At 46.3% G+C, this 118806-nt stretch overlaps 16 protein-coding genes, 2 long non-coding RNA genes and 1 other non-coding gene across 31 annotated transcripts; 8 read left to right on the forward strand and 11 right to left on the reverse strand.

Moving 5' to 3' along the window:
* Positions 1-5697: 5697 nt before the first annotated feature.
* TRNAN-GUU lies at positions 5698-5771 on the forward strand. Its single transcript has one exon. It is a non-coding gene; the product is annotated as a tRNA-Asn (tRNA).
* A 987-nt stretch (positions 5772-6758) lies between these two features.
* LOC120647611 lies at positions 6759-8197 on the forward strand. Of its 3 annotated transcripts, none has more exons than XM_039924467.1 (4): positions 6759-6918; positions 7293-7463; positions 7535-7608; positions 7786-8197. In XM_039924467.1, exons 1-4 carry the CDS (start codon positions 6886-6888, stop codon positions 7916-7918), a joined length of 411 nt encoding a protein of 136 aa, XP_039780401.1. In that variant the 5' UTR covers positions 6759-6885; the 3' UTR covers positions 7919-8197. The 3 variants fall into 3 exon arrangements, with proteins under 3 accessions (XP_039780401.1, XP_039780399.1, XP_039780400.1); XM_039924466.1 differs by having other exon boundaries at positions 6848-6918; positions 7215-7463; positions 7786-8169; XM_039924465.1 differs by having other exon boundaries at positions 7293-7608; positions 7786-8161.
* LOC120647609 (DEAD-box ATP-dependent RNA helicase 50-like) lies at positions 8147-11495 on the reverse strand. The gene is made up of 8 exons (XM_039924463.1): positions 11115-11495; positions 10313-10839; positions 9980-10174; positions 9706-9893; positions 9373-9586; positions 8977-9108; positions 8718-8890; positions 8147-8627 (listed from the first exon to the last, which is right to left on the reverse strand). The coding sequence occupies exons 1-8, from the start codon at positions 11398-11400 to the stop codon at positions 8405-8407; spliced, it is 1938 nt and encodes a 645-aa protein (XP_039780397.1). The 5' UTR covers positions 11401-11495; the 3' UTR covers positions 8147-8404.
* A 74-nt stretch (positions 11496-11569) lies between these two features.
* Positions 11570-26093, reverse strand: LOC120647610 (transcriptional corepressor LEUNIG-like). Its single transcript, XM_039924464.1, has 14 exons — positions 26063-26093; positions 25708-25725; positions 24941-25001; positions 24067-24173; positions 14503-14594; positions 14111-14346; positions 13960-14002; positions 13651-13714; positions 13412-13521; positions 12803-12952; positions 12548-12712; positions 12347-12460; positions 12072-12269; positions 11570-11940 (listed from the first exon to the last, which is right to left on the reverse strand). The coding sequence occupies exons 3-14, from the start codon at positions 24982-24984 to the stop codon at positions 11794-11796; spliced, it is 1470 nt and encodes a 489-aa protein (XP_039780398.1). The 5' UTR covers positions 24985-25001; positions 25708-25725; positions 26063-26093; the 3' UTR covers positions 11570-11793.
* A 3662-nt stretch (positions 26094-29755) lies between these two features.
* LOC120647612 (very-long-chain aldehyde decarbonylase GL1-10-like) lies at positions 29756-32941 on the forward strand. 5 transcript variants are annotated; one of them, XR_005664840.1, is made up of 4 exons: positions 29756-30787; positions 30947-30988; positions 31520-31672; positions 32667-32941. XR_005664840.1 is itself a non-coding variant. In XM_039924468.1 (3 exons), the coding sequence occupies exons 1-3, from the start codon at positions 29984-29986 to the stop codon at positions 31592-31594; spliced, it is 921 nt and encodes a 306-aa protein (XP_039780402.1). In that variant the 5' UTR covers positions 29756-29983; the 3' UTR covers positions 31595-32879. The 5 variants fall into 5 exon arrangements, 1 of the variants encoding a protein (XP_039780402.1); XR_005664841.1 differs by having other exon boundaries at positions 32029-32914; XR_005664843.1 differs by having other exon boundaries at positions 31520-31668; positions 32029-32914.
* A 2058-nt stretch (positions 32942-34999) lies between these two features.
* On the reverse strand, positions 35000-36780 carry LOC120647614 (E3 ubiquitin-protein ligase RFWD3-like). Its single transcript, XM_039924470.1, has 3 exons — positions 36559-36780; positions 36298-36479; positions 35000-36186 (listed from the first exon to the last, which is right to left on the reverse strand). The coding sequence occupies exons 1-3, from the start codon at positions 36640-36642 to the stop codon at positions 35694-35696; spliced, it is 759 nt and encodes a 252-aa protein (XP_039780404.1). The 5' UTR covers positions 36643-36780; the 3' UTR covers positions 35000-35693.
* A 648-nt stretch (positions 36781-37428) lies between these two features.
* On the reverse strand, positions 37429-39542 carry LOC120647615 (E3 ubiquitin-protein ligase RFWD3-like). Its single transcript, XM_039924471.1, has 4 exons — positions 39196-39542; positions 38372-38450; positions 38159-38248; positions 37429-38018 (listed from the first exon to the last, which is right to left on the reverse strand). Exons 1-4 carry the CDS (start codon positions 39387-39389, stop codon positions 37647-37649), a joined length of 735 nt encoding a protein of 244 aa, XP_039780405.1. The 5' UTR covers positions 39390-39542; the 3' UTR covers positions 37429-37646.
* A 444-nt stretch (positions 39543-39986) lies between these two features.
* On the forward strand, positions 39987-41285 carry LOC120647616 (arsenate reductase 2.2-like). The gene is made up of 2 exons (XM_039924472.1): positions 39987-40335; positions 40840-41285. The coding sequence occupies exons 1-2, from the start codon at positions 40111-40113 to the stop codon at positions 41008-41010; spliced, it is 396 nt and encodes a 131-aa protein (XP_039780406.1). The 5' UTR covers positions 39987-40110; the 3' UTR covers positions 41011-41285.
* Positions 41286-42253: 968 nt separating this feature from the next.
* Positions 42254-45085, reverse strand: LOC120647613 (probable glucuronosyltransferase Os03g0107900). The gene is made up of 3 exons (XM_039924469.1): positions 44420-45085; positions 43567-43811; positions 42254-43359 (listed from the first exon to the last, which is right to left on the reverse strand). The coding sequence occupies exons 1-3, from the start codon at positions 44996-44998 to the stop codon at positions 42894-42896; spliced, it is 1290 nt and encodes a 429-aa protein (XP_039780403.1). The 5' UTR covers positions 44999-45085; the 3' UTR covers positions 42254-42893.
* Positions 45086-46241: 1156 nt separating this feature from the next.
* On the forward strand, positions 46242-51322 carry LOC120647617 (phosphoglucan phosphatase DSP4, amyloplastic-like). Of its 3 annotated transcripts, XM_039924474.1 has the most exons (15): positions 46242-46459; positions 46554-46608; positions 46685-46729; positions 46864-46972; positions 47314-47390; positions 47469-47545; positions 48151-48231; positions 48513-48645; positions 49128-49187; positions 49460-49516; positions 49632-49724; positions 50364-50423; positions 50658-50765; positions 50840-50977; positions 51069-51322. In XM_039924474.1, the coding sequence occupies exons 1-14, from the start codon at positions 46434-46436 to the stop codon at positions 50972-50974; spliced, it is 1116 nt and encodes a 371-aa protein (XP_039780408.1). In that variant the 5' UTR covers positions 46242-46433; the 3' UTR covers positions 50975-50977; positions 51069-51322. The 3 variants fall into 3 exon arrangements, 2 of the variants coding, with proteins under 2 accessions (XP_039780408.1, XP_039780407.1); XR_005664844.1 differs by having other exon boundaries at positions 50662-50765; positions 50840-51322; XM_039924473.1 differs by having other exon boundaries at positions 46251-46459; positions 50840-51322.
* A 422-nt stretch (positions 51323-51744) lies between these two features.
* On the reverse strand, positions 51745-52692 carry LOC120647618 (cyclin-dependent protein kinase inhibitor EL2-like). Its single transcript, XM_039924475.1, has one exon. The coding sequence runs from the start codon at positions 52292-52294 to the stop codon at positions 51920-51922; it is 375 nt and encodes a 124-aa protein (XP_039780409.1). The 5' UTR covers positions 52295-52692; the 3' UTR covers positions 51745-51919.
* A 1524-nt stretch (positions 52693-54216) lies between these two features.
* On the reverse strand, positions 54217-57539 carry LOC120647619 (E3 ubiquitin-protein ligase LRSAM1-like). Of its 2 annotated transcripts, none has more exons than XM_039924477.1 (7): positions 56797-57539; positions 56379-56497; positions 55542-56108; positions 55126-55417; positions 54864-55035; positions 54665-54776; positions 54217-54580 (listed from the first exon to the last, which is right to left on the reverse strand). In XM_039924477.1, the coding sequence occupies exons 1-7, from the start codon at positions 57358-57360 to the stop codon at positions 54475-54477; spliced, it is 1932 nt and encodes a 643-aa protein (XP_039780411.1). In that variant the 5' UTR covers positions 57361-57539; the 3' UTR covers positions 54217-54474. The 2 variants fall into 2 exon arrangements, with proteins under 2 accessions (XP_039780411.1, XP_039780410.1); XM_039924476.1 differs by having other exon boundaries at positions 54217-54560; positions 56797-57537.
* A 3056-nt stretch (positions 57540-60595) lies between these two features.
* On the reverse strand, positions 60596-70346 carry LOC120647620 (paramyosin-like). Of its 2 annotated transcripts, XM_039924479.1 has the most exons (9): positions 69922-70326; positions 69051-69248; positions 68795-68917; positions 68551-68588; positions 68275-68449; positions 62466-65657; positions 62283-62392; positions 61376-61619; positions 60596-61184 (listed from the first exon to the last, which is right to left on the reverse strand). In XM_039924479.1, exons 1-8 carry the CDS (start codon positions 70003-70005, stop codon positions 61424-61426), a joined length of 4116 nt encoding a protein of 1371 aa, XP_039780413.1. In that variant the 5' UTR covers positions 70006-70326; the 3' UTR covers positions 60596-61184; positions 61376-61423. The 2 variants fall into 2 exon arrangements, with proteins under 2 accessions (XP_039780413.1, XP_039780412.1); XM_039924478.1 differs by having other exon boundaries at positions 60596-61619; positions 69922-70346.
* Positions 70347-80007: 9661 nt separating this feature from the next.
* On the reverse strand, positions 80008-84462 carry LOC120647623. The gene is made up of 2 exons (XR_005664847.1): positions 84326-84462; positions 80008-80378 (listed from the first exon to the last, which is right to left on the reverse strand). It is a non-coding gene; the product is annotated as an uncharacterized LOC120647623 (long non-coding RNA).
* On the forward strand, positions 82534-84972 carry LOC120647621 (silicon efflux transporter LSI2). The gene is made up of 2 exons (XM_039924480.1): positions 82534-83917; positions 84358-84972. The coding sequence occupies exons 1-2, from the start codon at positions 82738-82740 to the stop codon at positions 84630-84632; spliced, it is 1455 nt and encodes a 484-aa protein (XP_039780414.1). The 5' UTR covers positions 82534-82737; the 3' UTR covers positions 84633-84972.
* Positions 84580-89040, reverse strand: LOC120647622. 2 transcript variants are annotated; one of them, XR_005664846.1, is made up of 5 exons: positions 88781-89035; positions 87978-88165; positions 87208-87477; positions 86270-86405; positions 84580-84714 (listed from the first exon to the last, which is right to left on the reverse strand). It is a non-coding gene; the product is annotated as an uncharacterized LOC120647622 (long non-coding RNA). The 2 variants fall into 2 exon arrangements; XR_005664845.1 differs by having other exon boundaries at positions 86270-87477; positions 88781-89040.
* A 121-nt stretch (positions 89041-89161) lies between these two features.
* LOC120647625 (SKP1-like protein 21) lies at positions 89162-93447 on the forward strand. Of its 2 annotated transcripts, XR_005664848.1 has the most exons (11): positions 89183-89447; positions 89876-90048; positions 90153-90377; positions 90472-90663; positions 90740-90850; positions 90951-91026; positions 91312-91412; positions 91495-91652; positions 91848-91900; positions 91998-92116; positions 92851-93447. XR_005664848.1 is itself a non-coding variant. In XM_039924481.1 (10 exons), exons 2-10 carry the CDS (start codon positions 90013-90015, stop codon positions 92865-92867), a joined length of 1035 nt encoding a protein of 344 aa, XP_039780415.1. In that variant the 5' UTR covers positions 89162-89447; positions 89876-90012; the 3' UTR covers positions 92868-93447. The 2 variants fall into 2 exon arrangements, 1 of the variants encoding a protein (XP_039780415.1); XM_039924481.1 differs by lacking the exon at positions 91848-91900 and having other exon boundaries at positions 89162-89447.
* A 2006-nt stretch (positions 93448-95453) lies between these two features.
* Positions 95454-96507, forward strand: LOC120647626 (expansin-B11-like). The gene has a single exon (XM_039924482.1). The coding sequence runs from the start codon at positions 95529-95531 to the stop codon at positions 96330-96332; it is 804 nt and encodes a 267-aa protein (XP_039780416.1). The 5' UTR covers positions 95454-95528; the 3' UTR covers positions 96333-96507.
* Positions 96508-104434: 7927 nt separating this feature from the next.
* On the reverse strand, positions 104435-105617 carry LOC120648920 (expansin-B11-like). The gene has a single exon (XM_039925547.1). It carries the CDS (start codon positions 105539-105541, stop codon positions 104738-104740), a length of 804 nt encoding a protein of 267 aa, XP_039781481.1. The 5' UTR covers positions 105542-105617; the 3' UTR covers positions 104435-104737.
* Between the last annotated feature and the right edge of the window lie 13189 nt (positions 105618-118806).

The following is a 118806-nucleotide window of genomic DNA, read 5'->3' on the forward strand; positions in this document are numbered from 1 at the left end:
GGAAAGGGATAGGGATGGACTGAACGGAAGCTTCCAGGCCAGTGCTAGGTGAAGAGCGGCGTCGGGGCGCGATTGCCGACGCGTGGCGTCGCTCGCCGGCGACCAGACGCCGGTATGGCGTCGGGGCGGCACAGTGCCGAGCACAGGAGATGCACTGTTTCTTCGTTAAATGATTTTTGCTCGAGTTCGACTAGTTGAAACTCCAAATTTCATATGGGAACATGAAATTTGGCCAAAATAAAAGTTGTAGAGAAAAAGAAGATCTACAACTTTCATTTCGGGCGAAAGTTGATTTGAGGCTCGGATCAAGGACAAAAACGAGATCGAAAACAGCTAAGTAGATGTTTACTGCGCGAACGCGATTAGCGTTAACGACGAATTTGAGTCCACGATTAGCGAGTTAACTCATGATTAGCGAGACGATTAACACAGGGGTGTTACACTTGTTCGGCTGGGAGATTCAGCCAGCCACAATAGTATTTTCCTCTCACGCCAAATCAGCCAGCCAGCCAACCAGCCAGGCAACCAGCAGTATTTTCCTCTCACGCCAAATCAGCCAGCCATGCAGGCAGCCAGGCAGCCGAACTAGCCGAACGGTCGGATAGGGGGATCAAATGGTCAACCAGAACGGGCAGCCTCGCGAGCCTTGGGCAATTCGGCTAGCCATGCCGTCCCACCGCCTCGCGAGTCTTGGGCCTGTTCGGCTGCACTGAAACGGCAGGACTGGAGTTAATGTAGCTACAGTAATCACTTATTATGCCGTCCTATTTGTTTCAAGCACGCGCAGTAACAAGACGCTATAGTAACTAGCTGATGCAGTAATCAGCCGCTGCAGTACTCATTCTCTCACAAATTCAGCTGCTACAGTGATCAGCCTAGCCCATCCGGTGCACCCGAACAGGCTGCTTGACGCTCGCATCTGCGCTCGCCGGCGACTGCTCACGGTCTCTCTGCAATTTCCCCTCCCGCTCCTGCACAAAAAAAAACTCCAACGAGAACCACCAAAATAACAACCCCACATCACCCCCTCTATCTCATGCCCTCAGATTTGGAAACGTCGGTCGGGACATCCGTTCCAGCGGAGCTCGGCGAGCTCCAGCCGCTGCTCCCCTCCAGTAATTCCAAGCGGGCCTAAACTAAAAGGCCGCAGCCCAGCTCACTTAAGTCCGTCACGTGCCAATTTAAGCCTGTTCCTGCTGGTTACATATACATATAAACGAATGAATGCAGTTGTGCAGCCTGGAGGCTGCAGTTGTGAAGCCTATATAAATGATTAAGGCTGTGTTTAGATCCGTAAAATGGTGGAAAAAGAGTCATATCGGACACTGTAGCATTTTTTGTTTGTTTGTGGTAATTGTTGTTCTACCATGACCTAACTAGGCTCAAAAGATTCGTCTCATCGTGTATATCAAAACTATGTAATTAGTTTTTTTATTTACTTATATTTAATATTTCATGCATGAGGCAAAAAATTTGATGTGATTGGTGAATAATGAAGTTTGAGAGAGAAATTTTGGAACTAAATACAGCCTAATGAACCAAACAGGGCCATAGTAGCATAGCTGGTCAACGGAGCAACGGATGGGAGGCGTCATCGTACTAGACCAGGACAGGAGGCAGCAGACCAGCAGTCAGGACAGGAATGCAGGCGGGGCTGAGATTCCTATGGGGGTGATTCCGTGATTGGTTGGGTGGCCAGACCCTTGGACAGGGCTTCCACAATGCAGCCCAGTTGTGTTTGGTTTTCTGCGTAAGGCCCTAAGTCAGGTTTGGGTAGCGCAAAACGTAGAAATTGGGCGTTTCCAACTTATGCAGCCTGGCTTGCACTGGGCTGGGAATCTCGGCGGATCCGAGTCGGACCGCAGGTGCTCCACGAGTGCAGGGAACAAAACCCCTCTCCACTGCTAGGGTTACCACTCGCAACCCCCCACTTGCGCCGCCACCAAGGCCGCTCGTCGCTCGCCCTCTCCCTCGCTGTTGTCTCCCGACTGCGGTGCTCGGTCTCCCCCCCCCGGTCGTAGCATGTGTCAATCCCTTCCCAGCCCAAATCCATGGGCTGCCGCATCTCTTCCTAATCTTCCTCCTCTCTTCGTTTCCGATTCTTGCATTTCGATTCTTGCTACCTCGTTTGTTTCTTCAATTTATTGCATGCTCGTTCATTATCACCTTGCACTATTGGTAACGCACTTATTTTACCATGCCTATGGTTGGTACATGCTTGATTTTCTTGTACATCTCAAGGTTTCAGTAGTTTTTTTTATGCCTGAGCTTGTGCAAATGGTCAATTATGTGATGCTTAAGCTTATCATTGGGCGGCGCTCGTGTCGCAGCCATGGTATTTTGATTGAATCTTTGATGTTTGCTGCACAATGTCATCACTGCAAGATCTATTTTTTGCAAATTTTTACTGTTAGCCATGGAAGATGGTCTTGGTGCTAGGCGTCGTCAGCTCATTGTTAGGGGTGCAACACTTGTCAGTGTTATCTGTGCATAGATGATTGTTAGGTTTAGCCGTCGTGCAAATTCTAGGGTTGGCATAACCTATGGACCTTCGAGCGCTAGGGATGAGCAGCGTCAGAACAACATGAGGATCATCTACCACTCAGATGATACCCACTGTGTCAACCTGCTCAGGATGCGGAGGGCACCTTTCTTCCAGTTGTGTGACCTTTTCCGCTACAGGGGTCTCCTTAGGGATAGCATTCACTATAACATTGAGGAGCAGATTGCAATGTCCCTGTATGTTGTTGGTCACAATCAAAGGTTCAGGTGCATCGAGTTTCCTTTTCGTAGGTCTATTGAAACTATCAGTAGGTACTTCCAAGAGTTTGTTGTTGGTGAGCTGAGAGCTGAAATGATTGAAAGGACCTTAATCGCGTGATGTCGCCTAGAGGGGGGGTGAATAGAAGTTTAAAGTTAATCCTGCAGATTAAAGCACTTAACACAATTGTCAGCAACCAACCGGTCAGACCGGTATGGCAGACCGGTCAAACCGGTACAATTGTCAGCAACCAACCGGTCAGACCGGTATGGCAGACCGGTCAAACCGGTACTAGGCTTAGAAACATGATTCAAACACTCGGACTGGTCAGACCGGTTGAGCAGACCGGTCAGACCGGTACTACGCAGAACCTGCACAAAAATGTTAATCCTCCCCTTTTACGAGCTCTAGCACAAATGCAACTTGGTGTGGTGCTTCTTTAGGTGCTTACAAATGTATTTCTTAACCCTGCACTTACAGAAACAACAAAACCAAGTAGATCGAAGCGGAAGCACAAATAAAGCTAGTGTACAAAGTGTGAGGCAAACTAAATAAAGATAATGCAAGGAGACACAGAGATTTGTTTCACCGAAGTTCGGATTCACCACGTTCACCACGTGTGAATCCTAGTCTCCGTTGAGGAAGCTTATCGCGACCACAAGGTCAAGCTATCTCCTCCTTTTCACTATTTGACCATGTGCCCTTGTGGCACACCTTTGCTGCTGCAACAAACTTGCCGCTACTCACCACAAGCTTGGGAGCTAGCCGGTGATGCCTAGCCGTCTAGGAGGCTTCTCCTCCAAGAATAACAAATGCTTCAATCAAGTTGGCGACGCAACCACAAGTGCTCAAGCTAGGGCTTATGCTCTCACTGCTCAAATGCTCTCTTAGCAAAAGTTTCACTCAACCCAACTCAAAGGATTCAACTCTAATCACTCAAATCTCACAAAGAGAGGTTGGGGAGGACTTCTCAAGTGCTCTCACGGCTCAGAGATGGCTCTGGAATGTAATGGCATCAGCACCCACGAATGGGTGAAGTCAAGTGGTATAAATACCCCTTCTCACAAAACTAGCCGTTGCCCTATCAGTGTTAGACCGGTCCCCCAGACCGGTCAGACCGGTCGATTTGAAATCTAGCCGTTGGAGGCTCACCCTGCTCAGACCGGTCCCTTGGACCGGTCAGACCGGTCCTTCACTGTTTTCTGCAGTTAGATCTCACTCCTTAGGCTAAACTCTTTAGGGACTGGTTTGAGCACTTTTGGTATTGTCTAACCTACTGATGTTGCATCCCTCTTAATAGTACGACATACCTATACTCAATTACATAAAAGAAATATACAATTTCCACAATTACTTGAGCTTCTTCATAATATAATCATGCCGACTTTTCTTTGATCAAGACCGGCATCAACATCTCCAAGTTCAGTGAGCATGCCTGCTTGAGTTAGTGACTTTGAATCATCCTTCTTATAAGAATGAAATCCATCTTTGATTCACAAGTCACATCCATTTACCAAATAATGACACTCTTCAACATAGAGCTCTCCATGACTCTAGGATCTCCGGTATTTTTGACCCGTATCGGTTTCCTTGCTCCCCCCAAGCCAACGCTTGCGTAGCCTCTTGAAACACGCCTTTCAGTCCTCTCTACCTTCATCCTAGCCGTTTATATTGAACTTCATATTGATTTGTGTCATGCATGAAATCTTCTTTACCAAAATAAATTCACCATTTAACTTTCATATGCAAGCTTTCCAATTTGAGACAACATATGCACATTAACTCATGTCTCATTCACTTTTCTCTTGCTTGCTTCCCTTGACAATAATTATTCATCTCATATGACAAGTCTTTCTAATTTGAGACTATGCAACAACATATTATGTCTCATTCTCATAACCTTTACTTGTCATATGAATTCCATCAAAAATCGAACAAGCCTTTAATTGATATTGGAGCCTTCATGTCAATCATGAGTACCTTGCTCTCAATTTTCTTTTACAACTTTGCTTGCCACTTTGAGTCCCATATTAACTAACAAAACTTCAACAATATATTAGAGCCGTTCATATCAAACATGAATACCTTGCTCTTCCATTTTTCTTTCTCATTCTAGCTTGTCACATATAATGATTGCCAATGGGACATATACATTTTCTTGCAATACATGAGCTATATCATTCCACAAATGAAATACCTGCTCACAATCTCATGCCAACAAGTTAGTTTTTTAATCGTGTTGTCAATCAATATACCAAAACCCACTAGGGGCCTAGATGCTCTTTCAATCTCCCCCTTTCTGGTTACACATATTAGCTACTGTTCTAATGTGGTAGCCATTGTTGTAGGATTGCGTGGGTGCAATTGATGGCACTCATGTGCTGGCTAGAGTGCCTACCAAATCAAGAGCTGCTTTTCTAGGAAGGAAACACACCACCACCCAGAATGTAATGGCCGCTGTGGATTTTGATCTTAGGTTCACCTATGTCCTAGCCGGGCCAAATGTTCTAATGCACCCAACCAAACGCAGGGACAAATGCTTGCAATAGTCTGGTTTGGGGTGGCCATGCTTACAACTAGGCCAGGTTTGGGCTAGTCCAATCAACCAATCACCCCCTATATATCTTCTAAAAAGATGGTTAAGCAACTTATATGTAAAATTCATCAAAACTCAGCTGATGGTCCATTCAATATTTCAGCATTTCAAAAATGATGGCACAGAGCAGCAGATAGCAAATTTAATTTGTTTCTCCTATAAAGATCATCACTACGAGTTGTAAACCTGACGGTGATAGCCAACAGCGCTAGCTGATGTCCCTTATGAAGCGGTGGTGATACAGCAATACCAAGTAGTCATATCATGCATGGAGTGGGTGGTCGCCACAGCAACCAGAAAATCCTCTATGGATTTAATAAAATATGTACTAGCGCAACAAGCTGGAATAGCTCAGTTGGCCAGAGCGTGTGGCTGTTAACCACAAGGTCGGAGGTTCAAGCCCTCCTTCTAGCGTTATTATTTAAGTTTTTTTTGATTCGTAACGCGCGCAAGACGAGCTAACCTGAAATAAATAAAGTAACTTATTCAATTTATTTTATGCAAGACGAAATATAATTAGATTAGTAATTGGCTACTGTTTTGTTTTGTTTTTTTAGCAAGGGCATGCGCACGCATCAGGCGGTGGTCCTCTTAGGCTATCTCGAACAGAGCACTCAAACGGCGACCCAAACCCAAAAAAGATCGCGCACAGTGTTTTGGGTGAAAAAAAACACCAACAGAGCACCCAAACACACTACTCATTTTGCGTCGTAGGTGAGAGGACAGGCAAATATGCGTCTCCCTCTCTCCTCGACCCAAATGTGCGCCTCGACTATGCCGCCCCACCTCCCGCGGCCCTGCGTCGCCAGCCGCCTCGGCTCGTCCTCCTGCGGTGCCCCGCACCCAAACGGCTGAGAGGCGGTCGAGCTCCTCCATGACTGGGTCGGAGCCGAGCTCCTCCATGGCCGGCGCTGCCAGACGGGCCCGCGGACGACGACGGCGAGGCGCTCCCGCGGGCGGGGAGCAGCCGGCGCGGCAAAGACCGGCCGCGGCGAGGTGCAGCCGCGACGGCGGGGCACAGCCAGGCGGGACCGCGGCGGGGCACGGCCGGCGCTGCCAGGCCGCCCGTGGACGACGACGGCGAGGCGCTCCCGCGGGCGAGCCCGCGGTGCAGTGAAGACCAGCCGCGGCGAGGTGCAGCCGCTGCGGCGGGGCGCGGCCGGCGCTGCTCGGACGACGACGGCAAGGTGGACCCGCGGACCATGACGATGGCGGTGGCGAGACATCTGCTCGGCGGGGATCTGGGCTCTCCTTTTGGGTCCGCTGTTGGAAACGGAAGGTTTGGGTGGTGACTCTTTTTTCCTGCGTGTGACTCAAACGAACGAATGCATCTCGCATTTGGGTATCCGCTGTTGGAGATAGTCTTATGGGTCAATAATGCGTCTGGATGTGGCCGCATTTTACAGAAACGGCCCATCGGAAGGCCGCCCACAGCCCATTTCGCACGCTATAAGGCCTCTGCTCCGCTGCTGCTGCGGCTTCCTTCCCCACCCGTCTCCCCCCGAGAGAAGAGAGCGAGGTGGTGCGGATGGAGAGCGCCAAGCGCATGCGCGCCGCCATGGTACCACTTCTCGAATTCCCCTTCCATTTATTTCTCCGTGTTTGTTGTTTGATCTCGTCGCCATCTGCTCGCGGGTTGATGCAGTTGGCGGTTTAATTTCCTGATTAATTATAGTACGCTGAGATTGATTTGGAGTTTGAGTCGGTCTGGTTCCGAAGCATTTTGGAGTCGCGGATCGAGAGTAGCGCCGTGTTTTGCTTGCGATTGATTACTACTCCAGTAGCGCGCGGGGTCGCGATTTGCTTTGGAGTTCATCAATTCCTTAGTTGCTCGGTCACTTGTGCTTGGTCCGGTAGGGTTTTGGAGGATTGATTCGAAATCCGCGGATGCGTGATCGCTCGCTTCGCAATTGGTGCGCTTGGTGTGCGTTGCAGAGCAACGACGAGGACACGACGAGCCATGGGAGCGCGGGAGTCGGCGTGGCCGCGACGGAGGGGGACGACATGACCGTGGTTGCGGCGGACGAGCAGGAGCAGATGGGGTCGGCGGAGACGGAGGACCACATCCAGCGCATCCTTGCCGCCATCGACAACTACACTCGCCAGGTGAGTGGCCATCTCATTCTCATCTCATGCATTATTGCAGGTGCTCATGCCATGCGTGCTTGTGTCTGCAGGTGTCGGAGATGCTGGATGCCGGGCGCGCGCTGTTCAAGGACCTCGCCGCCGACTTCGAGGAGCGCCTCTGCTCGTCAGGATCTCTCTCTCTCTCTCTCTCTCTCTCTCTCTCTCTCTCTCTCTCACACACACACACACACACACACACACACACACACAGGCCGCGCTGCCGATTCTCTTGCAAATCGTAACGGCAAGCAAGATCGCTTAATAATTATTCGCTTAATAATTAGTAATAATTATTGTGCAGGATCCACAGGGAGAGGGTTGAGCGGTGGGAGGAGGAGATCCGGGAGCTGCGCGCCCGCGACGCCGCCAACGAGCAGGCCCGCGCCCTCCTCCACAATGCCCAGCTGCACCTCCTCCACACCGTCCGCGACTAAGCCACCTCTTCTGTCACTGTTACGTTTCTATTTCCTACTACTACTAGGCGAGTTTTAGTTCATGTCACTCAAATAGCAAGCGCTAAGCCTCAACTCTCAACTGCAGCAGCAACAGCAGAGTGCCTTTGCTTTACCACCTTATTACCCTATCTGTCTACTCTGGTATTGTTTAAGATAGATAGATGTAAATTCATGTATGGATCAGGCACATCTGAATGCTATTCGATCTCGTTTAACCTGCAATTGCATCCATCAAAGAAACTTGTTCTACAGATACCAGATACCTGTTGCTGTAATGGCTGTAGTCATTCACATATGGATGATCAAGGCCGAATGATCTTAAATAACAGATACCAGATACCTGTTCATGTGCTGAGATATGTTACATCGCAAACGACTGTGATTTCTAGGGGCAAAACGTGCAACTTGTTCAGGCAGGCGTAAGGATAGATTCAGGCTGTTGAGAGACACGCGTGGATCGCTATACTATACGCAGGGCACGTCGTGCAGCGGGTGCCCCTTCATGTTCCTCTCCATCACCCTCCTGGCCAGGGACACCTGCTTGCCGACCGCGAACACGAATGCCTTGCCATTGCCCGACGCGCCGCGGGCCGTCCTCCCAACACGGCGCACGTACTCGCTCGGGTCGCGGGGGTAGTCGAAGAGCACCACATGGTTCACGTTGGCAAAGTCGATGCCTCGCGACGCCCTGCCAAGTGCCAACCATCGAATGCTACTTCAGCACTGAAACCATGCATGGCTGCAAACAAGAAACTAAAGCAGAAAATGCAGTTTAGACCTATCTGTGCACACAAGGAACATGGAGTCCGCCGTTTGTTTTTTCAGGAACTCTTTGATGTTTGCGATGCGCTGGGCCTGATCCAACGCAGCATGGAATGGAAGAACCTTGATTTGCAAAGCTTTCCTATCAAGCCTCCTCAACACATTCTCAACCTTTCTGCATGTATCAATCTGGCAATAGAAAAACACAATAATGATGTGGTTGTCAACCACACCATGATTGATCCATCCATAAACATATTAGGGACAGGGGCTACCTTGTTGCAGAAAATAATTGTTTTACGAACAGGAGATTCCTCGACTATCTTTACGAGTGCCGATTTCTTGTTCAAAAAGGCTGTTTCTGGATTCTTTTCTTCATTGTCATCTCCACTGCAGTCCACAAGAATCTGCAGTACAATACAGATGTAATCACTCTTAAGAAAACAATGATGCATTGTACCAAGTGCCATGGCCCTCGCTATGAGCTCAAATGCACCATGCAATGCTATACCTATGTCACTCATAACCAAACAATCTCCCAAAATGTTTATGAATGACCAACAACTAATCTGACATCCAAGATGCATTTCCTAGAGGCCGGAGGCTCTTCACAAAGCATATGTAACAGAACGAAAGGTAAGAAAGGATGAAGAAAGTGAGAAAAGACCCACCTCTTCAAGGCGAGAGCTTGTTCGGTGCACACCAGGTCCCATGATAACCTCACAGTCAGGAAATGTTTCAACAACCTTGTTATAGATATCGAGAGGAAGAGTGGCAGTCACAAAAAGATATTGTGTTGTCACTGGTGCAATGGTAATCAATTGATGAAGCACTTGCTCAAAACCTTCTTCACCAAATAAAATGTCCACTTCATCCAACACAACACTGCAAACAGGGACAACTTCAATTTTATGCTGACAAGTTAATCCATTCTTTTGCTTTATTTTATCCTTCTGTGATGCAAAGTTCAAATAACTGAGAGAGATATAAAAAAAGGTCTATACCATCTGAGGTTAGCTAGTTGCACAAAGCCTTCCTGCATCAGATACAAGAATCGTCCGGGTGTTGCTATAAGTACATCAAGCTCTTGCTCAAGGCTTTCTAGCTGTGTCTTCTGTCGAAATCCTCCAGTTGCTACCATAGACCTAAATGGAACCCCAGATTTTGATATCAAGCGGCAATTGTTAAGGACCTGAGATTAGAACAGGAGGCTCAATGGGCAATTCCAAATCTTTAAGTATCAGAAAAAAAATGGAAAGTGTTAAACAATAAACATACCTGAGAAGCAAGTTCAGCAGTAGGGGTCAATATTATCACCCTGGGGTTCCGAGGAGATGATTTATGGAGCCCCTCAACTTCTTCCTTCCTTAAATTTTGTACTATAGGGCAAAGATATGCCAGTGTCTTGCCAGACCCACTTTGATCAGCAATGACACAAGTCCTCCCCTCCAAGATAGGACCATACGCCAGAGCCTAAAATAGTTTATCAGGCTGTTAATGAAAGCACGTGTAGGCATGCGTTCATGGATGCAAAGTGCTAAAGCAATTCAGGATGTTTTTCCTCACAACAAACGAGACAAAGCGGATCATGTACTTTTGACAAGTATTTACCTGAATATGCGAAGGACGAGGGAAATCAAAATTTCTCAATGCACCTAAAATTTCATCGCTGCAGCCAATCTCCTTAAAGGATCTGCGACTGAAAAATCCACTGTCCAAAGGCCCTTTTCTTTGAGGGAAATCTAAAGGCTCCCTTTGCTTTCGATTCTGTCGTCCATAAGTAACGTCGGCAATGTTACCCCATCCTTTGGAACCAGAAGTAGCCTCTGAACCTGGGGAGTCCGAATCATCACCTCTGTATTGGCTTAAAACAGAATTCAGAGAATGTGCACCTCGAGTCCTTTCATTTCTGGAGTTACTGATCTGCTTTGCACGGCGTTCTGAGTCCGAGATAGGCTTTCTTCTTTCAAAATAGCTTTCCTCTTGATCGGAATCATTGAAAGAGGGTTCATCAAATCGGTTAGTGCTGGTGCGACTAGAACCGTCTCTCTTGAGGTGAGCTGATCTCGCAACCAAGGATTTTATTTTCTGTGCCTTCAACCTGCCAAAATTCCCTATACCTGTACCTCCCCCACTACCTGTAGTATGAAACATAGCAGCTTAGGTTTAGCTGAAGTGAAATTCGGCCGATACCACACCAGAAGGCAAAAGAAGGCAAGACAGGTGACATGCAGCAAGGTTTATGATTTTACCCAAGGCTGTCATTTTAAGTTATTAACTAGGACTGAGGTGAAACGATGGCACAATGGCATGAAGCAGCTGGAAATTCAGTGCAATATCGGCAGTCTGAATGAAGAAACAGGGTGTTCAATTCCAGGTGTTGAATTCAAAGGGTGTGTTGTGATTGTGTGACCTCTGCTGTGACGGTCGGCGGTCTCTATCCTGGAGAGCACCGCTGGGGACGGCATGACGGCCTCGTCGCCGTCGTCGGTGCCGCCCCACACGATGACGCTGCGCCCGGTGGCCCGGTCCACCAGGCGGTACGCTCCAGGGGTGTCCAATGGCACCTTGTCGTAGCCCTCCGCCGTGGCCGCCGCCGCCCAGCTCCGGCGGACGGAGACGGAGACGGAGGTCCGCAGGGAGGAGGGGTGGCGGAGCAGGAGGGGAACCGCGCCGGCCTGAGCCCCGGCCACCTCCATCCTCCTGCTCGCTCGCTCGGCTCACACTGCCGCCGCCTCCGACGACGACTCCTAGAGTCCTATCCCATTCCCATCCGGTACAGATATTCATTTCACTATTGGGCTACGCTACGCAGTTTGCCTTATGGGCCTTTGCTGGGCTACTTTTACTGCAAATTGCGAATGGAAATGATGGTGCCACGTGCTACTTCTCTGTTTGTATGGAAAACAGTTTAGTTTACACACAACAGAGCTACTCTACCTTCTTAACAGACCAAAACCTAAGTGTTCCTGCACAGCAGTAATGATCTTGATAGTTGATACTGCAACTGCCATCTATCTACCTATCTATCTAATCTAGATTTGATTAGAGCTTCCCATCGATCTGCGAGGCAGCACCAGGCTAGATCTTGATCACCTCCAGACCTTGACGCATCCATCATGCGATGCGGATGCAAGCAAGCCTGTGGCAAGACATCCATCCAAATCTGAAACATGGCAACCGTGAGCCTGCACAGACTCTACCACCTTGTTCTCAGCAAAGTTCCACAGTATGATGCTCTGCACATTTTCCACACCAGCCAGCGAGACAAATGAAAATGTCACCACAATACCCAATAAATGAACACAAAAATCCTTCTGTGAGAATAACATGGTCGGAACGATAAAAAGTAAATGGCAAAGATTGATACCTCGTATCCCCCAATGACCAGCGTGTTTGGATGCCTCGGGTGGAAGCTGCACGAGCGGAAATAGTCGTTCCGGTTTAGCTCACGGACAGGTTGCCAGTCTGTAGACCAGACCTTCGCACAATTGTCACTAACACAAGCCAAGCAATTGACACGTTCATTCCAGCATATGGAGTTCAAAGGTTTGTTATCCCTGTTACCCTGCAAATTTTGGGCACTTTTATGCTGAACCCAACCACGAAACGCATGTGATTTTAATACTGCACACCCATACTCACCTGTAAACACTTGCACCTTTCATCCGTCTCAACATCGGTAATGTTCACAGTGTGTCTAATAGCTGAAGCAAGAGTTTTGCCAAGAGGGTGGAACCTTACTTTTGCTTTACCTGTCTGCACGACCAGATAAAAACACCCACGTCAGAGGACAATGCACAATTATTACATTGCAGATTGAAGCTGGGAAAACATTGGACCTACGGCTTTAGAGATGCGTCTTGGGTTAGCTTGGCCTATTGCCCAGTAAAGAACCTTGCCACCATCATCACACGAGCAGAGGAGTGAAGTGTTCTTCGGATTAAATTCTACCGATGTGACCTGAGTGCTATGCCCCATGAAGCACTGGGCCTGGACATAACTATCACCCTGTGACAATAAAATGGTAGTCATTTCTAAGCATCCGAATAATCATCTCCATGACTAGCATATGCTGGACATATCAGAGTAGTTTGTTACCTGAGATGCATCCCACAATCGCACAGTTCTATCAGATGAAACTGTGGCAAGCATGGATTCATTCGGACGGAAGCTGATATCTGTGATGAAGCTAGAGTGTGCATCCCAACTGTGCTGCTCTAAATTGTTTCTGAGATTCCAAATGAAAACCTAGCAAGTTTCATGACAGAAGCATTTAAGAAGGGAAGAAGTCGCTGTGTAATGAAACAGTGAATGCTAAATGCACCATCAGGTGATAACATGACAAATTCCCATAGAATACATAATCAGTACTCATTAATAACTGTGCTATACCAGATATCCTGGGCATATTTCGCAAGCTCAAAATTTTTGAAGCATTTTATAAACAATGAATTTCTCTTCATTTTCATTAATTCATAATCTCCCTTCCAGTAAGCTGCAACCAATATTGGATTATTGAATGTGTCAAGACATCAAAATCCATCTAATATCTCAGACAGGATTCGCAAGCTTAGTACTAAATAATCATGGGCATATTTACCATTAAACAAATATTCTGGGATTCGTAAAGAAACATGACCTACCAACCATGAAGTATTCGCTATTCTAAAGTTTTGCAATTTACAATGAATGAAATTACACGGTTACCTTGTTTTCTTCTCCAGCACTAGCCAGCAATGCACCATCTGAGGAAAAATCACAGCAAAAAATCTTTTTGCTACTGGCTTTCAGACTTAAAACTTCCTCGATGATGATTCCTGGATGTGTACTTAGCACGTCACATCATTATATTTATCGGAGATACAGCGGCAAATGTAGTGTTCTACAATGATTTCTTTTTAAAAAAATACTAATCTTTCAATCATTCTTTAAATGTGGGAAAATACCTAGTGTTTTCTTCATAGCAACATCTCCTGATAAATCAAGCATGTCATCCGCATTGTTTCCATCCTAGCAAAAGTTTTAGGATCAGAACACTATGTACAGAATAAAGCGCTTGGTTGACAAATATGAATGTTTACTGGAGCAATGTTTGATGGACAAAAACTTAGACATGACAGAAATTGTGTCCAGTGTCTGCGTAGTGTAAGTTTTACTTCATAAAAATATACTAACAATAACTTCATGAAATGCATACGAAAGAAGAAGCTAAAGAAAACAGTGTAATATAAAAGGCAATGTTCATAGGCACTTACAGGTGTCTGTTGATACGGTTGTTGCATATGCCTGGGGGCAGTCCTGTCAAATGGACTGGTGTAAGAAATAACTGCTGTAACTCTGATTGGAAAATAGATCGAAATGTAGATGCATTTGATTAAGGAAATTTAGTAGAACTAAAGGTGTTACCTCTTATAGACAGGTGAGTTTGGTAGGTCCATCCTGTCAAAACCAGGGAGTTGGTGGGACTGTTGAGAATGCGTCTGAGCTGAATCAGCAAAACGATCATGGCGCATTGTATGGTTGAATGCGGCATCATTTAACCTATCTGAATTGGCAAAAGTAGCAGCTCTTTGCTGCATATGCTCCTCTTCTAAACTGAAGTGGTTACCCACCTCCAATGGTTTTTGCTCTGGTGCATGCCCCTGGCTCAACTTAGTTAAACTTTAGTAGAATACGGCAACAAATTTTTAAAGAACACAATTCTAAACCCTTTCAGAAGGGCCCTATATTGTCACAGTGAATACATCCTATTTGATACTCTCTCACGAATTAGACGAAGGAGGGTGCTAATTGATTACTTCTGGGCATGCCAGATCACCTGGACTTGAAATGAAGCTTGGCCAAAATATAGACCACCAATCAGAGAGGAGTCCTCCAGGAACACTAATTTCTGACATAAGTCAACAAAATATAATCCCAATGTGAGATACCTCATTACCCAACTTGAGGATAAATAATGGACAAATTCATTTCAGTTAAAAAAAGTGAGCAAGTAATCTGGTTGTATGCAAGATATTTGGGTATGTAGGACCGGAAAATGCGACCAGAGGGGGGGTGAATGGGAGCAACTCAAAATAATTTCGCACGGAAGCAAACAGATCAAACTCCCAAATTTCAAGAACTTTAGCAAATTAGATCCAAACGCGAGGAAACTCGAAACATAGGTTCACAAGATCACTAGAAATCTATTCTCAAAATATTATGCAAGGAAATTAAGTATAAAATGCGGATCAAGAAAACTTAGATTGAAACCGACGATAAACCTGACGAAGAACAAATAAGCACGATGCAATGAAACGAAGAACAATACTTAATGATAAAGTATTAAACCAAGTACTTGTTCTTACAAAATTGCATCTAGCCTCCGCCCGATCGTCCTCCCTCTCTTGATTAGAGAGATCAACAAAAATCCCTCACTAGGAATTAAACCCTAGGCTAAACTGGAGAGAGGAGTGCACGCAAGAAGAGTTTCAGGGAGGCGGCTACTGTTCACGGCGGCTACTGTTCACGGCGGCTACTGTTCACGGCGGCTACTGTTCACGGCGGCTACTGTAGCAGCGCCCCCCAAAACCCTAAAAACGCATACCCCTCAATCCTAGGTGCCGCATATTTATAACCCATAGGGTGGCACTACCTAAATTACAAATTTGCCATTACGTAAATCAAATTAACGTAATCGGCGCGTATCACGCAATATCATCCTCCACGGCAAACAATCTCGATGTCCGCGATCCTTCCATCTAGCACCATGGCGTCCCGTGATCTCGCCGCACGATGATCCGGAATCTTCTCGCGATCGACAATTGTCCCCATCTTCGGCCACGTCCGCCGCAACGAACGTCCGGGATCTTGGTTTTGTGGCTTAACCAAGAAACCGTCCACCAACGTTCTCTCGCTGTGTCGTCAGGTACAGTAGACATACACCGCACGATCTCAAATCCCTCGAACGCAAGTCTTGATCCACCCTTCACCGCTCTCAGTCCATCGGCGTGGCATCATATCTTCATTCTTCACACGTCGCCGCATGTTCAGTCTCCACCTATCACCTGCAACGACACCAACCAAGAGAAATGTCACACGCACACTGTGTTGTTCAATCACTCATCACAAGGTCCTAGCCCCACGGGCATCTCAATCTCCCCCTTGATGAGTGCATTGACAACACCACACCACACAAATTTATTCAAACAAAAATAGAGTAAAAGAAGAAAGAAAAGAAAACAATCTAACAAACTTGATCCCCAAAGACATGGGCTAGCAACAAAAGCTAGGCTCGACACAATCAAGACAAATACAAGAGTAACAAAAGCTCCAAAGCTGACAAACTCCCCCTGTCAAAATGCTCAAACTCAACCTCCCCCTGAGACTCAGCAATGAATTTGTGTCACTCATTCTCCCCCTTGTTGACAAAGCACTCCATCAAGTAAAAGATACATGAGGGGACGGCACAGATAGAAGCTTCAGAGACATATATCAAATACTTATACCAGCGAACCAGCAAAACCAGCTGTTCAGAAAAGCAGCAACACAATGCAATGACCATAGAAATTTAAATTAGAACCTTTTGAAAACCACTTAGTCAGACCATGCAAACAAATTCAAAGCCAGTCTCAAGCTGAAGACAAGACATATAGCAAGCTCACACGACGGGTAACAAAGCTTCCAATCAAAGTTCACTGCAAATGCTTGAATCAGGTCTATGCCATGAAAGACAAACCCGTGGCACACACAACACCTGCGACTGGGGCAAGCTGTGAGTAACCAACTTAGGCTGCCATGCCTAAAGCACAAGTCTATATATACAAACCCAAATCTCAGCATCATATATATTGTTCCCAATGTTATATGCTGAATACTGAACCCATTTTTCTTTTGTTGTCCCTGCTGATCTGGGATCTTTTGACAGCCCCTGGACTATAGAGTGCCCGGTTCATGTGTGTCTTTGCGACACAAAGAACATTTGTTCTTTCATAGGCCCAAAAGAAGCTACATTCACAGTGACGAACCGGTCTTTGACCCATTGAAAGGAGCCAAAACCGAACCGTGAGCAAGATATATGTCGAGTATTCAACCAGATACTAGAACAAGAACATGTAAACAAGCCTGATAAAATCATGAAGTATCTGTGTGCTGTTTTCAAAACAAAATATGGTCACCCAAAGCATCACAACCTCTCCAAAGGCATTTATCACAAATTCGCTGAAACAAGTATAAGGCATATGTAACCGAAGCGACAAAAACATTGATACTAGAAAGGATAACACACACCAAACTCACCACGCAAACGTGCAAACGTGGCTTGATCGAGTGGTTTAGTTAAAATATCAGCCAACTGCTGACTAGTATCAACATGCTTAAGCTCAATATCACCCTTTTCAACATGATCTCTTAGAAAATGATAACGAACATCAATATGTTTCGTTTTAGAATGCAGCACAGGATTCTTAGCAACACTGATGGCACTGGTGCTATCACACAAGAGAGGAACATGAGAAAACGACAAACCAAAATCGCGAAGGGTTGCTATCATCCATAAAAGCTGAGAACAACAACTAGCAGCAGCAACATACTCGGCCTCTGTAGTAGATTGAGCAACATTGGATTGTTTTCTAGAGGACCAAGAAACAAGAGAAGAACCCAAAAACTGGCAAGTACCTGATGTAGATTTTCTATCCAAACGACACCCAGCAAAATCAGCATCCGAATAACCACACAAACTGAGCGTCGAAGAAGCAGAGTACCAAAGGCCAAATTCAGGAGTGAAACGAAGGTACCTCATTATGCGCTTCACCGCCTGACGGTGAGAGGTCCTGGGAGATGCCTGAAAACGAGCGCACAGACACACAGCAAAGTGTATATCCGGTCTCGTCGCAGTCAAGTACAAAAGTGACCCAATCATGCTTCTATATTCCTTCTGATCCACGGATTCTCCATCTTCATCAGCATCCAAAGCTGCGCTAGTCGGAATGGGCGTTGAAATTGGCTTAGCATCAGCCATGTCGAACTTCTTCAGGACATCCATTGTATATTTTCCCTGATGCACAAATGTCCCTTCCTGTGTTTGTTTAATTTGCAATCCTAGGAAAAAGGTCAACTCACCCATCATAGACATCTCAAACTCCTTACTCATCGATTCTGCAAACTTTGCAACAAGAAAATGAGACGAACCACCAAAAATGATATCATCCACGTATATCTGAACTATTAGAGAATCATTGCCTTGTCTGAGGAGAAATAAAGTTTTATCAACAGAACCCATTTTGAACCCATTTTCAAGTAGAAAAGTTTTCAGTCTAGCATACCAAGCACGAGGTGCTTGCTTCAACCCATATAAAGCCTTTTGTAACTTGAAAACATGATTAGGAAATTTAGGATGTTCAAAACCAGGGGGTTGTTTAACATAAACTTCCTCTTCTATATACCCATTCAAAAAGGCACTCTTCACGTCCATTTGATAAAGCTTAAAACCACGTGAGGCAGCAAAAGCAAGCAAAATGCGAATAGCTTCTAAACGAGCAACAGGAGCAAAAGTTTCACCATAATCAATACCCTCCTTTTGACAGAAACCCTGAGCCACCAATCTGGCTTTGTTTCTGACAACAAGACCATCTTCCCCTTGTTTGTTCTTAAAAACCCATTTAGTACCAATTGGTTTGCAAGAAAAAGGTGGATCAACCAAAACCCAAACCTGATTTCGTTCAAAATTTTCTAACTCCTCATGCATGGCATTGACCCAATTAGAATCAGACAGCGCATGTCCAACATCACGGGGTTCAAAAGAGGCAACAAATGCAGAATGCGCAAGGACACATTGATTTCTAGATTTATACCTTGTCGTGCGCTCATTCAAGTTACCTATCATTTGTTGAGGTGGATGGCGACGCTGAATATGTCGAGGTGCTGTTCTAACAGAAGTTGCCTCCCCCTCAATTGTAGCTGGTTCATGATCAACAATAGGTATAGCTGCAGGATCTGCTGTGGATGTGAAAAGCTCTGAAGGCCCATCGTCTATCGTGCTGCTAGGCGTCTGAATGGGAGTTGCCTCGAGCACAGCTGGATCCTCTGTTGCATCATCATCATCGTCAAGTCCATCAACCTCATCTTCAAAAATGTTTTGTCCAATCTCATCATCACCTGCACACTCAAAAGCAGAAGAGAAACAAGGCATCGTCTCGTCGAAGGTGACCTCACATGTCTCCTCGATGCGATTAGTATCAAGATTAAGAACCCGGTAAGCTCGCCCTTGCAAAGCATACCCCAAGAACAACCCATCAGAAGAACGTGATTCAAATTTGTCCAAATTTCCTTTTTTCAGAATAAAGCATTTACAACCAAATACGCGAAAATGAGAAACTTTTGGACAACGACCATATCTCAACTCATAAGATGTTTTCCCCAGAAAAGCTCTCAGAAAAATACGATTAGCAACATAGCAAGCGGTATTGATCGCCTCAGCCCAAAAACGTCTAGGGGTTTTATGTTCATCAAGCATTGTCCTAGCCATCTCAACAAGCGTTCGATTTTTCCTTTCAACAACACCATTCTGAGGGGGGACATACGGTGAGGAAAACTGATGATCAAGACCCTGTTCTGAACAAAAAGATTTCATTCGAGCATTCTTGAATTCTGTGCCATTATCACTGCGAATTGCTCTAACGACATTATTGGATAACTCATTTTTCAGCTTTAGAACAAGATCATGAATAAATTGAAAAGCCTCATCCTTGGATTCCAAAAAGAACACCCATGAATAACGAGAAAAATCATCCACAATGACGAGCACATACCACTTCCCACCAGCAGAACGAACACGGGCTGGACCTACAGTGTCCATATGTAACAACTCACCCGGTCGTTCTGTCATCACCTGAGTCACAGGTGCATGAGAAGCCGCAATCATTTTGCCATGTTTGCAAGGAGCACAAACCAAATCTTTCTCAAACTTGAGTTTCGGTAAACCATCTATCAAACCCATCGAACTCAAACGGCATAGTAAATCAAAGCTCAAGTGACCCAAACGACGATGCCACTTCCAAATGGGGAGAGAACCATGAGCAACCAAACAACGAGCTTGTCCAAAAGATTTAGAGAAATCAACCATGAAAATTCGTCCAAAGGGGGAGATTTGACAAACAAGGTTACCGATAGAATCTAGAACTCGCGAATTGCCTTTCTTAAAACGCACTTCAAAACCATCATCAAGAAGTTGTGAGACAGAAAGCAAGTTATAATGTAAGTTCCGTACCTTCGCGACGTCCTTTAGCATGAATTTATTGGTTACCTTGATACAGCCATGTGCCATCACTTTTCCTTTACTATTGTCCCCGAATGTAATGTATTCTTTACCGCTCGCGGGGGTGAGGCTGGAGAACCATCTATCATCTCCGGTCATGTGACGCGAACAACCAGAGTCCATTATCCATATGTTCTCCTCGCCTCCATCCTGCAATCAATAGCGAACACGAGAGTGAGCTAATGACTCAACACTGGGGTTAGGATAATGCAATGAAAACCAGTGCTGGGCCATTTGCTCAAAAGAAGCATTAGCAAAATCAAATCTCTCGAAAGAACGACGATGCCCACGAGGGGGAAAACGTGGCATGTCATTCCTATATGACGCAGGGGCACTATTACGTGAGCGAAAACCAGAAAAGCGAACAACTGGCGCTCGTCTAGAGTCACTACGATCATAGGCACCATGTGCAGGGTACCGATCACGTCGTTCAGCACGCTTCCTACGGAAGCAAAACTCCGCCAAATGACCATCACGATCACAAAAATCGCAATGGTAAATATTTTGAGTAGGAGCAACGACAACCTTAGCCTTAGAAGTGGAACCAGAAAAATCAGGCTTAAGGTTATCCAAATGTTCACAAGTTGGTGGCCATGTGTTATTCAGGCTTTTAAAGTGTTTGGGTTTAACCCTCCAAACCTGCTTTTTAGGAACAGACTTGGGAGGTTCTACCACAAAACCTTCAGGTGAGACCGGTGGACTCTTCTCACTGGGAGTAGGCCCATTGTTCTCACCATCTGCATTCTTTTTACCAAAAGTACGCTTCAAATCATAACCAACACCAAAATGTTCACCCCTTTTAATTTGTGCAATAGTCATACCAATCTGGGGCTCACGCACAGAACACCAACCAAGGATTGTTCTCAAATGAGTGTTTTCTTCTTCTAAAGCAGCATTGTCCTTCTTTAAGATGGAAATTTCAGCAACAAAAGTAGGACAAGTCAAACACTCAGGTAAAACAGGACAAGTGTGTTTCTCCAACTGAACAATATGGCATTTAGCAACATTCAACTCAGTTTGCAAAATTGGACAAGTAGCACAAGCACCAAGTAAAACAGAACGAGAGCGAAGTTCTTCCAATTCAATCTTAGCACAATCAAATTTATCAACTAAAACAGCATGCTTAGATTGCAATTCAGAAATAGAAACCATATGAATAGAACATTCCTCACATTCTACAGCAGCAGGTGTAGCATCTTTTAGTGTTTTTAATTCAGCAAATATTCTATCATGATCAGCCTTAAGTCTTGCTAGAATTTTATTTTGTTTATCAACAAGTTTAGTCAACTCTTCAATTTCTTCTTCAGCAGAATTTTGTACCTCATTATCAGAAGAGTTGTTGCTGCAGTCATATGCATCACCCTCATTTAAAGCCATAGTGCACATGCCTCCCTTGATGTCAGCAAGAAAACAGAGTCCTCCATCATTGGTCTTTTTGGGCTTCTCATCTTCGGACTCTGAATCACTAGAGTTGTAGGAGGCATCTGAATCAAAGCTACCCAGCGAAGAGAAGAGAACATGTGCAGCCTTCTTGATTTGCTTGTCAGTAAACTTCTGTTGTCCCTTCTTTCTCCCACGCCTATCACTCTTGTTCTTCCTATCCCTTGATTGTTCCTGGCGCCTGTAGCTGTTGCCATGCTCCGGTGCCTTCACCTTGCTTGGACAATCAGCAATGAAGTGTCCACGCTCACCACAGTTGAAGCATCCTTCTGAACGCCTTCTATTTCGCCTGTTTTCATATACCCGCTTGAACTTGTTGGTGAGCAAAACAAGCTGATCATCATCAAATACCTCCAACTCATCATCTGCAATATGACACAAGGAGGACAAAGCAAAACTAGGAGTAGATGAAAGATTAGCATTAGTGTTAGTACTCCCAGAAACCAAAGCCATTGGAATATTTGAAGAAGAACCAGCTGTGGGATTGTTAAGCTTTTTTCGAAATTGGATGTCGATCTCTTTGGATTTAAGCTTACTGAAAAGCTCATCAGTTGTAAGAGTCTCATAATTAGTAGACTCAACAATCGCTTCCACTTTTGTACCCCAAACATCCAAGTCGAGTGCATGCAACAATTTGAGAGCCCTTGCATGATCATCATACGGCATAACCGTTATGTTGGCTTTCATTTTGTTGACAAGACTCAAAAATCGAGCGAAAAGATTTTCGATAGACTCACCAGGCGATTGCATAAAATTATCATATTCGCGCCTGTAAGTTTCAAATAACCGGATCTTCACTGCGTTGGTGCCCTCATGAAAATTTTGTAGAGTAGACCAAATCTCATGAGCAACTTGTTTGTCAGAAACACGATCAAATTCAGATTTGCTCAAAGCAGCAAAGAGAAAATCTACAGCTTTGTTATTGTTTTCATATTTTGTAGCGTGAGCTGCATTTGAGGGATCAGCTGGAATCACATAAGTCGTATCAATTGTAATATTCCAAATCGCAATCCCTTTCCCCTTGAGAAAGGCACTCATGCGAGCCTTCCAGTACGGGTAATCGGTTCCATCAAAAGCAGGTGGATGTGAAGACGAAGTCATGATCGCCACAAGTGGATTTCACAACAGATTAGGTATGAGAAAACCTTAACCGGCTCTGATACCAATTGTAGGACCGGAAAATGCGACCAGAGGGGGGGTGAATGGGAGCAACTCAAAATAATTTCGCACGGAAGCAAACAGATCAAACTCCCAAATTTCAAGAACTTTAGCAAATTAGATCCAAACGCGAGGAAACTCGAAACATAGGTTCACAAGATCACTAGAAATCTATTCTCAAAATATTATGCAAGGAAATTAAGTATAAAATGCGGATCAAGAAAACTTAGATTGAAACCGACGATAAACCTGACGAAGAACAAATAAGCACGATGCAATGAAACGAAGAACAATACTTAATGATAAAGTATTAAACCAAGTACTTGTTCTTACAAAATTGCATCTAGCCTCCGCCCGATCGTCCTCCCTCTCTTGATTAGAGAGATCAACAAAAATCCCTCACTAGGAATTAAACCCTAGGCTAAACTGGAGAGAGGAGTGCACGCAAGAAGAGTTTCAGGGAGGCGGCTACTGTTCACGGCGGCTACTGTTCACGGCGGCTACTGTTCACGGCGGCTACTGTAGCAGCGCCCCCCAAAACCCTAAAAACGCATACCCCTCAATCCTAGGTGCCGCATATTTATAACCCATAGGGTGGCACTACCTAAATTACAAATTTGCCATTACGTAAATCAAATTAACGTAATCGGCGCGTATCACGCAATATCATCCTCCACGGCAAACAATCTCGATGTCCGCGATCCTTCCATCTAGCACCATGGCGTCCCGTGATCTCGCCGCACGATGATCCGGAATCTTCTCGCGATCGACAATTGTCCCCATCTTCGGCCACGTCCGCCGCAACGAACGTCCGGGATCTTGGTTTTGTGGCTTAACCAAGAAACCGTCCACCAACGTTCTCTCGCTGTGTCGTCAGGTACAGTAGACATACACCGCACGATCTCAAATCCCTCGAACGCAAGTCTTGATCCACCCTTCACCGCTCTCAGTCCATCGGCGTGGCATCATATCTTCATTCTTCACACGTCGCCGCATGTTCAGTCTCCACCTATCACCTGCAACGACACCAACCAAGAGAAATGTCACACGCACACTGTGTTGTTCAATCACTCATCACAAGGTCCTAGCCCCACGGGCATCTCAGGGTAGCTCGAAATAAGCACATACACACCAGATGAAATTTTTTTGACTCATTTCTAAAAGATAGGTTACAAATGATAACCAATAATCAAAATTTCAGATGTAAAAATGGGAAGGTATCTGTTTGTTAGGTTGAGATTGTATTATATAAAAGAAGCGACTATGCTTGCACTTTTGCAAAGCCACCTTTTTCTGCAATGATCAAGAAATGAATCAAAGTAATAAAACTATTGTAAAAAAGAATATGATCTATTTAAGGGAAGAAAATGCCAGTATTTCTTACATCCAGGAAATTAACGAGTTGGGATGAAGGCACAACAATTACTTTGAGGGCATAACATTTTGAGTCGAGGGTCATGAAAGCAATTACTTTGAAGATCAGTAAGAAATGACTTTGCTTCAGTCTCTTTCACAAAGGCTTCAGCAGTCGTGATTAGCTTGCGTTTGATCAGGTAGTCATAAATGTACACATCCAGCCTAGCAAGAAAAGAACAAGTAAAATTTAAAGTAAACACTATGGATCTGCGATGAAGAAAACAAAGAATAATCATGAATTTGTATGCATTGAAACCCACAAAATTATGAACAAAGCAAACGAAGAATAACCGTGATTTTGTATGCACGCAAATCCACAAAATTAAAGAACAAGTTGTCAGCATCAGCATGGTGGTCTGAACAGACAGGATGATTGCACAGAAATCACAGGCGGACACTAAAAAAACAGATGTAAACTACCACATCTGTTTTACAGTATTTGTTTGGCAAACATATAGAGGAAGGAGAAAAGCTAAGTAAAAGATTTTACAGAATTGGATCATATGTAATGATTGATCCATCCAATGACTAGAGATTTGATATGATTCCGCCAAATATTACTCAAATAATATGCCAACTAGGTATGCCGACTGGATACACAATATGAAACGAAGGGACTAATAGAACTAAAGTTGCATGACTAGTTTAATAAGAGCGCGCAAAAGATGGTCAACATCATCAACACCGAGACCATCTTGGTAAGTTGGTATATTAATAGCTAATTAAGTAATGCTCAAAATGCAATGTAAACTTGGACAGCCCTCCTGCCATTTTCATAAGAAATGCGCAAAATGCATGGTCATGACATACTCAAAAAACTCTATTTAGGAAAACTGGATGCGACGTTTATGATGAGTGCAAACAATGATAGTTGGACATGACACAAGAATAAAGAACAGTAGCTAACAGGTCCCCCATTCCGAACTCACTCTGTAGTGTAAGGTGGAGGAGGTGGAGATACATCCCTCTCCATGCCTAGAGTTGAGCGACCTGCAAATGCAAATAAAGCTAGTAATATATATGAAACTAACTAAGCTGGCGATGGAAATGTTGAAGCATGATCAATGCACTAGGAAAATTCAGAAAACTGCTAGGTTGACAACATGTAGGTTTGACGAAAGTAGCCTTGTTAATTAGGCACCAAATAAATTAAAGACTTGACAACCCCAAACAACATCCAGACATGAAGCGAACTCGTGGCACCAGCTAGCCAGGAGTGTTGACCCGAAACCTAGGAATAAGCGCAGCGCAGTCAATTATAACCAACCAGACAAGAAGAGCAACAACATAGTAGTACATGAGATAGATTAACCCGCGATGGAACTGGTGAGGCAGCAATTAAGTAGCTAGCGCGAGCACAATGTGAGAGAAGACGACGGCGAAATCGAAATCATGAGTGGAGAGGCGTAGGATCGGAAAACCCCACCGCCTAGAGGGAGAGGACAGGCAAAATCGATCAATCTGATCCAACCCGATCGAGCGATCCCCATCCCACTGTATGCACCACCAAAGCCGATCGAGGTCTCCAGCAGATGGCGCGAGGCGAGGAATTGAATGCAGTTGCGCGCGGGCACGTAACAAGGACAATAGAATCCCCAACCAACCAAGCAATGCAATGCAATATACAAAATTAAATCCGCCGGAAATTAAACTAAACCCCGTCGGAAACCTGGCGGGAGAAGGCGAGGCGGCTGACCTGGTCTTGCTGACTGAGGCCCGGTTTAGTTGCGCGATGTAAAAATTTTAAAAAGACATCTTTCTACATTTGAAGTACTAAATATAGACTAATTATAAAAATAATTACAGAATTCGTCTATAAATCGCGAGACGAATCTAATAAGCCTAATTAGTCCGTCATTAGAGGTTATTTACTGTAGCATTACTGTAGCAATTTAGCATCTAATTACAGCCTAATTAGGTTCATTAGATTCGTCTCGCGATTTACAGACAGCAGTCGCAATGCGTTTTTTATTTCGTCTAGATTTAAGTCTCCATGCAGGTGCCGGAATTTTTTTTGGAATTTTGGTTTTTGCATCTAAACACGGGCTGAGAAGCAATCGCCGGCCGTCGAGATCGAGAGAGAGAGCGCCGGAGGAGATGTGGCCTCTCGAGAAAGGAAAGCCGTCGTCGAGACGTCGCGTGCTGCCGTTGGGCTTGGGCTTGGCCTTGGTCTTTGGCTGGGCCACGAGCTTCCTTTGGGCCTTTCTTCCTTGCTTCCTTCACTCTTGGGCCAGCGGCGGACCTTTCGTCCTTCCTTCACTCATATGATTTTGCAGGGCCATCTGCGCCCGTCTACTGTCCCGTTGGCCTGAAAAAAAAAATGTAGGCACTCGTTTGTGATCCATGGGCCGTTTTGGGCTGGTTGGATGTATAAACCGGGCTGCTACTAGATTAAAGATAGGGGGGTTGCAGCTCACAAACAGAGGATCCTTAGGCGACTTTGAGGCGATTCTCGCTCCCACCGCCGGATTCGCCGGCTCTCCTCACCGTCGCCGGCCTTTGTTGCACCGTTCGACTTGGACAGTTGCGGATCCGGTGGGCGATGTGTGTGTATATATATACACCTCTTCTATTATAATATTTCTAGATAGGTTAGGGTCAATGTCTTCCTTTGCTCCGGTCGGCGGCAGCGGCGCTGTCATCGTCCTCGTCGCCGTCGTCTTCGCGCATGCTTGATGCCAGCGACTTGGGAGCTAAGGTGAGTCGAAATAATCTAATACCCCTGCTTGCTATCGTCTCGGGTCACCATCGGTCCGGTTGTGGGCATCTGTGTATATGCCTGCTGCGCCGTGGTCGTGCCTGCTCCCTGTGTGTATCCTTTAGTGCCTAGCAGGGGTTCTTTTGTCCCTCCTCTATCTTCGCCGGCAAAGCTCGTCTTCTCAGCATCGATCTTGTGAGGTTTGTGTACCAACATGAGGTGATATCGGGTTGGTTATCAGCGCCCGCCTGTTTGGGTGGTTCAAGTCCCCTTCGGGTTTCATCGTCGTCCGGTGAGATGGAGCCTCTGGCAGTCCTTGAGACGTTGAAGTTCTGTTACCTGGCGATGCGATGGTCAACTGCCATCTTAAAGCTGGGTCGTTCAGTGTCAACAAAGCATGTCAGTTTTGATATGTTTCTCAAGACGTCGTAAAAAAACTACGTTTCTTCGTCAGAGAGGAAGTCAGCTTCAAGTTTCGGACCCCGGCTGCCGGCGGCGAGGACAACCGGGAGGTACTTACAAGGACTAGATGTTATTTCCATTTTCCTTTCGGGGAAGTTTTTGTAAGTTTTGGGCTGTAACCATCAAAATATTATTAAAATATAAACCTGGTATTTTTTAAGAAAAAACTAGATTAAAGATAGGGTCATTTCTCGTTTGTCCCCTAGGCACCCAAAAAGAGTGGTTTGATTTCCAGGACAGCACACCCTGGATACTTGGATTTGTCCATACGCCACACCATTGCAAACAAAATAATAATTTTCATCTGGGATGAGAGGTAAAAAGACCACTTTACCCTCTCCTCCCAGCACCAGCTTTGTGAATCTTTGTTGATTCTCTTTCACCGGCTGCGCATGGCCATGCCTCTTGAGCGGCGACATGATCACGAGCGTCGCATGGAGGAGGAGGGGCGCGGGGCGAGGGAGGGCGAAGGCGAGGAGAGGCCACTGCGTCTTGCTGGGCGCGCGGATGCAAGTTGGAGCCCAGGCCTGCTTGAGGGGGCAGGCACGTCGACGAGGTTAGCCATTCAAACAAGAAAGAGAGGGCTCCAGTGGAGGAAATAGGCTTGCAGAGGACCAACGGAGGAGATCAGGTGACGAGCACGTGTATTCTCAATAGGCGTGTGTATGGGTTGTAGTTTCTGGTTAGTTAGGGAGTGCGTGGGTGTTTAGGTAGGGAGTGAATACAGATGCTACAGCTACAGCTTGTACCTAGTTTGAGGCACTCAAAAAAACCGAGGAGATCAGCGTTTTCTCAATATCCTACGGAGAAAAAACCCTTCAAGATGTATAGCTTAACTACCTCTGGCAAAGGCGCAAAGCTAGAGTAAATTGGAGAAGATGCATTTGTCTTGTGGTGCATAAAGTTAAATCATAAGACACAAATATGATAAAAATTTAAATATAATCGCTCGAAACAAACAGGGTCTTCGAAACTACTCAGTAACTACCAGCTAGCAACATGGGCAGATCTTGTTTGGTTCAATGAGCTTTTTTTTAGTCCTTGTCACATAAAAAAATCTTACTATTTTGAAGTATCAAATAAAATCTGTTTATAAGTTTTTTTGACAACTAAGTGCTAATTCGCGAGACAAATCTAATGAGTCTAATTAATCCATAATTTGCTACAGCAATGCTTCAGTAACCATTCGGTAATTATGGATTAATATATCTCGTTAGATTGGTCTCGCAGTTTACTCCTAGAATTATGTAGTTAGTTTTATAATTCATCTTTATTTAATACTTCTAAATATTAAGATTTTTTTATGTGACATAGACTAAAATTTAACCACTGAAACCAAGCAATCTAAAAGTACCAGCAGCATCGCACAGCAGCAGCAACAGTGAGTGACAGTGACCGTGACAGTGATAGTGACAGTGACACACAGAGCACGCAAGGCCAACCAGTCAGGCGCACGCCAAACACGAGTCTGCCCACATAATTGAACGCTGCAAATCTATGATTGATGAATGGTCCAATAAAAATTGAATCTCAGTTGTGGGAACTACTTCTAGCCAGCTAGCTAGCTACTACCTCTATATTTTTAATTTAGTTAAAGTCAGATTTATTCAACTTTGACTATTAATATTTTTATAAATAAATTACTTTAAATATAAATATTTATATATTAAAATTTAGTATTATTATTTATAAATTTTTATAAACTATTTATTATTTATAGTTAAACTTGAATAAATTTAATTTTAATTAAATCTACAAATGCTTATATTTTGGAATGGAGAAAGTAGCTTATTGTAGTATTATTAGGAGCAACTAATAAGCAATCACTGAATTTGTCAACATTATATTATATTAATTATTATCAACAACCACGGTTGTCCAGTCTAGCTAGTGGAGTAGTAATTCCAGATACAAACAAGAACCAACTACTTGGTCTATAGAATCTGTGGGTACTCCAGCAATTATATACTGCGCACGCCAACCACGAGTCTGCACATAATTAAACACTGTCCACGCTTATTGAAGACAAGTCAGAGATCACATCTGTCGTTATCGTCTACGTTTTCCGTCTCATAATAATAGTTGTTTTAGAAAATTTCAAATAATTATCATTCTAAGAAATGATTTTGTTACTCCTAATTATTTCTAGCAACTGCGATTGGAAACTGTATTATTTATTTAATTTTTTTGTATAATTGCATATGCATTTGAAACAAGGTTTTAAATAGCCGGCTATAGCTTCCGCTATAGACGGCTATAGCTTCTAGGAAGGCCAAACGCTATGGCATTTAGCCCGCTAAAGCCGGCTATAGCCCGCTAAATGCCGTAGCGGCAGCTCTGCCGCTAAACATCTTAGCCGACGATTTAAAACCTTGATTTGAAATTGCACATTTTGTATGATAAAATTTGAATGTTAAAACTATATTTATTTTAGAATGGAGAGAGTACGGGCACGGGAGTGTGCGTCTGGGAGTGTGCGTCTGTATATAAATGTCTGCGTCTGTTTTGCAAAAATCTTATGGGGGCCGGGGCCACAAGTCAGAGAGCAAGTGGTCTGCTATAAAGAAGAGTGGAGCATGCAACGAGCAGCTAGGAGCGAGGCTAGCTATCCGGCGGCCGGAGCTGCTGCCTGATGAGCTAGCTGTGACTGTGAGCTACCACCACACACTGGCGCACTGCACCGACAGACCACACACAGCTAGCTTAGCTCCTGGACAATAATTGATTAATTAATTAGCAGTTCGCCGGCGGCCGGATCGGAATCGGATTCGTCGGACGGAGATACTAGCAGCTAGCTGCTAGCTGCTCCGATATGATCCCGTACGCGACGGCGGCGGAGGCGGAGGCAGCGCTGGGGCGCGCCATGACGTGGGCGGAGGCGGCGTGGTTCCGGTACTCGGCGGCGACACCGGACTACTGCCTCTACTGCCACAACGTGGTGATCCTGCTGGTGGTGTACACGCTGGCGCCGCTGCCCCTGGCGCTGCTGGAGCTCCGGGCGCCGGCGAAGCTGACCTCGCCGTACAAGGTGCAGCCCCGGGTGCGGCTGACGGCGGCCGAGTTCCTCCGCTGCTATAAGGCCACGGCGCGCTTGCTGCTCCTCACCGTCGGCGCGCTGCAGCTCGTCTCCTACCCGGCCGTCAGGATGGTCGGGATCCGGACGGGCCTCCCGCTGCCGTCGGCGGGGGAGGCGGCGGCGCAGCTGGTGGTCTACTTCCTGGTGGAGGACTACCTGGGGTACTGGCTGCACCGGCTGCTGCACACGGCGTGGGGCTACGACCGCATCCACCGCGTCCACCACGAGTACGCCGCGCCCATCGGCTACGCCGCGCCGTACGCGCACTGGGCGGAGGTGCTCATCCTCGGCGTGCCGGCCTTTGCAGGCCCGGCCATGGTGCCCTGCCACATGACCACCTTCTGGCTCTGGTTCGTCCTCCGCCACGTCGAGGCCGTCGACACGCACAGCGGCTTCACCTTCCCCTTGAGCCCCACCAAGTTCATCCCCTTCTACGGCGGCGCCGAGTACCACGACTACCACCACTACGTGGGGAGGCAGAGCCAGAGCAACTTCGCCTCCGTTTTCACATTCTGCGACTACATCTACGGCACGGATAAAGTACACACCATACTTCCTTTCTTTGTTATTTAATTTAATTTAATTTCCTTCTACTACCTATTATATATATATATATATATATATATATATATATATATATATATATATATATATTCATCAACAAATCAATTATTCATCTGCAATAATTTTTCATTTCAGGGTTACAGATACCATAAGCAGGCGGCAGAGAGCTTAGCCAAGGTACGTGTGTAGTAATTTCATTTCATTTCCCCATCATCAGCAAAGCCGCAGTATCATCAGTAGTAATTGATGACAAGCCAAACGGCCTGGTTTAGATGCAAAATTCCAAAACTATCATATCGAATGTGTGCGGCACATGCGTGCGTGGAGTACTAAATCTAAATGAAATAAAAAAATACTAATTGCATAGTTTTCTTGTCAATTACGGGACGAATCTAATGAGCCTAACTAGATCATGATTAGACACTAATTTGCTACAATAAATATTACAGTAAACATGTGCTAATAACCGACTAATTAGTCTTAATAAATTCATCTCGTAATTTACAGATGAGTTTTGTAATTATATTTAATACTTCAAATATGAAAAAAAATTCCTTTCAAAAAATTGCATTGTGTAGTACTAGTATATATATCATCATTAGTTGACCTAGCTAGCTAGCACGCACATGGACTGTAGATGACCGTGCCACTTAATTATTAAGTTATACTATATATATTTTATCTCTATTAACTATATTTTCCCAGCAGGTGAAGGACATGGCGATGCACAATGATGAGAAAGCAGGAGGCCTTGCTGCATTCAACGGCTGGAAGCAAGATTAACTCACTGCCATGCTAGCACTGCAGAGGCAGCAGCGCGCTATTAGCCAGTGCCCCTCATCATGCATGTGGACGTCGTATGTATGTCCAGATCCGATCCATAAATCTTCAGATGTACTATAATAACTTAATGTCCCATGCATGCATAAATCATCTTCTGATCGATGGAGAAGTAATACGTAATACATATAGCGGCTCTACTGAAAAAACAATCTCAGTAATTCTGCTCATTTTAGCTATTGGAGTACACATACATATATAGTACATGCACGCATCCAATCAAGTAAACTCAAGTGGTAGCAACAATACATGAAACTGCACAACAAGTCAAGAAACTGAAGATGTTTAGAGCTCATAGGACACCGTCAATTATTCTATATATTAATTTGGAGGAGTCTAGAGAGGATCGATGATGTGGTCTTTATTTCATCTGATAGGGAAATGCCTGTCATGGCATGCATGTATCATCGATCGTGAGGACCGTATCCTACTGATGGCACCGCCCAAGCTACCTCCATCTATCCCATTCGCATACTACGACATTCCGTCGACAGCAGGGGACGGCTCAGCTAGCAGCTGCTAGCTAGGAGGACAATTGATTATATATTATTATATTCTTGCTAGATCTTGGACCACCACCCTACCGTATTTTAAGTTGCTGAGCTACCTCTCCCGCACCAGCAATAGAAAAGCCGATGAGTAGTCGCAGAGAACTTTCGCGTACACTGATAGAATGCCGTCAGCAGATCTATCTATACTGTGCCTCGTTTGATTTTTTTTTTATTTTAAGTCATAAGTTCCGTCACATTGCATTGCATGTTTATACACCAATTTAGAAATACTAAACACAGATTTATTACAAAATTAATTTCATAAATTGTGACTTAATCACGAGATAAATTTATTAAATCTAATTAGTTCATAATTTGATCACTAATTGATACAGTAACCATCCGCACGCTAATCATGTATTAATTATACTTAATAGATTTTTTTGACTCTTAATTGCATTTTATACAACTAGTTTTATATTAAATTAATATTTAAATATTTATCTTAATATTCGCTATGACAGCAACTTAAGAAACCGACATTGGTCCATGACGAAGATGATGATGGGCGGCGTGGCGTGGTGGTACATGGTGCAGTGCAGTGCAGATGATGGGTAAACCCGGCCGCTCCTCTATTGTTTGGAGCGAGATAGCATCGTTTTCCCCGCTGCGGTATCCGATGTCCATTTGCAAAATGCAAGCACCAAATAAATAACCGATATTATTTCTCGCGTGAATGAAGCTGTGGCTCAAGAGTTGGTTGTGCCTGCTAGTTATTTATTTATTTATTTATTTATTTCAACACTCGCCCCACTTGGCCCTTATTTCGGCATCGACGTCCGCACGCTGTGGCGTAAAATAAAATATATTGTTAGCGCCGTTAGTTGGTGAAATCACGTACCAAGTCTCGACTACCCTTAATTACCCTGCGGACAAGTTTTTGGGCCTCGATTTTGCCATCGCACGCAGCTGTTGATGCTGGGTTAGGAATCGCCGGCATCGATGAAAGTGGAAACTAAAATATTATTCTGGAGCAGCAGGATATATAGTCATATATAGGTACCTGTGCCGCAGATCTCAAAATTAAATATAATGTTATCTCTCTATCTTATTATTATTACTTTGCCCACATCACAGCGAGTCTCTTTGCAGCTCATTTCTCAGCCCACTTGTACAGTAGTTTAACTCTACACCATTAATACATGGTCCATTTGTCTATCTCACAAATTTTTTAATTCTTGTGTCAAAACTGATTGTAAGCTTACAATCCACTTCCTCTCTCTTTCATCTTCTTTCTCCTCCACCTCATTATTCAGCCTGCTTATAGTCTATCATAATACTTGCTCTAAGTTTTGGCAACAAATAAAACAAGAGTTGCTTGTGAGTACGTGGCAGTGAGATGAATTTTTAAACCTTGATTACACCGCGGTTAAGCTGCAAACTCCAAACCAAGTTTGCCTGATGCTTCAATCAATGTTGGCACTATATATAATGAACCCAATATAGCTTATAGAGGTGCCGTAACAATATTGCAAATATAAATTACCGCTAACTCCACTATGAAATAACACCGTCTATAGCTTATAGAGATGCTTCATATTTGGTTGTATATTACTAACGTTTGAGTCTAAATTTTTTGCATACAGTTAAAGGGCATATATAGCTTCGATCAATCAAAAGGATCGATGTTGAGATGTTATATATATGCATACACACGAGTACATGAGGCTCAACAAAACAACACAAGAGCAATAAAAACGAGGCCTTAAGATATCACTTCCCTTCGGGGGACAGTGTAAGGATTCTTGCCGCTTATCTTTCAGCCCCCATCCGAGTCGATCAGTTTAATTTCGTGCAGTTTGGTAAAAAAGCTGAGATTTTTCGTGAGTCCCTTTCATCTGACAGCGACGAAAAGGAATGGATGCAATTTATGAGCATGCTGTCTCGCTCCTTCTCTATCAATATATTGATGACCAGCACTTAATAACCTACTAGCTTCTGTTAAAAAAATAAAAGTCTTAGTGGGTAAGTGTCACGGCTTATAGTTAACAAAACTGGAAACTTGATAATTGTGACACTCCTCTCTCTCTTAGAGCAAGTTATTATAGTAGACTGTAAGCAAACTAAATGTGAGGTGGAGGAGAGAGAAAAGAAGTGAGCTGCAAGCTTGCAGCTAGTTTCGACACGAGAATCAAAAAAAATTGTAAGAGACGTTAGCCTCACATTAATAATGATGGACTAACTACTATACAAGTGGGCTAAAAGGTAGACTACGACAATCTTTGCAGTCAGCCACTGGCTATATTATTAATCTTGCTCTCATCCTATAGAACTCTCCATCATCTCTCTTCATAAATGACTGTGCCATTTCAGCAAATTTGCTGATGTGGCATAATATTTATGCTAATGACCCTCTATTTATGTTATGATCTTATACCAATTTCAATGAGAGTGTCATAGACATTAATGTTGTTGACATGGCAGCCTCATTATGAAGAGAGAGACATGAGAGGGAGTGTCATAGAGAAATATCATCACCATGACACTCCTCCTGCTCGATTTATCTAGTTTACTGTTTTGATAACTGTATCGATGACACTCTCATTGACACTGGTCTTATAAAATATAAATTAACAGAGCACGTGGCGCAAGGACCATCAAGACGTCCATCAGCTGAGCTAGCCATCACCTCAGGCAGGACCATTCAGAGAATCACGAGCAAGGAGCCGAGCATTTCTTGACAGATCCATTAGCACTTGTGCCGGATGTGCAAGGCATGCATGCAGTGTGGCCGCGGCCATGGGATCGGACAAGCAGGAGGGGCCAGCACCATGCATGTGACTCAAGGCAAGCAGTATTAATGAGATGGTCCTTACAAGTACGTAATTGTTCGAGTAGTCCACACATATACACCGATGTACAGTACAGCATTAAATCAAGTAGGCAACGTACATCTGCTTCATCTTTTGGTTACAACGACAGACCTATGCTAGTATGTATCAGTGAACTTATATTAACACCACGAGTAATAATCGTCAGTAGCTGCTAGTAATTAATCACGACAGGCCTCGGCTTGCTGACTCGCTCTGGCTCTTGGTTCGTGTCGGACTTGCTCCATGCAAACCAGAAAACTGAAAATTGCTGACGCATCAATTCCTTTGTGATTGTTGCCATTGGACACTTTGCAAATTACCTCAACGAAGCAGAATCCAAATTCAACATGCCCAGCCCTGTAGTGGCGCCAGGACACAAAAGGCCTATCGCACCAGGAAATCTGAATGTTCCATTTCCTCAACCAAGGAAATTCGGGGATCACAACTGAACACCGTTAAGCATCAGCTATGGACTGACCAACCCAAGAAGAAATAAACTGCCGCTGCTGCAACGATAGATATACAAGCGTAATAAAACAACACATTTAAGCTGCACAACTAACCATTCATCCTTTCAGTGCCACCACTGTACACAGCAAAAAGTCCTATGTTAGCCGAGCTACCAAAAGCTAATAAGGCTAGTCAAGGGCTATATATATACATATGCCCCCCGGCATGCTAACTAATTCTGAAGACCAGCAACTTCTCCTCGCTTAAGCACCCAAGGTACCTCCCTCCACCTGGACTTTCTGCATACCTTAAATCAAGGATCGGCTGCCGGTGGGAGCAAACATCAGCATGAATAGCAAACGAAGGCAGTTGCCACGTCCGGACCCCGCGCAGCGACTCGTCCCCATAGGCGAAGAGATGTTGATTGTCTCCATAAGGTATGATTGCTGATTTTGACATGCGTACCTCGCTTACGTTGCCGAAGCATGTTGTGCCTTCAGAGAAGGATCCGTTACTTCTCCTGATAAAGGAGTGGTGGCCTAATTTGCCTGAACCAACAGGGCATGATGGTGTCTGCGATAGGTAGACTTGAGATGTGTTGGCATCATCTGATACGCCAACTTTGGGCCGGAAGGAAGCCACCAAAAGATCGGTTGATGGAGGGGCACATGCAAGGGAAATGCATACACGCTGATTGTCCACCCCAGTTAGCAAATGCGGCCTGAAAGATAAACCCACAGAAAAATGAGAACCACAATTCATGGACCCGAAAAACATCAGTAAAACCGAACTGCATGATACTATGTTGCCGAACTATCACTGCTTCATATACCTGCTTTGATTGCCATCAGTATCCCACATGCAGGGACCTACAGCAGAAGCTGAAAGAATCTTCCCGCACCCATTATTATCAATTACAGAGTGGAGTGTATGAATCGGTTGTGCAGATAGCCCCATCATGGAATACAAGGGTCTCTCAGTTCGACGGATATCAAAAACCAAAACCATGCCATTCTGAAGTATGTAAACAAATCAATTCATGTAAAACATTACAAGGCACGAGAAGCTTAAGATGAGATGATGAAAGATTTACCAGCAAGCCAGCATAAATATGTCGTGAACTCGATACATCTGCTGAACACGACCAACCAGGGACCTGCTCAGTATTGTGATACATATAGTATAATTAGATAGAAGGAAAAAAAATCTAAATTACTCCCCTAAACTATGGCCAAAGTTTGGATAACTCCCTAAACTATTGTTTGGTTCATTTTATTACCCTCCAAACTACGCACTTTGGTTCAAATTACCCCCCCAATACAATTTGTCAGTTTAGGTCTACCTCTACCCCTCTTTACATTATCGACCCGCTCAAGAACCCCATTACGCACCGGCGCCTCAGGGGGCCTTCGTTGGACATGTCCAAACCATCTCAGCCGATGCTGGGTAAGTTTCTCCTCAATTGGTGCCACCACGACCCTATCCCGAATAACTTCGTTCCGGACTCTATCCCTCCTTGTGTGCCCGCAAAACCACCGCAACATCCGCATCTCTGCTACACTCAGGCGACACGAAAAAGAAGCAGCAGCTCCGAAAACGGAAACTGAAAGAAAGGAGAGCCACGGGCCCCCATTGTCTTACTTGGGGCTTTTGGGCCCAACTTGGCTAGTTCCTTTTCTTCTCCTTTTACTTTTTGTATTTTCTTCTCCTCTTACTTTGTATGTACTGCGAAAGGGTTTTCGCGCATGTAACCTAGTGGTTATAAGAACCTCGGTAGCATCTAAGATTCTGAGTTCGATTCTCAATGGGAGCAAATATTCTGAGATTTAACGGCGTTGAGCAAATATTCTGAGATTTAACGGCGTTGTGCATTAAGTGCTAGGCTTGCATTCAGTGCAGTGGTAGGCGAGGTATGTCTCAAAAAAAATGTAAATCTCACGTCTCGAGGAGTATGGCAACTGCAAAATTAAAAGGCACAATCACCACTCATCATTTCCAATAAAATGAAGTTACACACTTGTAGACACATATATCCCGAAGTCTCAGCAGCGCTGGTCACATATATACACACACATCAGAATCAGATGCTATGCAAGTACGACAAAAAAGGCACCTGATCAGTATGGCAACTGCAAAATTAAAAGGCACGATCACCACCACTCATCATTTCCAATAATGGAGTTACAGCAGTCCATCGAAGCTCTGAACAATGAACTCGATTAGGTCCTCATAGTGTCTACGCGCCATCTCCACCTGCCCCTTCACTGATGAGTAGCTAGTCATAACCGTCGCCAATACATCCTGAACCAACTTCTTATCCACGGCCTGGTCCTCGGCACCGACAGACGGAGCTAGCACTTCTAGCTTGTCAGCAACTTCAGATACAAATTGCGCTTCTGACTTGGCACCGACAGACTGAGCTAGCACTTCTAGCTTGTCAGCAACTTCAGACACAAATTGCGCTTCTGACTTGGCTTCAGACGCATGCCGTCTTGCTAAAGGCGCAAGCTCTGCTAAATACTTGGCAACCCTAGAATAATGTGCTTCTACTTCCTGGTTGATTGAGCATAAGAATAACTCATGAGATGCACCCAACAATCAACATAAAAAAAAAATCCAGTCCTAAAATATAACCACAATACTAGGATGATCTAAGACTTTGATATGAGTATAAATGTAGGAAACAAAGGAACCTGTATGCGGCAGCAACCATCCCAGAGATTCCCTGGTATGTAGAGGTTGATAATATGCTTGCGTTCAAATGCTTTACCACACTGAGGGCACTGGAAAGAAAGAACAATTGGCATGCACAGATAAGTCGCCAGGCATGTATATAGGGATAGGATCTGAAACAATCTGATATATTTATGAAACTGTGTTTGCCCATTTAAAAGCATGTCTGGCACCTTTGCGCTTGTGTTGCCGCAAGCAATCAGCCAATTCTCCAGGCACGATCTGCCATACACATGTCCACAGGGAATGCAACTGCATGTAACAGGTAGGTGATGATTTTATATAAAATATGTATGCATATAACATGGAAAGTAAAAGCTAGTGCATTTCAAAAGAAAGAACGGATGGGAGAAAACATCTCGTTATCAGACCTTTTTTTTGTCCTAAGCAAATCCAGGGGATACCCCGCCTTATTTCCATTCGGAAAGGCGTCTAGGACACGATGAAAACTGTGGTGGAAGCATGGTAGAGCTGTACATCTCGGCGCATGATGGAGGCAGGCAGCATGGGTTCAGGGGAAAACCACATCATCACCTCCCCCGCTCCATGAGGATTGCAGAAGCATGATTGTGTATAATATAATAATATGTAGTACGTGTACTTGTTTGGATTCCAACTAGGTGATGGTTGAGGAGATTAGTAAGCAAGCTCTAGCAACCAAATTAATGCTCGATATGAAAACCAGTGTGCTTCAAGTTAAACAGGGGGAAGAAATCAGCAGTGTGGTGCAGATCCCTAATCAAGTTATTACGGCCAGTGGTATTTTTAATGCTGTAACCATATTCCTAAAATTGGAGGCCAAGCATGAATCCTTATTTTTGTATCCCCAACGTGGATCTCCATCCCTAGTTTCTAGGGTAAATCGAGCAGAGTCGTATGCCTATGCCATGGCAGCAGCTGATTGGGGAAACTAGGTCCATGATTAACAACACAAGACTAATAGAGGCGATGCGACTATGCTAGTGCAGAAATTTAGTAGCAGGTTTGGTTTTCGCACCAGAGACGATGCGCGCCGCTGCAGGTGGATGGCTCCATACACACGCAGCAGGTGGTCCTCGTCTCCCCGCTGTGATCTTCATCCGCCGCCGCCGAAACCCTAGCTCCGGGGAGAGCCTCGTCGCCCCATTCTTCCTCCTCGGTCTGCACGTCTGTGGCCTCCTCCTCGTCGTCGTCCGCAGGCGGCGACGACATGGGGTTGGGGGGACGCAGGATGTAGGGCGAGCTCAGGGACGGCAGCCACAGGCAGGCCTCCTCCTCCTCCTCGGCTCCGCCTCCGCCTCCGCCTCCTCCTCCTGCGGGAAGAGAGAGAAGAAGAGAAGAAGGTTCTCGCCTGACAGGCAGGCCTGGGCCACCAAACAAGTTCCGCCGGCCCAATGAAAGCGAGCCCACCAAACTAGTCAGTCAAATCCCCTAGCTGAAATGAAAGGGAGATCAGAGCTCCGAGCTCTCGCGTTAAACATCACATCACAATTTCACTAAAAGACGAATGACCGTATGCAGTACTAAATAAAGTCTATTTATAAAATTTTTTTATGAATGAGTGTAAATTTTTTAGACGAATCCAATGAGACAAGTTTCATCATGATTAGCTACAGTAATGCTACAGTAACCGCACCCAATCATCTTCTAATTGTGCGGTCAAAGGTCTCATTAGCTAAAATAACTGCTACAGTACCATAGTTGTGGAGGTAATTTTATAATTAGACTTTATTTAATACCACTAATTAGTGGTCAAAGCATCGTTTTCCTCTCGTCAAAACGTTTTCACGCCACAACCAAACACGGCCCTCCTTCCAAAAATAAATAAATAAACAAATAAAATCTCTCCTCCCTTCCCTAGCTGCTAGTTCCCTTCCCCTCTCTCTCCGGCCGGGCTGGGCCGGGCGCTCCAGCTCCTTCCGGCGGCCGGACTATGGCTCGGAGGGGCGTCTCCTACGTGTCGGCAGCGCAGCTGGTGTCCATGTCCCGCGACCCCCGCGTCGCCATCGTCGACGTCAGGGATGAGGAGAGGAGCTACGACGGACACATCGCTGGGTCCCACCACTACGCCAGCGACAGCTTCGCCGACCGGATGCCTGAGCTCGCCCAGGCAACCGGGGCCAAGGAAACCCTCGTCTTCCACTGCGCGCTCAGCAAGGTGAAGGGGACCTGGGTGGATCTCAAAATGTTTCGTGCCATGTCATCGCTCGCTGCCTCCCTCCCTCCCTCCCTCAGTTTACCTACCATCTCTAGACATTGGCGTGCGTAATTCAAGACCTTAACGCTGCATTCCCCCAAACTAGATAACGTTTGGGGGGAACTTCATGGAAGAAAGTTAAAAAAAAAATTGCAGAGTTAGCTTTATTTTCCCCTTGGTTACTGCTGTCAGGGGCAGAACAAGAAAAATTGCATAAGGGGGCAGATGGATCAGGAGGGGACTAAATTTAAATTTTTCAGTGATTTACATGGTAAAAATTGCTCGGTGGTAACTAACTTGTGGCGATCCACCAACAACAATGGGAAATCAAGACATATGTTCGTTCCTCCTAAATTGTACATGTTATATATATACATATCACCTGTGTTCTTCAGTCACAAAATCACCTCTCTATTTGAGTAACTGCTGCTGGTTTCTCTTGTAACATGTTCCCTCAAACTGCAGGTGCGAGGCCCATCTTGTGCACAGATGTTCCATGACTATCTATCAGAGGCCAAGGAAGATTCAGGGGTAAAGAACATCATGGTCCTAGAACGTGGATTTAATGGATGGGAAATTTCAGGGAGGCCTGTTTGCCGCTGCAAGGACACCCCATGCAAGGGTGTATGCTCTTAAGTATTTTACTCATGGCAGATAGTATTGCTCTGTATGTTCCAAGAAATTGAACGCCACCACAAGCTATAGATTGATAAAATAGCAGCATGTCTCCATTGGGTGGATCAACAATGGCTTGTTTCAATGAATAACAGTTATTGTCGTCTTATGGCATGTACCGCATGCTTGGAAATGTTTTGCTTCCATCAAACTATGGGCATTCACATCCTGTCTATTGGCCCTACTTTTGTTTGACCTATGTTCTCCACAACATGCATCATGCATGCATATTTTTACCCTTTGTCACAAATGTTTCTCCAACTACTCTTTGTGGACAAAGAAATTCATATCCTTTTTTATTGTTCATTCTGTTTGCCAAAGTAATGTCGGAAAAAAAAATGTTTCCCAAAATGATCCATTTTGCCTGGTAAATGTGCACATGTGCACTAGTACAGCTTGCTGCTACACTATTTTAGCCACATATTTTCTTTGGTTCTACAGGTGGTGTTGGACTTGCTCAAATTTGGATCTGCTTATATAAATAAACAACAATATGTATCTTACCTATGACTCAGTTCTCTAGCTCCAAAATACTGCTGCAGTAGTATTTTCTTATGTCTAGTATAGGCTGCTGATGAATGAAGTGATTCTTTATTTACTGCCTTGTGCTGTGGAGTCGGACTTAATTCTAGAAGGGAAGCTCCAAATACAACCCAAGAAAAAAACACACTAGTTATTGCCTTTATTCGAACTTCAGTTGTAGTTTTATCTGCTGTGCTTATTACCGGAGGTGTGTTAGTAATATGAACTGTCGAAAATTGCACCGTTGAGAAGTACGATGGTTGAGAGAGCGGTCATTAAAAGCCTAAGGATAGAAGAGCAGTCATTGAGTTGCATGCACTGACCAGTTCAACCCAAAAGCTTAAGCTGATGGGGAGATGTTGGCAATTCACCTATATTCCAACACTCCCCCTCACGTGGAGGCTCCCTCATGCCTCAGACGTGGAATAGGAGCGAGCAACAATTATTTTATTTAATTGCGCTAACCAGGATTCGAACTCGAGACCTCTGGCTTTGATACCATATTGAGTTGCATGCACCGACCAGTTCAACCCAAAAGCTTAAGCTGATGGGGAGAGGTGGGCAATTCACCTATATTCCAACAGCAACAAATCAAATATTTTCTTTCATCATACTGATACTTATTTGTGCTCCTCAGGAGGTTAAAATGATCATAACATGATTTTTCCCTCTGAACAAGACATTTGCTGCTGAAAATTTCAATGAATAGATCTTGATCATGTTTCACTGTGCTTTCAATAGTAGAGTGCTACTGGTTATCATCCAATCACCAATACATTTTTTTGGCACCCTTCGATCTACTGGATACTAATTGGAAAAGCCTACCAACTCTACAAGTGTACAGGTACAACCAGAAAATACATACATAGATATGCACATCATGTAATACAATAAGATCTAATGTTCTTCCTATGGCAAGAAAAAGCAGGCTCTTCCCACTTCTCCAAAGAATAAATAAATGAGTAAAAAATTCCCTATACACACGGAGTCGGGGTCAACTTGCCACGCTGGAATTGAGAGCTCCAGTTAGGCACCAACCCTGGTTGAGCTAGCATCCCATTGACTGATGAAGGTTGGGATCTCTGGTATGAGGTTTATATTCTAAGATTCTGGCAAGAAAAATATATCACAAATAGAGCTCTGGTTTGAGATTCTCTGGTTTGAGATTCATATTCTGAATTTCTGGCCAGAAAAAAAAATCCATGTCAGAAGTAGATCTCAGGCTCAGCGTGGACTGACCGTCGATGCTGTGAGTTAGGCATGTGCAGCAGGCAATAGTTGCACAGCTGCAGCAGATTGGATGAACGAATCCTCTATGGTCTTCACCTCCAGGAGCCAACATACCTTCTCTGAGACTGGTCTAGCAAAATCTCAAGTTCCCTCAACACTTGCCATGTAGCATCTCCCACTTCCATTGGGCGGTTGAAAACCAGTGCCTTCCGCTTCATTGGATCCCACAAGTTCTTCTGTATTCTGGTCAAATTGGTCGCCACAACATGATCGAGCACCGTCTCAAGACTGGCTATGTCCTTCTCAGCTACCTGCAATGAGATTTCTGGCCACCGAAGGACAGAAGGGAACGGCAGACGTATGTTATCAGCAATTATGACGGGAATGCAGCCGAGGAGGACTGATTCCACAAGCCGAGGACTCCATGGAGCCCATCCCAGCGGACAGAGACAGAACAGAGAACGAGCCATTTCTGATTGGTAGTTGTCGAATCGCTTTCTCTTAAGATAAAACTTGCGATTGCGACCATAATGCTGTAGTAGCTCAGTCCTCACCTTCCTGTTATAAGGAGAAGGCATTAAAGTCACAATTTAGCTTATGTTTCAAGACCTTGCCATTCATATGTGGAAGTATTGATGAAAACAGAACTATTGTGGATGAGGCAGGAACTAGGAATATCCCCTAAATCAGATCCCTTTACAAGTCATCATGGGATAATTGCTATATGAAGCGACTAAACTTAACGAGAAGCAAGGGTTTGCTTACTTGCTGTAGAAGCGGCCACTAATGTTCTTGGGGTGCACCTCCATTTTGCCCCGGAAGAAGGCAAAAATGTCCCTCCGCACCTTTTCTGGCTCCGGTAGCTCATGAGACACCTCTGGTGGCACATGAGGTGGGATCACCACATGCTCCACCTCCTGACATACGTGATGGCCCTGCACACCAAATGTCTGCAGCAGGATGGATCTCTTCAGGAACTCTGGTATGCCGTCGGCGATGGCCACATCCTCCTAATGAAAAAGAAGGAACATTGATTTTAGTGAAGAGGAAGTTCCCTTAAATAAGCAGGACTGGCAAACTGAGTGGAATGAATTGTAAATTTTGAGTTCCATCAAGGCACCGCAAGATGAATTCCTAAAATCTGGGGTGAGAAATTAGATGGCCTACGGTCAGTTTGGCAATAATTAAATGAGCTCAGTGAGTATCATCAGTTTTGGATTTTAGAAGCAGCTTCATTAAGATAAGATGCATTCCATAATCCAGAGGGATGAATGAATCCCAGTAACGAATAGCAGTTGCCGCTGCTCTATGCCATTTCCAAGTCCTAATGAAAAAGAAGGAACGTTTTAGTGAAGTAGAAGTTCCCTTAAAATAAGCAGGACTGGCAAACTGAATTGTAAATTTTGATTTCCATCATGGCACGGCAAGATGAATTCCTAAAATCTGGGGTGAGAAATTAGATGGTCAGTTTGGCAATAATTAAATGAACTCAGTGAGTATCATCAGTTTTGGATTTTAGAAGCAGCTTCGTCAAGATAAGGGGATTGCATTCCATAATAATCCAAGGCAGAGAGTATTTGTATTTGCGAGCACAGCACGCAACAAACAAGTGACTGACCATGGGATGGAAGCAGGCGCCGAAGTCGTGCGAGGCGACGAAGACGTGGTCGGCCCCGGCGGAGCGATTCCAGTAGGGCATCTGGGTCCGGAGGAGGTGGACGGCGTCGGCGAGCAGGCCCCGCGCGTGCGAGAGCGAGGGGAAGCCGTTGGGCGTGGAGAAGTTGCAGGAGACGTAGACGGGGACGAAGAAGAGGTCGGCATCGTCGGGGCGCGCGGCGCGGCCGGCGTAGGCCAGCAGCGCCTCGTGCACGGCCACCTCGGCCGCGAAGAGGTGGCGGGCGCAGCGCGCGTCGGCGGCCACCCAGTCGCGGTTGAAGCGGGCGGGGAGGTCGTAGACGTAGATCCGAACGGGGGGTGCGCCTGCGGTGGTGGCTGAGAGGGCGCGGGCCTTGGAGCGGAGGAAGGCGGAGCGCCGGAGCGGCGCGGCGGCGGGCGGCGTGGGGGAGATGAAGAGGTAGAGGGAGAGGGCGAACCAGAGGAGGAGGAGGAGAAGGGACGTGGAGTGCTTCCGCAGCCTGCCGGCGAGGGTGGGAGCTGCTGGGCTTTTCCTCGGCGGCGGCTTGGGATCTCCTCTCATGGCGCTCCAGGCGAGGGTCCTCGGAGCTGACAGCTGAGCGGAGGAAGGCTTTGCCTTTGCTTAATTGCTTTGCTTTGCTTAAAATTGCTTTGGGGCGTCATGATTTGGGTTGGGTGGTTGCCTTAATTGGCTGGTTGCTGCTGCCCCAGCAAAGCAAAGCAAAGCAAAACAGAGCTTTTCCCCTTCCTCGCTCCAGTCCAGTCACTGATGATTGATTCTACGAGGAGCCCGATGTAACACTGGATGCGTGCTCAGATGTGAGATAAAAGTAATACTTATTGGCTGGTGGCTGGAGCTGATTTGGCGTGAGAGATGTTGCTAATTGTTAACAGAACAAATTTAGAGTTTTTTTTTGTTAAAATTCATACTCGTGCATTTCTCCACGTACACATGGACAAACAATATCCCAAAACGTTATATAATATATATAAAAAAGAATGACTAAAATCTCTTATCAATTCACTTAGACTATTAGCCGCTGCACTTAATTAGAAGATGGATAGTATCTTTAAGATGAAGATATGAAAACCGTTAGCCAGAAAAAAAGACGTTTTTATATTTTTGTTGGTTGATTGTTTTCTGAAATTAATATACATGCTACTATAAATTTGCAGCCAAGCAGAAATGTTGTGCTTTCTTTTGCAATACACGGTACAGAAATATTTTCAAGGTTTTATAGGCATCGTGTAGTTGATAGAGCATGTCATTTATTACTAAAATGCATTTGCGCACAAACCAACCAACCATAAGTTAAGGTGATCTGTTAATGTTGTAATGGGATCTCTTCCAAAGTCAGCCCAACCAAACAAATGCATCTGCGCATGAACCAACCAAAATATGATTACTTTGTTGCAAAGGTATAAATCTTTCTTTTTTTTGAACGGCCAAAGGTATAAATCTTGATGCAAAGTAAAAAAAAATACCATTTTGAGGGAGGAGCCGAGACAGAGAGGGAACGTGATCCAGTCTTCTGGAGAACAAAGGAACGTTCGATCTGCTGACACGTGTTGAGCTGTGGTCCGTCCGATGCTTCGCAAGTCCGAGCGTGGTTGAGCCGTCGCCGTCCGATCGCTCCCCACTACTCCGGGAGGAGTTGGGAGAAGAGGTCAAAAAGGCCAAACCTGGGCCCACTCGATTTAGGCAAAGGCAAACCACCACGTCATGAGCCGCGTGGACGCAGTGTATAGACCGCACAAGGCGTGCTTAATAATATACTAGTAATAATAATAATAGACCGGGTGCACGTCCACGCGGGATGCCCCTCTCCTTCCCTTCTCTCCCTCCCTCCCTCCCCTGAAGGGAATTCCCCTCCTCCGTCTCCCGTCTCCGTCCCCCGCCGCGAGTGCGAGTGCGAGAGCTCGCCAGATATTTTTTGCCCGCGTCGCCTCCGCCTCCCTCCTCTCCGTTCCGCGCTCACGAGCCCCGGGGGGAAGCCATGAACTGCCTCCACAACCTGCTCAAGTAAGCCGCCCCCTCCTCGATCCGCTTCGATTTCTCCTCGGCAATGCCTCGCCTGCTCGCTCCGCTCATGGATTTCCTTGTCGAATTCTCTCAGGGAGCCTCCAATCGTGGGATCCAGGTCCATGAGGCGGCCCTCTCCGCTCAATCTGGTGAGCCCCGGATCCATTCCACGCCGTGGATTTTCCCTCTTTTTTTTCCTGATTTGTTTTGTTTTTGGGTGTTCAGGCGATGGTTCGTGGCGGGAGTCGCCGATCAAATACCGTCAAAACTGTAAGCATTAGCACCGCCCTGTCATTTCTGATTTCATTTCTCCACGGAATGGTTATCCATCCTCATAAGATTAGGTGCCTGCATTGACACTGCGCGGGGATGACGCTCAACTGTACAATGTTGTCTCTTGGCAGGTACAGCCACCTGGGGCGACCACTTCTGGTGCAGAGAACAGCGCCCTCGAGGTCGGCACTGAGAAGTCCGAGGTGTACAGCACTAACATGACACAGGCCATGGGAGCAGGTAACATCCATGTCTGCTTCTGAATTCATAGCCACAACATAGTCATATAGGTTAGGTGTCGCAATCAAAGTCTTGAGCAGACCATTCCAAACAAACACGCATTGACATTTTCCTTTAGTCCGCTTCACCGACTTGTACTGATTATGAATACTTGCTGCACCTAAAAATTTTGCTCTTGCAACTCTCCTTTCGCTCTTTCACGTGATCTAGTGTTATTCCTCCAATAAAAATTATTCCCCATTGATGCTTTAACACTGTGCTTGCCATCAAATTTTCCGATAACATTGCGCTTTTAGTAAGTTCAGTCTATTAACATTTCTGAAATGTTTTCCCCTCTATAGTGTTGACATATAGACATGAGCTCGGAATGAACTACAATTTCATACGCCCAGACTTGATTGTGGGCTCCTGCTTACAGGTTCTCATCGCAGACTCTTTTTTTTTTGGACAAAAAACTGCTTCTAATCTCTGTTTAATTATCTGCATTTGTGTGCAGAGTCCGCTTGATGTCGATAAGCTTCGAAAGATTGGTGTGAAAACTATATTCTGCTTGCAGCAGGATTCGGACCTTGAGTATCCCTATCAATATTTTGTAGCGCATAATCTGCTTACCTATACAATTCTTTTGATCTGCAACAATCAATATGATACGGCTTCAAGGGCTCAAATTTACTAAAATCCAGACAACTTATTTACTAGATTTACCTTATGATTGGTATGAGTGGCACGTGATTTGCCATCCTGACCCACTTTAAATGACTCAGATGGTCCCGCATATCAATGACCACAGATGGTCCCAGCTACCAATGACATTCCCCATAATAGTGGTAAAAAAAGTCAAATGATCTAATTTAGTGGCTGTAAAGTTAATCCCTTCATTTTAGCAAGAAAGACAAGAAAACAGTCTTGGTCTTTGCGATTTGTTATGAATTATTGGATGCTACCTCTGATTAGAATTGAGAAACTACTTGGGCTACTCCCTTTCTATGTCAATCTCTACGAGAATGAACTTCTGCCCCAGTATTCTAATTTCGTATGTAGCTATGCTGGCCTATGCAGCATGCGACATCTTCTAAAAGTCCATTTAGTATTTTACTGAAATAATTTCTGTTGCTTCCAGTGCCATATAATGCTTCTGTTCCGGGAATATATCTTCCTTGACCAACTAACTTGTTCAGATACTTTGGAGTTGACATCCGTGCCATTCAAGATTATTCTCTAAAATTCAAAGATATTGAGCACTGCCGTGCTGAAATTAGGTATCCAAACAGTCACAATACCGTTATTTCATATTGGAAGTTTGGGCCTAAGAACTTTGGTTAGACATTGTTAGGATGTTGGTGTTGTTTAATTCAGTTCGGAAAATCTTTTTCATCATGATTACTGGTGTAGTGACACATCAGTAAAGTCTGAAAGATGTATAGTTTCATGAGGGAAATAGAGAACCTGTATTTCCATCGAACGGCACAGCCAATTTCTATGTCCTTTCTGTTGTCTTTAGTGTGCATATTTGAACTGGTCTAATGTTTCATTACACCAGGGATTTTGATGCTTTTGATTTGCGGTTGAGGCTTCCTGCTGTGGTTAGCAAACTGCACAAGCTTGTCAACCGTAATGGTGGTGTAACATATATTCATTGCACTGCTGGACTTGGAAGAGCTCCTGCTGTGGCAGTAGGTTCACATAGCCTTGTTTTGTTCTGTTTCCCAATACATCCTACTGTATTTTACAGTCCTTTTGTTTCTGTAGAATTGTGCTCCACTAGATTTACATTATTTTTATATGTTGCAGTTATTCATATTGAATGAAATAAAACCCTTTTTTTATAAGAAAGCCATGCCTATATGAATAGGACATAGTACTAAATACCTACCCACCCGAATTGTAAAATTATGCCAGGAGAAAAACAGAAAATCATCCCGTTGTGCACTGAATATGTGCTGCAATTTGTGGCTTTGTAGCGCTTCAATAACCTCAAGATGTCTACACTGATTTAAGATTCTAGTTTCTCATTACAAGTTATGCAGCTGAATTAGGAAATGGTACTTGAGGGGATACATTATTGGCTACAGTTTGATGTTTTGAACAGCATTGGGTGCCGGTGTTTGATATTCTTTTCGTTTTCTAACTCCGAGCACTTCTTGTAAAATTTCAGCTTGCTTATATGTTCTGGATTCTTGGGTACAGTCTTAATGAAGGACATCAGCTACTTCAGGTAATTCATATGCTGTTGATACAATGCTTAACTACTTACTTCTGTGAAACATTCAACAGTTTTGGTGGGGACAAAGGAGACAAATAAGCCTATTATATGTGCACTCGAAAACCAACGACTAATCAACGGTTGTTTGTGTGAATGTTGCGGGTTCTGCTCCTCTGTTCTCTACAGTAAATTTATGTTTGTAGGCCCGGTTCTGTTACCACATGGCTAGTTGGCATGTTCTGTTAATTTATCTGCCTTTTAAATTTATTTTTTAAATTTTGTAGAGTAAAAGGGCTTGCTTTCCAAAGTTGGAAGCCATTAAGTTGGCAACTGCTGACATTGTAAGTGAATGGCAATACTGTTTTCTGAGTGGTTGTTATGATGGAGAGATGAATAGTGCCTACATATGGTGAGTCATAGATATTTCTGCTAAGTGGTAACTGTCTTGTTATTTAGCTGACGGGATTATCCAAAAATACAATCACTTTGAAGTGGGAAGATGATAGTTCTTCTGTTGAAATTTCTGGGCTCGACATTGGCTGGGGTCAGGTACATTTTTCCTTCACCTGTGTGTTACATATTTGGGTATTTAAAGAACTTCCAAATTACAGCTGAATAGGAGCAAGACATTTATTCAAGCAGCAATAAATTAGGGGCAGATATATGTTATAACATTGTTATCACTTTTATTCTGTATATGTCTTATCAGTGGCGTTAAACTAGTAATATGCCCATCTTCAGTTGCTTAGTGGATTAAACTAGGTCAGCCATATAAATTTCATCATTCAAGCTCAGAAACAATATGTAAAACAAGAAGACCCTTGTCCTGGCTAATGCTTAAGATTGATGGTGATTTCAAGTAGCATAATTATGAGAAGCAAACTACTGACAACAAAGCTATTTTTATGTGGGGTGTCAAGTTGTGAACATCACAACCATCCAAGACAAATAATTTTGGTTTCAGATAATTCTTCCTTTTGCCATATGCACTCAATTGTTACATTTTTGTAGCATCAGGGTACTATCTGCTACAGCTTGCACAACTTATGTTGTACAGTCTAGTTTGTATAGAAGTTCCTCACAAATATGATTGCTCCTCACATTCTCTAGGGGCTATGATGGTTGGTCAGGACCATGTACATCTTAATTACTTACATGTGCAATTGATTTTTCCCTTCATCCTTTCAGAGGATCCCTTTGACATATGATAAGGAGAAAGGAGCTTGGTTTCTGGAGAAAGAGCTGCCTGTGAGTATACTCAATTTTTGTCAATAACGTTATATTGAAATACAACTGTGGCCATCCCGTCATTCCATGTCCTAGTGATACTGGACCTTTTGGAGGCATAGAGGATGGCTACGATTTTTTTTCCCAATAAAATAGTGGTTGCCATACCTTGTAAACAAAATGTACTATTGAAGTATACACTTCCCATATGGCTGTACTGTATCTTACACCTTTTTGGGTGTCTGTTTCCTGAAGGAAGGGCGGTATGAATACAAATACATAGTGGATGGCAAGTGGGTGTGCAATGAGCATGAGAATATAACCAAACCGAATGCTGACGGCCATGTGAACAACTATGTCCAGGTGGAATTCTTTCCAGAATCTGCGGATGATGTGTTGAATCAGAGACCATAGCTGAGCTTGTGCCTTGGTTGCAGGTCTCGAGAGATGGCACGAGTGATGAAGAGAAGGAACTGAGGGAGCGTTTGACTGGTCCGGACCCCGATCTTACGGATGAGGAAAGGCTGATGGTCAGGGAGTACTTGGAACAATACGTGGATGCTGAGCATTAGGAGGTTCCGGTTCCCGTTCCCGTTCCCATGTGCTAGTGCATAAACAAGTTGATTGGAATTAGGTATATCTCCTAAGTAATGACATAAACTGCAGAAGCTAGTGACCTTGTCAGCCTTGGCGAGAGGAAACAACAACACACGGAGATGAAGATGGTTGTTGTTGGCTCCCCCATGTCAATAGTAGCTTAACCGAGGAAATGGGCACACTGTGCATAGAAGGAGCAATTTGTGTTGTTGACACCATCGTGGCTGCATAGAAATAATAAGTATTGTAAAAGTTCACTATCATAAAATAAAATAACTAGTGTATGGTCCTGAATAAATCCAAGGTAGCCCCTTGTGCTTTAATTTCCTCTTGTCATCCTTAGAATCTGTGATGGTTGGGGATCCTATCGTATTCGTATCCGTTGGTGGCCACGACATGCCTTGAAAGTGACGGAGCGCTGACCGAAGAAGACGACCTTTGTTGTTGTAGGCTTTGTGATGTGGTGGTCCTCGTGCATGCGTAGGCACACCGAAAGAGAGGAGAAGACGCGTGATGGATGGTTGCAGAGTCAAGTGTCAATGTCGCCCTTCTCTTCCAGTTGCCGTGGCAGTCAAAGTCGGCGGGCAGGGGCAGGGCTGTTCATTCAGGTACTCTAGCTAGGAACCAGAGCCATTGGTGGAGTGGTGGTGGGCGCTGACCGACCCAGGCCAACCTTGCTTTCCGCAATCTGCAATCGATCTGGTCTGAATGAAAGCGGCAAAGTTGGAAAAGAAACGAAAAAAAATAGATAAACATACTAATTTGAGATTTCAGAGAGTGTATGTATTTGGCAGGGCAACTTTGATTTACTACATTACAGCAGTGAAGGAACGGTACATTATTGATTTGAAGCATATTAAGTACATTTTGTGGGTTGGCTAAGCTTGATTAAGCATGCAGCGGCTACTAGTAATAACAAGTTAAGAAGTGGTTGCATCCAAGAAGCAGGTGGAGGCGGTGCGTCGCCGCTTGTCGGCGGCGTTTGGGTGGGGGCGGAAGATGCGCTCCAGGTCGTCGAGGCGCAGGCTGATGAGGGTGGCGGTGGCCGGGGGCCGGACCTCCGCCTCCGCCTCCGTGTCGCGGTCGCCTTGTTTGAAGAGGAAGAGGCGCTTCTTGCACAAGGGCTTCCTGGGCGCCGGCGGGCAGGTGGTGGGCTCCTTGAGGTAGCTGATTCCGCTCCCCGTCGGCGTCCGGCAGCTGCTGGTGTCATCGTAGCGGTGGTAGTGGTCCTCGGCGCAGGGGGACGACAAGGCGGCGGCGGCGGCGGGCTTGTAGAACTCGGGAGACGCCGCCATGCTCAGCTGCTTGAGCTTGACTTGCGCTTGAGCAAGCAATTTTCTTCTTTTTAATAAATTGAGCAAGCAATTAAGAGAATGAGGAAGTGGTTGGTGCGGGTGATCGATCGAGGTGGAGACGTGCGTGTGTGCTAGGTAGCTACTCCTTCCGATCCTAGCTATATAAGGAGGAGGAGGAGGAGGAGGAGGAGGAGGAGGAGGAGGTATCCGTCAAGTGAATGGAGAAGACGCGTGCTGTGGTGTGCAGTGGAAGGAAGGAACCTAAGCAAGCAAGGAGGAAGGAGACGGGAAGCCTGCTTTGCTTTGCTTTGAATTCAAAGCTTGCTTTCCTCGTTTGGTTTGGTTTTGGGTGGCTGCAGATGGGAGCCGCAGCTCGAGATAAGCTTAAGCCACTGCCCACTGCCAAGCCAATCATGCTTGCCCTGCCCTTCCGTCGCACTCTCTACTCTACTAGGAGTACTACTACTTCTTCTTCTTTTGAAAAACAAAAAGAAAAAAAAAGAAACATGTGCTCCCACTCATTGGTTGCGCATGTTTTGTATATTGTTTTTCATCAAAACATAACATTGGGTGCCTAGTCGCAGTACTAGTTCCACCACGTTTAAAATAAAGGATATACAGTACTCTAGTGTCAGAACCATTATCCTTTCATCTTTGGATTTTCTTCTTCAAAAAAAAATAACAATAACAATAATCCATCCATCGAAAGAGCACCGCGATCCATCACCCATGTGCTCGTCATAAGCAGCAAGCAAAGCTCCACTCAAGTTTGTCCTAAACTGACATAATATTTTTATAACATTAATAATAAAAATCCCCTGAGCCTGAGCATCCATCATCCATGGGATTCGGATACAGCCGCAGCAGCAGCGTGATCCTTCATCTGTACCACGTCTCGTCAATCCGCCATGGGCAGCTCAGCTTATCTTAGCTTATCTTTGCTTAGCAGGCAGGATCATATTATTGTCGCTGCCTTTTCTTTTTCTTTTCTTTCTACGCATATAAAAGAAGAAGAAGAAGAAGAAAGAGGAGGATATATAGAGAGGCGATCCTGCGCACGACGTGCCAACCTCCTCGTCCACCAGAATATATATATATATATATCGTTGCCGGGTTGGGTGGAGAGAGGCAGAGGCAGAGGGCGATAGCGATCCCATCCATCACCATCACCATCACCTTTGTTAGTCATCATAAACAAAACAAAACAAACAAGTCTGAACCCACCAAATTAAAATAAAACTAGCCTGCTTGCTTGCTTGGAGCAACTCCAACCTCATGTTCATCCGAGCGCGGATTTGGGCCGTGTTTGGTTTCCAAAACCAAAATTCCAAAAAAAAATTCCGGCACCTGCATGGAGACTTAAATTTAGACGAAATAAAAAACGCATTGCGACTGCTGTCTGTAAATGGCGAGACGAATCTAATGAACCTAATTAGGCTGTAATCAGACGCTAAATTACTACATTAATGCTACAGTAAATAACATCTAATGACGGATTAGTTAGGCTCATTAGATTCGTCTCGCGATTTACAGACGAATTCTGTAATTATTTTTGTGATTAGTCTATGTTTAGTACTTCAAATATAAAAAGATGTCTTTTCAAAAATTTTACAGACTGCAACCAAACACGGCCTTGGCCTGGAAGAATGAAGAAGCTGTCGGCACCTGATCTGACCCGATCAGAACTCGCGATCGATCGGCACCTTCTTGTCACTTGTTTCAGCAGCAGATTCAGAGGTCGAGGCCGATGCTGAATGTTAGGTGAGGTGATGTGCCTCGAATCGGCTTTCTTTGCGTCAGTTACTCCAGAGGCGGATCCTGATTGCTGTCATGTGTGATGTCCTTGTGTCCCCATGCATGAGCATGACATTTCTGGATGGATTCTTCCTTCTTCAAAGATGCAGACTACTGCCAGCCAAGACTACTGGTGCTAGCATGGATCACTTTATTCCATTACACGGCTACTGGATTACATACAAGCCTCCACATTACATTAGCAAGCTACAAGTTTCAGATCTAGCCCACCATCCCTAATCTGCTGATACAGCTGTTGCCTTGCCTGCTGCAGTAATAATAAAACTCAAGTGAAAGCCTCCAGAGAGAGATTAGTGTCAAAAATGAACCTCCTCTACTATAGGCCGGCTCGGATCACATGATGCAGTAGGCTCGGATGACCTCAACTATAGGCGCTCGGCACAGCGGGCATTTGCCGACCCCGTGGAGCAACTCGCCTGCGCACTTTGAGCAGGTGCACATATGCCCACATCTGCAGCATGCATGTGTTGCCTTGCATTTTATTTGTGATGGATCGAATGAAAACAAGTAGCTAGTGGGTGTCGTGTAGAGTACAGTACAGATAAGCTGACTGACCTGTACAGAAGCGAGTCAATCTGGTTATCACAGCAGATGCAGCATGTCCCTTTCCTTGCGAGCTTCCACTGTGTCGTCTGTGACGACCCATCCTCTAACGCCTCATCATCATCTGTGCGTATTGCAGCATATATAACATGCATGCATGAGACCTACCAGATCCAATGGAATAATAAGAGAGAGCAATAAGCAGCAGCACCTCGCATGGGCATGGTTAACGATCGGTTCAGAGCAGCAGAAACTTCCTGTTTGATGGACCGCTGCAACTCGACCTGCATCTCCATGCACGCTTCCAGCATCTGCTGCATGCTGCTCATTCCTCTCTGCACTCCACTCAGCTCATCTCGCAGAACATTGATGGCGTCCCAGTCCTGCATGCATGCCAAACAGATTATTTTCAAGCATGCATGGTATTTACTCTATTTATTATTGGTATTCAGGAATTCAGAGCGATGACTCACGAATTCAGAGCGATGCATGGTCTGTTGGCTCCAGTTATGATGGGCCAATCCAATCTGCCATTCATCACGTTGCTCATCAGATAGCGCAATCGTCGAAGGCTGGGGTCTCTCATCCCGAGTTGGTTCGTCCATCCTGATGATCTCAATAGGACCATCTTCGTTGAGTACACCACTGCTTGCTGCTCTCTGCCCTTCGAAATCCCAATCATGCTCTTGCCTCTCAACATAGGACTGAATGAGCTGGTCCAGACTTTCACGGAAGCCGCTGCTAAGAAGATTTGACACACTTCGCCTATACAAACAAAAGGATCGGCCGAGGTATATTAATTACTAGTATGCAATGCATGAGTTTCCATCAGGACCAAATTAAACTTATTAGATTGCGTGAATTGTGCAACAACTATATACAGTACTACCTGCTTAAGAGTTCTCTTAGCTCAACTCCATAAACATCATCTTCCGGTGGACTAAACCTATTCCTGGTGGTAGAATCCAAACTTGGACTTAATTGCCACTGTGGTTCCTCTTCATGAGATTCAATGGCATGCCATTCCATTTCCTCCTCTCTATGTAGGAGTAGGAAGGTGCTGTCTTGTCCATCCTCAGTCCCAGAAATATCCCTTGACCATGGCAAATCCGTTTCAGCTTCGTGTTGCATGCTGTTGCCAGATTCAGTAGAAGAGGTAGAAGACACAGATTGCTCACTGTCCTGCTCTGAGGACCGTGAATCTGAATACTCTTCATATTGCTGTATTTGTTCTTGGTGAAAATCATTCTGCAGAACATCATTATTACCGTCAGGTACAGTAATTTCGACATGCGCAACTTCATCTTCCATCGATCGATTTGTCCTGATTTCATACTCGCGAGTTGCATTGTGCACATGATGGTTGTCATTACTGACAGGATTGTTTTCAGTAGACAATTCTCCTGAACTTGATTGATAGCTGGCGATACTTTCTGTCTGAAAGTGAACCTCTTCCCTAGTCAAGAACAGCAAATTGTCAGTAATCAAAATGTCAATAACATCTGATGCATCTCAACTATACTACTGGAAATGGAAAACAGTATACTAAATGAAGTAAAATTGCCATGTGACAACAAAAATTGTGTTCCTTCCGCTACTTATTGACCCAAGATTTTTTTCCTTTGTAATTTTCTATTGGATGATGCAAAACCCATCCTGGGAAAGCTAAGGTCAGCAACAGGAAGACCAACAATGAGGATATCATGCCAGGCAAAGGAAGCCATACCTCAATCTAGAGACTGGATGACACTGTCTAAGCTGTCCTAGTTCTCTGGCTGCCATAGAGTTTGGTCTCTCATCATTCATAGGCCTCCCGCTACGAAAGAATCTACCTCGGAGGAAAGACTGAAAAATAATAACTATCAATTCAATGAAATTAAACACTCTTAGAGGACAATTCAAGACAAGACTAAGATTATTCAGTGAAACAAGCAAGATGTCAATCAGTAGCACGTTTTAATTTCTAGCAGGAGTCGCTTCTGAATCCACAGATATATAAGAGATGGCAAATCAAGCTTGAACCTTATAAAGTTGATAATGTCTCATAAGAAACGAAATGCCTTTTCTACTTTAGCTACAAACTTAATTAGCTCGTCTTACTACAACAATGCTATGCATGCAAATGATGCAACACAACATTTGACCTGAATGCGACCGCGGTGAGCGAAGGCGGAGACGGCGCGGTGCTCCGAGAGGCCCTGCAGCTCTCGCTGGCGCTCCCTGGCCATGCGCGTGACGACGTGATCGGCGTGCCGGCCGCGGAGCCTGCAGGTCAGCTCGCCCTGCTGGTGGTCGGTGGCCGCCATGATGCGGACGCGCTCTCGGACGGAGCGCACCCGCTCGCGCTCGGTCTCGCCCAGCCATTCCTCCTCGGCTCGCCCCCGCCCCCGTGCGGCGCCGCCCTGGCCTGCACCGCCGGCGGCCGCCCACTCCCTGGCAATGCGCCTAACCAGAGCGCGCTCCGGCGACCGCGCGCGCCGTCCTCCGCCACCTCGCCCTTCTCCGCAGTGAAGAAAGGAGGCGTCGAGCATGGAGACCGCGTGGAGGCGCGCGAGCGCCATGAGCTCGGACTCGCGGTCGGGGCGGTCGAGCGTGGTGAGAAGGCACGCCTGGCGGCGGCGCGCGGCCCACTGGGCGATGATCCGGGACGCCGAGGTCTCGCCGGCGGCGGCGCAGGACCTGGTCTTGGCGCGGACGTCGTCGTCCATGTCCACTGCCAGTGCGGGCGTGGCGTCGCTGTCAGCTGGCCAGGAGGGGAAGTATGCCCGCAGGGGTATAAGTAGCTAGCTAGAGGCAGAGAAGTATGCATGTAGTAGTGAGGCAGAGAAGGAAGGAAATGAAGGAGGTTGCGTTGCATTGCATTGCATTGCATTGCTTTGGTTTTCTTTGCTTCATTGCTTGGGAGCGAGAAGAGAAGAGGGCAGATCCCGAGGCGAACCAATGCAAGAGTTTGCAATGCAAGGACCGGATAATGATGCATGGGTGGTTATCAAAACTCCTGATACTGTAGTCCTCTTTCTTGGTTCGTCCGTTGCCACTGGAGGCCATATCTCTATTATTGCTAATTAGCACAGTGCTCGTGCGTTGCTACGGGTAATATAATAGACATATACAGTACGATCAACTTTATATTCGTTCACTTCATGTACAAATTGTGCTGCAATTGTGTGAAACATTGATTGTCTGTATTATGATTAATTTATCCGTGTTCCAATTAGAAATCTAATTGATTTGTCCGGACGCTCGGATAACAAATTAGAATTTGATTTATCCGTATTATGATTGATTTATCCGTGTTCCAATTAGAATTTGATTCCAACTACGTGTGGATAACAAAGCGTACGCTCGGACTTTGTGTGACGGACGGACGGACGAACGAACAACGAACGAAGGAAACTTGAAGGTAGGCAGAACACATGAAGGATTGCTTACTTGCTTTAGAAATAGGTATAGACTAGGCAACATTGCCCGTGCGTTGCCTCTCAATCCAGCGGCGAACGGGGTTGCATTTCATAAGTAGCAAAATCAGTAGCATCCCTACGTTGATGTCAAGTCGGCCATGGCAAATGGGCAGCACGTCCGCAACTGCAGGCGACGGAGCATGAGCTTATGGACAAGCCGGATCCTCATCGAAAACCAGCAAGATCCTCATCATGCTACTCCTCCCCCGTCACTTGCCGTCATCAGGGGAGTCTTGTATCATCGTCCGTTTGGTCCCAGCAGGAGAAGCAGGGTCGTCGTCCTCGCCTCCGGCCAATTCCTTCTACGGCGGGATCCTCATGCGTGCTGGTCCTCCCTGACAGGCGATGGCTGTGTCATCTGCGAGCGCCGTGGGCACAGGGCGCGACGGAGTTAAGGAGGAACGGATTGGTAAGGGAAGCGCACGGTGTTGAGAACCACCACGGACGGGGAGGAGCGGCACGGCAGACAGCTATTGTAGATCGCGTCGATCGGACTGGGTTGGTGCCGCGAGAGCAGATAGAAGGTGTTTTTTTTCCCCACTTGTCAATGATTAATGACGGACCAAAAGTCAAAATACTGCAGAAATAGTCAGCTCTTTATAGGTAGGTAAAGATAAAGCAAGTCATGATGATTCCTTATATTTAGCTATGTATACAGTATGCATGGGCACGTCGACGATCCGGAGGCGCGGCGGCAAAACGATAAATCGGAGGATCTATCTATATATAATAATCGAGTGCACGTACGCATGTCGATCATCCGCCGATCGCGCGCTACCTTCCGTGCCGTAGCCGCCAAATCCTCGACTATAGTCTCCACAGCGCCACACCCAGCCTGTTGCGACTCAGACCAATCCAATTGCAATTGGACGCGAACCGGTTGCAAGTCAATAGTATTTTTATCTCACACCACTCCAGCACCGGCCACCAGCTCCAGCCCAGCGAACATGCATAGTCATCCATGCATCTCGCCAGGAAACAAACTAGCGTATCCATCCTTCAACTTCCTTGGCAGTTTCTCCAGCTAGTATATATATCTTCGATGGATCTGTCATTTGTGATTTGTTTCTTTCTCCTTGTACCCATCTATCAGTTTCATATGCATGCTACACCTTTATTTGCTAATTATTAATTGGTATCCAATGCGATGCTAGCTACTAGCTGCTGCTTGCATTATATATATATATATATATATATATATATATATATATATATTCTATGATCGATCATTGCATTGCGGCGAAGAAATCACTGCAGAGCAAGCAGTGTTAGATTAATTAACTTTCTGTTTATGTTTGTTGTCTCCATAGCAAGCAGCACAATGCTTCTGTTTCTGTTATCAACATTTTTATCTCATATTTTGGATTAAAATGAACCGTAATTTGCCTCTAATTCCAACAGGCAGGAGGAAACAGCGGCAGCGTTGTCTGTGGGTGCTTTTTTTTCTGCTGTCCCCTGCTTGTTGGCCACCGTACATGGCCTAAGATCGAGGACAAGTTACGAGGAGATGCATGTGGCCTACAATCGAGCTAGGACGACATGGAGATGATCGATCCGCTGCACTGCATGATGCCTCCTCGATCTCAAGCCTCTGTTTCAGTGACGCTCGAGGCCAAGCCAACCCATTTGCTTGGCCACTGTCACTCTCCAGACTACAGCACACATGCATGGACAATGCACGGTTTGCTTGCATTGGCAGAGTATAAAGTGAATGAAGCGAGTGATCCAAGAGATCGGACGGGCCCGGACCGGGATGCAAGATTGCAGACCTCTATATATCTCATCTTCTGGACCACTGACTAGCTACATATATATAGTTCACTGCTACTTCACCTGCTTATTATTACAAGCTCCGATCTTATAAATTAGCTTAGCTCCATATATCTAAATTAGTATATCATTAATTATTACTGCGTGCTACTCCTACCAATCTACTCCCTCCGTCCTGAAATGTAAGGTATTTTGAGTTTTTTCTAAATCAAACAATTTTAAGTTTGACCAAGTTTATAGAAAAAAAGTAATAATATTAATGTCAAATGAGAATATTTAGATTCATTATGAAATATATTTTCATAATTTAGTTATGTGATGTGTTAGATGCTAATATTCTTCTCTAAAATTTGATCAAACTTAGACTACTTTGACTTGAGACACATTTCAGGACATGATCTTATCTTCGAGATGATGATGGTGTAATCATGTGTGGTGAATAAGTCGGCTAGTACGTGTTACTAACAAACACCACGATCGATTGCCCCATGTACCATCTGTCCTGGGGAATAAAATAAATAAAACAAATCCCCAGCCATTCCCAAGGCATCTTTTGCAGGGCATTGCTACATGAAGATGGGCGTCAGCGTAATCATGCAGCTGCAGCAGCCTTGGACATGTCAACACATGCCTCGCTTCCATCACAATCACCAACTGAGATTACCTCACCCTGGGAGGGATATATAAACATATAAAGTACAAAAGGTCGCACTTAACGGCCAACTTAAACATTATCCATTTTCATTCGCTGTAAAAACTTTTTACAGCTGCCTTGCAGGAGCAATATTGTTGTACACTCAAACTAGTACAATAGAATGTGTGATGATAAGTGTAATATAATGCCTGTATGTACTAGTAGTACAATGGTCCGACCACGAAAAAAACAAACTACATTTATTAACAATTAAGGCTGGCTTAATAATCATGTACTAGTAAAACTGAAGGAGGGTCAACCGAGTAACCATATCAACAACTGATGACCATCACCTCCAGTCAGCTGGATAAAAAGGCATGCCATCACAAATAAATATCAATAGGTTAAAAATGGGATCATCATATCATAGTGAGCAGGCTAGCTCATAGTGTAGGGGCCGCATCCTCAAGGGATGGGGGTATAGTCACAGGCTCACAGTCCACCGCATCGCACAGACCTTTCTGTCTTGGTGCGCATCCTCCAGCACCAGCTACCAAGTCCAGTGCTCATCGCATTTGGCTCTGCACTTGCATGTCCACTCTCACATGATAATCTGACAGAAATTTCGCATTCTTACTGCACGGACACAAGGCTTGATGGTGCTCATCTGTGGAATCAGACACATTTTAAGACTTGGCAGTTGATGAAAAGAGGTGTCCGAGTGAGCACCGAGCACCAAAAAGTCGACAATGGAATCCTTTTGATGGCAAATTTTAAACAGTTCCGCTGGAAATGCTGGTGGATACATCCAAATATCACTCATAGTTGGACACAGACAATGGTAATTAAACGCAGTACCTGTGTTGTCAGTCTCAAGGTAATGGCAGGCCACAGTTCCCCATTACGCTAAAACCATCGCCCTTTCTTAACAGCTTTAAGCTCCATCACTAAGCGTTCCCTCTGAGCCTCCACTTCTGCATACTGCAAGCTCATGTTGAGTAGCCGTTCCTTCATATCTCTCAGCTCTCCTTCCAGTTGCAAAACCCTATCTGTGTTACCCTCCTTGCCATCTCCACCAGCAGATTGCCCCTCAGGCATCGGACTGTACATAAGAGAAAAAGGAAAAGAAATTGTCATCTTCTTAGTCTAAGGCTGGCAGAAAACTATAAAATTACTGCCAAGATTTCTGTTAGCTAGTCATGCATGATACTAAGCCCATTCAAGCATTTCTATGTGATATGTAGAATTACTGCCAAGTCACAAGGCAATGCACAATAGATTAGACAAACACTAGGCCAAGCACAACAGATCACACAATCTTTGCCATAAGAAAAATTGGGTAGGCAGTGGTCTGCCAGTAAAGAGCCATCTCAGTGAGCTTATCTTTCATATACACTATCAGTGTATTGCAAGGTCGCCAAATTTCATTTTATTTTAGACCCTTTTATGGTCTATCAAGAAGTACTACAAGGTATTAAAATTACAGCTCAATTTTGGTAGCTCCAATGCTATAATTTGTGGTAACTCTTGATGGACCAATAAAAGGCTCTTAATTTAAGGTTAGATGGAAAATCAAAGTCCACAAAAAAAGGCACTATCTGAACATGTAGTTACCGATGCTTCAGTTCATTATAGTCTTCTGGATTGAGGAATTAGTTACTAGTCATAACAAAAGAGAACAGAATAGCTATTAACACCAATTCTATCATTCTGTGTATAGTGAACATCACAAAGGACACATTTAAGCTTGGAATGCAAGGTGTACCTCTTTTGTTGAGCTCTGTACAACTTATTTTCCTCTAACGCCTCTGCAAGCTTACTTTCCAGCACCTGAATTTTTGACTGAATGGCTGTCTGATCATCTCCTCCAGTCTCCTGCAGGTACAAGCAGATAGGAACATCAACACTGTGGAATTGTTTATTCATCAAAGTACTTTATATGGCTAACCTGATTTCCAAGGTTCTCTTCTTTAATGTGGGGCATTTTCTCGAACCCTTTTTCCATAACTTGAACTCTTCTGGTGAGATCCTCATTTTCCTGCTCGAGAGATTGTAACTTCCTCTGGTACTCGCTATTTGATCTCTTGATCCTACTAAGCTCGTTCTTTAATTCTGCTTCATGTACATGTGATGCTTCCGATGCTGATAGATCACTCTCCAACCTCACGAGCTTTGCCTGCATAGCTATTCTGCTTCGTCTTTCTTCTTCACCATTTTTTAAAGACTCCTGCATGTTGGAAATCTTATCTGTTAGCATAGCCTTCTGTGCCTTTAGTTCTTCACATTCCTCAGTCACCGAATGCAGAAGCTCCTCCAGTTTTCCTTTTTGGAACTTAGCCTCATCAAGAGAACTATGAAGTTTGAAAACCTCGTCTTGAATATTCATCATCTTCTGGACCTGCAGATTCAGACCAGATATTTCTTCAAGCATTTGCTGTTTCTCGTAATCACTGGATTTAAGCTTCAGTTCTAGTTCATTAGAAGCCTTCCTTAACATATCTTCGTTGGATTTAGCAGCTTCCATCAACTTTTTCATATGTTCAGCATCTGCTGCCAACATTTCCTCACTCTGTTTGGAAGCATTAAGGGAATCAACTAACCCTTTAATTTTATTTTTAGACTCCTTACGAAGGTCTTCCAACTGAGACTCATAATGCCTCAATTGCGCACTGACATCTTGGAGACTGGCCTCAAGTTTAGCCTTGTCTGCTCGCAGGACAGATACGTCTCGGATAGCATCCAGTGTGGCATTTTCTCGCTCCTCGTGTGTGGAGGAGACCTGTGCAGTGAGGCTGATGACCTCCCTCTCAAGATTCTCTACTTCTAGAGTCTTTTCATTCTCTATCTTATTTAGCATGAAATGCACACGATTAATTCTTTCTTCTTGTTCCATGTGCTCCTGGAATATACTCTCCAGCTCTGACAATAAAGACTGCTCTTTAGAAGAAATGTCCTTCTGTAGTGAGGAAAGCTTTGTCTCAAGGAATTCCACTGTTTTGCTAAAATCAAAGTTCCTTTTTTTTGACTCATCCAGCTCCTGCTCTTTTTGCGTAAGATGACCGTGCAATTCCAACTTCTGCTTCTTCAGATCAGCTATTAGAGTCTGAAGAGAACTGCACTCTTCAATAAGACTCTCAACCGTAGATTGTAGTTTAGAATTAGATCTTCTCAGAACTTCAGAATCATCCTGTGCTTCTGACAATCTTCTTTGAGATTCTTGTTGTTTCTGCTTAAATTCGAGCCTCTGACTTTCCATCTCTGATTGCTGCCGCTCTGCTTTATCTTTGAGATTAACGATAAGAGATCTAGAGTCATGCATCTGCAGCTCACTTGACTCCTTCTCATTCGTCAGGTAAGTCAATTGTGCTTCCAATCCAGATATCCGTTCTGACAGCTCTATGTTTTCCTGTTCCAGCTCCGATATATGCAACTCTAGTTCAGCTTTGCAGCTCTCTAGCTCAATTATCTTCCTCTCAAGAACCTTATTAGCAGAAACATGGGAATCTATGCTGCTGGAAAGCACAATGATATCTTGCCGCACTTCATCCAAGCATTTTGAAGTGATGCTGCTTTCTTTAAGTGATGCGGACAGGCGTTGCTCAAGCTGACTCTTCTCTGCCTGAATTTCAGAAATGAAATTTTCCATTTCAACCTTGGAACGCCGCAGGTTATCATTTTCCTGTAGTTGCAGTTCAAACCTCACCTTCAGCATATCTGTCTCAGATTCAGTATCCTCTAGATCTGCTGTTCTAGATTGGTACTTCCTTGTACCATCAGATTCGCTAACTTCCGATTCTGATGAATGGAAAACGTTCATCTTCCTTCTCAGCTCAGATAACTCGATATTTCTTTGTTCCAAATCATCTTGGCTTTTTTGGAACTTTTCTTCTAATTCACAGGCTTGAGACCTAAACTTTAGCATCTTCATCTCAAGGTCAGCACATTTTCTCTGTAACTCGTCTACATTAGACATTGATGACTCAGAAAAGCTGCCATCTCTTAATATTTCCTTGTTCCTAAGTTCCTCCTCCAGTTGATGTATCCGCAATGTAAGCTTCTCATATTGCAGCTCATTGCTGTTTGAAATATGAGGAACCTGCCCCTTTGTCACCCCCTTATCTTTCAGCTTATATATAAGCTCCAAATTTTCATCTGTTAGTTCAGAACAGTCTTTCTCAAGCTCTTGTATTTTAGCCTTTAAAATTTCATTTTCTTTCTCCAATTCCAGATAAATGGCATTGGAACCTGCCCCACCTGCATTTCCAACATTGAGAGCATGATCCAGTTTCTCTCTCAGCATTTTGATTTCACCCTCTTTCATTGATAGTTTCTTAGCCCACTCCGTGTCTTCTTTGACTAACAATCCATTTTGAGGATCAGCAGTCTGCCTGACCTTTGAAATCTTAGATATTTCTACTCTCTGTTCTTCTATGGTCTCCTCAAGTTCCTGAAGAATAGAAAGAAGCTCAATATTTGCCTCTTGAGTCTTGTTTACTTGTATGGTTAAGTCTGCATTTGATTCCTTCAGATACTTCACCTCCTCTTCAAGTTCCTTCTGCAGGTCTATCCAGTTTGTACGCTTAGGTGTTCCTGTAATTGTTTGTCGTGTGTTTACATCTTGTAAGGATGACTTTAATTCTTCAATTTCATGCCTATAGGAATCCTGTTCAGCTTGTGCAGCAGACAGCTCAGCTGCTAGCTCAGCCTGTTGCTTTGATTTTTCAGAACATTCCTTCTTCAGCAACTCTAGATCAGCCTTCAACTTGCGAGAATGCCGTTCCCACATTTTTGCCTCATCACGGAGTTCCTCAATTGTTTCTTCAGCAGCTTCAAGAATATCTTTAGATGAGTCGGATGCCCCCATAGATAGCTGAGAAAGGCCGTTAGCAAATGTTTTTGGAGTACTCCCCTGTAGCACAGTTGGACCTGAAGCCCGAGAACTGAAAGATGAATTGTTGGATCTAAATCCATCATCACCACGGCCAGCACTAACATAACTAGCATGGGAGCTAGCAGAATCCTGCCTTCCCACATAAAGTCCTCCGTTAGAGTTGTCTCTAGGAGAGAAGTTTGTTCTATCTGCAGTACTATCTCCAGAATTAGAACTCCGGTGGGACCCTGATGCTGAGAAACTTGTTTCCTGAAAACAAAAGGATGACAAGTAATCATCATTAACACATAATACTCTGATGGAGCATGCCATCTAACCAAAGTCATTATTAATTATTGATGGTGAAATTGCACTCCATATCCAAATTTGTGGAGCATGCAGGAGTTCCCATGCAAAAAATATCTTTACTACTTAAAAAGATTTTTATTGGTGATGGTAATGATGATAGGTTCACCAGATTCAACACTGGAGTACCATGTGCATTACATACAGGTCATGTGTAACCATGGAGGAACCTTTTGGGGGGATGGGATCATCTCCGCATCATTGTACTCCATGCAGTTTATAGTATCACATAATGAATTTTGTGGTATGCTGATCACTAGTGAATTCTATATGTAATTTCTAGATTTATGAATAACCATTGAGTAGAGTTAAGAACATGTGGTAACTTTTACGCGTGATATGGACCCGACAATAACTGAAGCAATTAAAATTTTCGGGGTAATCACTCCTAAAGGCAAAGGATTTCATCAGTTAGCGGCTTGGGGAAAAAGATCCCGGGGCCGGTTCGTTCTTTCATTTCTATCCAGGTTCTTCCATTGAAACATCAAAATGGGGTGTTCCAAACACAAGGTTGAACCCATATCGATGTTGCCTAGTGTTCTGTTGTAATTCAACGGATTAACAATTTCAGTGAAATTTGAAATTTTGCTAGATGCAATTGGCAATATAATTTCTATGCACTTTTGGAATGAAAGAAAAAGGAAGGTAAGAATTAGGATTCTTGATCCCTCTCAATCTCTCTTTCGATTCAAGGATCCAGAGAGGTGTTTTCATAGTCAACTCTAAAGGCATCATAGAACAGTCTAATGATAAATCAGGATGGAGGGGAAAATCTTGGTGTTGGAGTATATTGAGCCCATGTGTATAGAGGCCCATGTGTAGATACTATTTATACCCACCCTTCTAGGGTTGGAGGAATATACAAGCTATTATTCTCTCCTATCCTCTATCTTACATGGTATCAGTTAGGGTTTCCTGGGCGCGGCTACTGTAGCCGCCGGCGCCATGGCCGGCCGGCAGCCGGCGCCGCCGCCCCCTTTCTCCTCCTTCCCTCCCCTCTCTTCCCTGCCCTCTTCCTCTGCTCCGACTGCGCCGACCTCCTGGCCGCCAATCCGGCCGGCGCAGCCCTCTCCCGCCGCCGTTCTTGCGGCCCTGTCGCCGCTGCCCGACCCCGCAGCCGCTGCCCGACCCCGCAGCCGCTGCCGCCGCCGCTGGCGCGCGCGCGGGGGTCGCGGCCGCCGGCACAGGGGCCGCGGCGGCCGCCGAGGCTGCTGCTGCCGCTGGGCCAGCGGGGGGCCGTGCGCCCGCGCCAGATCCAGCCACTGCCGCCGCCGCGGGGGGTGCGGAGGCCGCTGGCGCCGCTGCTCCTCGCGCCGCCAAGGTCGCCATCGCCGCGCCCTTCCCTGCCGCGCCCCTGAACGCCGACCGCTCCTCTGCCCTGCGCCTCTGGCGGACTCTCTGCAGCAGGAGTTCGCTATGAAGAATCTCGGTCAGCTCCACCACTTCTTGGGCGTCACTGTTGAGCCTCACCCGTCTGGTCTTCTCCTTCACCAGCGGCAGTACGCCCTCGATATCCTGGAGCGGGCTGGGATGACTGATTGCAAGACCTGCTCCACTCCTGTTGACACTCAGGCGAAGCTGTCTGCTGATCTGTGTGATCCGGTGGCTGATCCTACTGCCTACCGGAGTCTGGCCGGCGCTTTGCAGTACCTCACCTTCACCAGGCCGGACCTCACCTACGCTGTTCAGCAGGTCTGTCTCCATATGCATGATCCCAGGGAGTCACACCTTGCTGCGCTGAAGCGTCTCCTCCGGTACGTCCGTGGCACTGTGGACCTCGGCATGGTGCTTCACCGCTCGTCCTCTGCTGAGCTGGTAGTCTACACCGACGCTGACTGGGCTGGCTGCCCGGACACTCGTCGCTCCACTTCCGGCTACGCCGTCTTCCTAGGCGGCAACCTGGTCTCCTGGTCGTCCAAGCGGCAGCCGGTTGTCTCCCGCTCCAGTGCCGAGGCGGAGTACCGGGCTGTCGCTAACGGCGTGGCGGAGGCGTCCTGGCTACGACAGCTCTTGGCGGAGCTTCACAGCCCGCTCGCCAAGAGCACGCTCGTCTACTGCGACAACGTCAGCGCCGTGTATCTCTCCACCAACCCCGTCCAGCATCAGCGGACGAAACACGTGGAGATCGACCTACACTTCGTGCGCGACAGAGTCGCCATCGGCGATGTTCGGGTACTCCATGTCCCGACTACCTCCCAATTTGCTGACATCTTCACCAAGGGGCTGCCCTCGTCGACCTTCTCGGAGTTTCGATCCAGCCTCAACGTAGCCGGTGGCTAGTTGTGGCTGCGGGGGGGGGTGTTAGCTTTCTTGTTGTCCAGTCTTGAACACCGCTGCGCCGGTAGTTTAGACTGCGGGGGGGGGGGTGTTGGAGTATATTGAGCCCATGTGTGTAGAGGCCCATGTGTATATACTATTTATACCCACCCTTCTAGGGTTGGAGGAATATACAAGCTATTATTCTCTCCTATCCTCTATCTTACACTTGGGATAGAGCAAATTGTTTGAAACAATAGCATACCCTGTTCCCAGGTTCGTCTTGATAAGTTGCACCCAGATGATTTTCTGATGAAGAACGGACACCCCTGTTGAACATACTATCGGAGCAATCTGATCTGTTGTCCATGTCATCATTGGTTGGCGTTGGACTACGGTCCTCAAGACGGGGAGACATGTCTCTCAATGATCTGACACCACTATATAGAAATAGGAGGAATTTGAAGATTCAAGTTTTCGAGGAAGCAAAAAATATATAAAATTAGCCAAGAATGAAATACTGAAGCGTCAGTTTGGTTACCTCAGCTTAGACTTTGTGCCAAGACATTGAACCTTAAGCTGCAAGCGAGGAAAAAAAAGGGGGCATCAACATAAGCAACTATGATACCGTTGTGACGCGGTGCCAAGTAGCAAACAGGCACTTATGTAACAGTAGTTCGTAAGCAGCTGGTGTAGAAAATAATACAAGCATTATGGTTACCAAATCATGTAAGCAACGTCCGGATAGCCTTTGGAAAAGAAAAGATGTAATAACTCAAACACACCTGTAAAACTGTTCCAGAGTTGCATCTCTTTAGTGGCAAGGAGATAGCAGTTGGATCCACCAAATTCAGAAAATTAGACAGGTTTAGAAAAATCTCCCCAAGAATGCCAGATTTCGTTGATCCCTGCAACATAACAGCACCATGGCATAGCTCAGCAACGGGAATAGGAAAGACTGTACAGAGGTACTGAGATTGAAACAGAAACGTGATGCCCAGGCCTAGGTAAGGTGGCAAAATATCTGTACGTATTCCATACCACGGAAACAATAATCTTGTATTGACACTCTTCATACTCTTTGGAGACTTCATCCTTGGAAAACCATATTGATTCCAATATGGTGTCAGGCCATTGGCATATTCCACTTCGAGAAGCTGCTTTACTGGACTTTGCAATTGTTTTTCCAGAATCCACTGAGACAATTGAAAGGAAGAGCCTGTCTGATACTGCAGGGACCTGTGGAACACAAATGGATAAGGTATCAACACCAGGAAATGCATATGAAACCGGACGTGTTATGCAAGAAAAACACAAAAGCGGATTTGAAGCATGAAAACAAGTAGCCGCGATTGAGCAGTGTCGTGTTTCATCCCCTTCATCGTAATTAGGGTGCGCTTAAAATGAACAGGAGTGACTTGTCTGTCTGGAGAAAGCATCATTGGCAGGAGAGGGGCAAGAAAAAGCGCATAAATATAAATTTAAGAGGGGCACGAGTACACTGTACCGTACAAATGACAAAGTGAATTTCGAAGGAAATTAAGAAGGCAGAAGCACTGGGCACAGCACACCGATGGCATGGTATGGTATGGTATGGTATCACAAGGATTGGCCATAAGCATCACGCGTAATCTGAGCACAGCATATGATTCTTTCCTTTAGTGCTGATTCTAGGTACGTCAGCAAGGCTGGCTGGCAAGTACTACTACTAAGTAACATGGCATAGGTAAGATTGAGGATCGACCGTTCCCACATTGATGTAAGGCCAGCCAATCCCATATATGTATGTCAGCGATGCAGGCGAGGAGCACTAGAGAATTCGCATCTGACTGGGCGGCACACTGGGAACGGAATCCCCAAAGCTAAGCTAAGCTAAGGTATATACCAGGAAGGCAGGGCAGGGCAGACGGACCTGGACGGCGCGGAAGTTGGAGAATCTGAAGTCGTAGCGCTCGCCGGCGCGGTCCGAGGAGCGATGGCGATGCAGCTTGAACATCTTCTCCTTGTAGGTAGGTAGTCGTCGGCCGGCAGCTCTAGGCTCAAGGCCGGGATTGGGTGGTGACGCCGGCGGCGCAAATCATTGCGGCGCAGTGCAGGAAAGGGCGGGTGGAGAAAGGAGGATTTTTTTTTTTGAGAGCGAGAAAGGAGGAATCTTAGGAAGCGGGGAAAGAAAGCAGCAGCAGCAGGAGGGGGAGGAGGAGGGGGGGAGGGGATCCCATCGTCACCTACAACTACAAGCAGCTAGCAAGAGGGGATGAATGGGAATGCAGCTGGCAAGCACAGGCAGGTAGGACAGGAGACGAGCCTTGTGCTTTGCGATTCCGCTTGTCCACATCCCATCCATTGTCGTCGAGTGCGGCGATGCACAATTCTTTTCTTTTTTTATTATTACGGAACAAGATGCACGATTATATTTGTATGTATTGTACCGCCCACCAGAAATGCAATTGCAAGCTAAGCTGCTTCTGCCTGCTTGCTCGCGCTCCCCTATCTGTTATTTTTTCTTTCTACAATTCTACTACTCCTCTTCAGCACAGTAGTACTCAGTAGTACTTAGGGGATCTCATGGCAAAACTTTAGCCCACACTTTTAGCCCTGTTTTTTTTTCCTAAAGGGATCCACACATGTAGAGCAAATGGCTAAAGTACAAGCTAAACTTTTTTGCCCCAAAAAAAGTCCTAAAACAGGCTAAACCTACTTTTTTTGCCCCCAAAGAGCAAGGTCAAAGTACTCATGAGGATTATTATTATTATTATTATTATTATTATTATTATTAGAGAAATTTTACCATGATTGAAAAAATAGGAAAAATTCAAGAGAACAAGTACCTGAAAGTATCCTTTGATACTATACAATCATTGTAAAAGAGCTCTTATTATTATTATTATTATTATTATTATTATTATTATTATTATTATTATTATTATTATGCAAGGTCAAAGTAGCGCGGTGCCATCGTCGCAGATAGTAGATCCGATCCCCGGCCCCCTCGGTTGTTGCATGGCACCTGCTCCATTGCCGTCGGTCACCACCCACCATGATTGCACATACTCGTCTTTTATCAGCAGAAGATGCAACCAAGCGAAATCAGGTATTCATTCAGACCTTGAGTATATAGTTGGCTAGCTGCAACCGAACAGAGTGAATGTTACACAAGGAAAAACAGTTAGTTGTTCCATCAACAATTAGCACATCAACGCTGTACATGCCCAAGAGGATACATGCATGGGGCAACCAGATCCTGCATTATATTATATTAATTGTTGGCCTTGCTATAGTTTGAGGAGAAGCTAATAATGATTGCTCATTGCCCAAAGTTGCATTGCATGCATGACGTACGGCCATCGATCACAACCCCAAACATTTCATATCTTGCTAGCTTGCTCAACCTCCATAACACAAATACACTTACTGCTCACGCTTGCTTTATGGGTTCGGTTTCGTAATATGGTATGCGGTACAAGTAGCATTGGCATTTCGTCAGTTTGTTCAGAGTACTCTACTTCTTCAGTGTCTTAGGGGGTAATTTGGACTAAAAGACATAGTTTGAGGGGTAAAATGAATCAAACAAGAGGGTTATCCGAACTTTGGCTATTGTTAAAGGGAGTACTTTAGACTTTTCCCAACCTCTTGTAAAACCGCTGAAAGAGATAAAACAAACGGTACTGTTTTATAGTTAAGTGATGAAAATCAACCTTTCACGGCAGTTGTTGGATGAAAATCAGACTAAAACAAACGGTCCATGAACAAACGAGTGACCAAGCCCAATTGCAACACGGCCTCGGCCATGGGCCATGTATCGCAGGAAGCACATTATCCTGCCTAGGGTCCTAATCCTACCATTACAGAAGAGCAGGTGTATTAAGGAGTCTGTTGGCTGTCTGGTGGGTCAAAAGTCGTCGGATCCTTCTTCTGTGTGGCCCATCCGTCCGACCCACCAGCTGCTGCTGCTGCTTTCATTGAGGCTGTCCGCAGCGGGGACGCTACCCATCCGCAACCCCGCCTGGAGTACGCATTTCGCGTAAAAAGTGCTGCAGCGGGGGACGCTATCACGTACGGTAAGATCGCGGACGGCTCGCCATCCGCAATTTCCAGCGGAGGTAGCGTTCGTCCGCTATGAGTGGGCCCGGCCTCCGCCGCCGCACACCCCAACCGCCGGAAGCCATCACGCGCGCCGTCCTCCGCCTCCGCCCCGACCGCGCGGCCCCCAGCTCCGTCGTCGCCCCGCACTCGCCTTCGCCGCTGCGGCCCCCAGCTCCGCTCACACCCGCCCGCTCGTCGGAGAGGGAGAGGAAGGGGACGCCGCGCCGCGCTGGCTCCCCCTTCCCTAGCTCCAGGGCTGGCGGAAAAGGGCCGTGCGCTTCTTGCGCCGGCTCAGTGGAGGGAGGAGGGCCCGGCGCCGCCGTGCGCCGCAGGGGAGGGAGGAGGGCCCGCTGCGGCCGCCACAGGGGAGGGGGAAGGGCCCCGCCATAGCCGCTCCGCCCCATCCACCGCTGCCTCTGCCGGCCCGTCCTCCAGGGCCCAGGGCGGAGAGGGCTCGCCGGCGTAGCTCCTCGCGTCGCGGGCTCTGCTCGTCGAAACCCTGCGTGCTGGGAGGAGACGAGAGGGAGGGAGGAGCTCCCCACCGTGCTCCTCTGGCGCGCGCCCCCGTCGCCGTGCTCCTCTGCCGCGCGCGCCCGCCGCCTTGCCGCGCGCGCAGCCGATCCGGCCGCCGCCGCCATGGCCATCACGAGGGAGGGAGAAGGGCCGGCGGGGGCAGGGGCAAGGCGCTGGCGCGCGGGCCAGCTCGAGGTGGGGAGCTGGAGCTCCGGCGGCCGCGGGGGCCCCTGTGCTTCGCCACTGCGGCGACCACCGCCACATCCACTGCCGTCCCGCCGCAGCCGGCCTTGCATCGTCCCGCCCCGCAGCCGAAGGAGGAAGGCCGTGCAGAGACGCGGCGAGGAGGAGGGGGCGAAGGCCGGCGCCGGTGGCTGGGGCCGCGGGTGGACGACGGGCGCCGGGGACGGCGGGGCGGTCGAGGAGGACGAGCAAGGGAGGTGAGAGAGAGATTCAGAGAGAGAATGGGGAGCGAGGGCGCTGGGTGAGTGATGGAAAAAAATAAAAATATCTGACAAGTGGACCCTGCTGCTGGTAGTTGGTATAGTGTATGAGATATAGAGTATGTCGTGGGATTTCTAGGGTACCCACAGCCTGGTGGCGGAGCGCACCCGCCTATTCCCAGTGAGGGAGGACTCGGGGAAGTACTTTGGCGATTGGGCTGATCTAGCTTTGGGACAACCACACAAGAACACACGATTTAGAGTGGTTCGGGCCGCCGGAGCGTAATACCCTACATCCACTGGGGGAAGTATTGTTTTTGGTTGTGTTTGAACCTATTTCTGCCGAGCCTGAGCTTTCTTCTAGCGGACGCCTCCCTTTTATAGACCAAGGGATGCGGATACATAGGATGTTGATGCCCCGACAGGTGGGCCCAACGTGACTGTGCAGCACACTGCGCAGAGTACTTGAATAGCTACAGTGGTTGCGAATCTTTCCTCCGATATGCTTCTATGCCCTGCTGTCCCTCTGACGAAAAGGGGGTCTTCTCTTGTCCCGTCAGCAAGGTGCCTATTGGGGGAACGTAGCTTGCGGCGTGGCCTGCTGAGGCTATTACGTAGGCGTCATAATGGGTGAAGCCGAGCCGTCGAATCCATCTGTTATGGCAGGCTGACAGGCGCGGCGTGGGTGGCGCCAGCAGCTCCACTACGCATCTTGGTAATACGCGATCAATAGTGCCCCCTGGTCAAGGAACCGCCTCGGCTTCTGCTACATCAATGCGGACGTTCACCTACCACAATGAATGCAGTGGTGGGTAAGGCTTAGTATGGAGACCAAGCGACCTTTTATACGTGCATGTGCTTGTAGACACGTGTCGGCTCCGGACCCCCCCGAGGCGGGGTGTCGATTTCTTCCCTTAGTGAGGGGTCCGGTTACTATACAGGGGTCCGGGACCCCTATGAGGGGTCCGGGACTTCCGCGGGGGTCCGGACTCCGCGGGAGGTCCGGAGCCCCGGCTTGTTCGGGCTGGGCGCCTGCCTCTTCCGGGACACGCGGTGTTCCTGGACCTTTCCCAGCCGTGAGACAGGTCCGGGACCGTTGTCGGGGGAACAGGACTCCGGACCGCAGGGGTCCGGATGTTTAGACGTAGTCAAGGATAACTACAAGGCCCTTGCCTCGACACAGCTAGAGGGGGTACCCCAGTCCTGGGGTACCGACAGAGTATGACGGGTACGGAGAAACTGAACGTAGAGTAGAGAATCTTGCTGACCAGAATAGAATATTTCTTTTGGTGATGGATTTAGAGTATGATGAGTGCGAATAGCCTATGTATCATATCCTGTTCATTTGCAATGGTCGTCGGAAGGTGCATGCATGCGCACGGTGCATGCAAGGCCAAGCAAGAAGAGAACATGAAAATGATGCTGCTGCTGCCGCCGCCAGTTAGCACTGCCAGTCGTCGGATCTCACACCGAGAGGCGAGAGCCGGATGGTCTATCGGACAGCGTGCGTTGGCTCCTGTCGTGGCGTCGTCCTCGATCTGCCACTCTCGGAATGGTGTTCGCGCAGCAGTTGTTACTGAAAATGAATTAATTGAATGTAGCTACACTTAGAATTAGAATAACCGTACGCTATTCTACACTTAGGTGCAGTTTATTCTACGCCAATAACTAATAAAATGAGCAGAATTACTGAATAAATTTTCAATATTTCAATAATCGGCGAGCTATTATTGATAAATTTAGTTCAATATTTTGATAATTAATTTTTATTAGTAATAGAAGGTAGTGCATAACAATATTTTACACCTAAGTGTATATATATTGTATCATGAGATACACACGTGGGAGTAGCTACAAGCAAGTATAGAAAGGAATTATAATTATATATATATATATATGATAGCGCTATTCTACATACCCAACAAGCCAGCCCAGGTACCTTACATCCCGCCACCCAACCCGGCCCATCCCCCAACCTGTCCAGCTTCTATGTCCCGCGAGCGCGAGCGGCGAGCCCGCGGAGCGCGCGAGCGGCAAGTGCGAGTAGTCCCAGATCGACGGGCAACGGTGGGGCCAGCGGGGGCGGAGGCTGCAACGGCGCGCGGGTAGCCGCGGCGGGGGCGGAGGTTGCTACGACACGCGGGGCCGCGGACAGCGGCTGTGTGCGGCGGGATCCGTCGGGGGCGTTCGCGTTGGCCAGCGGCAGTCAGCAAGCAAGGGACAAGCCGGCAGCACCATGCAGCGGTTGCGAGATTCCGGCGGCGAGCAAACGGCGCTTGTGGCTTGGTGTAACACGCTGGGATCCGGTAATTGCGCTTCGTAGCACCTAATTTCTAACGCCTATTGAGTTGTTCAGCGTTCTGCCAAATTCCTCTCCCTCTTAGTTAGTTCTCTTTCCAACACCTAATTTCAACTACTCTTACCAGATTATTGTGGCTATTGGTGATCTGAAATTAAGTGTACCTGGGTTAGGAGGGTCTCCACTGCCTCTCCTTGCTAGTGATTTGCATGGAAGCAGAACAAAAAAACCCATGTATCCTAGTAACTGCAAAATTTGCTGAACTTTTGGCTTAGCGGACCATGAGAGTAAATTTGAATTACTGAAGGATAGGATACTAATTGTGCAAAGTAATAAACAATAATAGGAACTGAGAACTGTGAGTAGAAATATCTGTTGTTAGACTGAACCCAATTATTACTGAAACTGCTGGGATGCTATTTAAACCAAAAGTCCAAAAGGATGGATTATTAAAAAGCTGCTATGCATTACTGAACCCAAAGAATAGACTACTAAAGGTTATGGAAATATGGAATGCACTATTGAACCAAATTCATAAGTGATGCTCATAGGATCTACTGAAAAAAGGATGCTTTAGAATTACCGAAAGGATGGATTACTGAATTATTGATGAAATCTGTGCGCTGCTTAAATAGTGCCAATGCACTACGTGATCTACTGAACTAAATGATTTATTGTTGGTTGCTGAAAAACTATGATTGCAGGATGAAAAATAGAGTGAAAAGTCAAGGGATGACTATAAAACAGGGAGAAGGAATCTAAGCGGGATGGCTGCAAACTAAAGAAAATTAATTCGCCAACAATCGAGCAATCCCTACGAATGCACTAGTTCAGTAGTTTTTTTAGTTTCGGTAGTATCAATTATTGAGGTCTCTCAATCTTATGTAGCTCAGTAGTCCAGTAATTTGTAATGTGTCGTGTGATGGTGGTAGTTTATTAGTTTTTTCAGTAGCCCAGTAGTCTAGTTATTCAATTACTGAAGAAATGTATTTGCCAGATATCGGCAGTTCAGTAGTATTTTTTTTTAGTTCAATATTTTTTCAATCAATGCATTTTCTCAATCTATTATTATACAGTATTTCAGTTAATCCGCGGGGAGCAGCGATGGCGCGTGTCTGGAGGCGGGGGATTGCTGAAAGGCTTTGCTAGGATTTGAAGTATCTAGCTCTAGATGGTTCATTAATTAGCTTATTCAAACTATGCTGAGTTATTGAAAATAAAATTTCACAAGCTCATTAGTAGTTTTTGTTACTGAGCTCTGTTCAATCCCATGTAGTTTAGTAGTATAGTATTGTGGTTTGATCCAATAGTTTCTAAATAGTTCAGTATTGTTAAGTTAATTGAGCTTCCTCGATCATCTGTATTTTTCAGCATTTCAGTAGCTTAGTATTTCAGTAATTCAGTCGTCTAGTATTTTTTTTTCCAGTAGTTCGTGAGGTCAATTTTGAGCCATTGTGCAAGAATTCAAATGCTCATTGAGGGGGAGCACAAAGCCGAAAATCACCGCAAAAGACCTCAAAATACTGAATAACTGGATCTTCGCATTACTGAACTCAAATAAATGTACAGAAAATCCCAAATCATCCAGAAAATGTGAGAAAATCAACTGGATGCATGCAAAATACTGAAATACTGGATCTCTGTATTATTGAATCCAAAATATACATATGTACTGATAATGGATCTCTGGATTACTGAATCCATGATATACATAGGTACTACTCTGTGTATTACTAAATCTACATATGCATAGGTATTACTGGATAACTGAAACTCTGAATTACTAAATCAAGCATGTAAATGGATACTACTGAAAATTATTCCTAAAAAACGTGAAAAATTACTGGAAGTGTGTAATACAAAACAATTGATTCTCTAGTTTACTTAAAATCCAATCATATACATAGTTGGCGGTGCACATAAACATTTATACATATTACTCACGATTAACAGTCTCATGCAGCCTCCCAAAACAAATCTACAGACAAATAATGTACATATTTGGCGAGTGCGAGACGTCCTCGGATCGGCAGCGCACGGGGTCAGTGGGAGCTGTGGCGGCAAGGGCAGCGTTGGCGAGGCTGCGGGCGGTGCACAGGCCGGCGAAGGTAGCTGCGGCGCACAGGCGGGCGCAAGGCTGAGGCGGCGCAGGCTGGCGAGGGCAGCGGCGGCGCGGTTCAGCACGGCGGCATGCAGGCGGGCTATATATACATCCAAATTACTAAATCCACATAAAATCATCCCTCCTCTCCCCTCAAAATTTGCAACAATTACTGGCCTGCATGGAATACTGATTATCTGGATTTATTGACTACTATGCTTGCAATAACTACTGATTAATTTCAGTAGTTCAGTAATGACTAATGATTACTGAACTACTATGCTAACTCAGAGCATCAAAAGGTTTAGTAATGACTGAAAATTACAGATATTGTGCTAACACAACTATTTTAGTACTACTGAAATAATAAAGTAATAAGCTACTGGATCAAACAACTACTATGCTTGCAATAACAAATTATTGAATAAGATCATTGAGAGCGAGAATAACTGAAATGCTACATTGTATTACTGGGTTACAGAGAATTACTGAAAAACACGCAAGTACTATTGGGTTATTGAGGGATTACTGATATTTGTAAGTATTACTGGATTACTGAAGACATATCGTAAGCGAGGGTTTAGTTCTTTGTCATCAAGCATCGGTAATAAAACAAAAAAATATTGGGCTATCTACAAATTACTAATACTAAATCCTAAAAAAAAATACTAGCCTAACTAGCCAACATTGAATGTGGTTTAGAGCATTGATAAGTTCAGTAATCGCTGACAAAAAATGGGCATATGGTTTTTGGATATTGAACATTACTCCCACTGTTCTCACCTCAATTTCTTAGTGTCGTTGACTAGGCATGAATTGAACTACTCCATTAACCAATCACTAAAACAAAAAAGCCCATGGTGCAACAAAATTTGTGTTGCGGAACTAACAAATAAAAAGTCATAGGTGCAAATCAATTATTGAAGCCAAAATGCTCACATATCTGCTAGGGCCAACTCCTTGAGGGATTACTGAAACGCTACATTGTATTACTGGGTTACAGAGAATAACTAAAAATAACAAGTAATACTGGGGTATTGAGGGATAACTGATATTTGTAAGTATTACTATATTGCAGGAGACGTACCGTAAACGAGGGCGATAGGATGACCCCGTATCAGGAAGAATTGGGATTTAAATCTTTGTCATTAAGCATCAGTAATAAATAAAAACTACTGGGCTATCTACAAAACCTAAAAAATACTATACTAAAATCCTAACAAAAACTACTAGCCTAACTGAGTACAGCTTAGATTATCAAAATATTCAGTAATCGCCCACAAAAATGGGCACGAGATTTTGGATGTTGAACATTACTCCCGTTGTTCTCATCTCAAATTGTTCTCATCTCAACTTGTCAGCATCGTTGCTTGCTTAACTCCTCAGTCGCTACTAAAAAAATTATTGAAAAACTAAACGCTTCCAATGCATGAATAAATGCTAGCATAAATTACTGAAGTAATGGAATTAACGACATCATGAATTACTGAACTTCCAATGCAGTAGTTTATTAGCTAAACTTGCTTGTGAGGCCGAACTACATTTTGAATTACTGTTGCGCTATGGCTAGAACTAGGTGAACTGAAATGCAGAGAACAATATGCAACAGAGACAACATCACACCAAAAAAAAAACGCAAAACTAGGTCACTGCTACTTTGTGACCAGGCTAAAAAAATGAGTTAATCTGCTAGAACATCCTATTCCAATCAATCGATCATTTGTGGGCGCTATGAATAAAAAAGGTGGGGTGATGCACACCAGAAAATGTCACACATGTAAAAAAGGTTGGGGGAGATTCCCACGTCGTTGACTGCTCTGCTGCTCACCGCGCTGCTCCTGAATCGCACCGTTGAGGGCGCTCCCCTTCCCTACCTCTGCTCAACCACTGCCTCCCGCTCGAGGAGGCCACGCTCTCCAGCGAATCACGCCGCCGAGGGCCCTCCCTTCCCCTACCTCCGCTCAGCCGCCGCGCCCGGAGGGAAATCTCGCGCACCCGCAGCCCCCGAGTTCCGCCGCCGCTAGCGGATCACGCCGCCGTCACCTCCTCTGCCACCGATGGCTACAGGAAATGGGTTAGGTCCCCGGGGGTCTGATCGGGCTCGCAGGGGTGGGGGGTGTTGGGCTGTCTGGGCTTGAACACGTGGGCCGTGACCGAGATGGCGGGCGGGTGGCGCGCGTGAGTCGATCTGGGACAGTTTGTCTGGCTGGGTGTAGAATAAAGTCTACCTACGAAGCCGAATAGTCGTAGCATGCATGCATCAAGAGGCTACGGATCGGACAGGGGGCAATGCAAATGAGAGTCAGGAGAGGTTTCCAGCGAAAGGGCGGTTACTCTTGCCTGCCTGCCCCGCTAGCTAGATGTGACGATGCATGCACTGAATTAATAATCTATCTGCCCTGCTCACTCAGCCATCAGCCTCAGCCTCAGATTCAGTCTCAATCTATAGCAAAGATGATGGAACTCAACATGCATATATGGACGATCTAGCTAGCTAGCTAGCAAGTCACCAGCAGCTAGCTATTAGCTCGCTTAGCATGAGGCTTTAGAAAAAAAAAGTGAGGGAATAATTAAGTTCTGAACGACGAATGCAGCTAGTATAGCTCTGTCGTCGTCTGTCCAAATTAAATAAAACTCCAAATAAAGGCGCTAGATAATCAAGCAGTACGTAGTATAGCAATTGCGTGGATCAGAGGATTTCTCACCTCAAACTCTTATATTCACCATCAGCATCAGCTAGCTAGCTAGATAAGCTGCGACATGATGATCGGCGTGTTGATTATTCTGTATCTTGATGTGTTCAATCACCCATGCATGCAGCTGCGGCTGTGATCGTCCGCCATGTTCAATCACAAGCTTTCCGCCAGTAAACCGTCGGCACCTAGCCTACCTTACCCCAGCTGTGATCAGGATATGATGGACCTTGCAACCTGTACATGTTCTGTACCTGTCAGACGTCAATATATTTTTCCTTCTTTTTTATTTCCATTTGTAAGACGCCGATAATGTCGGCTACATGTATATCCAGATATACATCGAAATCAAAACAATATAGCTAGCTATCTACTTTGATATATATTTGCACTGTCAAAGGATAGATCGATGCAGAGATGGAAATACATGCCTCAATCAATTGTAGGTTTTTCTTTTTCCGCGCCAAAAAGACCAAAGCAATGTGCTTGTGTATGCATGCATGCTAAGCCCACTCACACCATCTATCTTCAAATAATGATGGATTTTGGCTATATTAATTTTAAATTTGCACGAATTGAAGAGGGGAAATTATATTCTAGTCTCTCGATACAAGGTAGTAGTATGGGTAGCAGAGCATTTGGGAATGAGTTTAGGACCATGCCTCTTAAAGAGTGAACAGTGAAGAGCACATGACTTGTCTAGGCTACTTCAATTCATGTGTGCGGATATTTCTTTGACGCCCTCCAGGCTCTTTTCACTCTTTGTTTGATTTCCTTACTGGCAACTTGGCTTTGGCTATAAATAACCATGGTTCCTTTAATATATAATACATATCTTTTGTGGTAATCAGTAACTGCTACCAATACCGGATGCAAACTTATGTAGTTGGTTAATACCAAATAAATGGATGATGCAATGGCGAGCACGAGTAGTCTGGGGTGCAGATCAAATCAAACCAACACTAGGCATGCATCGTAAATTAAATAACAGGTCGATCGGCAGCAGGGATACTGATACACACAGTAACCCATAATCTGGAAAATTTGTAGCACACCTTAGTTCTTCACATAAGGAAGTGTCAACTTGTGTTTAGTGTGGCAAATAATTGCACTCAAAAAGCTAGGAGCATTTCTTTCTAGTTGGAGGAGTAGGTGGGTTTGACGTCGTTGATGCTAGATTATATATATATGATCAACATCGATCAGTTTCAATAAAAGGGTTGGCCAAAAATGGAAGAGGGTTTTTTTTTTACATATATCAATAAAGTCCATCAGAATTTCGACACAACTGCCAGGCTAATGTACTTGGTTAGTATGCTCTCGCCTTTGTGTTTCAAGCTGTCAAAAGGAAGAGATAATAAGAATCTGCTGACACTGTTGATTAGTGGAAGGTAAATGTAAATGAAACTTGATCAATCCTAATTTCAGTCATGAGGTAGCAAGCTAGACATACATACGACATAATTAAGCTGCATGCGTTTGTCCTATATATATTGGCCATTGGCCATGCATAAAGCCAGGATGGAGACACCGTACGCGTACGGTGTGTCACGTCAACCACGAAATGAAATGTGTTGAATATATAAGGGCTGGAGAGGTCCACACGGCCTGATCAATCGACACATCAGTCTAGTTTATTCTGCTGCAGATACGGCTGGGCCAATCGCCTGCAAGTAACGGCTCTCCATGGCGCTTGTCGACAATTATATAAGATAATTAATAAGTGAAACTAGCTTGGTGAAGTCGACAGTCTGCATGCTATGCTAAGATAAGCAAAGCAATCGATGGGCAACTTGCATTGAGGAGCGTACTTAAATTTAACAAGAGCAGTGACGTACGCATGAACCACCGGGCGGCCGGGATCCAAGTGGGCAGTGCAAGAGTAGTGCATTATTTGATTTGATTAACAACACAAGCTTAACTGCTCCATCTATCAGACTATCAGCAGAGAGCTTGCTGCTTGCTGTTGTGACGACTCACACTGATCTACCCGGCCGACCGGCCTATATATATATATATATATATATATATATATATATATATATATATATATATATATATATATATATATATATATATATATCGACATAGTGCATATATATATGCTTAGTATTATTCAATAATGCAATCATGCATGCTTTTAATTTGGTTGGGCCAGTAATATCGATCAGAGTGCCTACTTGCCCTTGCCTGAGTTACCGATCCACGACGCATCAGCATACAGCTAGCTTATTACCCAGCAGCCTTAACTCTGATCTCATGCATTGTGCTAATTTGGCTCTCAGCAGGCAGGCATTGGATGAGCTAGCCGGCCAACAATACATATGCATGCATGATGTCACCCTATACATGCCCACCCATCGGCTAGCTGCTGCTTCTATTTATAGCCGCGAGAAGAAGGCACTCTCCCCGTCCGCAGCTAGCAGCACACTGCTCAGTACCCATCCATCCATCACTTGCCAAAGCAACTACTACTTAGTAAGGATCTCTGCTAGCTGTGACGACTAAGGATCTCTGCTCAGTAGTAATTATATATATATTCAAGAACGAAGCAGCTGATCGATCGAGAAAGAAGCACGCAGGCAGACAGATCATCATGGCTCTCGCATCTCTGTCCAAGGTGGTGCTCGGCTCCATCGCCTTCGGCGTCTTCTGGGTGATGGCCGTCTTCCCGTCGGTGCCCTTCATGCCCATCGGCCGCACGGCCGGCGCCCTGCTCAGCGCCGTGCTCATGATCATCTTCCACGTGATCAGCCCCGACGACGCCTACGCCTCTGTCGACCTGCCCATCCTCGGCCTGCTCTTCGCCACCATGGTGGTCGGCACCTACCTCAAGAACGCCGGCATGTTCAAGCACCTGGGCACCCTGCTGGCCTGGAAGAGCCAGGGAGGCCGTGACCTGCTCTGCCGCGTCTGCATCGTCACCGCGCTTGCCAGCGCGCTCTTCACCAACGACACCTGCTGCGTCGTGCTCACCGAGTTCGTGCTGGAGCTCGCCGCCGAGCGCAACCTGCCCGCCAAGCCCTTCCTGCTCGCGCTCGCCTCCAGCGCCAACATCGGCTCCAGCGCCACGCCCATCGGCAACCCCCAGAACCTCGTCATCGCCTTCAACAGCAAGATCCCCTTCCCCAAGTTCCTCCTGGGCATCCTGCCCGCCATGCTCGCCGGCATGGCCGTCAACATGGTCATGCTCCTCTGCATGTACTGGAAGGACCTCGCCGGGACCAGCGGCCCTGACGACAAGCAGATGGAGGCCGTCGAGGAGGGCCTGGCAGCGGCGTCATCAAAGACGACTCCCTCTCCGTCCCCAGGGCAGCTGCAGCTCATCAAGAGCCCGAAGCTGAGGACCAACGGAGGAGGGTACAGCTCGCCGTTGATGACAGAGGACATCTCCACCAAGCACCCCTGGTTCATGCAGTGCACGGAGGAGCGCAGGAGGCTGTTCCTCAAGAGCTTCGCCTACATCGTCACCGTGGGCATGGTGATCGCCTACATGGTTGGGCTCAACATGTCGTGGACCGCCATCACCACCGCTATCGCCCTGGTCGTGGTGGACTTCCGCGACGCAGAGCCGTGCCTTGACAAGGTGTCCTACTCGCTGCTCGTCTTCTTCTCAGGCATGTTCATCACGGTGAGCGGTTTCAACAAGACGGGGCTGCCCGGGGCCATCTGGAACTTCATGGCGCCCTACTCCAAGGTCAACAGCGTCGGCGGCATCTCCGTGCTATCCATCATCATCCTCCTCCTCTCCAACCTCGCGTCCAACGTCCCCACCGGTACGTACGTATACCGGCCTGCTGCTTGCTTGCTTGCTTATACGTATGCAGCATTGCAGCTAGCATGCATACATGCACATATGTTTTTCAAATCATAGAGCTAGCGTACGTGTGCCACTAGCTAGAAAGGGAATCAAACCTATTCGATCGATCCAGGCCAAATTAAAGCAGGGAAAGAAAATGCTAAAGTAACCAAAGCTAGCTGATCACGCGACATGCATCCATGGTCGTTCTTTAGCAGTTAGTAGAATCTATTAACAGACAGCTAGGCTATTATTATATTTACAAAGAGCGAGATAGGTAGAATTGATGGGTACTAATTTTCTTTTGACAAGATCTTCATCAGCTAGTGCAGTGCAGCATGTAATCGAATAATTTTTTTTTCTATGGATCGGATGGAGACCTTACCTTTAACCTGGTTGTCGATCGGTGCCATGCAGTGCTACTGATGGGCGGGGAGGTGGCCTCCGCGGCGGCGCTCATCTCCCCAGCGGCGGTGACGAGATCGTGGCTGCTGCTGGCGTGGGTGAGCACGGTGGCGGGCAACCTATCTCTGCTGGGTTCGGCAGCGAACCTGATCGTGTGCGAGCAGGCGCGCCGGGCGACGCGCAATGCTTACGACCTCACCTTCTGGAACCACATAGTCTTCGGCGTCCCATCCACCCTCATCGTCACCGCCATCGGCATCCCCCTCATTGGCAAGATCAATGTCTAGTCCTGCCGCCACACATCAACGCCGCCGGCCTGATCATGCATCGTCCATCTGCATTATTGCATGGCCTGGGTTCAACTTCAACCTGGGATACCACATATGCATACGTAATTATGTTGTTAGCAGTGTGGCGTTGTATACTTGCGAGTATGATTATATTAATTGTACTAGCAGTACTTGTATTAATAGTTCCGTCGTATATGTGATGTCCAAAGAGTTTCACTCGACTCACCAATATTGGTCATCTCAGCAAAGGCAAGATAGTGTTCCAAGCAGTGAACTGTCAGCTGCCCAAAGAATATATATGCATGCATGTGGTCTTCAAATCAAAGTATTATAAATATCAGTTGCCTTTCTAACTAATTACCTGGTTGAAAAAGAATTGGGCAGTTGGCAGCTTCAATCTGATGATTTCTTGGATTAATTAGTCATGCATTTAGCCACCACCCGTGTTGGCGCGGCATTGGGAGAAAGGTGTTGGAGGCAGTTGGAGTTTGAAACCAAGAAACCTGGAACCAGGTCCTTTGTCCTATTGAGAATTGATATACCACAAATACCTTAAAAAATAGACCACAAATATTTGCTACTGTTCCTGTGCCTATGAATGGTGATCATTATGGATGTTCTTCACTTAATCAGCTAACTATATATGACCCTAGAATCAAATTTTCATGCATGCATGGTGGTAGTTTTTTTTTTTTTGATTAAGATGCATGGTGGTAGCCGACAATAGTGCCTCCTTGCAGTCTTGTTAAACTCAAGGTAATTAGTAGTCTGTAAGACTTTGATTAGCTGCCCGTTTATATCGTCGAAAGGATAATAGTACACACACAACGCTCAAAATACTCTGGTGTAAAGAGAGAGAGGTGTTCTTAAAGCTAGCTAGTATATTAAAGTTTCTGAGAATATATAATTGCTATGCTAGTATATTGATGTTGTTTTAAAAAAAAAGTATATTGATGTTGCTTACATAACAGTATGTGAATTTGAAGAGAATATATAATAGCGACTGAATTATTATTTTGCATATGTATGGCCGGCTAGAAATATCTTGCATTGTTCCATGCGTGCCTTTATGTTTTCAGTCTTAGATACTTGCAACTCAATTCAGAAGTCTTATATTCTCTCAAATAGAACAGCTCAAAAGAAAAAAAAGGAATAGAACACATGAGAAAATATCTCATGAGCATACGCTTCTCATTGGCATTAATATATGGGGAAAAGGTCAACCAAAAGCAACATTTAATGCACCTTTTCCCTGACAGGAATCTCCTAACCAATCCAACGTTAGTTTCTCCTATATATCTTGATATCTTCCTAACTACCCCTCTTCTATAATTCATAGGATGATGCAAACGTTGTTACTCTCTACTCCAATGGCCATCCGACAACACATTTATAAATTCACAAGTACCTATACTTTCAAGGATGATGCAACATTGCTATTGTCCTCTACAAAATGGAAACATTGCTATTGGAATGGACCGAGCCTGCATCCAACAACACATTTCTCCACTGCATAAATATTAGCATTTTTAAATTCTCATGAGCAGTGGCCCTCTGTATGCGACAACACATTTTGCATACGTGTAGATATTTGCAAAATAATAACATTTGTAAGGGTGACGCTGGAAACTCACCTGCCAATGTGATCGTGAGGCTTGCTAACTGCACCACCATAAAACTACTCAGGCAGGAACCAATTGATGCATATGCACAGCAGTTCCTGCAGACTCCAGCAGCCACCTAGGTCATGCATGACCTGCTCGATTGCCACTGTAAACACCAAAGTAATTTTAAATCTACAAAGATAAGATATCTAAACACCACTTGAAATTTATAGTATTTACAGAGGGCTTGAAGATTGTGTCACGGTGCTATTAGCGGATGCAATTACCTGATAGAGTAACAATCTGAAGGTCAATGAAATATTATCCTCCTACTTTCTTTAGAGAATTTTACAGGAGATCACAGGTAGCTTATCTTGGACATTTTCATATCATCATAAATAATAAGATTGCATGTTTCGTAAACAACAACAAAAAAGATCGTGTATAGATTACTATAAGCTACAGATCTGTTCAATTTATCCCATCGACACTCATGAAAGTTTATTTTTTCGGCTTCAACTTCGTTATTGATCCAGTGCTGGAGATAAACTCTTTCTAGCTCAATATGGCAGAGGAAAAGAGAAAAAAAATCTTAAAGGGTTGAAATCTGCAACAAGCTATACTAACAAATAGAATAGCAAGTGGAAAGTGGAATATACTTTTACACGGAAATAAAAAATGTTAAAATGAGTAGATAAAGAAAACTGACAAAATTGGAATTGCATAGAAAAAAAGAAGTAAAATGTTAAGATTAACAAGCTAGTTTCTTCAGGTTCAATCAATCTGGTTGCAAGTGTAACGTTGATCCAAAAGTTAGCATGCTCGACTTTCAGGGTACTGTATGTCTATGTATTCTAGAATAGGGGGCACTACATATTTCTCTTCCAAACATATTGCTTCTTAACTGTAGAGCATATATAGAGTAAATCAATGAACATTCTGTAGCTCCAACAAAATTTTGATCTTACCAACATAAAGTAGTGACTTCACAACTGTAAATTTAATCATGAAGGGTCGGTCAGATGGAAAATCTTCTGGCAGATATCTATTTACTTGAGAGATTTACAGGTGATAGCTCCAGTAATGCATCTGATCAATCTAACTGAAGACCGGCTGTTGTACCCTAAAATCAAGTATCACATACGAACACAAGGGAACAACTATGCGTAGGATGGCTGATTGCATGCATATTGTCAACAATTTTTCACTAGTCATCTTTGAGCATCTCCATCTGTGAACTGTCAAATAACAGAAAATTTATGCTTTCTGCAAAAGATAAGTAATGGAATATGGAAAATAAAATTTAATAATTTGCAAACTCTAGCATTCAACCCAGCAACTTACAAATTAAAACAAGGGTCAAACGCAGGACTAAGTTGTACAACCACCATATAAATCCAGCCCTAACAGCCAACGCTCTTCGCTAGTGCAAAGTTCAAGTCGCCATAGACAGCTTTACGGTTTGCCGCCTCAGTGAAAAGTAACTAATTTAATGGTTCTTGTACGTATAAACGTCAAGTACCAAATTTCAGTGTTTTCTACTTTCTTGACAGAATGAACCCAACTGTGGACATCTGTTTTATAACGAAAAAAAAACTATGGACATCTGTCGCTGTTATAACATTGTTGCTAGCCACAAACACAATGACCCTATACTAAATTATGGTGCTACCCAAAAGAAAACATGCAGAAACCATGGATTTCAGCAATGCAGCAAAGAAAAGGGACGAGCACTCACCATCTGGGAAACAACAAAGGCAAATGTGACGAAAGGCCCAGGACATCTGATGAGGCAGCAATCATCAGAATGAACAAAGCCTGGTTCACGATGCTCATCTGAAGGAATGAAGCAGCTTTGATTTCTTCATCAGTGATTTATCTTTGGACTTACAGTGTCCAAGTGCTAAATCATTAGCTCCCTGCCACCTGAAAGCCAAAAGAATTTATCTTTCTGTCAGAAGGAAAAGCACTCACTGAAAATGTGTGTGCAGTCATTGCAACCCTGTAAAAAATGGCTGAACTATGTAGCTTCAAAAAGCAGCACCACTTGCAATGATTTTCTGAACTCTCCATACATCTGGTGACTTGTTGAAGAATAACATTGTAAGGGATGTAACTGGAAGAAAAAAAAAAGAATAGAAAGAGAAAAGCCATCACTAGTGTACTACTTGGGGGAAGACATGATCCATCCTCCCATCATGATAGCGAGCGAGAAGGGAGGGACCCCTTTGGAATTTTTGAAGCATGCCTCCCTCGCTCCTGCAGCAGTTTGAATTTTATATGCAGCAATTATACTAGAGTTACTCCAATGAAATGAGGAGCCTAAAAAATTTCATGATCCCCAGATGAGATGAACAATTTAATTTAATTTAATCTAATCATGGCGGAAGTAGCAACATAAACGGATTAGTTATGAGCAGATGTACACACGCTGACAATGGAGGAAGTGGTAAAGCTGCAGGTTGGGAATCGGGAGGAGCAAGCAAACAATGGAGGAAGCAAGTGGTATTAGCCATTGGGGGAGGAGGGATGGAGACGCACCGAGCGTACGCGGTGAGAGAGGACGTTGGGGGCGGGGCCCGGGCGGCAGTCCCGTGCCGTGTAGCCGCCGCAGCACCTCACCGTCTCCTGCATTGCAATCCACAATCAGATGGTGCGATCGCGAATCGAACATGCAGAGCTCACAAGCACGTCCGCAGCGCTGGGGCTGGCGGCGAGGGCGAGGGCGAGGGCGAGGCGGCGAGCCCTCACCAGCTCCGCCATGGCCTTGTGCTCCGGCGACGGCGCTAGTCTCGTGGAGGCCCAGCTGTCAAGCCAACCCAGCAGCGACGGCCCAAAAAAGAATGGGCCCAAATAAGAATGGGCCCAACTGGAGGCAGGCGGATAAGGAGGAGGAGGAGGGGAGGACTGGCGGCTGGCGGGGCGGCGGCCGTCTTGCTGCTATGCTTGCTATGCTAATGCCTTGGCTTTGGCCATCGCTTCCTCTCCGGCTATCATCCCCCACCCCATCCCAAAAGACAAGGCCGCTGGCGGACGCCCACCCAGCAACACCAACCAAACAACCAACCACACCTTTCCTCGCCGCCGCCCCCGCCCCTGCCCCCGCCCCCGCCCGCCGGAGAAGCAGAAGCAGAAGCAGAAGCTCAAGCCCCCTTCCGGTCCGGCAGCCAGCAGGACCCTACGCCTGCCTCATTTCCTTTCGCCTGAGGTACGCCTGCCTCCCTTCCTGGGGCTGCTCGGGGCTAGGGTTTTGGTCGGCCCCGCCGCCCCGGCGGCCAATCCGCGGCCTCATCCTTTGCTTAGCCACCCACCGCTGCTCCGGGCTTGTCATTACGTGCGCCTGCCTGGGGCATCTCTACTATAGGCAGCCTATAGTAAAGATTTGGATAAAAAAATACCCTCCAACAGCTTCTCTAAGTGGCTATCCAAATGTAGACATCCTCCATTCCACATTTCTTGCTAGCCAAAGATAGATAATGAAAATAACTTTCTAGAGTGCACACAAGATATAGAAAAGCTGTTGGAGAGTGCAAGCATATAGAAAACGAATTTTATGCATAAGGCTCTTCAAATGGTAATTTAGAGGATGAAATTTAGAAAGACTCTTGGAGATGCTCTAACACCGATAATCTACAGGCTTCATTTCGCTCATTTATATGCTTGCTGGACCCCTGCTTCAACTGATGGTCGTATACCTACAAAGGAGTTTCTTGTAAATTCCCACCCATATTCAACTCTGCTATCATCATTTTCTTCACTCGCATTTGGCAATAATGTCCGAGAGCGAGTTAGAGATAATAAAACCAGAGGTAACCGCGACTCTTTCTGCTGTCAATTTGAGACAAACAGCTGCTTTGCAACCTTGTCCTGTTAATCTCAGCCTACCTTGACCGCATTGTTCAACTCTTAACAGGCATTGAAGACTTATATTTGGCTTCAGTGCTTTGATGGTTCCATACAACAAGTGGAGGAGGAGGTTGCCATGTTCTGCCCCATGATATGTAGGGAAATAGTGAAAAATGGCACAGGGTCATCCAAAAATCATGCCATTGCTCTCCCGGAAAGAGTTAATCCGCCCAGTTTGAGTTTAATTCTTGACTATTGTCGGTTTCATCAGGTCCCTGGGCGCTCAAACAAGGTATGCTGTAATTTCTAGTTTTCCTGTCCATCTCTTTTGTTGAGTCTAGATGTGCTCCCACATATCTTACTAGTGTTTTCCTTATACTGTACAGGAGCGCAAGTCGTTTGATGAAAGGTTTGTTAGGATAGACACAGAAAGGCTCTGTGAATTGACTTCTGCAGCAGACAGTCTACAGTTAAAGCCACTTGTTGATCTTACTAGTCGAGCTCTTGCTCGAATAATTGAAGGAAAAACACCTGAGGAAATTCGTGACATTTTCCATTTACCAGATGACTTAACAGAGGTAAGAGTGCCTTTTATAGTTTTAGGTCAGATATCAACTCGTTCAATACTTATTGTCTAAGCTTACATGCACTCAGGAAGAGAAATTGGAGCCTCTAAAAAATATAAATGATGATCCTAGGATTCGCTTATTGAACCGATTGTATGCAAAGAAACGCAAAGAGCTACAGGAGCGCCAGAAGCTAAAGGTAACTACGATTGATTCTACTAGTCGTGTTCAATGAAATTTTCTGACTTCACTGAGCAGTGTTCATCTTGTGTTAGAAACTGAAGTTCACTTTATTTCAGGATGTTCAAGTACAAGAAGAACAAAAAGATGAGAGATCTTTGGATGAGTTACTTTGTTTTATAAACGGGGATGGAGGTATAATTACAGTGAGTTATATTGACTATATAGCTTATGTTGTTCTGTTCATTGTTTGGCCCTGAATTTTGGGGATGCCGTATATGTAAAGGCCAGATTTTGGCTTCTTTTACTTCCTAAGATTCAGTAATATTCACTAGCTATTAGACTGTTACCTTGGTTGGTTTTTGCCATTGCTTCAAGTTGAACAAAAGCTGTAGAAACAAGCAACAGATCAACTTGCTCCATGATTTTTTTAAAAAAAATAATAAAAATATTCTTGTGTCCCCTGTAACCATTTGATAGGTTCTGGAGGTGTGAAAGCTGCCAAGAGTAAGAAAAAGAATAAAAGGAGGAAGGATCAACCTAAGAATCCACCAAAAGCTTACTCTGAACCTGTAAATAAGGTTAGTTTTCCCGACAATTTTCGTTGCTGTGTATTCTGTACAGAATATGTATTTTTTTACATGATCGATCTGGGGAGTTCAGGAGGGAGCTGTTTGTGTGGTTCCGCGCAAAGTGGATAATTGCAATATATCTAGACTTCCATGCCAAAGTCCAGATATACAAGATGATGTTGAGGATCCCTTTGAAGATGCTGACCTTGATGATGGACTTGATCCTGCAATGAAAGAAGAGCTTGATAGGTGAGAATATGAGTGCATGGTTGTAGAGACTTGGCTTTGTTTTAGTTTGGCTGTATGAACCCATTCTTTTCTTTTGAAGTGTTAACTTTTTTAGTGATTTCTATTCTGTGCGTACCAATCTGTTTCTTAATTCAAAGAATGTGTGGTTTACCCTGAAATGTTAAATCTTTCAAATTTCATATACATGATGTGAAGAACTTAAATTGTGTCTGGAAATCCTGTACGTAATCCATGAAGATCAATTTCAGGTAGTACGTACTCGTATATTGCTGCTTGTGTTCGTTGTTTGCTCTAGGCACGGTGCCATGGTCTGCAGTAATGACAAGCTTTTTCTTTAACAAGCAGAGAGGTCGAAGACTTTGCAAGGAGGTTGAATTCAGTGTGGCCTGAAAGAATGCATTTGGGACAGGACAAAAGTATTGAGTCACATGTTGGTGGTAATGGTTCTCTGCAGAGATTTACTGGTAAGCTTCTATATATATAGTTTTTTTTTCTCGATGAGAATCCTGGTTTTATAGTAGTGAAAAACCGTAAGGGAGGGTGATACTACCAGAGAGAATGCATAACTGGAAATATAAAAAACGTGACTGTGATTTATTTCTTCTGCTCTTTAGGAGTTAGCACTGCCACTTTTGCAAGGATTAGCAGCTAGTATTAGCTTAAAGCTGTTGCCTCCAGGACTGAATCCTTTGATTTGTATTAAGGGCGGTGTTTTATCTGAACATATAGTATCTTGTATTCAATATATAGCATGTTTCTCCTGCCGAGTTAGTTCTTGATTTGGTACAAAGAAGGCTCTTACCAATGCAAAGAGCGGATCACAACACTCTAGGGTTAATCCTCACTGCAGTAGACGGTCAACTTGGTGGTGGCGACTAGGTCTTTTTGCTAAATCACTATTCATAATACAACATTTGAAATACTGTCCAAGATGGAAGAACCCAATGCAACCTGTTCGGCAATACATCATATATATAGTTTACTTTTTTTTAGCAAACATATATAGTTTACTTTTGATGTTCCTAATATGAACATACTGACCTCAGTCGAGCTGTCATTATCCAAACTAGACTAGGGAGCTTAGGCATTCTGTTTTGTCCAGCAGTTGAAGTCTCTAAACTCCCTTTTCAGGGAAGTCTGTTGACATGCATATTTAATTTTGTTTAGCACACATTTAATTTTTCATGGCAATTTGCAGGGTTCAATCACAGCTGAGTTTTTCTGTGAGGATCACAAGATGGAAGCAGAGGAGATTTGTGGGCGTATGCTTGGAGAGAACTAAAGACCAAACTGGCCACCACCTGGCACCTGATTGTTGGAAATGCTTGATGACTCAGAACCAAGCATGCGGACAGCGCGGCTGTCATTTCCCGTGGTCAATTTCTGTGGCAGGGGGGCGCCAAGGCAGGATGAAGCATAGCGAGGTTTAGGCTCAAGGAAAAAGACAGGGGCCCTTATTTCTGTGGGGAGGATTGGTTAGAGGTCTGTTGTTGACTCGGTTTTTCCTTTGCTGCTGTGTTGCCAATTTTCCCGGATAGATAGTGGTGATGGCAGTTGAGTTGGAGCTAGCTGTTTCATACAGATATCGATCTCTGTGAAATTCCGACCCGTTTATATATTCACTTAGTTGTGTGTGGTGCACATAAAAATGTGGTGGTGGTGTTAAGTTCTGTTGGTGACCTGACCTGACCTGTTCTTGGTTGAAATTACTTGATGTACTGGGACTAGCTACTGGTCATGCGTGGTCCATATATATGTGAAATTGAACTAGCTAATGAAAGTAATTTTTTCAGTACGGACTAGACGTCTATATATACGGCATTTTTTTATATTTTAGTAATGAAATGATTTTTTTTAAAGAGGTATCTATCTTAAATGGGCTATCATTGTGGACTCTTCTTTAAATGACGATGATTCAGGTGCTTATACTACATATACACCTGACAGTCGCATGGATGCTAAGCTATGATCATCAGCGCGCACGACCATCACTCCGTTTATTGACATCCAAATGTTCGATGTGACAGCTACTTAAAAAACCAAACAAGATCTAAGACCACTCCGTTTATATTATATACCTAGAATATACTCTCTTTTTGCCGATGTGTTACCATGGACTATATGCACAGGTATCAATCACCACGAGGTATGTGAAAAACAATATCTTGTTCCAGTTTCTCTGGATGCATGACGATAAGGATGAGGACGAGGATGATAATAAATTTTAATAATTCTTTAAAATCTAAAAAATTGTAATTTTTTATATAATATATATATACTAGGTATTTATGCTCGTGCTTTGCTATGTATAAAGTTGGTATAAGTATCGGATATGTATTGGTGCTCCTGTGTTAATTTGTAGAGATTTATGTGATCGAGTCATGGACGGAGGGGTTAGTCCGACTCGCATACGAGATGGATTAAAGCCAATCTGTCAATAACACAGGCAGAACCAACGTACCAAACCAAAAATTTAGGTAGAAACCTTACTCGCTTTAGTAATATTTATAGATATAGATGTATATATGTATGTAGTGGGCGTTTGTCTTGCACCGGAGAGTGGCCACGTCACCCCAAATCACCTCGGCTGTCAGATCAGCTGATGGGACGATCACGAACAGTTGGGGACATAATTTTTGCAACCCCCCCCCCCAATTTTGGTGAAATCAATCCAAAGTTCATGGATGACAATTTTGTAAAAGAGTCTTCGGACTTTGTGAATGTCAATTTTACAAAAGACTCCCTAAATTTTTATGAAATCAACAAAGACCATTGATGGCAATTTTAAGAAAACCCCTAAATTTAGGTAAAATCAATCGGCACCCTGCCTACATCGCTTTCACATAAAACCACCTGAACTTTGGCGAGATCAATCTGCACACCACGAACATCAATTTCACAGAAACTCCCAAGACTTTTGCGAAACCAACCCCTTAATATGTATCGGTGACAGGTTAAATCGTCTCCCACACTTACACACTACATATACCACAACATCAACACCTATAATAATTTGCCACATACAAGCTTTCTTACTGTGGACTCATGGACGATCCATAGACATATTTTAATGCTCCATACCTCACACATACATTTAACAACAGAAATCAAATTTGACCAATTCTGCAACAAAACTTTATAAGCACTTATATATGGGAACATATCAGGTGCAAAACAATCTCTCCGTGCAAACTATAGAAACTTCAATCTGGGCCATCAGATCAACATACAAGGGGAGGGGCGCAGAGAGGTGGGAGGGGTGATTTGTAAAAGTGTGATTACCCAATACCCCATATCTCTTAGATGTTGATCCAATGACTCAGATTTAAGTTTCAATAGTTTGCCTGCAGAGATTGATTTGCGCCCGATATATTACCTATTATATATATATATATACACACACACACGGCGCGGGCATTTTTATAGTAAGAATCTAAGTGCTAATAAATTGATCATGGAGGAAATTAAGATCCAAATTAAAATTGCAGCCCATATCTAAAGCACGGCCCATATAACCGACTTGCACGGTCGCCATGAGCACCTCCACTCCACCGATATGATGGTCCGTCGTCTTGGTTGGTGACCTATCGCTCGGAGTCTCCTCTCTTGTCGGGGCACAGTACGTACGTTGTCGCGTCGCGTGCCACGTGTCAAGCAAGAACACATGCAAGGTCCGGCCGTCCGGAGGTGCAGAGCAACCATCAGCTGGGAAGGAATGGCATGCAGCACCGACATGGGCGGAGCGCCCTGCGTTGGTGTGTCGCCGGCGAGCATAAATACCCCTCCTCGATGGCAGCCCATTGCATTCAGATCAAATCATCACAAGCCACACAGCCGCAGAAGCCCAAATAAAGCTAAGATCCAAGAAGAAGAATAATGGCGACGCCGCATCATGGTGTTCTGGCGGTGGTGGTGCTGGCGGCGCTGGTGGGCGGCGTCCGGTGCGGGCCGCCCAAGGTGCCCCCGGGCAAGAACATCTCGGCAGAGTGCGACGGCAAGTGGCTGGAGGCCAAGGCGACGTGGTACGGCAAGGCGACAGGCGCGGGGCCTGACGACAACGGCGGCGCCTGCGGGTACAAGGACGTGAACAAGGCTCCCTTCAACAGCATGGGGGCGTGCGGCAACTCGCCCATCTTCAAGGACGGCCTCGGCTGCGGCTCCTGCTACGAGATCAAGTGCGACAAGCCCGCCGAGTGCTCCGGCGAGCCCGTCATCGTCTACATCACCGACATGAACTACGAGCCCATCGCCGCCTACCACTTCGACCTGGCCGGCACGGCCTTCGGCGCCATGGCCAAGAAGGGGGAGGAGGAGAAGCTGCGCAAGGCGGGCATCATCGACATGCAGTTCCGCCGCGTCAAGTGCAAGTACCCGGCTGACACCAAGATCGCCTTCCACATCGAGAAGGGCTGCAACCCCAACTACATGGCGATGCTCGTCAAGTACGCCGCCGGTGACGGTGACATCGTCGGCGTCGACATCAAGGAGAAGGGCGCCAAGGAGTACCAGCCCCTCAAGCACTCCTGGGGCGCCATCTGGAGGATCGACACCCCCAAGCCCATCAAGGGCCCCATCTCCGTCCGCATCACCAGCGAGGGAGGCAAAAAGCTCGAGCAGGAGGACGTCATCCCCGAAGGCTGGAAGCCCGACACCCTCTACCCCTCCAAGCTCCAGTTCTAGTTCTGATCCCACCCCACCCGACCCCATCCGATCCTACATATAATGCTGCAACCATTCATCATCAATTGTTTTTTTTTTCTTACAACTTGAGAGAGAGAGAGAGAGAGAGAGAGAGAGAGAGAGAAAGAGAGAGAGAGAGAGAGAGAGAGAGAGAGAGAGAGAGAGAGAGAGAGAGAGAGAGAGTTACTATATAATTAGCGCCCGACATGAAGAGGCGCTCATGAATGAATAAAGGATCGGAGGCGGATCCCCTGACTATTGCACTATGTATTTCTCAGCCCACCGAGCGTCACCATGTAGTAATAACAATGAATTTATATATCGTGGTATATGGTTGATTAAATCAGTTTTAGTGGATCTTTTTGTTTTTTTTCTATCATTGTGCCATTCGTTTGTGCCCGATATAAGTTGTTGTCCAGAGTGTGGATAAAACTACCAATAGTCACAATTCAACGCCTCACTCATAAATCATAATATATTCAGAGAGATTGATTCATTCACCTATTTTGAAGGAACAAACAGAGCAATAAATCATACGTGCGTCAGATCAAAATTACACACATATGAGGACAATAGTGAATAACAGTAGCAATATCATAATATATTTAGTTAAATTATTACAAATAAAGCTGAAAGTCATTAATATAAAAAAATAAGTGTTTCAGGTCGCATTTATTCTAGCAGCGGATACTCCAACTCCACAGGTAGCTGACTGGGGAACATACACCTAGCTGGATAATCCTTAAACTGGCCTTGTTCTGAGCATGTGCTGTAGTAGCAAGTGCGGGCACAAGTCATACTCAGCAAGTATATTGAAAATAAATGACATGAAAAGCTTAAAATAAGATTAAGGTTAGCTGAATAAAGCGGTAAACATTTTAATTAACAGTTGAACATTAGCAGCTATTTACTAAACATGTATAAAACCATCTCACATTCATGAAAAAGAAATATATGTCTGAAAACAAATAGCTTGGAATATTTAAATAACTGAATTAAAACAATAATTTCCATTAAGTAGAAGGGTTCGAGCCGCTCTTGACCGCAGATACGACTGATAAATCAGTTTTCACGTTTTGCAGAGGTTGCACACTTTCACCACAAGTCGTGTCTCCCTTTGTGCCCGAGTTTGCAAGGCCCTTAAACACTTCCTTTGGTGAGAGGCAGGGATTCACTATGAGGTCTTTAATTTACAAAGACTTCCTTGTTAGTAGTAGCCCACTAAGATTTCAGCAGCTGCATGAATGAACCTCCCCCAAGGCGTGACCAATTCCCAAAACATACAACGCACCTTTGGCAGGCAGCGAACCCCTCATCACAGCCCCCATGCGCATTACGGTAAGCTACTAACAAGCTAGAAATATCTAATTAACCAGCCAAGACTAGAGCCATATAGTTCTTGTGGTTGCGCTGTTTTCCGGATGGTTCTCCATGGTTGATTTTATCCAAGTTCACCAAAATATCATATTGTTCCAAAAGTTATACAATAAAGCCTCATATCTCAAGTAGCATTGTTGTAAAACCACTCATAACCATTGTTCAGCGGCTAAGCAAACTACCCAAAAGAATTTTATAAAAGTACCCGGCTATTCAAGGACAAGGATAATAAATATGGATAATAGGTACCCATCAAAATTAATGCATGTAAGCATAAAAGTAAATATTATTAGGACCAAATATGATCAAGGAATATATTTGCCTTCCTCAGTCACTTGCTGCTGCTCAAACTCTTCGAAGACTTGCTCTTGAAAGTTCTGGAACGGCTCCTTGTCTACTCATCACGAACAAAGCCAAGCAACACAAGTACATACAAGCAAACAATAGAAATAAATTAAAACAGTACAACAATCATTGAAAAATAGTGGTAAAAGAGTTAAAAACTAGTTCTACATGTTATAACGATCAAAGTGGTACTAAGAACGCTTAAAACGGATTTAAAACGATAAAGATACGCTAAAAACAGCTCTGCAGGGACTTATTAGCAAGAAAAACTATTAAAATAGGTTAAATAGAAAGAAACAGGACTAAAACAGAATTACTTTTGAATAGGACTGGACCGTGGGTTGAATACTAGAAAAGAGAAGGGCTAAAAAGGATAAGAGGGGCGCGGGTCGCGGGGCGAGACCGAATGGCTCCCGGTGCGTCCATGCTAGTGGGCCCAGCCGTGGAGGGGCTCGAGTCCGAACCGAACTCGACTAGAGGAGTAAGATGACGGGAGGCCGTTAGTGAGAGGAAGGGGAGAAGACAGAAAGAAAGACGGATGAGCCGGAGATGGGCCAGAAGAAAAGGGAAAAGGAGATCGGGCAGGCGGGTAAGAGGAGAAAGGGTGGTCGGTGGTCCAGGTAGAGAGGAAAATGAAGAAAAAGGAAAAAGAAAAAAGAAATAGAAAAAAGATTTTCATTGCCTAAAAAAGAAAATAAATTTGTAGAAAATAGAAATAAAGTCCAGAAAATTCCAGAAAAATTCTGGAAGCTTTAGAAACTCGAGCAAAATAAAAATAATTAGTTTTAAATATTCCAAAACTAATTATTTTTGAAGCTAGAAAATTATGGAACTAAGCTAGACACTATTAATGTGAATTTTAGAGTGTTACACCAAGATTGTTGTGGCTAAAGCGAACAGACGCAAACAGACCACGGAACACTACAAGAGACCTTGTCTTCTATGATGTTTCGTTTATTTGTCACATAACTTGAAATTACGTCTTTGTAGGTTTTGACAGCCGTGTGGCAAAAAATTCATCCATCATATATCGTGTGTCACTAATCTTGTTTTGTTACTTTTGTCAGAAATATTATGATGTTTTTCTTCCATCACTAGTTAATGACATTCTGTTTTCGTCGTCATTATTAAACCTCCAAAATGTCATAAGAATTCTGATTCTTCACAAAACACAAATTCTGATTCTTCACAAAACACAAATTGCATGTACATTCTATTTTGCATGGATTACTATACAAGTGCCACGTGGCAATTGAATCATGACAATTCTGATTCTTCACAAAATACAAATTCAGAATTGTGGCAAAGCCGGGCAATATCTATATATATATATATATATATATATATATATATATATATATATATATATATATATATATATATATATATATATATATTGGGGGGTGGGGCATTTAAGGTTCGATTTTCATGGGATCTAGCTCATTTTCACATCAGTTGAGTTATAGCAACCAACATGCGACCCATGAAGCCAATCCCAATCACTACAACAAATCCAAGTCATTACACATATCAAACATAGCCAATTGAACCCACTTTTGTACATGAGGAGGACGGAAATGTAGAAGCCTCGAATAGAAGTTGTGCCAGAAGCTGAGATGCAAAATGTGCCAGAAGTTGAGGCACAAAATGTGCCATAGGCTGAGGTCCCTAGAAGATCACAAAGAGTAAGAAGATCAGGTATTTCTAGTGACTATAAAGTTTATAATACAGAATAGGTTCAAATGGAGGGTGGTCCCACTTCATATGAAGAGGCCATGATAAGCACTCACTACTTCATATGAAGAGGCCATGAGAAGCACTCACTAATCAAAGTGGATGTGATGGCAGCCCTCGCAGCAGTGCATCATGGAAATTTCAGGAACTTTCAACTTCTCAACACAACACTTCTGATCTTGCTGAATGCTGATAGAGGATGTTGTACAGTACAGGTCAAGGATTTTCGGCCTATTAGCCTCATACATAGTTTTGCCAAACTTGTCACTAAACTGATTGCTAACCGGCTGGCAAGCAAGCTAAGTGCAATGGTTTTAGTTCAGCCAACCAAAGTGCATTTGTTAAAGGTCGTTGCATCCATGACAATTTCATCCTTGTCCAACAAATAGCTAGGTTCCTCCACCAATAGAAACAGCCTCGGATTCTTCCAAAGTTGGACATTTCTAAGGCGTTCGATTCAGTTTCTTGGGCCTTTCTATTGGAGATTTTGCAGAAAAGGGGCTTTGGCCCTAGGTGACGAGACCTAATCAGTGCTATCCTTGGTTCTTCGTCCACTCGAGTAATCCTTAATGGCATCCCAGGGGAAGAGTTGCTCCATCGGTGTGGTCTTCGACAAGATGACCCCCTCTCACCTATGCTCTTCATTTTGGTTATGGATGTTTTAAATCGTATGGTCCAAAAGGCTAACAATGAGGGGCTATTACAACCATTGGCTATGCGGAACATTCATCACCGAGTCTCCATTTATGTTGATGGTGTGGTTTTGTTCCTTCGTCCGGTCACCACAAACTTGTGTATGGTTGAGGATTTGTTGTAGCTGTTTCGTTCTGCTTCGGGCCTTAAGACGAACATCCAGAAAGCAGTGTTTTGCCCATCTAGTGCTAAGAGGAAGAGTTGACGGTTGTGCAAGCGCACCTCCCCTGTGAGGTTCAGAGTTTTCCCTGCAAATATCTTGGACTTCCTCTCTCTATCAGGAAACTAACTCATGCATAGCTCCAGCCTATATCTTGGGCTTCCTCTCTCTATCAGGAAACTAACTCATGCACAGCTCCATTGGTGCTTAAAGGCCATTGTCAAAATTAGAAGAAATTTCCTATGGCGAGGTCAATAAGAAGCTAACGGGGGGCATTGCTTATTAGCTTGGCCAAAGGTTTGTATGTCTAAGGAACTTGGCGGCCTTGGTTGTTCGCAAATGGCGTTTTGAGGTTTCAGGTCAGTTCACTGCCAGTTCAGCCTATAAGGCCCTATTCAACGGGTCCATTTATTGGCAGCAAGCAAACTGATTTGGGGCATCCGATTTTTGACTACTATTATACCAGGATTCTCATTTTTTTTTAAAAAAAAAGCAATCCTTCTGTCCTGTCCCAAATGCTTTCTTTCATGCCACACTGAATACAACCTCCTAGCGAACTTGTCTGCTTGTTAAAAGCAAAGCTTGTCATTATCCCAGACCATGCAAACAACGAACACAAGCAGCAATACGAGTTAGTACTGCCTGAAATTGATCTTCATATGAAGTGGGACCACCCTCCATATGAACCTATTCTGTATTATAAACTTTATAGTCACTAGAAATACCTGATCTTCTTACTCTTTGTGATCTTCTAGGGACCTCAGCCTATGGCACATTTTGTGCCTCAACTTCTGGCACATCTTGCATCTCAGCTTCTGGCACAACTTCTATTCGAGGCTTCTGCATTTCCGTCCTCCTCATGTACAAAAGTGGGTTCAATTGGCTATGTTTGATATGTGTAATGACTTGGATTTGTTGTAGTGATTGGGATTGGCTTCATGGGTCGCATGTTGGTTGCTATAACTCAACTGATGTGAAAATGAGCTAGATCCCATGAAAATCGAACCTTAAATGCCCCACCCCCCCAATATATATATATATATATATATATATATATATATATATATATATATATATATATATATATATAGATATAGATATTGCCCGGCTTTGCCACAATTCTAAATTTGTATTTTGTGAAGAATCAGAATTGTCATGATTCAATTGCCACGTGGCACTTGTATAGTAATCCATGCAAAATAGAATGTACATGCAATTTGTGTTTTGTGAAGAATCAGAATTTGTGTTTTGTGAAGAATCAGAATTCTTATGACATTTTGGAGGTTTAATAATGACGACGAAAACAGAATGTCATTAACTAGTGATGGAAGAAAAACATCATAATATTTCTGACAAAAAGTAACAAAACAAGATTAGTGACACACGATATATGATGGACGAATTTTTTGCCACACGGCTGTCAAAACCTACAAAGACGTAATTTCAAGTTATGTGACAAATAAACGAAACATCATAGAAGACAAGGTCTCTTGTAGTGTTCCGTGGTCTGTTTGCGTCTGTTCGCTTTAGCCACAACAATCTTGGTGTAACACTCTAAAATTCACATTAATAGTGTCTAGCTTAGTTCCATAATTTTCTAGCTTCAAAAATAATTAGTTTTGGAATATTTAAAACTAATTATTTTTATTGTGCTCGAGTTTCTAAAGCTTCCAGAATTTTTCTGGAATTTTCTGGACTTTATTTCTATTTTCTACAAATTTATTTTCTTTTTTAGGCAATGAAAATCTTTTTTCTATTTCTTTTTCCTTTTTCTTCATTTTCCTCTCTACCTGGACCACCGACCACCCTTTCTCCTCTTACCCGCCTGCCCGATCTCCTTTTCCCTTTTCTTCTAGCCCATCTCCGGCTCATCCGTCTTTCTTTCTGTCTTCTCCCCTTCCTCTCACTAACGGCCTCCCGTCATCTTACTCCTCTAGTCGAGTTCGGTTCGGACTCGAGCCCCTCCACGGCTGGGCCCACTAGCATGGACGCACCGGGAGCCATTCGGTCTCGCCCCGCGACCCGCGCCCCTCTTATCCTTTTTAGCCCTTCTCTTTTCTAGTATTCAACCCACGGTCCAGTCCTATTCAAAAGTAATTCTGTTTTAGTCCTGTTTCTTTCTATTTAACCTATTTTAATAGTTTTTCTTGCTAATAAGTCCCTGCAGAGCTGTTTTTAGCGTATCTTTATCGTTTTAAATCCGTTTTAAGCGTTCTTAGTACCACTTTGATCGTTATAACATGTAGAACTAGTTTTTAACTCTTTTACCACTATTTTTCAATGATTGTTGTACTGTTTTAATTTATTTCTATTGTTTGCTTGTATGTACTTGTGTTGCTTGGCTTTGTTCGTGATGAGTAGACAAGGAGCCGTTCCAGAACTTTCAAGAGCAAGTCTTCGAAGAGTTTGAGCAGCAGCAAGTGACTGAGGAAGGCAAATATATTCCTTGATCATATTTGGTCCTAATAATATTTACTTTTATGCTTACATGCATTAATTTTGATGGGTACCTATTATCCATATTTATTATCCTTGTCCTTGAATAGCCGGGTACTTTTATAAAATTCTTTTGGGTAGTTTGCTTAGCCGCTGAACAATGGTTATGAGTGGTTTTACAACAATGCTACTTGAGATATGAGGCTTTATTGTATAACTTTTGGAACAATATGATATTTTGGTGAACTTGGATAAAATCAACCATGGAGAACCATCCGGAAAACAGCGCAACCACAAGAACTATATGGCTCTAGTCTTGGCTGGTTAATTAGATATTTCTAGCTTGTTAGTAGCTTACCGTAATGCGCATGGGGGCTGTGATGAGGGGTTCGCTGCCTGCCAAAGGTGCGTTGTATGTTTTGGGAATTGGTCACGCCTTGGGGGAGGTTCATTCATGCAGCTGCTGAAATCTTAGTGGGCTACTACTAACAAGGAAGTCTTTGTAAATTAAAGACCTCATAGTGAATCCCTGCCTCTCACCAAAGGAAGTGTTTAAGGGCCTTGCAAACTCGGGCACAAAGGGAGACACGACTTGTGGTGAAAGTGTGCAACCTCTGCAAAACGTGAAAACTGATTTATCAGTCGTATCTGCGGTCAAGAGCGGCTCGAACCCTTCTACTTAATGGAAATTATTGTTTTAATTCAGTTATTTAAATATTCCAAGCTATTTGTTTTCAGACATATATTTCTTTTTCATGAATGTGAGATGGTTTTATACATGTTTAGTAAATAGCTGCTAATGTTCAACTGTTAATTAAAATGTTTACCGCTTTATTCAGCTAACCTTAATCTTATTTTAAGCTTTTCATGTCATTTATTTTCAATATACTTGCTGAGTATGACTTGTGCCCGCACTTGCTACTACAGCACATGCTCAGAACAAGGCCAGTTTAAGGATTATCCAGCTAGGTGTATGTTCCCCAGTCAGCTACCTGTGGAGTTGGAGTATCCGCTGCTAGAATAAATGCGACCTGAAACACTTATTTTTTTATATTAATGACTTTCAGCTTTATTTGTAATAATTTAACTAAATATATTATGATATTGCTACTGTTATTCACTATTGTCCTCATATGTGTGTAATTTTGATCTGACGCACGTATGATTTATTGCTCTGTTTGTTCCTTCAAAATAGGTGAATGAATCAATCTCTCTGAATATATTATGATTTATGAGTGAGGCGTTGAATTGTGACTATTGGTAGTTTTATCCACACTCTGGACAACAACTTATATCGGGCACAAACGAATGGCACAATGATAGAAAAAAAACAAAAAGATCCACTAAAACTGATTTAATCAACCATATACCACGATATATAAATTCATTGTTATTACTACATGGTGACGCTCGGTGGGCTGAGAAATACATAGTGCAATAGTCAGGGGATCCGCCTCCGATCCTTTATTCATTCATGAGCGCCTCTTCATGTCGGGCGCTAATTATATAGTAACTCTCTCTCTCTCTCTCTCTCTCTCTCTCTCTCTCTCTCTCTCTCTCTCTCTCTCTCTCAAGTTGTAAGAAAAAAAAAACAATTGATGATGAATGGTTGCAGCATTATATGTAGGATCGGATGGGGTCGGGTGGGGTGGGATCAGAACTAGAACTGGAGCTTGGAGGGGTAGAGGGTGTCGGGCTTCCAGCCTTCGGGGATGACGTCCTCCTGCTCGAGCTTTTTGCCTCCCTCGCTGGTGATGCGGACGGAGATGGGGCCCTTGATGGGCTTGGGGGTGTCGATCCTCCAGATGGCGCCCCAGGAGTGCTTGAGGGGCTGGTACTCCTTGGCGCCCTTCTCCTTGATGTCGACGCCGACGATGTCACCGTCACCGGCGGCGTACTTGACGAGCATCGCCATGTAGTTGGGGTTGCAGCCCTTCTCGATGTGGAAGGCGATCTTGGTGTCAGCCGGGTACTTGCACTTGACGCGGCGGAACTGCATGTCGATGATGCCCGCCTTGCGCAGCTTCTCCTCCTCCCCCTTCTTGGCCATGGCGCCGAAGGCCGTGCCGGCCAGGTCGAAGTGGTAGGCGGCGATGGGCTCGTAGTTCATGTCGGTGATGTAGACGATGACGGGCTCGCCGGAGCACTCGGCGGGCTTGTCGCACTTGATCTCGTAGCAGGAGCCGCAGCCGAGGCCGTCCTTGAAGATGGGCGAGTTGCCGCACGCCCCCATGCTGTTGAAGGGAGCCTTGTTCACGTCCTTGTACCCGCAGGCGCCGCCGTTGTCGTCAGGCCCCGCGCCTGTCGCCTTGCCGTACCACGTCGCCTTGGCCTCCAGCCACTTGCCGTCGCACTCTGCCGAGATGTTCTTGCCCGGGGGCACCTTGGGCGGCCCGCACCGGACGCCGCCCACCAGCGCCGCCAGCACCACCACCGCCAGAACACCATGATGCGGCGTCGCCATTATTCTTCTTCTTGGATCTTAGCTTTATTTGGGCTTCTGCGGCTGTGTGGCTTGTGATGATTTGATCTGAATGCAATGGGCTGCCATCGAGGAGGGGTATTTATGCTCGCCGGCGACACACCAACGCAGGGCGCTCCGCCCATGTCGGTGCTGCATGCCATTCCTTCCCAGCTGATGGTTGCTCTGCACCTCCGGACGGCCGGACCTTGCATGTGTTCTTGCTTGACACGTGGCACGCGACGCGACAACGTACGTACTGTGCCCCGACAAGAGAGGAGACTCCGAGCGATAGGTCACCAACCAAGACGACGGACCATCATATCGGTGGAGTGGAGGTGCTCATGGCGACCGTGCAAGTCGGTTATATGGGCCGTGCTTTAGATATGGGCTGCAATTTTAATTTGGATCTTAATTTCCTCCATGATCAATTTATTAGCACTTAGATTCTTACTATAAAAATGCCCGCGCCGTGTGTGTGTATATATATATAATAGGTAATATATCGGGCGCAAATCAATCTCTGCAGGCAAACTATTGAAACTTAAATCTGAGTCATTGGATCAACATCTAAGAGATATGGGGTATTGGGTAATCACACTTTTACAAATCACCCCTCCCACCTCTCTGCGCCCCTCCCCTTGTATGTTGATCTGATGGCCCAGATTGAAGTTTCTATAGTTTGCACGGAGAGATTGTTTTGCACCTGATATGTTCCCATATATAAGTGCTTATAAAGTTTTGTTGCAGAATTGGTCAAATTTGATTTCTGTTGTTAAATGTATGTGTGAGGTATGGAGCATTAAAATATGTCTATGGATCGTCCATGAGTCCACAGTAAGAAAGCTTGTATGTGGCAAATTATTATAGGTGTTGATGTTGTGGTATATGTAGTGTGTAAGTGTGGGAGACGATTTAACCTGTCACCGATACATATTAAGGGGTTGGTTTCGCAAAAGTCTTGGGAGTTTCTGTGAAATTGATGTTCGTGGTGTGCAGATTGATCTCGCCAAAGTTCAGGTGGTTTTATGTGAAAGCGACGTAGGCAGGGTGCCGATTGATTTTACCTAAATTTAGGGGTTTTCTTAAAATTGCCATCAATGGTCTTTGTTGATTTCATAAAAATTTAGGGAGTCTTTTGTAAAATTGACATTCACAAAGTCCGAAGACTCTTTTACAAAATTGTCATCCATGAACTTTGGATTGATTTCACCAAAATTGGGGGGGGGTTGCAAAAATTATGTCCCCAACTGTTCGTGATCGTCCCATCAGCTGATCTAACAGCCGAGGTGATTTGGGGTGACGTGGCCACTCTCCGGTGCAAGACAAACGCCCACTACATACATATATACATCTATATCTATAAATATTACTAAAGCGAGTAAGGTTTCTACCTAAATTTTTGGTTTGGTACGTTGGTTCTGCCTGTGTTATTGACAGATTGGCTTTAATCCATCTCGTATGCGAGTCGGACTAACCCCTCCGTCCATGACTCGATCACATAAATCTCTACAAATTAACACAGGAGCACCAATACATATCCGATACTTATACCAACTTTATACATAGCAAAGCACGAGCATAAATACCTAGTATATATATATTATATAAAAAATTACAATTTTTTAGATTTTAAAGAATTATTAAAATTTATTATCATCCTCGTCCTCATCCTTATCGTCATGCATCCAGAGAAACTGGAACTTAAAGATATTGTTTTTCACATACCTCATGATGATTGATACCTGTGCATATAGTCAATGGTAACACATCGGCAAAAAGAGAGTATAGTCTAGGTATATAATATAAACGGAGTGGTCTTAGATCTTGTTTGGTTTTTTAAGTAGCTGTCACATCGAACATTTAGATGTCAATTTGAATGTTTGAATGAAAATTTAATATAAAACTAGCTAATTGCATAAGTTACAATTAGAATTCTAAATAAATCTATTAAGTATAATTGATATATGATTAGCGGATGGTTACTGTAGCAATTAGTTGACTAATTAAACTTAATAGATTCGTCTCGTGATTAAGTCACGACTTATAAAGTTAATTTTATTATAAGTTTATGTTTAGTACTTCTAATTTGTGTTTAGACATGCGATGTGACGAGACTTATGACTTAATCTGAAAAAAAGCAAATGAGAGTTTCATCAGCATTAAATTAAATAGAATATACCATATTAGCAATTTTGCTAATCAAAATGTGACATTATAAGGATAGATATGAGAGATGAGTTCTGTCGGTACCCTGCAACAGGGATACCCACTCTTACTGCAGCAAAGCAGGACCCGCGTAGTTATCCGTAGCTGCGCGGGAGAGACGGAGTAGCCAGGCCCCACAGGCCAGGCTTTTCCCTCACCAGGCCAACGGCCCCGGACCGTTCCCCGCCTGAGGATGGGTCCGGTGGCGCCACGTGTCTCCATGGAAGGGAAGCTCCAAGCTGACCGCCGAAGCCTCGGACCCCCAGAGGGGTCCGGGACCTCCTACGCCCGTCCGGACTCCCCTCACCGTGTAGGGGTCCGAAGCCGCCACGTGTCCCGGAGGCGTGGGATCGTGCGCGAGCCTTCCGGAGGAAGACTCGCCCACCTACCGCATTTAATGCGATAGACAAGGCGTGCTCTGCCGCCGTGGTACACAGGACAGCCTTTTGTCAGGCCCCGCTGCGCGCCGCGTGTTACCAAGGAGCACAGTGCAGCCGCCTGAGCCGCGCCCGCGCAGAGCCCGCCTGTAGCATTAAACGGATACGACAGCACGGCACTTTTCCATCATGCCGCCTACGCCGCAAGCTACACCGCCCGCTTAAGCAATGTGACGGGCGGTGACACTAGCTGCGACGGGCCCGACCTGACAAGACGACGCTAGGACATGATGGACGAAGGGCTCCGGGAGCAGGCGAGGGAATCCAAGAGAAAGATCTCCTTTGCCTGCGACGCCATAATGCATGAACAGTGCGTTAGGTTATACTACATCGTTGGACCCACCTGTCGGGGATCCAACGACTGTGTACGCGCCCCCTTGAGATATAAAAGGGAGGCGCTCGCTGTGCACAAGACAGATCCATACAGACTCAAGCTCTAGCGAACTTCTCACTCTCGTGGGAAGGCAATACAACACACAGTGGACGTAGGGTATTACGCTCCGGCGGCCCGAACCACTCTAAATCCTGCTGTGTTCATCGTGTTCTTGAGGAAGATTGATCTAAGACTAGCTAACCCCCGAGTACACACCCTCTGGGCTAGGGCGGGTGCCTTCCGCCACCCGGCTGTGGTTTGCAGCACCACGACATTTGGCGCGCCAGGTAGGGGAGCTAGCTGGTCGCATTTCATCATCCTCTTCGTCCCCATGGTTCGTGTGGACGACGTGGAGATGACGGAGGGGGGTGGCGTCCTCCACGCCACACGCCCCTCGCGTTCCTGCTCCAGGGGCAACCGTGCCTGTGGAGCAGCCACCGTTGGCGGCGGCGCGAGCCGCCCGCCGGCAAGAGTCAGGGCGCCCATCAAGGGCCCCCTCACAGACTGCGAGCGGCGGAGCTCTAGCCGCGGCTAGGGAGTTGCTTCGCAACCCTCCGGCTGAGGCAGCCTCGCCAGACGCCCTGAGGCAGTGGCGAGACGACGTCGACCGTCTCCTCCACCTGGCTCAGGCCTCCCCCAGTTCTGCAAAGACTGGGCAACGACCTCCGCCTGGCAACGCGGTGGTACCTTACCACCAGCGTCAGGGCGGTGCGTCGGCATCTGTGCGCTCCCCCACCGTGAGGGGTGCACGAACAGAAGACTTGCGGGCGGAGCTCAACCGCCGGCGCGCGGGGGAGGATGCCCGCATCGCAGTCGAGAGGGCGCGAGAGCGCCGTCTCAACATTGAGGGACGCAACCTCAATGTCGATCTGGACGCGGCGGCACCCAGGCCTCCGGTGAACGCCCGGATTCAGCCAGGGGCACCGGTGGCCGGGGTGGGCTGTGCTGCGCTTGCGGAGCACCTCCGCGCCGTGGCGTGGCCACCCAAGTTCCGCCCCCACTTGCCGGAAAAGTACGACGGTACTACTAACCCGTCGGAATTCCTGCAGGTGTACGTTACCGCCATCACAGCAGCTGGTGGCAACGGCGCCGTCATGGCAAGCTACTTTCATGTAGCCTTGTCTGGGCCAGCCCGGACCTGGCTCATGAACCTCACACCTGGGACGATCCAGTCCTGGGAAGAGCTCTGTGCAAGGTTCACAGCGAACTTCGCCAGCGCCTACCAGCAGCATGGTGTGGAGGCACACCTTCACGCCGTGAGGCAAAAACCCGGGGAAACGCTTCGGGCTTTCATCTCGCGCTTCACTAAGGTACGGGGTACCATTCCTCGTATCTCAGACGCATCTATTATTACTGCTTTCCGTCAGGGGGTGCGTGATGAGAAGATGCTCGAGAAGCTGGCGACGCACGAGGTGGAAAGCGTCACTACGCTTTTCTCCCTGGCAGACAAGTGTGCCAGGGCCGCCGAGGGCCGTGCATGGCACTCAGCTCCCCAAGACGGAGACACCAAGGCTGGTGGCTCCAGCGCTACCGCTCAGGGCGGTGGCAAGAAGAAGAAGAAGAACCGGGGTCGTGGGGAGCCGCATTCTGGCGGACCAGTCGTTGCAGCAGCAGCGCCACCAGCGGCGCCGGCTGCGGCGGCAGCGGCTGGGGGCCAGAATACACACGGCAAACGCCCTCGCCCGCAAGGTGGAAGCGGAGGTTCATGCCCAGTGCATCCCACCGCTCGCCACAGCGCTGCTGACTGCCGCGAGATCCAAAAGCTCGCGAAACGGGTCAGTGGGCGGCGGGAGCAGTCCTCTAAGGATGACTCACCCCCTCCTCGCCAGCGGGCCGGCAAGGAGAAGGCCTCTGACAGCAGGGCCGCAGCCGGGGAGAAGGAGCTGGGGTACCAATCCCCCGCTCGAGAGCTGAAGGGCGTCTATCACAACGACGACTCCGATTCCGACAACGGCGACCGCCGCAAGAAGCTGTACGTGATGTATGGCGGGAGCTGGGAGCTTGTCTCCCGGCGGGACGTGAAGACCCTTCGCCGGGAGGTCCTTTCGGCGAAGCCGGGGGTCCCGAGGGCGGCGCCGCACCAGAGGTGGATGAACACCACCATCTCTTTCGGGCCATCCGACTGCCCGGAGAATATGGCTGGAGCTGGTGTGCTACCTTTGGTCACTGCTCCTGTCATATCCAACGTGAGGCTCTACCACGTGCTGATTGACGGTGGGGCTGGCCTCAACGTCATCAGTTATGCAGCATTTAAGCAGCTGCAGATCCCAGAGTCCAAGCTGACTCCCTCTCGCCCATTCTCCGGAGTGGGCCCACATCCGGTGTTCCCCCTGGGGAGCATCACATTGCCGGTCACGTTCGGGACCGAGGAGAACTTCCGCACAGAAAGCGTCATGTTCGATGTTGCGGAGGTGAACCTCCCGTTCAACGCTATCATTGGCTGACCGGCACTCTACCGCTTCATGGCCATTGCCCACTATGGGTATTTGGTCTTGAAGATGCCTTCCCCTGCCGGAGTCCTCACCGTGCAGGGCGACCGCACCGCTGCCGTTGCTGCAGTTGAGAGACTGCACACTCTGGCGGCAGAGGCTGCACGCTCCGAGGAGGATCCGTCCACCTCGCAACCCAGGGCGCCTGCAAAGGCTCCCAAGGTCCAACCATCTGATCCGGACCAAGTTCCCGTGAAGTCGGTACAGATTGGGGCAGACACCACCAGGACCACCCGCATCGCGGGGAACCTGGAGGAGAAATAGGAAGACGCGCTCATCGCTTTCCTCCGGGCAAATGTCGACGTGTTCGCCTGGGAACCGTCGCAGATGCCCGGGATCCCCAGGGAAGTGATCGAGCACAATCTGAGGATCTACCCCGACGCCACGCCGGTGCGCCAAAAACCTCGGAAGCAGTCTGTGGAGCGGCAGAACTTCATCCGCGAAGAAGTCCACAAGCTCCTACACGCTGGCTTCATCGAGGAGGTCCACCATCCCGAGTGGTTGGCCAATCCGGTCGTCGTCCCAAAAACCAACGGGAAGCTCCGGATGTGCATCGACTACACCAGCCTCAACAAGGCATGTCCAAGAGACCCCTACCCTCTTCCGCGTATCGATCAGATCGTGGACTCCACCTCCGGGTGTGATCTTTTGTCTTTCCTAGATGCATACTCTGGTTTCCACCAGATTCAGATGTCTAGAGAGGATAGGAAGCATACTGCCTTTGTAACAGTAGATGGGCTTTATTGCTACATTGTCATGCCGTATGGTCTAAGGAATGCCTTACCCACGTTTGTGCGAGCTATGAACAAAACCTTCTGTAATCTAATTAGAGATATTGTTGAGGTTTATGTCGATGACATTGTGGTCAAGACTAGGGTAGGATCAACACTAGTGGAGGACCTGTCCCTCGTCTTCGACCGTCTTCGCGCCACCCGCACGAAGCTGAACCCAGAGAAGTGCATCTTCGGCGTCTCAGCAGGGAAGCTGCTGGGTTTCCTGGTCTCGCATCGAGGCATCGAGGCAAACCCAGCCAAGATCAAGGCGATCGAAGCAATGAGGCCTCCTGGCCGCATCAAGGACGTCCAGAAGCTTACTGGATCTCTCGCTGCTCTTAGCCGCTTCATATCGAGGCTGGCTGAGAGGGCCCTTCCCTTCTTCAAGCTGTTGAGGAGGTCCGGTCCATTTTCATGGACCGAAGAGGCTGAACAGGCCTTCCAGGAGCTGAAGCAGCACCTCACCTCGCTGCCAGTATTGGTGGCACCAGAACCCGGTGAGCCGTTGTTTCTGTATCTTGCTGCATCTGCGGAGGCGGTCAGCATGGTGCTGGTCGCCGAAAGGATGGAGCAAACCCGCCAGGGGAGCACTAAGGTCCTCTTGGCCAAGGATGGTGAGCCGGACCCCGGACACGGGGGCCCGTCAGCCTTACCCCAGCTTGAAGGTCCGGGCCCCGCACAGGCAGGCCCGGAGGAGCCTCATCCCATTGGGAGCCCAGAACCACTGGGGGCCCAAGGGACAGATGCGGTGGACAAGGGCGAACCGGACCCAGGAACTAGGGTCCGGACCGTCCAAAAGCCAGTCTACTACGTCAGTGAAGTCCTCCACGAGGCAAAGGCCAGGTATCTTGAGACGCATAAGCTTATCTATGCAATACTTATTGCGTCCAGGAAACTGCGCCACTACTTTCAAGCACACCGAGTTGTTGTAGTGACCTCTTACCCATTAAGAGCGATTCTACACAATTCCAACGCCACAGGCAATATCGCCAAGTGGGCAGCAGAGCTGGCAGAGTTCCAACTGGAATTCCAGCCTCGCCATGCGGTCAAAAGCCAGATCCTGGCTGATTTCATAGCGGAGTGGACTCCTTCCCCAAGCAACCCTGGAGGTCCGGCCATAAATGTTGGACCCCCGGAGCCGGAAATCAGGACACCAGTCTTCACCGAGCCTCACTGGACACTCTTCTTTGATGGGTCCGCCCGCGAGAAGTGGGCCGGAGCTGGTGTGGTCCTCATCGACCCAAACAAAGATCAGCTGAAGTACATGGTGCACCTTGAGTTCAAGGCCACCAACAACATGGCGGAATACGAGGCTCTGATCTTCGGCCTGACCCAAGCCCTCTCATTGGGGGTCCGGCAGCTTCTGGTGAAGGGGGACTCCCAGCTAATCATTAAGCAGGTCCGAGGGGATTGCAACTGCAATAATCCCCAGCTCGCGGCATACCTCATACACGTGAGGAAGCTCGAGAAGGACTTCGACGCTTTGGAACTACAACACGTTCCCCGCGAGCACAACTCAGCAGCAGATGATCTCTCTGCGAGAGCATCTACCTGGGCTTCTGTGCCTGAGGGTGTCTTTGAAAGACGGCTGCTGAAACCTACCGCCCAGCCTGCCGAGCCGGGTGACGGGGATCAAGCTGGCACCTCGAAGCTAGCGGTCCCGGCAGTATTCCACCTATGGTGCCCAACTAGGGCTGTGTGTTCTGTTGAGGAGCCTGTTGTCCTCACAGAACCACCCCTATCTGCTTTGGGAGCTCCCGATGCATGGATCTCCGAGATCCGGGACTACCTGAAAGATAACATCCTCCCTGATGACGATGTGTCCGCTGAGCGCATAGTCCGATTGGCTAAACGCTACGCGGTGGTAGAAGGGGATCTCTACCGCCGTGGCGCCAACGGAGTCCTCATGCGATGCATTTCCCAGGGAGAGGGCCGCGAACTGCTTGCGGAGATCCATGGAGGCGAGTGCGGAAGTCATTCCTCCTCTCGCACGCTTGTTGGCAAGGCCTTTCGGCACGGCTTCTACTGGCCAACAGCACTCCAGGATGCGGCTGAGCTGGTAAGGTCCTGCAAAGCATGCCAGTTCCATGCAAAGCAAATACACACCCCAGCTCAAGCTCTACAGATGATCCCGCCCTCATGGCCATTTGCTGTGTGGGGTGTGGATATCCTGGGGCCTTTCCCCCGGGCTGTCGGCGGGTACCGGTTCCTCTATGTTGCCATCGACAAGTTCACTAAGTGGCCGGAGGTTACTCCTGTGGTGAATATTACTAAGAAATCAGCAGTCGCATTCCTCAGGTCCATTGTGTGCAGATTTGGCGTCCCAAACCGCATCATCGCGGACAACGGGACCCAATTCAAAAGCAGACTTTTCCAAGAGTACTGTGAGGACATTGGCATCCAGCTATGCTTTGCGTCCGTGGCACATCCCCGCAGCAATGGACAGGTTGAGAGAGCGAATGCAGAGATCCTCAGGGGACTCAAGACCCGCACCTACAACTGCTTGAAAAAGCATGGTGCCAAATGGGTTGACGAGCTTCCATGTGTACTATGGGGCAACCGGACCACACCCAGCCGAGCCACCGGGGAGACTCCGTTCTTCCTGGTCTACGGGGCTGAAGCATGCCTTCCCCCAGAAATTCACCTGGGCTCACCACGGGTCCAGGCCTTTGACGAATCCATGCAGGAGCAGCTGCGGTGCGACGACGTGGACTTCGTTGACGAGCGAAGGTGGCGAGCAGCGATCCGAAATGCACGCTACAACCAGGCGCTCCGGCGCTACCGTCAACGGTTCGTGCACAGTAGGGAGCTCCGGGCTGGCGACCTCGTCCTCAGACGGATCCTGAACCGAGCGGGGCTCCACAAACTCTCCCCCAGCTGGGAGGGGCCTTTCAAGGTTACAGAGGTATGCCGGCCCGGATGTGTTCGCCTCGCCACAGAAGACGGAGTACCGCTGCCCAACCCGTGGAACATAGAGCATCTGCGTAAGTTTTACACCTAGGCAGAGCAGGGAAATAACCTTTCCTTTGTAATAAGATAGAGTTAGCGTGCGGCCCGGAGCGGTTGAGGGCCACCCTCGTAAACCCGACCTCTGGCATCCATCGCACTAGCGGCTAACGCGCGGCTCAGAGCGGTAGAGGTCCGACCTCATAAACCCGGCCTCTGACATCCATCGCGCAAGCCATGTACATCGAGATTGCAAAGGAAAGATTTTTTTCCTAATTCTGTCTTTGTGTCAAAGTTAAATTACGCATTTCGATTCTCGTAATTTTCGCTTTTTTCTAACCCCCGCGGGACCTCTACTCTTGTTGCTGCAACTAAGATCTGCATTGAGCTGCTGGACTACCGTACAGGTCCGGACCCTCTTGCTGCAGGAGAGGGGTCCGGACCCCTAGGGACCTACTCTGGGGAGCGGGTACTTGTTTCCTGGGGTGGTTCGGAGTACAGTGTAGCCGCTTAGCTGGTTCCGTACCCAAAAGCCTGCACTCTCCACCACCCTGTAACGAGTACTCTAGTACCTGAAGCCAGGTAATTGGGGGCCCGGACCTCGACCCAGCTCAAGAGCTGGCTTCCTAAGTCCAACACGGCGTGTCCAGCACTATATCTCAAAGGATCGAGCACAGCAAAGTAACCTCACCCACTGCTGCGAAGGGTCTAGGACGAAGAAGCCAGGTCCGGAAAGATCGTACTGTTTCCTGGAGTGGTCCGGAGCCCTGCGTAGCGCCTTAGCCTGGTTCCGACCCTAAGCCTACGCACTCCCCCACTCTGTAACAAGCACAGAGCTACCTGGACCTGCGCATCTAGAGTCCTAGACCTGGTACCAAGCCTGGGATTGGTCAGGAATGAGCCCCGCGGGTCTGCTCTAAGCTATAACTTTGAGGTGGTACACAGGTTCAAACCTGGCCAGTGGTAGACAGTCTCAAACCATTGAGCCTATCTACCAGGGGGGCCGAGTATCTGCTTCAAAGCTTTCATGCAGGATAAGAGCCAATCTCGGTGGTAGACAGACTCACAGCAGCTGAGTCTCTCTCCCAGGGGGCCCAGGCATCCGCTTTGTCCCACACATCATGGATGGATTCTGCATGCATCAAATAGCTAAGTTGCAGTATCATTGCTACCATATAAGCAAATTTGATTCTTCTCTCTGTACTCCTGTATACTACGCAGGGAACAAGGCGCTTGCTCGCCTTGCAGGCTATGTGACACCTATGCCCAAGGTGGCAGACAGGTCCAAACAACTGAACCTATCCGCCAGGGGGCCAGGGCGCCGGGGTGCCGCATACCGCAAATCAACAACCGCCAAACAGCTAAGTTGAAGTTTCTTCTATTTCAAAAACTTTCAACTAATACAATGTTTGTTACATAATGCAAAAGAAAAAAGATACAATCCCCAGCCTAAGGGTCCGCAGGCTCTCGCTTGAAGTAGGCGGCGACGAAGTCAACGACCTCCCGCACGCTGTCCCGAGCGGCGGCCTCCGTCTCTGCTACAGGGCCATCGACCACGGGCGCCAGCGAGATGGCCGGGTCGTGGCTCCGGAGGCAGGTCAGGATGTGCTCCGCCACCATCCGGATCAGCTCGCGGCCCTCGGTTTCAAGCTGTCCAGTAAGGACCGGCCCCAGGCGCTGGAGCCTATCCGAAGCGGAGCTCAACACTGGGAGGGCGTCAGCTATCGAAGCTGGCGGCTCCGCCACCTGGATCGGGCTCATTCCAAATGGCACCAGTGCGAGGCTCGCTTCGGCCGCCCAGTCAGCGATCCGCTGAGCTCCAGCGCGCTGGTCTTCCTGGTGCTTCTGGACCGCCTCCCGGACAGCCTCCTGCACCCGGGTGTCCAAGGCCGCCTTGGCCACCTCCACCTCGCGGGACCTCTCCTCCAGCTCGCGGGATCTCTCCTCGAGTCCGCGGGACCGCTCCTCCAGCTTGGTCTCCTTCTGCTCCGCGTATACCTTCAGCTTCTTGAGCGACTCTCGCTGGCGCCCAAGCTCCTTCTCTATGGCGGTGGCGTGAGCTTCCCGCTTGGCAAGAGACTTCCGGTCCTCCTCCAAGTCCGCCTCGTCGGCAGTCAGCTGGCGGGCCCTCTCCTGCAGTTGTTCACGCCATCCCTGCAGAGTCGCGGAGAAGACGTCGAGCTCCTGCCTCCGGACCTCGAGGTCCTCGCTGCGAGTCTCCAGCTCTGACTGCTGGGCTGCGAGGTGAGCCTCGAGGCCGGACCGCTGAGCAGCAAACCCAACAACCTCCAGGGTGAAGTCCTGCTCCCGCTGCGCCAAGGATTTCTCCCGGTTCGACACTGCGAGCTCTCGGTCAAACACCTTCCTAAGGCTGGCTCGGTAGGCCTCTTGGTCCGACTTGAGTTTCGACCGAGCTTCCGCAGCGCGGGAGGCTTCCGCCTTCGTGTGCGCCTCCAGGCGGGTGTGCCAGTCGGAGAGGCGCTGACGCTCGCTCTCCAGCGCAGACCACTCCCGCCGGAAGGCCACCTCGGCGGAGGAGGTTGCCTCTTCAATCGAACGCCGAACTCGCAACAGCACCTGAGGAAGCGGAGTCGCATCCTCCTCCGGGGATTGGAGCTGCAGGAGCCGCCTGCCAAACACCACCTCCAACTCTTCCTCCGCAGCAGAACCGGAGCTGGAGGTAGGGGCTTCCGCTGCAGCACTTGTCTCCGGCGCTTCCGCTGCCGCCGAGTCGGGCGCAGCCGGGCCCAGCTCCGGCGCCTCCGCTGCCGCCGAGTCGGGCGCCGTCGGACCCAGCTCCGGCGCCTCCGCTGCCGCCGAGTCGGGCGCCGTCGGACCCAGCTCCGGCGCCTCCGCTGCCGCCGAGTCGGGCGCCGTCGGACCCCAGCTCCGGCGCCTCCGCTGCCGCCGAGTCGGGCGCGGCCGGACCCAGCTCTGGTGCCTCCGCTGCCGCCGAGTCGGGCGCGTCCGGGCCCAGCCCCGGAACCGCCGCTGCCGCCGAGTCGGGCGCGGCCGGGCCCAGCTCCGGCGCCTCCGCTGCCGCCGAGTCGGGCGCCGTCGGACCCAGCTCCGGCGCCTCCGCTGCCGCCGAGTCGGGCGCCGTCGGACCCAGCTCCGGCGCCTCCGCTGCCGCCGAGTCGGGCGCCGTCGGACCCAGCTCCGGCGCCTCCGCTGCCGCCGAGTCGGGCGCGGCCGGACCCAGCTCTGGTGCCCCCGCTGCCGACAAGTCGGGCGCGGCCGAGCCTAACTTCGGTGCTCCCGCTGCCGCCGTGGCAGACGCGGCCGCATCGAGTGCCCCCGCCACCAATACGTCAGGAGCGGCTGCACCCAGCACCGGCGCCACCGCCGCTGCCGCTGCTGCACTGAGCCCTGCAGAGTCTGGAAATGGCATGACAGTCAGCATCGCATCATGTGTCACGGAGTTAGCAACAGGACGCCGTACCTGAGGGTCCCGCACCTACTGCCACCGTCGCTGTCGATGCCGAGGTCGCTGCCGCCCGGGCACCTGCTGATGTGCCAACGGTGGTAGAAGAACCGCTGGGGCGGGAAGCCCTGGTAGCAAAGCAGAAAAGCCGTCAACACAAAAAAAAAACAGAACACCGGCGCAAGGGAGGAGAGCAAGATGACACTAACCCAGCAGAACCGGGGACCCAGCGTCCCCGGAGCCCGGGCCTCTTCTCTTGCGGCTGCTGCTGTTGCTGTTGCTGTTGTTGTCCCTGCAGCTGCGATACAGGCGTAACCCGGGCCTGCGCCCGTTGCTGCTGTACCTGCGGCTGCGGCATGGGTGCAACCCGGGGTCGCTCCTGTTGCTGCTGCTGCCGTCCGCGAGCCTGCTGCCGCTGCTCCTGCGGCTGCTCCTGCTGATGCTGCTCTTGCTGCCGGCGCGATGAATTCCTCGGCGGCGATGGTGGTGGTCCAGTTACGCCAGAGGACCCGTGGGGGCCAGCAGCCCGGGAGCTACCCTGGCCTGCGCCCTCGGAAGACCTCTGGCGCTTCGCGGCGGGCTCCGACACCAGGGTCCCGTCGCCCCGGAGTAGCCTCC

The sequence above is a fragment of the Panicum virgatum genome, chromosome 9K, assembly GCF_016808335.1.
Source record: "Panicum virgatum strain AP13 chromosome 9K, P.virgatum_v5, whole genome shotgun sequence".
NCBI lineage: Eukaryota > Viridiplantae > Streptophyta > Magnoliopsida > Poales > Poaceae > Panicum > Panicum virgatum.

What these genes read in the sequence shown, in the direction of transcription:
- LOC120647611 (XM_039924465.1), top strand. Translation starts at nt 6,886, where the DNA reads ATGGAGAGCGCCAAGCGCATGCGCGCCGCCATG. An exon ending in AGCGCATGCGCGCCGCCATG is followed by an intron (nt 6,919 to 7,292) that starts GTACCACTTCTC and finishes TGTGCGTTGCAG; the next exon opens with AGCAACGACGAGGACACGAC. An exon ending in TTCGAGGAGCGCCTCTGCTC is followed by an intron (nt 7,609 to 7,785) that starts GTCAGGATCTCT and finishes ATTATTGTGCAG; the next exon opens with GATCCACAGGGAGAGGGTTG.
- LOC120647625 (XM_039924481.1), top strand. Translation starts at nt 90,013, where the DNA reads ATGTCCGAGAGCGAGTTAGAGATAATAAAACCAGAG. An exon ending in TACCAGATGACTTAACAGAG is followed by an intron (nt 90,664 to 90,739) that starts GTAAGAGTGCCT and finishes ACATGCACTCAG; the next exon opens with GAAGAGAAATTGGAGCCTCT. An exon ending in AGGAGCGCCAGAAGCTAAAG is followed by an intron (nt 90,851 to 90,950) that starts GTAACTACGATT and finishes ACTTTATTTCAG; the next exon opens with GATGTTCAAGTACAAGAAGA.
- LOC120648920 (XM_039925547.1), bottom strand. Translation starts at nt 105,541, where the DNA reads ATGGCGACGCCGCATCATGGTGTTCTGGCGGTGGTGGTGCTGGCGGCG.
- LOC120647621 (XM_039924480.1), top strand. Translation starts at nt 82,738, where the DNA reads ATGGCTCTCGCATCTCTGTCCAAGGTGGTGCTCGGCTCCATCGCCTTC. An exon ending in CGCGTCCAACGTCCCCACCG is followed by an intron (nt 83,918 to 84,357) that starts GTACGTACGTAT and finishes GGTGCCATGCAG; the next exon opens with TGCTACTGATGGGCGGGGAG.
- LOC120647616 (XM_039924472.1), top strand. Translation starts at nt 40,111, where the DNA reads ATGGCTCGGAGGGGCGTCTCCTACGTGTCGGCAGCGCAGCTGGTGTCC. An exon ending in TCCACTGCGCGCTCAGCAAG is followed by an intron (nt 40,336 to 40,839) that starts GTGAAGGGGACC and finishes CTCAAACTGCAG; the next exon opens with GTGCGAGGCCCATCTTGTGC.
- LOC120647614 (XM_039924470.1), bottom strand. Translation starts at nt 36,642, where the DNA reads ATGTATCACAATACTGAGCAGGTCCCTGGTTGGTCGTGTTCAGCAGAT. An exon ending in ATATTTATGCTGGCTTGCTG is followed by an intron (nt 36,480 to 36,558) that starts GTAAATCTTTCA and finishes TACATACTTCAG; the next exon opens with AATGGCATGGTTTTGGTTTT. An exon ending in ACTGATGGCAATCAAAGCAG is followed by an intron (nt 36,187 to 36,297) that starts GTATATGAAGCA and finishes TTTATCTTTCAG; the next exon opens with GCCGCATTTGCTAACTGGGG.
- LOC120647618 (XM_039924475.1), bottom strand. Translation starts at nt 52,294, where the DNA reads ATGGCGGCGTCTCCCGAGTTCTACAAGCCCGCCGCCGCCGCCGCCTTG.
- LOC120647609 (XM_039924463.1), bottom strand. Translation starts at nt 11,400, where the DNA reads ATGGAGGTGGCCGGGGCTCAGGCCGGCGCGGTTCCCCTCCTGCTCCGC. An exon ending in CTCGTCCTTCGCATATTCAG is followed by an intron (nt 10,175 to 10,312) that starts GTAAATACTTGT and finishes AAACTATTTTAG; the next exon opens with GCTCTGGCGTATGGTCCTAT. An exon ending in TTCCTTGTGTGCACAGATAG is followed by an intron (nt 8,628 to 8,717) that starts GTCTAAACTGCA and finishes GGCACTTGGCAG; the next exon opens with GGCGTCGCGAGGCATCGACT.
- LOC120647626 (XM_039924482.1), top strand. Translation starts at nt 95,529, where the DNA reads ATGGCGACGCCGCATCATGGTGTTCTGGCGGTGGTGGTGCTGGCGGCG.
- LOC120647619 (XM_039924476.1), bottom strand. Translation starts at nt 57,360, where the DNA reads ATGGACGACGACGTCCGCGCCAAGACCAGGTCCTGCGCCGCCGCCGGC. An exon ending in CTAAGAGAACTCTTAAGCAG is followed by an intron (nt 55,418 to 55,541) that starts GTAGTACTGTAT and finishes TTGTTTGTATAG; the next exon opens with GCGAAGTGTGTCAAATCTTC. An exon ending in GTTAACCATGCCCATGCGAG is followed by an intron (nt 54,777 to 54,863) that starts GTGCTGCTGCTT and finishes CAATACGCACAG; the next exon opens with ATGATGATGAGGCGTTAGAG.
- LOC120647612 (XM_039924468.1), top strand. Translation starts at nt 29,984, where the DNA reads ATGATCCCGTACGCGACGGCGGCGGAGGCGGAGGCAGCGCTGGGGCGC. An exon ending in ACATCTACGGCACGGATAAA is followed by an intron (nt 30,788 to 30,946) that starts GTACACACCATA and finishes TTTTCATTTCAG; the next exon opens with GGTTACAGATACCATAAGCA. An exon ending in CGGCAGAGAGCTTAGCCAAG is followed by an intron (nt 30,989 to 31,519) that starts GTACGTGTGTAG and finishes TTTTCCCAGCAG; the next exon opens with GTGAAGGACATGGCGATGCA.
- LOC120647615 (XM_039924471.1), bottom strand. Translation starts at nt 39,389, where the DNA reads ATGTCGTCGCCGCCTGCGGACGACGACGAGGAGGAGGCCACAGACGTG. An exon ending in GCGGCAACACAAGCGCAAAG is followed by an intron (nt 38,249 to 38,371) that starts GTGCCAGACATG and finishes CTTTCTTTCCAG; the next exon opens with TGCCCTCAGTGTGGTAAAGC. An exon ending in ATGGTTGCTGCCGCATACAG is followed by an intron (nt 38,019 to 38,158) that starts GTTCCTTTGTTT and finishes TCAATCAACCAG; the next exon opens with GAAGTAGAAGCACATTATTC.
- LOC120647620 (XM_039924478.1), bottom strand. Translation starts at nt 70,005, where the DNA reads ATGTTCAAGCTGCATCGCCATCGCTCCTCGGACCGCGCCGGCGAGCGC. An exon ending in GGCACAAAGTCTAAGCTGAG is followed by an intron (nt 68,450 to 68,550) that starts GTAACCAAACTG and finishes ATTTCTATATAG; the next exon opens with TGGTGTCAGATCATTGAGAG. An exon ending in TACAGAGCTCAACAAAAGAG is followed by an intron (nt 61,620 to 62,282) that starts GTACACCTTGCA and finishes TCTTATGTACAG; the next exon opens with TCCGATGCCTGAGGGGCAAT.
- LOC120647613 (XM_039924469.1), bottom strand. Translation starts at nt 44,998, where the DNA reads ATGAGAGGAGATCCCAAGCCGCCGCCGAGGAAAAGCCCAGCAGCTCCC. An exon ending in GCGCCTGCTTCCATCCCATG is followed by an intron (nt 43,812 to 44,419) that starts GTCAGTCACTTG and finishes CTTTTTCATTAG; the next exon opens with GAGGATGTGGCCATCGCCGA. An exon ending in AGTGGCCGCTTCTACAGCAA is followed by an intron (nt 43,360 to 43,566) that starts GTAAGCAAACCC and finishes TCCTTATAACAG; the next exon opens with GAAGGTGAGGACTGAGCTAC.
- LOC120647617 (XM_039924474.1), top strand. Translation starts at nt 46,434, where the DNA reads ATGAACTGCCTCCACAACCTGCTCAA. An exon ending in TGCCTCCACAACCTGCTCAA is followed by an intron (nt 46,460 to 46,553) that starts GTAAGCCGCCCC and finishes GAATTCTCTCAG; the next exon opens with GGAGCCTCCAATCGTGGGAT. An exon ending in CACTGCCGTGCTGAAATTAG is followed by an intron (nt 48,232 to 48,512) that starts GTATCCAAACAG and finishes TCATTACACCAG; the next exon opens with GGATTTTGATGCTTTTGATT.
- LOC120647610 (XM_039924464.1), bottom strand. Translation starts at nt 24,984, where the DNA reads ATGGAGAGGGATGTATCTCCACCTCCTCCACCTTACACTACAGA. An exon ending in GTGATCTGGCATGCCCAGAA is followed by an intron (nt 14,347 to 14,502) that starts GTAATCAATTAG and finishes AAGTTGAGCCAG; the next exon opens with GGGCATGCACCAGAGCAAAA. An exon ending in TGGTCATTGGGGGATACGAG is followed by an intron (nt 11,941 to 12,071) that starts GTATCAATCTTT and finishes GAAAATGTGCAG; the next exon opens with AGCATCATACTGTGGAACTT.